This window comes from Triturus cristatus, chromosome 5_1 (genome assembly GCF_964204655.1).
Source record: "Triturus cristatus chromosome 5_1, aTriCri1.1, whole genome shotgun sequence".
NCBI classification, from domain to species: Eukaryota; Metazoa; Chordata; class Amphibia; order Caudata; family Salamandridae; genus Triturus; species Triturus cristatus.
In genome coordinates this window covers 161,994,478-162,138,656 of record NC_140587.1, presented here as the reverse complement: position 1 = coordinate 162,138,656, position 144,179 = coordinate 161,994,478, and the positions used below count along the sequence as shown (strand labels likewise).

Genomic DNA, 144,179 nt, shown 5'->3' with positions numbered 1-144,179 from the left:
CAACAAGTACAAATCTGGAAACAATAACTTTGGTTCAAAATCTATATGAGAGGCTACAGAAAGCTTTTGACATCCTGATACCACTCAAAACCACACAACAGCACAAAAGAAAAAAGCGCCTTGGAGAAACTTAGAATGAAAAAGACATAAAGCAACAAATTAGAAAGCTGCAAAATACCTGGCTCAAAACAAACGCCAAACAAGACAAACTTCACCTACAAAAAATGAACAGATTATACAAGTCCGCTATCAAAAAACCTAAGAAAAGATACTATTCAGACAGAATTCAAAATGCTAAATGTGCAAATATAGAATTCTATAAAATACTCAATGAATTTCGCAAACCAAATTGCCTACGAGGAACTCATCCCGTTACTCAAGATTTCACAGACAAACTGGCCAATCATTCCACTGACAAAGCAGACACATTGGACTCGTACTTAAAACAGAAACAAAGCACCAGCACTAACCCCTTTACAAAACAACAATCCAAGAATACTCTAACCCAGCCTCTTTGTTCCTTCCAACACATCTCACACGATGAATTTATGGACCTGGTCAAAGCAAGCAGGCCTGCCGGCAGCCCTTATGACCCCTGTCCGCCACAAACTTTCAAGACAATTCTTTAAACAACCTCTGCCGCAGCTCCAGTAAGAAGAATCATCAACAATTCTTTAACTACCGGAATATTTCCAGAAGAACTCAAAAAGTTACACATACGCCCTTTACTGAACAAAACAAACTTGGACCCGCTGAACCCTGGCAACTACAGACCCATTACAAATTGACCTTAATTGGGTAAACTGCTAGAAAGAGCAGCGTTCGCCCAGATGTCACAATTCATTGAAGAGAATGACAACTCTCAGGCTTCCAAACAGAATTCCGTCAGGAAAGAGGCACTGAGTCTGCCCTCTTTGCCATCTGGGATGACCTGAAGAATACAGTTTACCGCAGCGGGGTTGCTGCGCTACTCCTCTTGGACCTCTCGGCTGCCTTTGGCACAGTTGACCATGACACTCTGAAACAAAGACTCTATGAAGCCGGCATAGAGGGAACTGCTCTAGACTGGATTGCGTCCTACCTTCGAAACAGAACTAATATCATCCATACCCCATCTTTCTCGTCCAAACCATACTCTACAAAATCAGGGGTCCCTCAAGGTTCTATCATCTCGCCCATGCTTTTCAACATCTACATGATGTCATTACCGGTACTGATCAATCAATTTCACCTCACGTGCTATAACTATGCAGATGACATGCAAATACTCCTTCAACTGGAATGCCCCAAAGACATTGAAAAATACCCAATTTTCAGTTGTCTCAGAGCAGTTGATGACTTGGAGCCATCTCAAATTGAATGCTTCAAAAACAGAAATAGACATGTGTGGCGATTGGAAACATTACAACCCGCTTGCCACCTCGCCTGATGAACTGGGATCACCACCTAAAGTATCGAAGGAAGTAAGAAACCTCGGAATCACCATGGACTCCAAGCCGTCGATGAATGTGCAAGTGGACAAACTAGCAAGATCAAGCTTTGTCACTATAAAAACGCTTCAACAAATTTTAGATCAATTGGGATTTCCACACAAGGTCAGAGCTACCATCTCCCTTGTTCTGTCCAAACTCGATTACACCAATTGCCTCTACCACGGATCACCTTTAACGACCATGAAAAGACTACAACGGATTCAGAACTCGGCTGCCAGACTATTCTTGCATATCAAACCACGAGACCACATCTCACCTGCCTTGAAAGCCCTGCATTGGTTACCGGTTGCCAGAAGATCCACGTTCAAGCTACTTTGTATCACCCACAAAGCAATTCACGGAATGGGACCGCTCTTCATCAGGAATAAAATCACCAAGCACATTCAACAAAGGAACCTATGCTCTAAAGGGGCATCTCGCCTCAAAATCCCAAGGTACAAGGAAAAAACCATGGGTGGTACATCCGTCTCTATTCAAGCAGCCAAACTATTGAACCCTTTACCCCCAAAATAAGATCCACCGACAACCACCTTATCTTCAGAAAACTACTCAAGAATTGGCTCTTCCCCACATAAGCACCATACTGTAACAGAAATTTACAGCATACTCCTCTGTATATAAGCATTTATTTTCACTATAGATATGTACCTATCTTTGTGTATTGCTTTGTATAAACATGTAGAATAATTATGTTGTTGTAAATAAATAAATAAATAAAAATCATCTTTGGTCTACATATACTTACTTCCATTGTGCATCTATGTACCTTCCATGTACTTGGATCTGTGTCTGTTACCTTTCTCCTGAAAAAGCATACCTCTATCAATATCTTTAATCTATATATACTTACCTCCTTTATGCTTCTATATACTTTCAATGTACTTATGAATCTATATAATTATCACTTTCTTCTAATTTAGCATTTCAAATGCACTACCATATTTTTTCAGCCTATACTTCTCTCAATATATCCTCTGGCCCAACCTTCTGACGCTTCTCAAACTTCTTTCTAGTACTCTTTCCAATGTACTACCCTATCTCTCACCCTATACATCTACCAATATATCCTCTACATCCACTCTCTCATTTATACCAAACCCCATACCACTACTATGATCCACAAAATAACCCTTCCTAGACTCTCTCCTACTCTACCCCTCCTTGCATCATCTGATACCTCTTTTTACTATACCGATCCCCCAAAACAAACCTTTCTAAACTCTCCCCTCTGACTCTTCCCCTCTAAAAAAAATCTCACTCTTTTGTCCCTCCACTATCCTTATCAATCAAAATAACAGACTAACATGTTCACTTCTCAATATCCATATTCCACTATGCTAATTCACCACTAATCTTTTATGGGTTCCAGAGAAGCGTGCTACTCGCCAATGAAGCATTTCAACACCCCATCAGTATTACCAGCGCTATATAAACGCAAACCTTTTTCCCTTTTCTACCCCTCCCCAACCCTCCTCAATCCAAATAACTGACTAACATATCCACCACTCAAATTACTTTCATGTTTCACCATACTAATTCAACAGTAATCCTTATGGGTTATAGAGAAGCGTGCTACTCGCCAATAAAGCGCTTCAAAACCCCATCAAGGGGTTGCAAGCGCTATATGAATACAAACCGCTTTCCCTCTTCTATCCCGCAACCTGCCCTTCTTCATCCAAATAACTGAATAACATATCCACCACTCAAATTACTTCATACTTCACTATACTAATTTTCAACACTAATCCTTTATGGGTTCCAGAGGTGCTACACGAATGCAAACCTTTCTTCCCTTTTATCCCTCCGCTACCCTTCTCACTCCAAATAACTGACTAATATACACCACTGAAATTACTTTCATATTTCACCACACTTATTCAGCACTAATCCTTTATGGGTTTCCGGAGTAGCGTGCTCCAACACCCCATCAGGGGTAACAAGTGCTATATGAATGCAAACCTTTCTTCCCTTTTATCCCTCCGCTATCCTTCTCACTCCAAATAACGGACTAATATCCACCACTGAAATGACTTTCATATTTCACCACTAATCCTTTATGGGTTTCCGGAGTAGCGTGCTCCAACACCCCATATGGGGTAACAAGCGCTATATACAGACAAACATTTTTTTTCCTCTTCTATCCTTCTGCTATCCTTCCGAATCCAAATAACTGATTAACCTATCCCCAATTTAAAATTTACTTGCATGTTCCACTATACTAACTCAACACTAATCCTCTATGGGTCCCGGTGTAGCGTGCTACTCGCCGACAAAGCGCTTTGACGCCTTGTCAGGGGTAGTAAGCGCTATATAAATGCAATTACAATACAATACAAGGATGCCGCAGTTTCATCTGAAGGATTCTTGAGGCCCCCGTCAAGAGATATTTTGCGGTCCCCTCTTCAGAACAAATTGTATTTTTATGACCCATTTCTTTTTGTAATTCAAGCCTGCATGATGCCAAACAATAGTCTACTTAAACATTCACACAAAAAGAGCTGAAATATGTATTGCTCTGTGCCAAAAAATACTTAAAACTACACTGCGTTTTCCCCATGCAATTTCCCATAGGATCTGTTGTCGCAGCTACAGCCCGAACCGCTGAACGGAATGACACCAATTTGGTAAAGAGGTAGTCCTCAGTTCAGACTCGTGCCTTTTGCATAAATGGTGTGAATCTGTTCAGTAGTTCCTGAGAAAATTAGGGTAAAAAAGTTAGTGATATCTATGGCCGGGGAGGATCCGCGCACCCTACCCGCACCGTAAGCGCACCCACCCCGAACCGAGCACGCACCCTCCCGATCGCGCGCTGAATGCTAATTGGCTGTCGAGTGTCTGTCTACATTCGAAACCAGGAACTGTTGGCAGCCATTTTCTGCCTCGGTAGAAGCGAGGCTGAAGAAGCAAGGGGAATAAGTGTGTAAAACATATAAAGGAGGCAAAGTGGAAATACTCTGACCCTCTAGAGGTGCTTAGGGGGTCCCAGAAGGATCCTCTGGGCCCCCTTTTTAAACAATAAAAAAACGCCGAAATGCGCGCAGGGTGCGCGCATCCTAACGCGTTGGGTGCACAGATTCTCTTGCGTTGGGTGCGCGGATCTAAGGAAATTTTTTTTTAATTTTTGGGAGATAAAGATCAAGCTTAAGTGTTTTGTTCTTGAGTGGCTCTAAAAAGAGCCGTTGTGTTCATTGAGATTTTTTGGTACTTATAAGTAAGTACCTATGCAGAGTCTAAAGTTGTTGAGGAAGACTCTGTTTCCTTCATCAGTAAAGTGTACTCCATCTCTCCTATACATCTCTTGCATATGCAAGCGCAGATTGTTATTGTAAATGGACCCCATTCTATAGTCTCGGAGAAAAGCAGAATCAGATTTATTAACATGTTTCCTAGCTTTCTCAATTTGTGGACAAAAATGATTGGACCAGTTCCATTTCTGCCTTTGCCATATGTTAGAATACACAAAGGCAGTTTTGGGGAAAAGTGAAATCAGTTCTGCAAAGGTGTCCTTCATAAGCATTTCCAGACCTACCCCAGTCAAAGTGCCTAGGTCATTGCCACCACAGTGCACTATTATGAGGGCAGGGTGTTGGATTTGCATGAAGGATTTCACCAATGGCACCAATTGGTGCCAGTTTAACCCTCTCTGTCCAATCCATGTAATGTCTACATTTGGCAAACCTAGGTCTTTGTGAATGCCTTTGTTTTCTGCATACCTTTGACTCCAGAAAATATAGCTGTGTCCCACAATCCACACTCTAAGCATCTTGAAAGGAGGTCTGGATGCACTCAGATGGTCTCTGTAAATGAAATGGCAGTTTGGACAGTAAGATGTTTCTAAAATGGTGGCTAAGGTGCAGTTTTGAAAAAAGACAAGAAATGATTGGTTGTTTGACAACCTTCTACACTGAAAGGTAGGGTGTATATTTCTGTTTTTTAAACGCATGATTCTTATTGGTTAACAAAAACTGATTGTAAGGAACATTATATATGATAAGCTGATATGTTGAAAAGTCAAGCACACTTGCTGTCTTGATTAGCAACATTGTGTGCTGAACTTGTGACCTGTGTGCTCAGTACAGTGTTCCATGACCTGTTTCTATGGTAATGGGCAGAAGGCAGATTGGGGGAAGGGTTCAAATTTATGTCATTTGGAAAGGGTTGAAAGGTTTAACCAATAGAAATGTGTGTTTGCTTTTGAATTTATGTGGGAAGAAATGTGATTTGATGTTTACATGTATTTGTGTGGAAAATGAGAGGGAAACTTTGCCATTCTTTGGTTCTGCTGACAGGTGCACAGTGCAGAGATTCTGTATAAGAAAATCTGGTGTGTGACTGATATCTGGTGTGTGACTGATATACTTCTTAATCTACAAAACAACTTGAAAGGTGAGATATTTAATTGTGAGGGGATGTATGTAGACTATTTAGATTTTAATCAGACTAATGTATTTCTCCTGCTAAAGTGTAGGGAGTACTTTTTTTCTCTACAATCTTATTGACAGTGTGTGTGCATGTAGAAACCATTCTGTGATAAGCATTTGTGTTTTTCATGTGTTTGTAGACAGATAACTGTGCTGTTTTTATATTTTGGTAGAATTAGAAACCAGTCATTGTTTATGAATTTGTGAAATGAGTTATGTTTCTACACTAAAATGTAGTACTCCTTCTAGATGAAGAAATGTGTTTTGGTATAGTGCAAGGGATAGTGTTGTTTGTCTAGAATCACACAGTGAGTCTGTGTGCATTTGGGAACCACTGTGAGAGAAGCATTTGGTAACATTGTGTATTTGCTGACAGATAACTGTTTTAAAACCTGTCTTGTTATCAAGTTTTAGTAGCATTAGAAGGCAGTTTTTGCTTATGCTTTGATTAAATGAGTCAGGCTTTGACTCTAAAGTGCAGTTCTGAAATATGTCGTTTGTGTGCATTCCCCTTACCTCTTCCACTGTAGTGAATGAGTTTTGGTAAACTCCTAGGGATAGTGGTGCTTGTCTAGAATTACACTGTGAGTGTGTGTGCTTTTGGGAACCACTGTGAGAGAAACATTTGGTAACATCATGTTTTTTCTGACAGATAACTCTTTTAAAACCTGTCATGTTGTCAATTTTTAATAGCATTAGAAGCCAGTCTTTGCTTGTTCATTGATAAAATGAGTCATGCTTTGACACTAATGTGCTGTACTTTAATATGTAGATTGTGTGTATTCCCCTTACCCCTTGCACAGTAGTGAATGAGTTTTGGTAAGCTGCTAGGGATAATGTTGGTTGTCTAGAATCACACTGTGAGTCTGTGTGCATTTGGGAACCACTGTGAGAGAAGCATTTGGTAACATCGTGTATTTGCTGACAGATAACTGTTTTAAAACCTGTCTTGTTGTCAAGTTTTAGTAGCATTAGAAGGCAGTTTTTGCTTATGATTTGATTAAATGAGTCAGGGTTTGACACAAAAGTGCAGTCCTGAAATATGTAGATTGTGTGCATTTCCCTTACCACTTCCACTGTAGTGAATGAGTTTTGGTAAACTCCTAGGGATAGTGGTGCTTGTCTAGAATCACACTGGGAGTCTGTGTGCATTTGGGAACCACTGTGAGAGAAGCATTAGGTAACATTGTGTATTTGCTGACAGATAACTGTTTTAAAACCTGTCATGTTGTCAAGTTTTAGTAGCATTAGAAGCTAGTCTTTGCTTATGCATTGATAAAATGAGTCCGGGTTTGACACTAAAGTGCAGTACTTAAATATGTAGATTGCGTGCAGTACCCTTACCTCTTCTAGACTAGTGAATGAGTTTTGGTAAACTCCTAGGATAGTGTTGCTTGTCTAAAATCACACTGTGAGTCTGTGTGCATTTGGGTAAGGATTGTGAGAGAAGCATTTGGTAACATTGTGTATTTGCTGACAGATAACTGTTTTAAAACCGGTCATGTTGTCAAGTTTTAGTAGCATTAGAAGCTAGTCTTTGGTTATGCATTGATAAAATGAGTCAGGGTTTGACACTAAAGTGCAGTACCATGTACTATTCTCTTCACTGCGCCAGAACTGAACATTTAAAAGTTTTACCCAGGCACTGTCCTAGCAGTAGTCTGATGATTTAGTCAGTTTCCAAGTACTCATGTTGTGAACTACACATTACCACATAGACTGCTTCAAATGTCTATGCAGTATGCATGCAGTCTTCTAACATACTATACACTTGTCTTTCACACCTTCAATTCCCTAGTCAGTATCCATACACTTCCAGGAAACACCCTGTCACTCCCTTTGCACTCCTCTTGTGACCCATTCAGTACCAAGTACTAATCCATTCACTGTGCCAAACGCCAACCACTTATAAATTCACCCAGGCACTCTCCTTGCTGTACTCTAATCATTCAGTCAGTACCCAAGTACTCATGCAGTGAGCCAGGCCTTAGCACATAGACTGCTTCAAACGCCTATTCACTATGCATGCAGTCCTCTAACCACCTACACAGTTGTTTTTCACACCTTCAATTCCCCAGTCAGTATTCATTCACTTCCAGCAAACACCATGTCACTCCTTTTGTACTCCTCTAGTGACCCATTCAGCACCATGTACTAATCCATTCACTGTGCCAAAATCCAAAGAGGATTGAAAGGAAGAGTTGTGTATTTATCGTTAGATTTAAGGAAAAATATTGAAACTATTGGTGTAGACAATGCAGCAAATGAGCCACTAGTCATTCTAGGTTATGCTGTTCCTACTAAGAATAAGAAAATTTGGCAAGAGTTAGTGGATGTTAGAAAAGTGCAAAAGGCATCATTGTATCTGTTAAAAAATAATGAGTACTATAGAACTGTGTTTGTAGGAGAAGAAGAAATGGATTTAGCAGAAGATACTGAAACATTAAGTGGACAAATAGAAAAAGTGGACATGTCCAGATGCGAAGAAATCTATGAACATTACAGTGTACATCCACTTCATTCCAAAGAGGTGATGGGGAATACAATTGAGTTGTTTCAAATGAAAAAAGCAACAGGAAGTCCCATGAGTGTATGGGAAGAGAGCTTTGGAAGCTCGTTGTTTCCCGCAGTTGTTTCCAACAGGAAAAGGTGGACGATATGATGAACGTCCTGAGCAGATTCCTGCATCTGAATATCGGACAACAAGATTATATGCAAAAGATCCTAGATTTTGACAATGTATCCCTTATATGTTTCATCTTCTGTTTGAAAGTGACTTGTCTGGACTTTCATATGCAGTAAATCACATTTTAAAAACTGGAATGCATCTTCAAAATGTAACTGCAAAGGATTTTATGGATAAAGTGCATCAGAGAGATGATCATTTAGAATCTCAGTTGATTAATCTGATGGCATGTCAGCGTGGGACTAATGAATATTGGTACCGTCGACATGGAGAACTGAAATGTATGCTACGGAACTTGGGAACTCCTACATGGTTTGTTACACTAACCTGTGCTGAGTATGCTTGGGATGATTTACTTGAATTTCTTCGAGAGGCAAATTCCAATATAAAAAATATTGAATACAAGACACCTGGAGAATTGTGCTCTTTGGATCCTGTCAATGTATGCAGATATTTCAATCATAGATTTGAAGCTATGATGTCTTTCATCTGCAATTAAAAGAATCCTCCTCTTGGAGAAGTTGTGGATGTCTTTTGGAGAAAAGAGTATCAAGCAAGAGGTGCTCCTCACATACATATGTTGTTATGGATCAAGGACGCCCCCAAATTTGGAACAGATTCAGATGAAACTGTTTTTTCTTTCATTGAAGATTATGCTACATGTGCTCTTCCCAATAGCAGAGAAGATAAAAACTTAAAACAACAAGTCTTACGATTTCAAAGCCACAGGTGTGGAAAATACTGTTGACGAAAGTACAAGTCAAAAGATAAGTTCTATACCAAATGTCGTTTTGGATTTCCACGTCCTGTATTATCCAAAGGAAGAGTGAACAGTTTTATGTCAGCTATGCGACATACCATCACAAGAAAGTCTCTGAAAAACACCTACAACTTAAGAAGAAGCGAAGAATCAAAATACATAAATGACTACAATCCAGTTATTTTATCCATGTGGAACGCTAACATGGATATTCAGTATGTTGCGGACAATTCCATTGCTGTTGCTCGATATGTAACGTCTTACATTACTAAATCAGAAAAGACTGAATTGAAAGAAATGTGGGAAGAGATTTCTCACAAGAAGACTCTAAGTAAGAAATTATACAGTTTCAGTTTGAAGATGTTATCGCATCATGAAATTGGAGCATATGAATGTTCAGATCGGTTATCATCTGCAAGTCTATTTTCCAAAAGTAGAAGAATCATTTGGGTGAGTCTAGGTCTTGCAGGAATGCGAAATCGGGTACTGAAATCTGTTCAAGAAATTGAATATCTAGCAGAAAATGAACCAGAAAGTACAGATATTTTGAAAACGAATATGTTGGACACATACTATCCAAATAGAAGTCATCATCTTGAGAACATGTGTCTCTATGAAGTGCTGCAAAACTACACTTTTAAACGGAATACTACAGAGAACATCAACAATGGAATATATGGAGTGATTGGTTCCGAAGGATGTCTGGTGAAACAAAGGAAAGGAAATGTAATTAATCACAGGAAACTGAGTTGCGACACTGCTGACAAAAGGGAATTTTACTATTTAGCCCTTTTGCAAATGTTCAAACCATGGCGTTCAGAACTGGAATTACTTGGAGATTTTCCCAGCTGTGAAGATTCATTTAATGCTTCTAAAGATAGCATACAATGCAGTGCTTTCGCAAATTATGTCAAAATGTTGAATGATGAAATTGATCAAGAAGCTACAATTGCAGCTGAGATTGCTAGAGACAGTTCTCAAGACAGTCAAAGTTCTGCTGCACTGAGTCAAGATCCACTAGGACAACCAATTGTTGAAAATGAAGCAGCGATTGCAATGAATGAGGTGGAAACAGCAATGTATCAAGCTCAAGAAGATGCAATACAGTTAGGAAACTTGGAAGAACAACTAAATGTTGAACAGAAACAAATATATCAGCAAGTGAAAGAGCAGATTGACCATGGATTACTTCATGAAAAGAGAGGGTGCTCATGTACATCATTTCAACCTATCCGAATGTATGTGAGTGGTCAAGCTGATTAAAGTAATTACAAGTTATCTGCAGAAAACAACTGATTCGCATTTGTCTTGTGTTGTCACTGCTCCAACTGGGTTGGCAGCACATAACATTAAAGGAATTACTTTACATCGCTTACTAATGCTGCCAGTAGAGCATGAGAACAAATTCAACGAAGAATTATTGAAACTGGAAAATGAAGAAATTGTAAAAATGGAAGCCATCGATAAAATACTGCATGAAGGAATCACTATTATTTTGACTGGAAAGTTGAGATCAAAACTGGATTGTTTAGAAAAAAAATATCTAAAACTGCTGGTTTAGAAAAGACACTATATGCGTGTGTAAACTGTCGGGTAATTTTAAGGCGTAATTTGGATGTAGAAAAAGGTTTAGTTAATGGTGCAATGGGTAAAGTGGTGGATTTTGTGAATTATCAGAAAAAAGAAGGAATTGAATTTTTAAAAATTACATTTGATCAGATTGATGAAGTTAAAGAAATTGGTCGTTGTTCAGTTCGTTTTTTGCTTGTTAAAGATTTATATGTCCGTAGGAAACAATTTCCATATTTGGGACTAATAATAACAAAAGGAGGCAGTCACAACGATCACAAAACAGCATTAAAAACAAAGGCACAAGCCCTTATCTTCGCCCATCGCTCCATAAAAGCTAAAATGGATTGCCCCAACTACAGCCACCAACTAAAAGTAATGGCAGCCCAGATAATTCCGACTTTATCCTACGGTTTGGAAACATGGTGTGGGAAGGAGGCCGATTTACTAAACATCTTACAGACCAAAATTTATAAAGCGGTCTTCAACCTGCCAAAATCTGCTTTGGCCGCACAAGTTAGGCTTGAATTCGGACTGCAAAACCAGAAACATCGGTGTATGAGCAGTTTTGTGAAACTTTGTAATAAACTTCGATCTGCTCACACAGACACACTGGATTGGCTGAGTTGGGAGGAAATAAAACAACGTGGAGAATCTGAAAAGCCGACCATTTGGGGTCAGTATTTGAAACAGTGTGTGGAAATGCTGGAGTTGGATTCAGTCTGGATATCTGGGTCTGAAAAGGCACTGTTTAGTAAACTAGCTAATGCGGCGGCCAAAAGGAAATCTTTTATGGAAGACAAAGAGACATTGGCAAAACGTCGGCATGGTTGGACAATCATGAACTCTTTCAGACCCTCAAAACCTTTGCCCTACCTAGCTTCCCACTTCAATGCCCATCTTAAAAACGTATTTATTGCTTATAGGATGGGGATGCATGTCTCAAAAGACCTATTACCGTCTTGGAAACCGCCGCACCAGACGAAACAATGCCGTCTCTGCGGGTATTATACAGAAACCTTGGATCATCTTTTCTGTATATGCCCGGCCCTGATAAAACAGAGACGCCAATTTTTGAAACAAATTTTAAAGGTGCTTAATATTCGATCTTGCAGACAGGCAGTCACTTGTTGGCTAAGTGGCTCCTCGATTATTTTAGCTTGCCGTGGAGTTAAATTCTTCGAAGAAGTAATGAAACTCCTCTCTTAAATTCTGGACAATATAAGTACATCTTCTGATAGTAAGACCAATTATTTATTTCCAGTATTAACTACCTTTTAAAATGGAAAAAAAAGAGATTTTACTTATTATAATTGTATTCACTATGTGTATTTTGTAATAGTTTTAATTAATTATGCAAATAAAGTTCTTTGACTTTAAATTTCCATTTTCTATGGCATATGCAGTGACTATTCATAAATCTCAAGGATTAAGTGTAGAGAGTGCATTGGTGAACATTGGATCTACTTATTTAAAGAGGGTATGGCATATGTTGCTTTGTCGCAAGTCAGAACATTATCTGGTTTGTTTTTGATTGATTTTGATGAGACAAAGGTTACTGCAGATGCAAACTGTGTAAAAGTGTATAATAGGTTAAGAAGGGTGTATGCTCCAAATTTAGGTCAATATCCTGTATTTGAAAAGCGTGTGGTTGGTCGAAAAAGAAGGTTAGAGAATATCTGTTCTGAAGGTGTCAAGAAGGGAAAAGCACAAGATAATGTTGTGATTGCAGGTAAAAAGAAATTGGACACTGTTGAAGAGATTGTTGATTATCAGTTTGAAAATAGTTCTGGTGTCAACTGCTATGCTAATGTAGTGGTCAATGTTGTTTTTTATCTGGAAGGTTTGCAAGAACAAATTATGCAGAATCGGCAAAAAATATTTTGTTCTCTGTTGCATTCTGTTTATGAAAATTGACAACAGATAGAAGTAAAATACAATCTGTTTCAGATGTTCGTAGTCTTTTGGATGTGTGCTCTGGTTCTACACAATTTACACAAAATATCCAACAAGATGCTCAGGAATTTTTTATGTATATGCTTACCATTTTTGAAATTGAAGGTGTAGAAATAGAAAATATTTTTGGCCTTTCTTACAAATGGGAACATTATTGTGAAAATTGCATGTATACATGTAGCACCAATGTAGACACTGAGAGATTTCTGTATTTAACATTACCAGACTGTAAATCAGTGTATTTCAATAAATTAGTTAAAGGTGCAAATCAAAACATGGTGTAGCCAATGTAAATCAAAAATATTATCCACATTATTCTTAACAAAATATGGAAAATACATAATTTTAATGATGCAACATTGTACAGCTAACGGAAGAAAATTGGATACTTTAATAAAGCAATTTGTAGCAGCACAACCATCAATATCAGGAAGGACTTTTGTAGCAATTGCAATCATTTTCCATGATGGTCCTTCCACCACATCTGGACATTACATTGCCTATCTAAAATGTGAGAAAGGCTGGACACTTTGTAATGATTCCCAGTTGGTTTTTAAACAACGTTTGCCTAGGGAATTACAAAATTCCTACCTAATATTTTTAAAGTCAAAGTTTTAGGAAGATAATTCACTCTCTGAGGAATTTAATATTATAATTTAATAGGACTACCATTGGACAATTTACATAAAGAAGGAGTGCAAAAATACCATTTGGCCTCAAGGAAAGGTATATTTTTGAATTATGGACTTTTTGGTGGTCATTGATTCGGTGAATATTTTAAAGCGGCAATATTTACAGTTTTTCTAAGTTAAAGTTATAAAATTTTGTAAGCTGTAAGCATTTCATATATGCGTGATTTGTATTTTCTGGTAATTTACTGAGAATAGTATGTTGTTTTTTTAACAATCTTTCTGATTATTTTTTTTTGGCCCGCTGTTAAGTGATGAGTACGATTGAAATCACTATTTCGAGTAAAATTCAATATATTCTGAGAACAGCAAAAAAGGCAAACAAATTACTTTGTGGAAATTATGCTGTGTTGTAAAAAATGTATTATTACATGTTATAATTATTATTATTTTTTCTTTCACAGATCCAAATTTTAAAATAAGCAATTTATATGAATTTAGATTGCAATCTGAAAAAAATGTATACCATTTTTTATTCCTATTACTGTGGAGGTAAGTTTAACTAAGTCTCAATATGCAGAATGAGGAGGTCTGCAAGAAGCTACAAAGCTGAAACAAGTTTCTAAAAACACTGTTTATACCTATGTAGTTTTGAAATCTGACCATAATCAGATATCATGTGACCTGCAAAAAAAGAAATTTGAGGGGCTCATAATATTTCCCATTGTACCTATTTAAGGACCGCAATCATTTCAATCATTCTTCTTTGAACATCTTTGCAGACAAAACTCTGTGCTTACCTTCTATCATTTGCAAGGAATTTTAAAACCGGAAATATGTTATTGCGCAAGACACTCTTTCATATTTACAAAGAGAGGAAAAGGCACTTTTTATACTCCATGTCAATACAACCTCATTATGCACACCACTTTGCAATGAAAGGGTGTTCTATAAGTGTTGTTGTGCATGATTGCACTGAATACTCATAGAACAAGACACATGTCTAGATTTATCAGAAATCATAAATCTCGATATGTGTGTGAATGCTGCACCATTCTAAAATTGGTGTAGGAAAGCACAACAAGGAGAATTGTTTTCATTTCTCCACATTTTTATATCTTCAATGCATGCTGAAATGTTCAGCATACATTGAAGGAGAAAAATGCATTTTCTCATTGTTGTTGTGAAGGAATGTGTGTCTTCCAGCACATGACACAGATATCCTTGCACTGTGGTGCAAGGGTGCCTGTGTCACCACATGGCTGCAGTTTAAGCAGCTGTGCAGAGAGAAGCATAGATTTGCAACATATTTATGTACATATGTTGCATCCCTGTGCTTCGGAAGTACTACAGCACACTGCAGTTAAAGAGGTTACTGTGTGATGCTGCAGCACTTCCTCATAGTTCTGCACTTATACATTCGCCATACGCTACTAATGCATTAATTCAGTCAATTACGTACTACACATACATTCATCTAAACTTTCACACACTAACAAAGAAATTTAGCTCTTTTTTTAAACCAGGAAAGTTAGTTCTTAGAAGAACTTTTTTTTTCTTCTTTCTTCTTTTATATTTTTTTGGGGGGGTTTTCTAACAATTGGGATTTTTTTGTTTTTTCTGGAAAAAAAACAAAAAAAAAACAGGAGAAACCAAAGAATGAACTTCAGGGAACAATAAAAATAAACAACTAGCAAATATGACTTTCTTGCCGGCGGCAGATCAGATCGATCGACTGCTCACCGTAGCACAAAGTCACATTGCACTTAGTGCAGAGCACTTTTAAAAATTGAAATTGAGGACAGATGTCCAAGTTTTGGGTTGATGGATGCACTCTTGAAGTGCTCGGCTGTCATGAGGTGGAAGGCGCAGGAGCAGGAGTGTTTCTCATCCGTTTGCCCTCTTGTCATGCAAGATTGTTTGGATGAAGGGTCCTTAGGTGCTTCATCATACTAGCCGTGCCGCACGAGTATTTCTTGTTAGGATCCCCTCGCGACAGCACTCTTTTGCAAATCTTGCATGTGACCAAGGTGGCATTGGTCTTATTCTGCCCCTCGGGAAAAGTAAAAAATTTCCACACCACCGAAGAAAAACGTTCTTTGCGTGGTGCCTCCTCCCAAAATTCATCCTCAGATGTATGAGGAGATGCAGGTGATGCCTGCTGCCCTGAAGCCATTTTTAGTTGAAAAAAGTTAGAGCTAAGTGTAAACTTAGTCTAAAAAATCTTTTTCTCTGCAAAGAGATTCTCCTCCAAAGAAGGTCAAAGAAGAATGATTGAATTGGGTGGGGTCTTTCAATAGTTAGAACAGGAAGTGTAATGAACCAATCAAATCTCTTTTTTGCAGGTCACATGGGATCCGCGCACCCTGCGCTTACGCAGCACGCACCCAGCGCGCATCCGCGAAATTGAATAATTTTTTTTTTATAGGATTAGATGTAAAAATATATTAGTTTTAAGACTAGTTTAGAGTTTGTCTTCAATTAATTCACATGAAATACATATATATATGTTTTTTTAAATGTTAAATATTTCGCGGGATCCGCGCACCTACCGCGTCATGGACGCAGATGATGCATCGCGGAAGCACGTAAACATCGCGTTACATACATCGAACGTGTCGTGTATAGGCTGGATTTGCATTGCAATCGCGCACTAAACACGTACCCAACGCATACCATGCGCGGATGCTAACACGTAGGGATCGATAACGGTGCACTTAGGGTGCGCCGATCCAAAAACATGGAAAAAATATATATAAAATAAAGTTTTGAACATATAGTTAAAGAAATATTTTTAAAAAATTAAAAAATTATGTTTGAAAAAGCCAATAAAAACAAATAATATTTTTTAATTCTTAAAAGAATTAATTACAAAAAGAAATTTAAAAAATGGTGATAAAAAAGAATTTCAAAAAACATAATTAATGAAATTCACACACTGAATTTGAAAAATATAGAAATCCAATGAAAATCATTAAACATGATATCTTTAGAGATAAGTTATAGATAGGAATTAGCATTTAAAAAACCATAGGTTTCATGCACGTTATAGTTAGCTGGATATTTCCCTCGTACAAAACCCTAGAAATTCCCCTGTTATAGTTAATTCAGCTAACTATAACTCGCGCCCCCGCAATGCACTGCTGATGACGACACATATTACATCACTCATGACATGGTCAGTGACATCACTGATGACATCTCAAATGACATCACTAATGACGTCATCCATGTGATAAATTAGTGCATCTTCTCACACCTAATATAACCTTTGATACACCGGCTCAAAATTTCAGACGACCATTTTGAAAACCATAGATACTCCAATACCAATAACTACATACCCACTCATTGACTCTTATGTCTACATACATCTCCACTCAGTCACTTGTACAGTCACTTATACTTACAGTCACTCCGTACAGGACTATTATATGCATTTATACACCTATATAGACACTCACACACCGCCAATCATCCAATCATCCATTGAGGTACTGACACACCTAGTCAGTCATGCAAAGAATTAATCACAGTCCAATTTACTCACCTATACAGTTAAACACACTCAAGTTCACTTACTCATAAAAATACTGACAAATTCTGACGCTCTTATACACTTACTGATACAAGCACACACTCATCCATACAGCCAATCCCGCAATCACACACTCTCACATATAGATAGTTATATACTCTTACACACATATACACTGTGTTTCAGATATGTAGTTACTGACACATGTACAACTGAGATATACATTCAATCACTAACACACCCATACATACACTCACCCAACCATACAGTCCATCACAGTTGCACTCTTAAAACCATGCACCCATAGAATCACCCACTCACACATCTATGCACAGAGTCACACACACCCTACCCACACAAACACTCAGGCACCCATACAGATACTCAGACAACCAATCAATAACCCATATAGCTATTCACAAAACCATGCAGCCACTTGTACACCAACACACAGACACATACAGACATTCACACAGTTTAGTCACTAGTCTGCAGTAAGATACATTTAATGACTCACTTAGAGTCAGTTATGCACCTAGAAAATCATCCATTCACACACTTGTACACCCACTCATTCTTCAACAGGCCTTTCCCTATATATAGTAAACATATTAAAACTTTACAGAAACACATACTCGCTGGATGACGTCATCAGTGATGTCATTTGAGATGTCATCAGGGATGTCATCAGTGATGTCACTGACCATGTCATGAGTGATGTAATATGTGACGTCATCAGCAGAGCATTGCGGGGGCGCGAGTTATAGTTAGCTGAACTAACTATAACAGGGGAATTTCTAGGGTTTTGTACGAGGGAAATGTCCAGCTAACTATAACGCCCCTGAAACCTATGGTTTTTTCAGTGAATATATATATATATATATATAGAGAGAGAGAGAGAGAGAGAGAGAGAACACAGAAATGAGAGGAAAATGGCAGAATGGGAGAAGGGGTAGTGAAGAAGAAAAAAGGAGATAAGAAAGAGCATAACGGGCAAGGAAAGAGACAGGAGAAAGAAATACGGATGTTACAAAGAGAAGTGAGGAAGTAAATTAGGATGAGTGAGACATAGAGAATGGGTACAGCGAGATAGAGCGAGACGATGGGGTGGAAAGACTGAAAGGAAGAAGCTGAGAGGAGAAAGAGAAGATAGCAGGGAGGAAAGACCCATTAGTAGGGCTTCAGTTATCATTAGTGCAGCAGGTGTAATGACACCCAGGTATAGTCCTTGGAGGGACCCATTGTACTCCAGTGAGGTATGCATTTTAATATTGCCCGTCTGAGGGGGTCAGGGAGAGGTTTGACAAGGGCTATCTTCTTTGCTTGCCTTAAGGTGAATGACACCCACGCTATGCCACTGGTAGAAGATGGAATTAAGGCTAGGCAGCATGGGTGCAGCTATTAGTGGTGGAGCTGGTGCAGTGGCACCAGGGCCATGAGGTGGGAGGGGGCCCAATCTGTCCTGACTCAGCTACAGGCATTTTAGAGACCGCCCTTTCAGAATTTCTTTAAACTCAGAGGGCCTGATTCACAAAGAGCCTCCGCAGTCATGGCAGAGGCTCCGAGCCATGGCGGAGTCTCTGCAGTCGTGGCAGAGGATCCATGTCATGGTGGCGTCTCTACAGTTGTGCCAGGGGCACCGACTCATGGCAGAGTCTGCAGTCGTGGCAGAGGATCCATGTCATGGTGGCGTCTCCACAGTTGTGCCAGGGGCACAGACTCATGGCGGAGTCTCTGCAGTCGTGGCAGAGGATCCATGTCATGGTGGCGTCTCCACAGTTGTGCCAGGGGCACCGACTCATAGCGGAGTCTCTGCAGTCGTGGCAGAGGATCCATGTCATGGTGGCATCTCCACAGTTGTGCCAGGGGCACCGACTCATGGCAGAGTCTCTGCAGTTGTGGCAGAGGATCCATGTCATGGTGGCATCTCCACAGTTGTGCCAGGGGCACTGACTCATGGCGGAGTCTCTGCAGTCATGGCAGGGGATCCATGTCATGGTGGCGTCTCCACAGTTGTGCCAGGGATCCAAGTCATGTCAGAGTCTCTTCAGTCATGGCAGAGGCTCCAAGTCGTGGTGGAGTCTCTGCAGTCATGGCAGATGCTCCGAGTTATGGGGGAGTCTCTGCAGGCATAGCAAAGGATCCAAGTCTTCCTGGAGTCTCCGTTGGCGTGGCAGAGGCTCCGAGTCATGGCGGCATCTCTGCAATCGTGCCAGAGGCTCTAAGTCGTGCTGGAGTCTCCGTAGGTGTGGCAGAGGCTCCGAGTCATGGAGGAGTTTCTGCAGTCGTGTCAGGGACTTCGAGTCATGGCAGAGTCTCTGCAGTCGTGGCAGAGGCTCCAAGTCATGGTGGAGCCTTCGTAAGTGTGGCAGAGGATCTGAGTCATGGCGGAGTCTCCGCAGCCATGGAAGAGGCTCAGTGTCATGGCAGAGTCTCTGCAGTTGCGGCAGAGGCTCCAAGTCATGGTGGAGTCTCTGCAGTCGGGGCATAGGCTTCAAGTCATGGTGGAGTCTTTGTAGGAGGTCAGAGGCTCCGCGTCATGGCGGAGTCTCGGCAGTCGTGGCGGATGTTCCGAGTTATAGGGGAGTCTCCGCAGGCATAGCAGAGGATCCAAGTCATGGCGGAGTCTCTGCAGTCATGGCATAGGGTCCAAGTCTTGGTGGAGTCTTAGTAGGCGTGGCCGAGGCTCCAAGTCGTGGTGGAGTCTCTGCATTCGGGGCGTAGGCTTGAAGTCGTGGTGGAGTCTTCCTGGGCGTGCAGAGGCTCTGTGTCTTGGTGGAGTCTCCGCAGTCGTGGGTATGTTATGAGTTATAGGGTAGTCTCTGTAGGCATAGCAGAGGATCCAAGTCATGGTGGAGTCTCAGCAGTCATGGCAAAGGGTCCAGGTTGTGGTGGAATCTTTCTAGGTGTGGCAGAGGCTCTGCGTCATGGCTTAGTTTCAGCAGTCGTGGCAGATGCTCAAAGTCATGGGGGAGTCTCTATAGGCATAGCAGAGGATCCAAGTCATGGAGGAGTCTCTACTGTCATGGCAGAGGCTCCAAGTCATGTTGGAGCCTTCGTAGACGTGGCAGAGGCTCAGAGTCATGGTGAAGTCTCTACAATCGTGTCAGAGGCTCCAAGTTGTGGTGGAGTTTCCGTAGGCGTGACAGAGGCTCCGAGTCATGGCGGAGTCTCCGCAGTCGTGGCAGAGGCTCAGAATCATGGCAGAGTCTCCGCAGTCGTGGCAGAGGCTCAGACTCATGGCGGAGTCTCCGTAGGCTTGACAGAGGCTCCGAGTCATGGCAGAGTCTCTGCAGTCATGGCAGAGGCTCCAAGTCGTGGTGGAGTCTCTGCAGTCGGGGAATAGGCTCCAAGTCATGGTGCAGTCTTCGTAGGCGGTCAGAGGCTCCGCGTCATGGTGGAGTCTTGGCAGTTGTGGCAGATGTTCCGAGTTATAAGGGAGTCTCTGTAGGCATAGCAGAGGATCGAAGTCATGGCAGAGTCTCTGCAATCGTGCCAGAGGCTCCAAGTCATGGTGGAGTCTCCATAGGTGTGGCAGAGGCTCCGAGTCATGGCGGAGTTTCTGCAGTCGTGGCAGGGGCTTCGAGTCATGGCAGAGCCTCTGCCACGACTGCAGAGGTGGCAGAGGCTCCAAGTCGTGGTGGAGCCTTCGTAGGTGTGGCATAGGATCCGTGTCATGGCGGAGTCTCCACAGTCGTGGCAGAGGCTCTGAGTCATGGCAGAGTCTCTGTAGTCATGGCAGAGGCTCCAAGTCGTGGTGGAGTCTCTGCATTCGGGCATAGGCTTGAAGTCATGGTTGGGTCTTCGTAGGCGTGCAGAGGCTCCTTGTCTTGGTGAAATCACCGCAGTCGTGGCAGATGTTCTGAGTTATAGGGGAGTCTCTGTAGGCAGAGCAGAGGATCCAAGTCATGGTGGAGTCTCTGCAGTCATGGCAGAGGGTCCAGGTTGTGGTGGAGTCTTTCTAGGCATGCAGAGGCTCTGTGTCATGGCTTAGTCTCAGCAGTCGTGGCAGATGCTCTAAGTCATGGGGGAGTCTCTGTACGCATAGCAGAGGATCCAAGTAATGGCGGAGTCTCTACAGTCATGGCAGAGGCTCCAAGCCATGGGGGAGCCTTCGTAGACGTGGCAGAGGCTCAGAGTCATGGTGAGGTCTCTGCAGTCATGGCATAGGGTCCAAGTCTTGGTGGAGTCTCAGTCGGCGTGGCAGAGGCTCCGAGTCTTGGCGTAGTCTCTGCAATCATGCCAGAGGCTCCAAGTCATGGTGAAGTCTCCATAGGTGTGGCAGAGGCTCCGATTCATGGAGGAGTTTCTGCAGTCGTGGCAGGGGCTCCAAGTCATGGCAGAGTCTCTGCAGTCGTGCAGAGGCTCCAAGTTGTGGTGGAGCCTTCGTAGGCATGGGAGAGGATCCGAGTCATGGCGGAGTCTCTGCAGTCATGGCATAGGGTCCAAGTCTTGGTGGAGTCTCAGTCGGCGTGGCAGAGGCTCCGAGTCTTGGCGTAGTCTCTGCAATCATGCCAGAGGCTCCAAGTCATGGTGAAGTCTCCATAGGTGTGGCAGAGGCTCCGATTCATGGAGGAGTTTCTGCAGTCGTGGCAGGGGCTCCAAGTCATGGCAGAGTCTCTGCAGTCGTGGCAGAGGCTCCAAGTCATGGTGGAGCCTTCGTAAGTGTGGCAGAGGATCTGAGTCATGGCGGAGTCTCCGCAGTCATGGAAGAGGCTCAGTGTCATGGCAGAGTCTCTGCAGTTGCGGCAGAGGCTCCAAGTCATGGTGGAGTCTCTGCAGTCGGGGCATAGGCTTCAAGTCATGGTGGAGTCTTTGTAGGAGGTCAGAGGCTCCGCGTCATGGCGGAGTCTCGGCAGTCGTGGCGGATGTTCCGAGTTATAGGGGAGTCTCCGCAGGCATAGCAGAGGATCCAAGTCATGGCGGAGTCTCTGCAGTCATGGCATAGGGTCCAAGTCTTGGTGGAGTCTTAGTAGGCGTGGCCGAGGCTCCAAGTCGTGGTGGAGTCTCTGCATTCGGGGCGTAGGCTTGAAGTCGTGGTGGAGTCTTCCTGGGCGTGCAGAGGCTCTGTGTCTTGGTGGAGTCTCCGCAGTCGTGGGTATGTTATGAGTTATAGGGTAGTCTCTGTAGGCATAGCAGAGGATCCAAGTCATGGTGGAGTCTCAGCAGTCATGGCAAAGGGTCCAGGTTGTGGTGGAATCTTTCTAGGTGTGGCAGAGGCTCTGCGTCATGGCTTAGTTTCAGCAGTCGTGGCAGATGCTCAAAGTCATGGGGAAGTCTCTGTAGGCATAGCAGAGGATCCAAGTCATGGAGGAGTCTCTACTGTCATGGCAGAGGCTCCAAGTCATGTTGGAGCCTTCGTAGACGTGGCAGAGGCTCAGAGTCATGGTGAAGTCTCTACAATCGTGTCAGAGGCTCCAATTTGTGGTGGAGTTTCCGTAGGCGTGACAGAGGCTCCGAGTCATGGCGGAGTCTCCGCAGTCGTGGCAGAGGCTCAGAATCATGGCAGAGTCTCCGCAGTCGTGGCAGAGGCTCAGACTCATGGCGGAGTCTCCGTAGGCTTGACAGAGGCTCCGAGTCATGGCAGAGTCTCTGCAGTCATGGCAGAGGCTCTAAGTCGTGGTGGAGTCTCTGCAGTCGGGGAATAGGCTCCAAGTCATGGTGCAGTCTTCGTAGGCGGTCAGAGGCTCCGCGTCATGGTGGAGTCTTGGCAGTTGTGGCAGATGTTCCGAGTTATAAGGGAGTCTCTGTAGGCATAGCAGAGGATCGAAGTCATGGCAGAGTCTCTGCAATCGTGCCAGAGGCTCCAAGTCATGGTGGAGTCTCCATAGGCGTGGCAGAGGCTCCGAGTCATGGCGGAGTTTCTGCAGTCGTGGCAGGGGCTTCGAGTCATGGCAGAGCCTCTGCCACGACTGCAGAGGTGGCAGAGGCTCCAAGTCATGGTGGAGCCTTCGTAGGTGTGGCATAGGATCTGTGTCATGGCGGAGTCTCCACAGTCGTGGCAGAGGCTCTGAGTCATGGCAGAGTCTCTGTAGTCATGGCAGAGGCTCCAAGTCGTGGTGGAGTCTCTGCATTCGGGCATAGGCTTGAAGTCATGGTTGGGTCTTCGTAGGCGTGCAGAGGCTCCTTGTCTTGGTGAAATCACCGCAGTCGTGGCAGATGTTCTGAGTTATAGGGGAGTCTCTGTAGGCAGAGCAGAGGATCCAAGTCATGGTGGAGTCTCTGCAGTCATGGCAGAGGGTCCAGGTTGTGGTGGAGTCTTTCTAGGCATGCAGAGGCTCTGTGTCATGGCTTAGTCTCAGCAGTCGTGGCAGATGCTCTAAGTCATGGGGGAGTCTCTGTACGCATAGCAGAGGATCCAAGTAATGGCGGAGTCTCTACAGTCATGGCAGAGGCTCCAAGCCATGGTGGAGCCTTCGTAGACGTGGCAGAGGCTCAGAGTCATGGTGAGGTCTCTACAATCGTGTCAGAGGATCCAAGTCGTGGTGGAGTTTCTGTAGGCGTGACAGAGGCTCCGAGTCACGGCAGAGGCTCAGAGTCATGGTGGAGTCTCTGTAGGCTTGGCAGAGGCTCCGAGTCATGGTAGAATCTCTGCAGTCATGGCAGAGGCTCCAAGTCGTGGTGGAGTCTCTGCAGTCGAGGCATAGGCTCCAAGTCATGGTACAGTCTTCGTAGGCAGTCAGAGGCTCCGCGTCATGGCGGAGTCTTGGCAGTCATGGCAGATGTTGTGAGTTATAGGGGAGTCTCTGTAGGCATAGCAGAAGATCCAAGTCATGGTGGAGTCTCTGCAGTAATGGCATAGGGTCCAAGTCTTGGTGAAGTCTCAGTAGGCGTGGCAGAGTCTCTCCAGTCGTGGCAGAGGCTCCGAGTCATGGTGGAGCCTTCGTAGGCTTGACAAAGGATTCGAGTCATGGCAGAGTCTCCACAGTCGTGGCAGAGGCTCTGCAGTCGCGGCGAGGCTCCAAGTCATGGTGAGTCTCTACATTCGGGGCATAGGCTCGAAGTTGTGGTGGAGTCTTCGTAGGCGTGCAGAGGCTCCGTGTCATGGTGGAGTCTCTGCAGTCGTGGCAGATGTTCTGAGTTATAGGGGAGTCTCTGTAGGCATAGCAGGGGATCCAAGTCATTTATTTATTTATTTATTTATTTATTTATTTGTGGTTTTTATAGAGCGCGACACTCATCTCAAGGGATATCACGGCGCTATGTACCAAAGAAACTACCGCTGGCGTGTGCTGAGATCATTGAGGGTTGGGGAAGAGATAGGTTTTTAATTTTCTTCGAAACTGAAGGTGGTTCGTGGTATGTCTTAGGTCAGAAGGTAGTTCGTTCCAGCTTTTTGCCGCTAGATATGAAAAGGAGCGACCACCTGTTCTGGCCTTGTAGATACGTTTCGTCTTATCCAGGGCCAATTGACAGGAGCGTAAGTTCCTGTTGGGTACGTAGAATTCAATTTTTCCATGAAGAATTGAGGGGCCGGTCTTGTGTAAGGCCCGGTAGGCATGGTTAAGCAGTTTAAAAGCAGCCCGCTGACGCATCGGAAGCCAATGAAGTTTGGTTAGGCAATCCGATGCAGAGTCGCGATAGCCTTTATTACAGATGAGTTTGGCCGCCAGATTTTGCAGAACCTGCAGACGGGAAAATAGAGATTCGTTCATCCCTACGAACAGCGCATTGCCATAGTCCAGACGACTAACCAATAGGGCCTGTGTCACTGAACGTCTGCAATCTAGGGGAATCCAGGGAAATATCCTAGCAAGGAGTTTCAATATGGCAAAGCCCTTGCCAAAAAGGGATCGAACGTGGTCTTTCATGGATAGTGTGTCGTCCATGATAATACCTAGATTCCTAGCATGTTGTTTTGGGGTGGGGGCCACTCCCAGTGAGGGTGGCCACCAGGTATCATCCCACATACGTTTGGCGCCTCCGAACAGAAGAATCTCTGTTTTGCCTGCATTCAGCTTTAAACAGTGATCATGCATCCATCGTGCCATTTCAGAGAGACAGTCGTGTAGATTGCTTTTGCAGGATTCTGGTCTTTCATCCATCGTCACCATCAACTGCGTATCATCCGCATAAGAGCAGATCCCAATACCCCACTTCCTTCCAATGTCCGCAAAAGATGATATATAGACATTGAAAAGGGTGGGGCTCAGAGAGGCGCCCTGAGGAACCCCGCAGTTGATGTGATTGGGGCTTGAGTGGAATTGGCCCATGTGTACTGCCTGGGTGCGGTTGCTCAGGAAGGAATGTATCCATTTCAACGCTGTAGATTGGACTCCTTTATCCTGGAGTATATTCAGCAGACATTTGTGTGATACCGTGTCAAACGCCGCTGACAGATCCAGCAGTATCAGAGCTACTGCTCCACCTTGATCGGTGGAGGATCTGATACTGTCTGATACTGCCAGCAGCGTTGTCTCGGTGCTGTTATTGGCTCTAAAGCCAGTCTGGGAGATGTCTAGAAGGGAATTGTCTTCCAGGTATTTAGTCAGTTGTTTATTTACCAATTTCTCCAAAGCCTTGGAGAGGTAGGGGAGCTGGGAAATTGGTCTGTAATTTTCAGGATTGAAAATATCGGACCCAGCTTTTTTCAATAGTGGGGTCACGGAGGCGTGCTTCCAGGCAGCGGGAAAAGTGGCAGTGGTGAGTGATTTATTAAAGAGTCGAGTGATCACAGGACAAAGTGTAGACGCGATTTCTGCAAACACAAAGTGAGGACAGGGATCTGAGGGTGAGCCTGATTTAACCGTGTTTAAGACTGCTAGAACCTCAGCTTCTGAGAATGGTGCAAAGCTGGTTAGCCGAGGTGTGTTTCCTGGGTCTGATAAGGTTAAAGATGTTTCTGGAGACATCATGATTTTGGATAAATTATCTGAGTTGTTATGGGTATCTTGAGGGGTAAAGGAAGAGTATATTTTCTTAATTTTATCAGAAAAGAAAATATTAATACGCTCACAAGCCTCAGCCGAAGGAGCGAGGGTTTGTGAAGTGCTAGGTGGTTTACTAAGCTCCTTCACTATCCTGAACAACTCTTTCGCTGAGTTGTTATTTTCTTGGATGCGCTTGGTAAAGTAATCCTTTTTTGTGTTTTTAATTGCAAGAATATACTGTTTTCGTTTGTGAACGTAGGTTAGTTTTGTTTCATTGTCCTTAGATTGTCTCCATAAGTGTTCCTTTTTTTGGCATTCCTTTTTGAGGTTTTTTAAATAAGGGGTATACCATTTCTCTGTTGAAGGTTTTTTCTTGGATTCCCGTATTGGGGCTAATTTATTTAAGGTTTGTGAAATTTCGGCCTCCAGTAGGGCAGCATCATCGCAAACAGATGAATTTTCCGGTGATTTGACGTTGGCCACTTGGAAGTGTTTCTCAAAGCTGGATTCATTGATCAGCTTCCAGGCTCGTTTGGAAATGTAAGAAGCAACCTTGGGTTTCGGAGGTTTGGCGAGAAGACCCAGTGAAAAGGTAATAAGGAAATGGTCTGTCCAGGGCAAAGGTTTGATCTCTCTTATGCTGGTGGATTCAAAATTAGTAAAAAGCAAATCTAGCGTATGGCCAGCTATGTGAGTGGGGCCCACTACCCACTGTTTAAGATTGAGAATACCCATGTCGTATTCAAACTGGGAGACGATCGGAGAGTCAGTATTTTCGTAATGGATATTGAAGTCGCCAATTATTAAATAATTTTTGTGTGTCAAACAAAGTGGCGATAATTGATTCAGTAGTTTGGCACCGAGAGTAGCTTGTTGTCCGGGAGGGTTGTAAATAACGGCACCAGCTAGGATAGTAAAACCCTCGTGAAGTACTTTAAAGGGCAGGATCTGATGTTCAATGTGGACAGTTGTGGGTTCCACTAGGCATGTTAGTTGTTCCTTGAATATCACAGCAACTCCCCCACCTCTTTTCCCAAGTCTGTCTTGTGAAATGATTTTATAATTGGGGAGGAGTGCATTAGCTAAATCTGGGGCATTAGCCTCGGATAACCAGGTCTCAGTAATGAAAATTAGGTCCGGGGCTTTTGTTATGAGTAGATCCCAGATATCCAGGGCATGCTTGGGTAGAGATCTAGCATTAAAATACAAACAATTCAGAGTCATATGGTTTCCGTCATGATTAGCATGGTTTCTAGATGAAGTTGGATCCATGCTGGACCAACGACAGGCGCGGCAAGAAAATGGTCCATACGAAAGTCCTGGCCCCATTTTAGTACATAGGTGTGAATTTATGCCCTTGCTACTGTCGTGCAACGCTAGCAAATCGCTACTAGAGTAGCGAGTGGGTATGGACGCTGCTGGATCCGGACCGGCAGGGGGGGTAGCCCCTAGTCCCGGTCGGTCGCGGACGGGCGCAGACGGGCTTGCCTTCGGCGCGCCAGCGGCGCGCCCGCTGCGCACGTCCGCTGCGCGTCCGGCCCAGGCACATATTTTATAAGGGGAGGGAGGGGGCTTGTCCTCGTGTCGGTGGGCGTTGCCTCACTGTCTGCCTGATTGGCGGCACGGGGATGGTTACACCCGCAGCAACGTTCCAATCGGCAGTGCTGTGAGAACGGCAAGTTCGCTATCAAGGTAGTGCGCAAGGTAAGGTTACACACAGTTAAAATTCACAAAATAAAGTAATTTAGCACACTAACAGTTTTAGCAGCAAAACAAAGTCTCTTAGCAACGCGCAAGGCTCCCGGCTTCCGCCTCAGGAGCTGTCTTTAGTATTTAGCGAGTTTGATTTCTGGCGCGGTTTTAAATGCCACTAGAGGGGGCGTGTCCTCGTGTCGGTGGGCGTTGCCTCACTGTCTGCCTGATTGGCGGCACAGGGATGGTTACACCCGCAGCAACGTTCCAATCGGCAGTGCTGTGAGAACGGCAAGTTCGCTATCAAGGTAGTGCGCAAGGTAAGGTTACACACAGTTAAAATTCACAAAATAAAGTAATTTAGCACACTAACAGTTTTAGCAGCAAAACAAAGTCTCTTAGCAACGCGCAAGGCTCCCGGCTTCCGCCTCAGGAGCTGTCTTTAGTTTTTAGCGAGTTTGATTTCTGGCGCGGTTTTAAATGCCACTAGAGGGGGCGTGTCCTCGTGTCGGTGGGCGTTGCCTCACTGTCTGCCTGATTGGCGGCACGGGGATGGTTACACCCGCAGCAACGTTCCAATCGGCAGTGCTGTGAGAACGGCAAGTTCGCTATCAAGGTAGTGCGCAAGGTAAGGTTACACACAGTTAAAATTCACAAAATAAAGTAATTTAGCACACTAACAGTTTTAGCAGCAAAACAAAGTCTCTTAGCAACGCGCAAGGCTCCCGGCTTCCGCCTCAGGAGCTGTCTTTAGTATTCCGAGTCATGGCGGAGTCTCTGCAGTCATGGCAGAGGGTCCAGGTTGTGTTGGAGTCTTTCTAGGCGTGGCAGAGGGTCCGCATCATGGCTTAGTCTCAGCAGTCGTGGCAGATGCTCTAAGTCATGGGGGAGTCTCTGTAAGTATAGCAGAGGATCCAAGTCATGGCGGAGTCTCTACAGTCATGGCAGAGGCTCCGTGTCATGGCGGAGTCTCCGCAGTTGTGGCAGAGGCTCAGAGTCATGGCGGAGTCTCCGTAGGCTTGGCAGAGGCTCCGAGTCATGGCAGAGTCTCTGCAACCATGTCAGAAGCTCCAAGTCGTGGTGGAGTCTCCGTAGGCGTGGCAGAGGCTCCGAGTCATGGCGGAGTCTCAGCAGTTGTGGTAGAGGCTCTAAGTCGTGGTTGAGTCTCTGTACTAGGGGCATAGGCTCCAAGTCGTGGTGGAGTCTTCACAGTCGTGGCACAGGCTCTGAGACATGACGGAGTCTCTGCAGTCACGGGGGACGCTCCAAGTTGTGCAGATTGTCCGCACTCGTGGTGGAATCTCCGCAATGAGAAACTGGAGTGTGGAGACTCCACCATGACTGCAGAGCCTCTGCCACGACTGTGGATACTCTTTCTGAGTCAGGCCCCAAGCAATGCCTGAGAACTGGGTCTGAGTTTACTCTTCAGGGAGGATGAGTAGGAGGGCTGCAAGGGAGTAGAAGTAGAGCTAGAGGAGAAGAGAAATGAAAAGGTTAAAAGAAAATAAGAGGGTGAGAGACAGAAAGGAAAGGTGTGGTAAATAATTTAATTACCGGAACTTAATTTGATGCGGAAAATTAATAATAATAGCTCAGTAAAATAAGAGGCAGAATCCGTGGTATTAGAGGTTCGGAACGGGCTTTATTCCAAAATCAATTCGAATTGATGGACTCCATATTCCATCACCACGAAGGTTCAGGAAGTGAAGGACCATACTTTATTGACAAGTAATCATTTTTATACAATAGGCATTACAGTGAAAAAGATGCAGGAGGCGTAACAATTGATAGCAAAGATAAAACATACATGCGTAACTAAAATGGGTGTAACTGGGCGTAACTAAAGAACGTCATCAGGTATGATGTCATAAATGGGTGGTTTCATGAAAGAATTTCGCAATGTCAGCAGAAATACTTGGCAGAGATGCGCGCGCAGCAGCATGACGTGTGATTGACGTGCAACTAGGGGGTGAAGGGGACTTGACATTTAGCTCTACATGTGGAGTCTGGGGGGTCAAGTCAACCTAATCCCAAATCATATCTAACATCCTATGTTTAAAGAACTATGTTATCCAAAAAGAAAGGTCTTTCGAACAAAATCTATTCTATACTGACTGTGAGTGCGTGTACAAGCGTCTAAGTGTCTACACTAGATGCGAGGGCAGAAATCTTCCATAGTAACAGGGCTATGAATTACTTGCATAAAGACGGAGAAGCCGGGTCCTTTGCTCGGTAGCTGGAAGAATGTTTACTTAAACTACTAGACAGGAATGTATTGGATAGGGAGCGGAGCAGATAATCTCGAAGGTGAAATACAGTTTTTGGCAGGCAACAGGCTGGAGTCAGGCACCGTTAGCCGCGCAGGGAATAGGACAAAGTTCATGGATACAGATGCGAGCTCAGACTGGAGCTTTCAGAGGCAGAAGGCAAGAAAAGGCTTGATGGCAGAATCAGGGCCTACTCGCCTGGACTGTAAAATGGGATAAATGAACCATATAAAGCCGGTGGCCTTTCATACTTAGGAATGGAATATCCGACCCATTCATGGCGGATCTGAAAGAGGACATGTTGGCGGTGGACGCACATGTGTTTGCGTCTTCATAACTGGAACTGGAGGAAACATACATGTACTTGTGATTTATACATGAAACCGTTGGGGTCCAAGATAGGGGACATAACTGACCATAAAAATCCATATTTCCACATTCCCTCCTTGTCCCCTACTTGCCCTTAAGAGATATCAATCTTCATCAATCCGTTGATCTGTTCATATAGCATCATTTGTTCTTCTTTCTTCTTCCGGGATGAATGAAATCTTGATGGTGGAATACACGATGTGGCACACAGACCACAAATCGCTGGTCCACATTCTAGGCATAAGCAGCAACTGAATAGTATGAGAAAGCCAATACCTAGGAAGGATAGGACCCTCCATCCAAAGGTAGATAATACACTCCAAAACCAACCGGACCAAGTCCAGGTGCCTGGATTCTGGTGTATCTGGCTTACAATTTTATGAAGGCGAGTTATGGCTTTATATACAGATGGCGAATTTTCTGGTATGAAAATGCAACAGCTTGATCCGATGACCCTACAAGCTCCGCCCCTATCGGCCAGGATGACGTCAAGGACAAGACGATTTTGAAGCACAACAATCCGCATAGCAGACTGCTCTTCTGTTAAATTGCCTAAGGCGGAAATAGTTTCGTTCACTACTGCTTCAAGGGTTCTGGTTAATCTACGTATCAGCTTACTATTGGTAACTGTACCTATATAGGGAAAGAGACCTTTATTGAAATCTGTGTATTTTTCCCATGCTGTTTCAGTGTAATCGACTATTGGGAGATCTCTCCGTTCTCTATTGTGTACTAAATGAGTATTTCTATGATAATCAGGAGGAGCTAGGAAAACAGGTGGCAAAAGGAATCCGATGTAGCAGGTACCATCCCAATCTAGAGGCAAACGTATATATGCAGTCTGACCACATATGAAGTAGGAATGGCGAGAAGCTCTAAATGTAGATTTGCCTTGATCACTGAATTCTATTACAGTGGTGCATCTACTATGGCCCATATGTATGGAACCATTCTTTCTTACACATAATTCACCTTTAACCGGAAATACTGACATAGCGGGCAAAATTGGTGCAGCTTCAGATTCAACATTCAGGATCATGAGATTAAGCGTAAAATTACCTAATCCATATACTTCATTTTCTAGATCAGTTCCTGTTCTTTTGGGAAGTCCCTCCTTGTTAGGGTAGCAGACTTTAAGCAAAACTAAGTTCAGGTTTCCCCATACCCAGTTGTCTTTATCAACTGCAGAATTCGAATCTAGGGAATTAATCAAACTAAACCATGCTCCACAGGAGCCATTGTGTGTGAACGGATATGGAAAGAGAGGCAGAATTCCCTTATAGGTTTGATAGGGAGGGAGTCGGCCACATATCCAACAATTTGTAGCATTGCTAACCTGATGGGAATGATGTAACATACTAATAAAAGTGTTATTGCGCAGCGCAAATCTATAGGACAACTCATGCGGGGGTAATTCACTAAAAGAATGTTCAGCAGTAACATTGTAAATATGTTTAGGAATAGGATAATATATGTGCAACAATATACTTGCAGCGATTATTAAAAGACTTAAGAAAAACAAAATTAATAACGTCACTGTGCAATGACTACGCAGTGATTTACAGTACGCATGTTGTTTCAACTGCATTTTTCGGTTTCTTTCTCTATTCAGGTCTAGAGGATACATGTCAGAGACAAATTCGACCGATTCACCTTGGAGAGGACTTAAACAATCAAATTGCCTGACTTGTTAGACCGTAGTTTTAGTTTATATTGTTCCTTGTCATTCAGTTCAACCAAAGGAAGCTTTGAGTCAATCGGTGAAGACACGCGAGGTGTGTCGTTTACATCGGACGGTAGTCCATGAAATTTCTTGATATGACTTGAATGTATCCAGCCTTTTCGACCTTCGATCTTCACGGCTGTCCTCGTGGTTAACAGTACGAGTTGAGGCGATTTCCACCTAGGGTCCAGCTGAGACTTCCGGTCAAAGTTACGTCATGGGGTTTCACCTCGGTGTTGTCGGGAAAGGCTGCAGCTACCTGTGAACGACAAGATTGTAGTGCAGACATCAAGGAAGCCAGGTAATCTGTCAGCATATTACAGTCAACATCAGTTATTTTGCGTGGTATAGGCGTCCCCCACATATTTGGTGGTCTACCGAAGATCACCTCATAAGGGGGTAGCCCTGTTCGAGAGTGTGCTACCATTCTCATGTAAAAGAGTGCAACTGGTAAGGCTACTACCCAGTCGACACCTTTCTCTCTACATATTTTGGACAATCTAATTTTTAGAGTTTGATTATGTCGTTCCACGAGACCTGCTGCCTCGGGGTGTCGCACACAGTGAAATCTCCACTGATAGCCTAACAAAAGTGAAACGTGTTTCATTAGTTCGGATGAGAACGGCTGGCCGTTATCTGAGTAGACAACACGTGGTAAACCGTACCGTGGGAAGAATTCTCGAACCAGCTGTTTGGCAGTAGTCGGGGCAGTGTAATCTGAAACCGGGTATGCCTCTGTCCAACGGGAAAGAGCACAGACAACTACGAGAACATATTTGAATCCTCGACATCGTTCCATCTGGATATAATCCATCTGGAGGACTTCAAAAGGGTGATCAGGAGGCTGAAATCCACCTTGTTCTACGGGAATGCCTTTACCTGGGTTAAACTGACAACAGATCATACAGGTACGAACTTTTTGTTTAGCTGCTGCTCGTAAATGTTTGTTGAACCAAATGTGTTGAATGCTGTCTAGCATAGCTTTTTCTCCTAGGTGCGCTGGACTATGTATTGTATTAATGATAACCTGGACCATTGAATCAGGAAGGAACCACACAGATTTTTCCTTCGTCATCCATCCTTGATCCGTTTGGATCCCTCCTAATTCAGTCCATTTCTTTATTTCATCTGGTGTAGCATGGGTCTGTATGTCAATTACGTCAAGAGCGGGATCCTTAACCATCATGCAATGTGTTGGTGTCGGGACTATTGTCTTTGTCATGTCAGATGTGTGAGTTTGAGCAGTCTGTTTAGCTGTTCTGTCAGCTAGATCATTGCCTTGGGAAATGATATCAGTAACTTTCGTATGAGCTTTACATTTCATAATTGATATTGCAGTGGGTAGATGTATTGCATCTAATAAGGCATGAATGAGGGGTCCGTGCTGAATGTGGGCACCGTGAGAAGTTAAATAACCTCTCTCTCGCCACAGCACGCCGAAGTCATGTACAACTCCGAATGCATAACGTGAATCAGTGTATATGTTGACTTTTTTATTCGTAGCTTGAATACAGGCTTGTGTCAGAGCGATGAGCTCTGCGGCTTGAGCTGACAAGGTATTTATGCAATTTGTTTCAATGATTTCAGTGTCTGTTGTGACTGCGTAAGCGGCCACTAACTCTCCTGTACTTGTTCTCATACATGAACCATCTACATACAACGTCAGGTCTGGGTCTGACAATGGGACGTCTGTCAAGTCTTGTCTGGGTTTCGTCGTGATAGTGATAACTTCAATACAATCATGTGCAAGTGGGTCTGTTCCATTTACTGGTAACAGTGTGGCAGGATTCAATGTACTACAACGTCTGATTTCTATATGTGGCTGAAACAATGTTAATTCGTAACCAGTGAGTCGTGCTATAGTCAAGTGTTGTGTTTGTGTGCGGTTCAAGAGAACCTCTACTGCATGTGGTACTTGTACTGTCAATTGGTGTCCTAGTACTATGGCATCGCTTTGTCTGATTGCTAAAGCTGTCGCTGCCACCGATTTCAGGCACGCAGGCAGAGCCTGAGCTACGGGATCTAATGTACTAGAAAAATAAGCACATGGTTTGTGTGATCCTGCTTGTTCCTGTGTGAGTACTGACAAGGCAGTACCTTCGCGTTCTGTAACAAAGAGTGTAAAATGTTTATTGTAACATGGTGTTGCTAAAACAGGTGCTTGACATAAAGCTTTCTTTAGGCTTTCAAAAGCTTGTGTATGTTCCTGAGTCCAAGGGAGAACAGTCGATGTGGCTGCCTCCTGTGTTGTCAACTGGATGAGTGGTTTTGCTAGAAATGCATACTGAGGGATCCACTGCCTACAATATGAAGTGAGGCCTATGAAAGCCCGCACCTCCTTTTGTGTCTTGGGTATTGGCATGTTAGCAATTAACTGGATGCGATCGGGTGTAAGCTGCCTTCCCTCCTTGGACAGCGAGTGCCCAAGGTAAACAACTCGCTGGACACAGAATTGTAGCTTAGAAGGGGACACCTTGTGCCCCTTTTCGGCCAAAAATTGTAAAACCGTCAGTGAGGCTTTTTCACATTCAGGTTCGCTTCTAGCGGTGATCAGCAGATCATCGACATATTGAAGCAGGGCAGTGTTGACTGGCATGTGGATACTGTCGAGTTCTCGTTTCAGTGCTTGGCTATAGATGCTGGGGCTTTCTGTGAATCCTTGAGGTGCGCGTATGAATTTAAAGCTTCGTCCATTTAAACTAAATCCGAACAAGTATTGGCTTTCCGGATCTATTGGGACGCTGAAAAAGGCATTCTTGAGATCAATTACAGTAAAAAATGTTGCTTCGGAATCAATGGCTGTCAGTAATGAAGAAATGTCTGGGACTACGGGGTATTGTGGTACAATACATTTGTTTAATTCGCGCAGATCAATAACCAATCGATATACTGGCGGGGCTTTTGGATCAGTTCGTTTAAGAATCGGAATTATCGGTGAATTACATACATTGGAGTCGGTTTCCACAACCACTCCTTGGGTAATAAGCTCGTCAATGATTTGCAGTAAAGCCACTACAGCATCTGCGGGTAACTTGTATTGTCGCATTCGTGGTAGTACCACTCCTGCCTTTAGTGTGACTCGATATGGGGTAATGTTCATGCAACCAACATCTGTAGGGCCTTGTGCCCATAAATGTGTGGGTAAAGTCTGCAGTCGGTGATCCATGTCTCGGGACACGTAGTGCCCTTTGAAATCACGTAAAAACAATCTTACTCCTTCCGGAGAACAACATATTATAGCTCCTAGAGCTTTCAATGTTTTTATACCTAACAAATTTTCTGGACATGATTTAGTAAGTAATAAATCTGTAGTTCGTGTCAAGGGACCAATCGTAAGTGGAAGAGGCTGTGATACTTCGTTAATGATAGGTTTTCCTGAAAAGCCAAGGGAAATATTCTGTGAGCCTGAGAGGGGTGCCCCTGGAACTTCACTACGTTTCATTGTTGTTCGGCTTGCCCCTGTATCAAGTAAAAATTTTCTATCTTGGCCTAATAGTTCACTGTGTACATAAGGTCCTTCTTGATCTACAGGAACCTCAATAAGAGGTAAGCCAACTTCCCTCTCTAGGCTGCTTCATGAGTATCGTTGATAATCAGGATAGTCATACTGTGCGGTCTGGTACATCTGTTGTGTCGTTGTTTGTGTGGCAGCAATAGGCTGCGGTGGTGGAGCTGACATAGACTGTTGCGGAGCTGGCATGGACTGTGCATGCTGCGGGGCTCCTTGTTGGTTCTGATCCTGTTTAAGTGGCCGTGGTCTTTCTTTTGTATTACCTATGGCGATATTATGTTTTAAAACTGGACAATCGTGTACATAATGACCTGGCTGTTTACAATAGTTGCATGTCCCTTTTACAGGACCTGTTGAAACACTGGACTGTGTCATACCCTTTTTATGACCGTCAGCTGGAACTGTCTGGGAGACTAGCATTTTCATTTTCGTGTCTTTCATGCGTCTTTGTTCATGTTCTTGTTCCTCTCTAATTCTATTGTGATGGTACTGTAACATTTGTAACATCTGTGACGGAGTGTTACCTTGCCAGGTACTCTCGAATTTCAATACTCTATTCTTAACTTGGGGCAAGGAATTTTCAACTAATTTTGTCACAAACAGATGTGGATACGATTCGCTACTTGCTTTTATTCCACTATTTATACCAAAACATTTTTCGAATCGGGCATAGAAATCACTAGTGTCCTCATCGTGCTTTTGTTTACAGGCTAAGATTGCACCCCAGTCTTCCTTTTTCGTAGTTAATAAACGTGGCAGTACCTGTACTAGTAAACCTGGTAGTGTTTTGGTCTTTTCCCCAAGCCCTGAACCTGGACCTCGAGCTTTTTCTTCGTTTTCTAATGCTGTCCAATCTATCTTCTGGTCTCCCACCTCCCAATCCTTTTCTTTGAGTTTTTCGTAAATGCCCGCAGGCATTAATACCTTCAATATTGTCATAATGTCGGGATAGGTATATTCTCCCATGAGTAACATATCTTTAATTTCACGATGGAAACCCGCTGGGTCTTTGTCATGACTGGGTACCACTTTCTTCATTTCTAATAGTTCTATTTTAGATATGGGTGTGTATACGAACACACGTTTAAACTGATTGTCCTCACCTTTTATCGGGTGGACTTCGCGTAAGGGATTCTGTCTATCCATATAATACGTCGTTCTTTCCTTGATGGGCAGTGAGACATGTTCGGGACATACAAAAAGAATGTACTGCTTTCTGGATTCTAGTATTTCTCTAATTAACTCAGTACCTGAACCTCTCCATTTATTCGTGAGTAATTCAGTCAATATATCCGGTAAGGGGCCAGGATCGGAGTGTTGGCTTTTATATAATATAAGGAGTTGTTGAATCATATAGATACCAGCTAAACGCTGTTCATCTGGGGCGAGGTTCAAAAACGTGTGCGCTAATGTATCATCACTATATTTTCCGGGACTATCAACCCAATGAACGGCTGACCTGGCTAATTCTTGTTCGTCCATAGAATCGAGTATATGATAACCCCTTCGTTCTCGGAGTAATTTGTCAGCGGCTTGGAACGAATGTTCGGGGGACCTTATATTTATTATAGGAGTTTGGAAATTTCTGCTATTATCTGGACGTATCGGACGTATCGGATCAGTAAAGCATCTAGTATTATTGCAAGATCTTCCTCTACCTACATAGGCCATTGTTTCTAACTGTCCTGTGGGCAGTTCTAATTCTTCCTCCTCCTCGGTTTGTTCAGGCTCGTCTACTGCTAATCTTTCTTCGTGTATTCGTTCTATTTCTTTGCGGATCTTTCGGCACATAGCTACTATACATGATCGTTTATCATGTCTCCCCTCTGATATATTCCGACTCCATGTGGTAAGAGTTTGCATTTCTTCCGGATTTACCCCTGGTCGGTCTTGATTTCTGATCACACAGTTTATGAGGAAACGTAACAGTTCCCCCTGTATCTCCACTTTCTGGTACTCCAAGGCTCTATTAATACTTTCAGAATCTCGTCCTGACTGGACAAAGTGATATATATTTTCTAAATGTGTAGTCATTCCTGGTAGCCTCCCTAAATATATTGCAGCTCGTCGGATACGTAATGATGCCAGCAGCATTTCGTCCCCTTTTCCGGGCACAGGGTCATATCTACAATCTATTAGAAGTTCCTTGAGCGTGTCGGGAGTTACTAGTTTGGGCGTACGTTGGTGGGCTAATTCTTGAAAGGAAAGTTTATTTACTCTGGGTGGCGTGGAAAAAATGTTTGATGTACCTCCGGTAGCACCACCTGGGGTGCTGGATGTGAAAGGATTCGTTGAACGTAATATAGCAACCATAGGTGTGGATGCAGATGTAGAAACAGATGTGCTTGCCGGAACTTGTGTCGGAGTTTGCTGTTGCGGAGGTACAGACGGAGGAGGGTCTTGGCGTTGAACCCCCTCGGCAGGCGGTCTATGTGGCGCAGTATTAGCATACTCGGGAGCTGCGTCGTCTAAATAAGAGGAAAGAAAAACGTCTTCTGCGGTTCTGGGATGCCCTTTGGGATGTGCTTTTATCGGAAACAATGGGGGTGGCAAGTCTTTTGGTATCTCCGGAGTAGCCTTAGGTAACCCTTCGGCCAGAAGAGGATACATACCATTCATAAGGGCATTTCTTTGTCTGTCTATTTGTTCTGCTTTTACTCGAGTACCTTCTTCAATTAATAGATTTTCTCGAACTTTATTTGAATTCTCCTTACTTTTCTCTTCCTGTCTGAGCGCTTTTTCTGTACGTCTATATGATTCTTTACGCCATAATTCAATGGCATCTTTCTGTGACTGTCTAGCTTTCTTTTTCCATAATTCTTCCTCTACTTTCATGATGCAATCTGCATCCCAGGTCCCAGCTGCGGGCCACCTCTGACTTTCTGGTAATTCCTTGGTGTAGTCTACCCATAAATCAAGAAATAATATGGCGTCTAGGCCATGTTTATGATACATGAAGTACCCTGGAGTGTCCCTAGGAGGAATGGGAACAGCTTCTTCGAGTACCCCTTTTCTAGTTTTGATCTGTCTTAATTTCGAAAAGAGCGGCATATTGAGAACTGATCTGATACCTAATTTTGAACACGTTTAATACCACAAAACACAATAATGAACAGTCATTCACACCACAATATACAGAACGTATTTAAAACATTTTAACATTTAACATTTAATGAATAAACAATGATGGCCATTTAGGGAACTAGTCACTAAGCATAATACTCGGTACTAACTAGATAATTCTGAATTATATACTAGACATACTTGATATACTGCTAAACAGTACAGATACACTGCTGAAACAGTGCAGACCGGATTTGTGTACCCAAACCCGTCTTGACCGGCACAAACTATGTGCACGTCAGAACGCGTCCTCGACAATGGTACTCACCGGGTAGCTCGGAACGGAAGGCCTCGGAACTGAACTGAACTGGACTTGAACCGGACTGGACTCGACTCGACACTTCGGAAACTTCGGAAACTGGTGGGCCTCTGTATACCTCGGATCTTGCTCTCTCAGCTAGGCTCTGGTCGGGATACTTCGCACTTCTCACCGCCTCGTCTGGGTGTTGATCGCAGCCTCAGTTACCCCCGCTCGGCAGGAGGGAGATACAGGAAATCCTGTGGGTACGCGTTGTTGTCCGTCCAGCTGTGACAGGAGACCGGGCCTGCAACGCACCTCCGGCGCGTGAGATGAGAAAGTGTCCCTGTTCGGGCGCCATATATGTGGTAAATAATTTAATTACCGGAACTTAATTTGATGCGGAAAATTAATAATAATAGCTCAGTAAAATAAGAGGCAGAATCCGTGGTATTAGAGGTTCGGAACGGGCTTTATTCCAAAATCAATTCGAATTGATGGACTCCATATTCCATCACCACGAAGGTTCAGGAAGTGAAGGACCATACTTTATTGACAAGTAATCATTTTTATACAATAGGCATTACAGTGAAAAAGATGCAGGAGGCGTAACAATTGATAGCAAAGATAAAACATACATGCGTAACTAAAATGGGTGTAACTGGGCGTAACTAAAGAACGTCATCAGGTATGATGTCATAAATGGGTGGTTTCATGAAAGAATTTCGCAATGTCAGCAGAAATACTTGGCAGAGATGCGCGCGCAGCAGCATGACGTGTGATTGACGTGCAACTAGGGGGTGAAGGGGACTTGACATTTAGCTCTACATGTGGAGACAGAAGTCTGGGGGGTCAAGTCAACCTAATCCCAAATCATATCTAACATCCTATGTTTAAAGAACTATGTTATCCAAAAAGAAAGGTCTTTCGAACAAAATCTATTCTATACTGACTGTGAGTGCGTGTACAAGCGTCTAAGTGTCTACACTAGATGCGAGGGCAGAAATCTTCCATAGTAACAGGGCTATGAATTACTTGCATAAAGACGGAGAAGCCGGGTCCTTTGCTCGGTAGCTGGAAGAATGTTTACTTAAACTACTAGACAGGAATGTATTGGATAGGGAGCGGAGCAGATAATCTCGAAGGTGAAATACAGTTTTTGGCAGGCAACAGGCTGGAGTCAGGCACCGTTAGCCGCGCAGGGAATAGGACAAAGTTCATGGATACAGATGCGAGCTCAGACTGGAGCTTTCAGAGGCAGAAGGCAAGAAAAGGCTTGATGGCAGAATCAGGGCCTACTCGCCTGGACTGTAAAATGGGATAAATGAACCATATAAAGCCGGTGGCCTTTCATACTTAGGAATGGAATATCCGACCCATTCATGGCGGATCTGAAAGAGGACATGTTGGCGGTGGACGCACATGTGTTTGCGTCTTCATAACTGGAACTGGAGGAAACATACATGTACTTGTGATTTATACATGAAACCGTTGGGGTCCAAGATAGGGGACATAACTGACCATAAAAATCCATATTTCCACATGCTCTGAGACATGACGGAGTCTCTGCAGTCACGGGGGACGCTCCAAGTTATGCAGATTGTCCGCACTCGTGGTGGAATCTCCGCAATGAGAAACTGGAGTGTGGAGACTCCACCATGACTGCAGAGCCTCTGCCACGACTGTGGATACTCTTTCTGAGTCAGGCCCCAAGCAATGCCTGAGAACTGGGTCTGAGTTTACTCTTCAGGGAGGATGAGTAGGAGGGCTGCAAGGGAGTAGAAGTAGAGCTAGAGGAGAAGAGAAATGAAAAGGTTAAAAGAAAATAAGAGGGTGAGAGACAGAAAGGAAAGGGGGAGAGGAAAGAGTAACAGAATGGAAAAAGGCAATAAGGATGACAGAAAGGAGATAAGGATGAGCAAAAGGGACGAGGGAAGAGGAAGATAAAGGGGCCAGAACTAAGGATGTTAGTTAGAGGAGAGAGGGACGAGATAAGGATTTTGCAGAGACCGAAGAGGCAAAGAGAGACAGGGGAAGGAATTTGGAAGGAGAGCATAAAAGAAGGAATAGATAGAGATAGGACAGAACAAAAGACAGGCAGAGTGGGGAACTTGGAGAATCGTAGGCAGGAGTGCAGCAGGTGAAGTGACACTAGTGCGCAGAGTTGTATGGGCACACTGTACCCCAGTTAAGGCTGTACGTTAATACTGAACAGGCCCATTTTAGGTCTTGTCTGAGACAGGGCATGCACTGTCGCTTGTGAGACATTTTGTTCAGCAAATGAAGGGTGGAGCCTGCCCATTGCTTACTATTCATTGGCTTCAATATCGGTCCTATTTGCTGACTCCTGATTAGTCAATGTGTGCCGGTTTCAGTTTCTCTTCATTTATTTCACGCTTCCATGGAGCATGAACCAAGGACTGATTGCTTCTTTTTTAATTAGTCTCCATCCACTGTTCACGCTGGAATTGAGATGCTTTTTCCTTCCCATCATCATGGTTGCTTGTTTCCCTGTCCTCCCTCCAGGGTCATTGCTTGTCCTTTACCCTCTCTCGTATCATTGCGTGCAAGTCATTGTTGCTTTACTGTCCTCCCTCCAGCGTCATTGCTTGTCCTTTACCCCCTCTTGTATCATTGCGTGCCTGTCATTGTTGCTTCCCTGTCCCCTCCAGCGTCATTGCTTGTCCTTTACCCCCTCGTATCATTGCGTGCCTGTCATTGTTGCTTCCCTGTCCCCTCCAGCGTCATTGCTTGTCCTTTATCCCCTCTTGTATCATTGCATGCCTGTCATTGTTGCTTCCCTGTCCCCTCCACTGTTGTTGCTTGTCCTTTGTTTTTCCTTACCCTAGGCCCTATTCCCCATCCTGTATTGTTGCGTGCTCCATCATTTCTTGCCCTTCGACACCACCCTCCTCCTTTCACCTCTTACCCTCCCACCTGTTGTCGCTTCCCTCGTCCAACACACCCACATCCCACCACAAAATTTTTTTAGGACAAAATCAAATACCTCTTGCATATGTGAGAGCCATTTGGCTTTATCAATGTGTTTTTTTTCTCGCAATATTGTACAGCAATGTGGCTGCTGTGCAGCATGGTTAAAAGTTTCAAAAACGAAAATGGATATGATGTGGCCATCTTCGACCACATCATAGCAGTTCTTTTTTTTCCTTTCAGCTATGCTGCACAGCTGCTGTGCTGCTGTATAGCAGGGCTAAAAAGAAACATTGAGAAAGCCAGTAGATCTTGCATAGACTAGACCTATTGGCTTTTTCCAATACTTGTTCTTGCTTGCCTTAGGGTCCTGACACCACTGCTGTGCAGCCTATGTAGTCGGCAACACCTGCATTTGGCTGCATTAGTGACAGACACCGGAGGAACACAATGGGACAATTTTTTACAAATTAAGCACTGATACATAGTGTTGGTACTTTAGCCTCCTAAAGTCAGTGATCAAAATGTGCAAAACAAATGATTCCACCTGTAGCCCCTAGATGGCAGCATTACTTCAATAACGCTAAACAATTTAAATGAAGATCCAATTAGTTTTTAGGTCTCGCCTAGCGCAGCGCGCATGCGCTGTTCTAGGTGAGGCCCTCTTGGAATCACTTCAGACTTCCAAGAGATTTCTCCATGTGGGTCGGTCTCCTCCCACACATTCCATTGGCCTTTGCGCGTGGCTTTCAATAATGAAAGCACGCAAATAGCCAAAGACGGGTGCATGTCCAACCTTCCATCTAAACTTTCACTTCTATGTCTTAGGGATCTCGAGAGCGAGCAGCAGCGCGCGGAGGGAGCCTTCTGCATTCCTGTGCCCGCCCTCACCATTTGTCTTGAGCTGCTGTTTTTAATTACCAGCCTGCGCACTATGTTTGCCCCCTCCCACTCTTCTCAAGTGTGTGTACACGCCGCGCGGAATTCAGGACTGTTTGCATTACAGCGCTGACATGCGCCCACAAGCTACTTCATGATGCTAGCTATTAGAATGTCAGACAATAAGCAGATGTAGCTTCCAGAACTTTTATGTTTTTTAAATTTATAGCCCTTCCTTTTAGTTTGTACACAGCTTTGCTCTGCAGACATGGAGATCGATACGTGGAAGCAGCACGCGTGCAGCCATTACAGGGCATGTCACTGCTTAAAATCACGAGTTATGTAAACTGAAAAATATTGCTCGGAGGCTGCAACAATCCTTAAAAAATGAGTGGGCGGCGTGCGCAGCTGCACCCCCAACACCCATTGTTTAGTTTGAGTGTAGCAAATGGTTATACATTTATTTGCAGAGGATAACACCGTGCGGGCAAGTGAGGAGACACTGGTTATAAAAGCCAGCTCTCTACACCATTTGTCTTGAGCTGCTGTTTTCAATTACCAGCCTGCGCTCTATGTTTGCCCCGCCTCCCACTCTTCTCAAGTGTGTGTACACGCCTCACGGTATTCAGGACTGTTTGCTTTACAGTGCTGATATACTCCCACAAGCTACTTCATGACCCTAGCTATTAGAATGTCGGACAATAAGCAGATGTAGCTTCTAGAAGTTTTAAGTTTTTTTAATTTATAGCCCTTCCTTTTAGTTTGTACACTGCTTTGCTCTGCAGACATGGAGATCGATGCGCGGAAGCAGTACGCGTGCAGCCATTACAGGGCATGTCACTGCTTAAATTCATGAGTTATATAAACTGCAAAATATTGACCGGCAGCTGCAGCCATTTTTAAATACTGTGTGGGCAGCCTGTGCAGCTGCACCCCCAACACCCATTGATCAGTTTGAGTGTAACAAATGGTCTTGAATTTATTTACAGAGGATAACACCGTGCGGGAAGTGAGGAGACACTCGTTATAAAAGCCAGCTCTACAAAGTACACAACAGGCAGTGTACTTGCTGGACTCTTATCTCTTTCAAAACTGTGTACCACCAACCGATGGCAAATCAGCCTTGTGAGGTCGCCAGACTGGGCCACTAATTTTACTGCTATTTTGTTACCAAATAAACACCACCCCAGCTATCTCCAATTGAAACGTTTGCAATTCAAGTGTTTAAAATGCAGGCATTTGGCTTGTTAAGAGCTGCACCGGAAGCCATTGTAATGCAGCGGTGGCGGGAGAGGGGGGTCCCGTGAAGCCTGATCTCCACTGGGGGCATTTAAGGAATGGCCTGGCACGTTCATAGAGCTCAGTCAGAGCCCCTGCTGGGACACTGGCGGCCTCTTGCTTTTATCCACCCAGGTTGTCAATTTTATCAGCTTGAAAAAAGGGATTAAACGCTCCTTCCGCATTGAAAATAACTGGCGCCGAGCTCTCGCGTTTCGCAGCTATTTCCAACGAACTCCTCATTCAGTCCGGCTATTTGTATTGACATTTTGGCCATGTTTAGCTCATTATTGAACAAAGACTACGAGGCCCAGAATGCAGAGGAGAACAACGGACTGGTTTAGCTACTCACAGATTTACCTGGCAGCATTGAGAGCGGCATTGGAGCATCTTTAATTTTGGCGTGAAAAGAAAATTCTTAGAGGTTAAAAAGATAAAGCCAAGAAGAAGACAGCACCGACCAGGTGAGATCAAAATGGAGCAAATTAACCCCTTGCAAGGTGACTTTCCTGCAGTCTTGTCTTTTTTGGCCAACCACCCCGCAGTAAGCATGCTGTGACTTGTACAACTACTTTTTCTCCATTATAAACATGGTTTAACCCAGCATGCTTGGTGATACTAAATTCCATTCCGCCTGCCCCCACTCACCCTGCTCCTCTACTCCCCCTCTATCCCTCCACCTCCATTCCCACCTCTCTCCTGCCACTCCCCCTCTCTCCCTCCACCTCCACTCTGCCCCTCTCTCCCTCCACCTCATCTCCGCCCCTCTCTCCACCTCCACTCCCACCTCCCTACCCCCACTCCCCCTCTCTCCCTCCACTCCCCCGCTCTCCCTCCACAACCACTCCCACTCCCTCTCCACCTCCACTCCCCCTCCCACCCTCCACCTCTACAACCTCCACCTTCACTCCCCTTTCCCTTCCCTCCACCTCCACTCGCCCCTCTCCACCTCTGTTCCCACCACCACCTCCACTCCCCCTCCCTCAATGCACCTTTACTCCCACCTCCACCTCCACTCCCTCCTCCTTCTGTACACTTCCTCTCCCCCTCCCTCCCCTTCCACTCCCACCACCACTCCCTCCTCCCTCTACCCCCTTCACCTCCACTCCCCTTTCACTTCCATCCACCTCCACTACCCCTCTCCACTCCCGCCACTAACTCCACCCCACCTCCCTCCCTCTCCACCCCCCCTCCCTCCCTGTACCTTTACTCCCCCCTCCAACTCCACTCCCTCCTCCCTCCCCTTCCACTCTCCCACCTTCACTCCCCCCACACTCCCTCCACCTCCCTCACTCACCCCTCCCTCAACCTCCCCTCACCCCTCTCCCACCCCCTCCCTCCCTGCACCTCCACTCCCTCTCCTCCAACCTGTGTCCCCCATGCACCTCCACTCATCGCCACCACAGAAGACATTTACACCCTCCTGGACCAGGGCCACTCCGCGGCCCTCATCCCCCTCTACCTGTCTGCAGCCTTCGACACAGTCTCCCAGTGCACACTAATCCCCAGACTACTCGACGCCGGCATACAAGGAACTGCCATAGACTGGATCCACTCGTTCCTCACCGGAAGAAGCCAAAGGATCAGACTACCGCCCTTCCTCTCCGCCCCTACTGTCATCACCTGCGGAGTCCCACAGAGGTCATCTCGGAGACCGACCCTCTTCAACATCTACATGGCCCCCCTCGCAGACATCGTCCGACAGCACTGCCTCAATATCGTATCCTACGCCGATGACACCGAGCTCATCCTCTCCCTCACCAAAGACCCCACCACCAACAGCTGCCTAAAACTCAACGCCGAGAAAACAGATGTCCTCCTCCTTGGAACAACCCCGTTAGCATGGGACAACACCTGGTGGTACTGTTATGGTGATGGAATGCACACCATTATTCATAAATTTTCTATGTTTGTCCAATACTTCTCCAAGAATGCGTGCTTACTGGTTAAGTGACATGCCCACATGTCACCTCAATAAACAACAACTTAATGTAGGGCGTCATCTCGCCCCAAACCAATAGCACAGTGAAGTTACGCCATTGCAGCGCTATTTATATTTTCCTCCTTATTACTCAATGTATTCCATTTAGTCCTTCTTTTTGTCTTTTTTGCTTTTACTCTTCCACACGCGGAATAAGATGCTATTTTGAAAGTTTGCCATGCTTGAATTGTGCCCCTCTGGGCCTCTTACAGGAACACAAAGTGATGCAAAAACCGTCGTAGGCAGCGTTTATTAAAATACCCAATGCATTTCAGGCTACAGGAGCCCTTCGTCAGGGGTGACTGCAAATGATAATAAAACATTTAACCATTACCATGTGATTCATTATTATACAAGATGCTTAATCACTCATCATAGTACAATGCCAAAATTACCCAAAACATGTTTTTTACAAACCACTCATATTTCCACAATGTGAGCCCCTCTACAAACAGTTTTAATGCTAATCTGCCAATCTCTACTAACTAACCATTCTTACTACTAAACCGTTCCACATCCATTACCACTAACAGCTTCTCTTCCTTTAAAATACTCATCCACACCTTTCCCTATACTGATGTTAACCTCTTCCATCTACCTCATTCACCCCACAACACCTGGTGGCCCACCGCCCTCGGAAGCCCACCTACCCCCTCACACCACGCAAAGAACCTCAGCATCGTACTCGACTCATCACTCACCATGAACCGACAGGTCAACACCGTCACCTCCAGCTGTTTCAACACCCTCCAAAAGACCTTCAAATGGATCCACCCCGAATCAAGGAAAACAGTCACCCACACACTCATCATCAGCAAACTCGACTATTGCAATGCACTCTACGCCGGCATCAACAAGTCCCTAGTCCGCAAACTGCAAACAATACAGAACACCGGAGCCAGACTCGTCCTCGGCATCCCCCGGCACGAACACATCAGCCAACACTGGCGGCGACTCCACTGGCTCCCAGTGGAGAAGAAAGTCGCCTTCACTATCCTCACTCACGCCTACAAAGGCCTGCACAACAACAGACCCAAATACCTCAACAACGATTAAACTTCCACGTAACCAAAAGAAACTTGCGATCATCCAACCTTGCACTGGCTGAGACTCCGCGAATACACAGAGCCAGATCAAGAAGAAGCTCACTCTCCCACATTGCAGCCAAGACCTGGAACGAGTTACCGGCAGACATCAGACGCGCCCCCTCCCTGAACACTTTCAAGTAGACCCTCAAGACCTAGCTCTTCGGCTGAACGGAGGGGCGTACCCCCTCCCACCTCCCCACCAGCACCTTGAGACCCTCACGGGTGAGTAGCGCTCTTACAATTCCATGATTGATTGATTGACTGTGTTCACTCCAAAATATCTTTTAATTCGCATCGGTGTGAGGTACGCCGTATGGAGGACATAATAGTTCATCCGTTTGAACCTCGCATTTCTACATACTTTTGTTGTCCTTTCTACTATGGCCTCTCAGTCTGTCTCACAGATCGGTCTTCCCAAGTCCTGCTACCCCTGCAACCTTGGTCGCTCCAGGGGTTTCTGCACATCATGGCGAATCGCCCTATAAAGGCAAGAAACCGTTTTTATCCTTCCTACCAAGAGTGCTACATATCTACAGCCCTCTAATGCTCTGGGTTCTGTGGTGCCCATGCCCCAGTGCTTCCGGATGCTCAACGTGACAGCTCTGTGCATAAGAAAGTGGCTGTTATGTTTCATATCGGTACTCTAATCTAGGTCCAGGGAACATCGTACCCTTTTCCCTACATCATCGCCCCTTCATTTCACATGAACGAGCCTTTTAGGGACATATCGCCTTAGAAGGACAAAACACCTAATAAGGACAGAACGCCTTAAAGGGACAGAACACCTTATAAGGATTGAACGCCTTTTATGGACTAAATCTTTCACCTAGTTCCATGCATGGGGAGGGTTTTTCACAATCAATACTGCTAAGACCTCATCCTTAGCACATATGAATAATTTATGAGAACCCTACCCAGGGGGTATACTTCACCTTCCTCTATCTATGCACAAGGTTTAATCCCATACATCATCCTCATACTAAACAAAGGCTAACACACGCACAAGGGGCATCGGGACTCTGTATAAATACAGCACCTCTTGCTATCAGTAGTTAGGAGGAAGCCAAGACTTCAAGGCCGACCCACTGACCAGAGACGCCGAGGCTCCTGCATGCAGTCGCTCCAGCTGTCAGTGGTCTAACCATCCCTTATGGGGTATCCAACTCGAGACCAGGACAAGGTCCCACACTCTCATTATTCAGGTAATAGGGTTCGACTAAATCCTAGCGGGATTCTTGGCTCTTAGGCTTATTAGCTCTTCCACACCTATTCACATGCTAGGTACACTTAGGTACATCTAGACAGCCATCTTAGGAGTATGCGCTTTATTTTATAAATGCATTTTACATTCATGTATATGTTCATGACTATTGCAAAATGGTAGAACTGTACTATTCCTTGTTATTCACTGTACTGCTGATCCTATATCTGTGCTACTGTGTAACAGTTGTAGCAGTGCATATATTTTACACGAGAAGAACAACAGTGCAATAAATTCTTATTGTAAACACGCTCAACTGTTTCTTCTGTGTATCTCTCTGAGACCAAATGAGCAAACACAAGTGACTGGGGTGAAAAGTAGTATATTGTTTCCACGAGTCTGAGGAATCAGGGTTTGTTATGTTCTGAGGTTGCCAAAAACGAATCTCTCTGATAAAAGGATATTCTAGTGGCACTGTGAGCTAGCTAATGCAAACAAGGCTAACATACGCAGTGGGGGTGCTCAGAGTCAGTCTGCCACCCGACCGACAGTGTATGTTATCCAAAAGCGCAGGTCCTGCAGGGGTACTATAGGAACTACACTATATGGCCTCCTGCAGGTCATATTCAGCCTGTAACTCTTCGAAAGGGAGCTTCTCGGAGTCCTAGTAGAGATCTCCCACCATCAGTCCTGCCTCCTCTCAAGCTTCGAGTCCCGCACGGTGCCCCCCTTGGAACGTGTCGAAGCAGGCCCGGAGAATAGGGCACTCTGCTACCCACTCGCCTCCGGTACCTTGCCCAGCATCTCGTCTATTGGTGGGGGTCTATTAGGCTCCAAAGGGAATAACTGATTTCTGTCTGTTGACCTTGAGGCCAGATAATCTATCAAATTGCTCCAACATGGCCTGCTCCCCTTCCAGATCTGCAGTCGTATCTCAGAGGAATAGTAGTAGGTCATCCGCATATAGGGCTTTGCGATGGTGTGTCTCTCGGATCATCTGGCCTCTGTAATCCTGCCTCTTTCTCGCTCGGCAAGTTAGTGGCTCCACAGCAAGAGCAAATCGCAGCAGGGACAGTGGGCATCACTGCCTCGTCCCTTGTTCCACCGCATGTTTGGAAGAAATAGTCTTCCCCGTACACACTCTGGCCGTTGAGTTTGTGTAGAGCAGTTACCCATGTTACAAACCCCCCCAGGCCCATCACAGTCATCACTTTGTATAGGAAGTGCCATTCAAGACTATCAAAGGCCTTCTCAACGTCTACAGCATAGACCACTGCTTCAGGCTTATTATAGTCCTCTGCGTCCATAATAGTTAAGTGTCTTAGTTTGTTTATAGCAGTGTTCCGCACTGGTATAAATCCGGCCTGGTCGGAGTGGACCAACGTCGACATGTGCGGTAACAGCCGGGTTGCCAGTATTTAACTTAAGATCTTGTAATCCATGGTTAGCCGGTTTCCCCGACAACAGCACCAGAACTATGAGGGCTTCTCTAGTGCTTTCCAGCAGTATCCCTGTGTCCCGGGCTTCAGCATACAACTTGACCAAGCCAGGGGCCAATTCTTCCACATATGTGGTATACAATTCTTCCGGCAACCAGTCTGTGCCTGGTGTTTTATTGCAAGCCATATGTTTAATGGCCACTCGCACCTCCTGTAGTGTAATGTCTCCTCCCAACTCTTTGGTCTCTTCAGGAACTAAGCGTCTCATCCACAATCCGTCCAAATATTCTCAGGTCTCCACTCTATTGCACTGCGCCGAACTCTTATATAGCCCAGCATAGTACCCAGCGAAGATATAATTAATCTTCTCCTGCGCGTATTGTCTGTTGCCCTCCCCATCGTCCAGCTCTACTATTGGTGAACCCTTGTCTTTAGGGTTTGCGAGCCACGCTAGCAGGGACCCCAATTTATCCCTATCTGCCTGTGGTCGTTCTAGGTAGCGCTGATAGTCATAGCACCTGAGCCTTTCCGTCTGCCTCGCCACCTCCTCTTTAGCCTCCAGCTCCATTTCCTGGAGCTCCGGGTGTCCTAGGTGTCTGTGCTCCAACCCTCTGAGAGTCTTGTCTGCCTCCTCAACTTCCCTGAGGAGTGTACGCCTGACTCCTGTAGCTTCTGCTATACAATGACCTCTCAATATCACCTTAAAGGTGTCCCACGTTACCTGTGAGGAAGAGGCTGTCCCTTCATCCTCAGTGAAGTATTGAGTTATTCTGTCCCCAATCCCTTCTCGAAATACTTTGATTTCTAGGGTGTCTGGGCGGAGTCTCCAGGTGGGAATCACAGGTCTAGAGCGCGCCCAATTAAAACTTATTAGCTATGGATTGTGGTCTGAGATTGTACGTGACAAATATTATGCAGTGCGTACTAAGCTCTGTACATACGCCGTGCATAGCAGTGTGTCTACTCTTGTGTGTAGCTCGTGTACTGCCGAGTAGTAAGAGTAATCCCTGCCACTTGGGTAAAGGGTTCTCCATTAGTCCAGCAATCCCCATCCTTGTCGCAAGTTATTAAATGCCTCTGATGCATGCACTGTCAGGGAATCCCATAGTGAGAGATGGGACCTATCCAGAAGGATGTCACCCACGCTGGTAAAGTCTCCCCCACGATCGTTGTGCCAGTCAGGTATGGAGCCAGGAGATGGTTTTGTTGGTTAAATAAAGCAGATTGGTCAGTGTTGGGGGCATATCACTCACTATGCTCGTCGCGACCCTCCAGCCGTCCTCGTATGGCCACGAAGCAGCCCTCTGGGTCTACTAGGGAGTCTATGAGTTGGAAGGGGACCCCTGCCTGGATCCATATCATAGCCCCTCGCACATAAGCAGAGTATTTGGTAAGTTAGTCTTGTCCCCTCCAGCGTCTTTGCCTCGCTATCCCTCTTTTTGCGTGAGGTGCGTTTCTTGAAGCAGGGATATTTTGACGCCCCATCTTCGGAGGTAGGAAAATACCTTGTATCTCTTGGCCATTGTATGCATCCCTCTAATTTTCCAAGTCATGTATTTGTATGGTTGTGTGGCTGTCATTAGGTGTCATATTAAGAAGGGGGGGTAGGCATCCCTGTCATTCCCCCTACCTCTGTCACCTCAACCGGCTTGGGCTCTCTGTTCTGCAGCAGGTTCTGTAAGCGGTGCAACTCAAGTCCTTCCCTTTGTATGAACTGTAAACAATTCCCCCAACTCCCACTCCCCAGGACAAGTAGGTAAACCCCTCCCATCCAAACTGCTAACTTAGCTCCTGCAAGGGGTTGCTTGAAGATTGTGTAGTCCGAGGGGGGGGGGGATCTGCTCCGTCAGTCCTTATGGCCGCCACCCAGCTCGCTCATATCAGAAAGTCCTTGCCAAGCTGCCCCCATAGCAACCCCAGTGCCTTGTCTCTGGGGCAACTGCATCAAATGTCCCCCAGAGTCTCTTCTCGGCTACCGCATCCGTTTATCCCTCAAATAACGTCATCAGTAGTCTGTGGTGTCGCCTCTGGGAGTACTGTGCTCTGGGCCTCAGACTCGCAGGAGCCCTGTTCGGAGTCAGTCTCCATCATTGCATCGCCGTCTTCGGATTGCGCTTTTCCCCCCCTCTCCTTCCCGCTTATCAATGCTACCACCGCCATCACCTTTTATCTTTCTATTCGGGCCTCTTCCTGCGTGGGGCCAATGCGTCTCTCTTAGTTCTGCTTGGGCGGGGTCTGTTTGTTTGTCTTCTTGACTAGGGTGCCTCGTGGGCCGGTCCTGTTCCCTCTCGTGCCTCCAGCCATTCCCAGGTCTCTTGTGGGGTTCGGAAGAACTCCGCTCCATCTGGCATGGTCACTCTGAATTGGGCCCGATAGAGCATTATATATTTATAGTTCAGCTGGCGGAGTTTTTGCTTTACGCTCTGGAAGGAGCCTCTTTGCCTCTGTACCTCTCTCTCTCGAGAAATCCGGAAAGAGTCTTACTGATGCATTATTCACCTTGATATCCCCCTTTTGCTGCGCCTAGGCTAATATATGGTTCCTGTCTTTGTAGTGCAGCAGCTTTGCTATCACTACTCGTGGAGGGGCTCCGGTTATAGGCGGTCTCACCAGTACTCACTGGGCTCTCTCCAATAAAAAGAACTCTGATAGCCTTCCGGCGCTACCTCTGTGCGCATTCAGTTAGTCTAACATGTTGGCGCCATCTACTTTCTCAGGTAGTCCCCTATTCTAATGTTATTTCTGCGAGACCTCTTTTCGGTGACCTCCGCTCGCAATTCAAGTGTCTGCACTTTTGTTTCGAGGGTAGCCAACTGTTTTTTCATAGCTGCTATTGCTGGAGAGGCTTGTGCCAGCCGGCGCTCGTTTGATGACACTCTTTCTGTCAGTCTGTGGTCTTCTGTGAGTATGCCCAGATCCACACCTATGGAGTCTATCTTGGCCTCTAACCGGTCACTGGAGGAAGTTATGGCCTGTAGTAGGATCCTTGTACTCCTCTATCGTTCTTTCAGTGGAGGCTCCATCTTTGTTCCGCTTCTTTGGGACTTTCCCCATCTTTCCCTCAAGATATGCATTATTCTTTATGCCCCTGTTAGTTTGTGCCTTTTGACCAGGGTTCTCCACTGTTCGAAGGATATGCGCTATTAACTATTGCAGGCTGCCAGCCCTATTTGCCTGCTCAGAAGTTTGCTGTGTCGTGCCTGGGTGACGTATGTCACTATTTGCGCAGTTCACGGCTTAATCTGTATGGGCAGTGCCTCTCAAGGCTCCTGGGCCTGCCAGCGCTTTACTCTGCGTGCAGCAGAGTCCTACAGCGCCACCTGACTGCTCCGGTTTTGGGGGTGTATCGTCAAGTATCTCAGAGGTATCCCTTCTCTTTGGTGCGGTTTCCTATCTTGTGGGCTACATCGCCTCAGGCCTGCTCCGCTGATGCTCTTTCTTCACCCCAGCCAGGCTGTCTCATCTCCTGGGGATGCGTCAGCACAGCGCCTCGCTTCTCTCTTGCACCGGTCTCGCTTCTCCAATCTATGCGCCTCTCGGCCTCACCTTTATGGCAGCACCAGCCGGGGAGGGGGGCGGGGTCTCATGCTCTAATTCCGGTGGGCTGGGCCCCTTCCAGAGTCTCATTCTGTTCGAGGGTCGCACTCACAGTCTGCCCCGTCAGCGGCACCCTCTTCTCCGCTGGAGTCACAGCTGCTCTGTCCCTCTGCATTGGGGCTCCTCTTCTTGCCGTGTTTCCCACTTCTCAGGCCCCGCAGTGCTCAGGTCAGATATCTTGATTATGGTCAGTCCTCTGTCTGGGTCCATGGGTTCTGGGCCAGCCTGGGCCTCGCCTGCCGTCGCTCACGCTATCCGTTCTGTGCAGGACAGGCCTACCTCAGCTCAGGAACGTGGCTGATGGGACGCCTGTCATTTCTCCATGGATGTGCCTGCTCCCCTGTTGCAGTTCCTCTGTGCAACTCTCTTCAGTAGCTCCGTCGTATGTCGGGGGGGGGGGGAGTCCCGCCTCTCTGCTGCGTTACGAGCCCACCTCAGGTCCGCCGTCCCAGGCGAATCGTTTTCGTCCTGTGGGGGCTCCACTTGCAGCCTGGGTGCCGGCCGTCTCCTGGTGTGCTGCTTGCCTGACACAGGGCTATCGCCTCTCGGCGTTTTAGGAGTGCAGCCTGGAATATGGCCGTCTCTTTGTCCTACTCCGGTCAGCCATTTGAGTGCTAGGGATTCCTCACTATCTTTCGCCTCTCCTCCAGCATTGCCAAGCGGTAGCTGTTGTACCGCTGTAGGGGGGGTCGCCATCAGCGTGTGGGACTCTATTCATAGCTGCCTCCATTCCGGCCAGCAGCTCTATGAGCCGCTTGACCCTCGGCTCTGTAAGGCTGCCCGGGGTGGGGGTTGCGCAGCGGCCCGCCCCCTTGAGGGCGGCCGCCTTAGTGCCACAGGAAGGCACAGGGGTGGGAGGTCGTGTCCCTGGGCTTGACCTAGGGAGACCCCAGTCAGGTAGCTGCTTCCGGCGGGGAGGAGCCAAGGGGGGGGTACATATTCGGTCCCCGCCCCCTCCTCGCCCTCTTGTCCGCTCGTTTGCCTTGGCTGCTGGTTCCGCGTCGGTCGTGTTCTCTTGGAGAGATAGAGTCACACTTCGATCGATCGCTCGCCTGGTACGATCGTCTGCGGCCCAGAACGTCCGCTTGTCGCGGTGAGTCTGCTTGAGGTGGGCGATATAAAAAATGTGTACGTTGAAAGCCGGCAGTTAGACGTGTCCCGGTCGGCGGCTTCCCTCAGCCTTGGTTATTTGCCCTGGAAGGGGCTCTCATTGGGCCTGAAGGCCCTGGGGACGGGATGTGGTCCGGCGGCAAGACTGCAGACCTTGGGTTCGAGCCTTGTGGTCGCGTCCACAGCCTGTGATCTGGGCAAATCACTTAATCACCTAATGGCCGAGTTCGCGCTATATAATTATGCAACACCGGGGTTGTAGCGTTACTGGGTTAGCCCGGATCAGGTCTCAGTTATCCCGGTAAGTGTTGGTGATTGATTGGAAGCGAGAGTCTCTGTGGAGCGGCGGGTGATCTTGGTGCCATAGCGTGGCCGGGAGGGCCCGGATCGGTGCTTTTATTAAGGCATTCGTGGCTGCGGGGCTGTAGCTCAAGGTTAGAGCGCATGCGGTGCATGCCTGTGGCCCCAGGTTCGCTTCTCCGGTATCTCCGCTTCTGTCACAGTGCTGCCGACCTCGGAGCAGGGGACCAGGGTGCGAGAGTCGGAATTGTCCTTTTGAGAGCACGGGTGTCATTATGCCAGGGGGTGTAGCCCAGTGGTAGAGCGCAGGGATTGCGTGGAGGAGGCCCCGGAAGGGCTGGATTTAGGACGGTGCGACCGTGGTGCTATCTTCTTGTGGGCGCCGGGTTTGGGTGTTTATTAGGCTTTTGAAGCACCGGATGCTGCGTTTCTTTCAGATCTCACATGTGGGTCAAGTTACTCGTGTGATTAATTTCCTCCTGGAGAGATCAGCATTTTGTAGAGTTGAGGCTTAGACTAACGGGAAGTTAGTGCAGAGTGTAGGTGTTCCTGCTGCTAAGAACGTGTGCCAAGTAGATTACAGAGTGCGTTTGATGTAAATAGGTCAGCAGGTTACTGTTTTCAAAGGAGGCACACCTTTTTACTCACAAGTTACAACTTAAAGTACGTTATTCAATAACTGCATGCACACCGCCATTAAGCATACATTACGAGAACATTGTTTACTTTGCAAAAAGGGCTAATTTTGGGAGGCGGGAGCTTGCATAGCGCGCGTTTGACCCGAATCGGGCAGCATAGCGCTTTCTTGCACCAGTTGCCTCACATCCTGGCATGTACGGATAGTGTTGGATGAAAGGAGAGAAGGTTAGCACTTCCCTTGACAAGGATGGAAGGGGTGTCCTAGTGGCCTTTACAACACATGCACGGTTAAGGCACCGTTACTTACTTACTGGCGTCTAAACCATGTCAGGCATGATGCGCGTTTTAGTAATACAGTGCAGCACCGCATGATTAAGAAGGGAAGTTAGCGCAATTGGTTTGTCGAGGAGAGGATGTGGACCGTCGGCTACGCTGCGGCGAGGTCGCGTACACGTGAGAAGTCCCTGGGTGTGGAATGCGGGTGGCTTTGATCTGGGGAGTCCAGGTTCGGGCCTCAGCGTGGGCATTGTAGGGAGAGGCGGTGTGGCCTCAGGCACGCGCGCGCTGTCGCAGGCGGGTCTTTGTTTTCCCCGCGCGTGAATGTGGATGTAAGGCGGTGCCATGTGGGGCCCCCCCCCTTTACCGTGGGGCCAAGTTCTCGCTATATATATATATAATGTGCACACCGGAGCAGAGTATCAGCCATGGGAGGTGAGGGGCATTTATCTGATAGTGCTATGTGGGCACGGTGTCATGTATGGCAGAGTATGCACTATGTAGGCTTGCGTCATTTTGGTGTGTCCCCTTGCGGCGGAGCGGGTGCTATGTGTAGCGCGCGGATGCCGATTGGACTTGGGCGGGCTAGCGCGATGTCATAATAACCTCAAGGGAAGAAGGCCAAGAGTGTGGGTGCTCTTTGCCTGGTTAGTTCTAGCTCAAGTTCGTGCTGTATAGGCCCCGGATTGGGATATTGCAGTTTTGGGTGTTTCTGGGATCGCTTGATTGGACCCCGGCAGAGCCTCCTTGTTGGGTTTTAGTATGTAGTTACGGGCCCGTGTTCGGCGCTCCAGTGCCTTCGGGTCGAGCCTCGCTTTTGTCTGTATCTCCCGTGCCTGAATGTGCAATGGAAACACGGTGCTCGTGTAAGCGCTCCTTTTCCGGCAGGTAGAGTCGCACTATAATTTTTATCTCCTCAGTAGTGGCGACACGGAGAGGTATGCATGCGCACGGGGGGCACGTGGGCTATGCTGTGGCATCTGCAGGTTACGGGCTTTAATCCATTGTGCGGCCCCCAGCTTTCCATCCGGCAGCCGTGGCTAAAAAGAACAGTACTGCTCAGTGGGCGCATGTTTCGCATGTATGAGGCCCCAGGCTGGCAATGGCACCATGTTTTTGAGCCTCGGGGTCGCTTACGCACAATTGGATTGCGTGCATGTCGCTTACACTCCCGTCCCTGAAGGTGGAGACGCGCTATATTGTGTTTAAGTAGTTTTACACAATGAGAGGTGGTGATTGCTCGGGGATATGCTTTGGTGACATATCACATTCCTTGGGTGACATATATGATTGTGGGAGTTGCAGGCTGGGCCTGGCCTGACTACGTGTTGGTGTTTTTCTGCTGCATTACATCCTGTGGAGAAGTCAATCCCGGTAGGCATGCATCCTCACTCCCTAGTCATTGCCTCAGCTAGTTAGGGAGCCCTGCAGACCAGTTGTTTTTACTTTTATTCCATACTTGAAGCTGGCGCAGGGCGCACCTGGCTCTGTTGGTGTCTTTCATGGAGAATTGGCGTTTTACTGGTGTGGAGGGACAGCCCAGCTGTCGTATTCGCAGGCAGGCTGACATGAGGGTAGAATAGCTCTCGGTGGGCCTTGCAATTGAGCTAGGAGGGGTACTTATTTCACTATATGCAATCATAAGCACTGAGCAGCCAATAGATGGGCTTGGTGTAAGTAGTGCTCCTCGCTTTGTATATATAGAGATGCGAGGATATGTGCGCAGTATGTCAGGTTCCGGGAAATCAGGTTTATCGTGTCATCGCCTTTGCGCTCACATACACAGACATTTGTATGTTTTAAATGTATTTTGTCATAGTGTTTGGTGACCCTGCCTCACCATGCCTGAACCGAGGCATTTTCCAAACGATATGCCTGCTTGCCGCAATTATGACTCATTGATCTTATGCAACAAAGAGGCATGGCCAAGCCAGTACTATTAGCTTTGGTATGTTCAGCGTCACAGGAGTACAGATCGGGCCGCCAAGATGGAGAGCTGGGGAGATGAGTTACCCTGTCGGCTAGGGCGCTGGGCCTTGGACATGGGGAACTGGGTGGGCGTCTCGGCAATGACGCTAAAACATCCTGTGATTCTGGGCAAATCGCTTAATCTCCCTTGTGTGTGGGCACAGCTGGGATCTGCGTAGGTCAACCATAGTGGGGTATGTCGCAGGTCCTCTCCTGCCCAGGTCTCATAGAAGGGCAAGTTACTTGGGCATGCTCCTTGCTGTAGTTCAGCACACGAATCTATGCATGTGTAGGTAAGGGCAGGTTTTATCCCAAGGAGGGCAAATTACATACATCCTCCAGTACTCCTAGATACAGGCAGGCCCAGTTCCACCTCTTCCTGTGGGAGGCTAGCAACTCCGGGGGATACTAAGCACACCGGGGCATAGTTTGTTCAGCACCAAGGGCCACTGTAGGTCAGCAGGTAAGGACTTGGGATAGGACTCAGCAAGTAAGTAGGATGGGCGGGGTAGGGGTCAACCCACTGGGGGTGCAGTGACTGCAATTTTGGCCACATCACGATCCTTCCATCAATACTTCTTGCCTCATGCATGAGTTTTTCATATCAGCCTGGAATCACAGCAGTTATTTTGCAGGCAAACTCTGAGGCGGTAGCACGCATTATGGTCATGTTAGGTAGCCGGTCTACGGGGATTTATTTACAGGTCTCAGGTATGAAACTGGCACATTTCTTAGGTGTACTTGCACTTGGCAGGGAGATCGCGGTGTAATCCTCAGCTCAAGGATCCTTTCCAAACAAGATAGCCCACCAGGGGATGTGCCTGCTGTTAACCCCATGTATAATGGGCAGTGCATCAGTAGCTAGCTCTGCCTCTCACTCCTGGAGTGTGATAAAAGTAGTAACAGTTACACATTGCAATTCACAGCTTTATTAAATAGCAAGTAATTTTACGATTGTCTGAGGGTGCGATGCACAGTTATCAGTGTAAGGTTTCCACTACCCCGGCACAACGTCACATAGATTGGGCATCTAGGACACATGCTAGATGCTCTGCCGCCACCCTAATGGGAGGTTAACCCACATTGCCAGCTGGTTGACAAGGGTTGCAATGGGTAGTGCCGCCATGCGGCAATGAGTTGAAGGGTAGATAGTACTGGCAGGTCCGGCTCGCCACTTGCAACAGGGAGCTCATAGGAGGGGTCAAGCTAAAGAATCTGGAACGCTCACCGGCTGGCAAATTAGGCCGAGTGGACTTGGAACGCCAGTGTTGAGTGAGTGTTATTGTTTCCTGGTCGTTCTTGGTCTCCTGAGGGTAGGAAGACCTAGCGGCAAGGAACAGCTAGGGTTGTTTTCGTGTGCTTCAGTCATAAAAAAAAAAAAAAAAAAAAAAAAAAAAGGGGCCCTGGCTCACACGGTAGTGGGCAAAGATCACTCACGCCACAGGTGCTGAGGCCTGGCGTTGGGCTCCCAGGTTACTTCGGAGGGGCTAGGCCTTCAGATGCTGAAAGGATGTCCGTTGTTATTTACTCGATTGTTGATCGGTGGGTATTTCCTGGGTCTTCCAGGGGTGTAGAGCATTAGGCGCTTGTCTTTCATCGGGTCGGTTTGATGCGGGATGGTGGTTTTGGGGCAGGTCACAGGCTGCCTCCTCTCGCTGTGTTTGTATTTCTAGGTGTGGTCAGGTCAAGTGACGGAGGAGAGCAATCATCGCGTGGTACAGCTGGACATGAAGGAAGGCCAGGCAAGATTGTAGCGTAGGCAGATAGTGGGACTGATCGGGGACTGGTGTGGGTCTCAATGGCAGGCCGCCATGCAAGGGGACCATGTACCTAGGGCACGTACATCAGGCAGTGACATGTGAACTGGGACCATGTGTACTAGAATATGCAGGAGTGGTTCCCACCACGGTCGGTCAGATGGGAAGTTGTCATCTTGATTCTCACTGGATACCCTCACTCCACCACGCCTATTGTAAGCTGAGGACGCCTGTTGACGCTGTTAGACCTGCTATTAGTTAGTACCGCACTGCTGTGCCTTGGCCCGGTTTGTCTCGCAGCAGGGCCAGTTTGGGGGTACCGGCGAGTTGTTTGCTCCTCGGCTGAAGCGGGCGCTGCTAGAACAGGGCATGATTGATGAGGCCAGGCAGCATGACAAAGGTCTTTTCGGCACTGGCAGAATGGTGCAGGCGGCGAAGTAGTGCCATTACAGAACATGGATTTGTCAACATTCAGCTAGGAAATGATTAGCAGCAGGAAGGTATTAAACCAGGGTGAGCAATTGGTTTTGGTTTCGTGCTCAACAGGAGCAAGGGAATTGCATTCTGTCCCATCAGGGTACGGGGACCGTCTATAGCACCAGATACTGTAATGCTGCCATCTTCGCCCTGGGCTGGGGGGTCAATGTCTTCCAACTTTACAGCCAGACTCTGAGCAGGCAAAGGCATACTTGCGATGGTGCAATGGGCACTCAGCAGTAGAGTTAGATGGGTCATCATACCCCGGTATGAAGCAGTGATGAAACATAGGTTATGGCCTCACACGACCAGGCACTCGAGGGCAGCTGTGGCGGGGGTGTGCCAGTGCCAAGAGGGTGCGGGTTGCCTGTTAGGGCTGCTGGCTTGGAGGGAGCACTACTCTGATCGCCACAAGGGCACGTTTGTTTCATAGAAGGCTGAACTGTTACTTTTATGGCATGGTGCCAGTTGCTTTAGTTATGCGCATGTTTCTTGGCAGTGTCAAACATTCAGAACACAATGCTGGTGGTTAGCCTGTTGTCAGGCTGTTCAGAGGTATTTTAGCTCAGGCATGGCCAAGCATGGGTTATAGGCCGGAGGTCTGCCCTGGGATTCGTGTTAACAGGCAGGTGAAGCAGCAGAACTTGGAGGGGCTTGGGTTTGACCTCTGGGTACTAGGGCAGAGTCTGGTTGCTCACTGAGTAGCACGCCCTTGAGTTTGGCGAAACAGGTACCTTTGCGAGCATCAGTACCGGGTAACTTCGCCCGCCCTACAGCACTGGCTGGCAGCTATGCAGGTTGTGGAAGTGGCCTTCCAACAGGGGCCTATGGTCCATATGATTAAGGGAAGCACCGGGGGAACACTTTAAGCTATAAATCTGTTGGAGACCAATTGGCTTTTCCAGTATTCAAATAGAGAAGCATTTTACACGTTGTTCTCCTCTGTGGTCACTCTGACCTGTCTCTCCCTGGTATACTAGCAGAATTTTGGGAGGGCAAGGCTTTACATTTGGTGGTGACTGATGGAATACGATGGGCATACTCCAACGGAGTGAAAGAGGAAGGAAGGCAGGCTGGGCACTGCCAGGCAGGAGTGTCTTGGCAAAGGGATTGTTATTTAGCCATGCAAAGGCAACTTTGGACCATCGCCTATTTAGGTTTAAGGTCATTTCAGTCAAATCCACGGAGGAGTTTAGAAAGGTTGGGGAAACCTGTCCTGATGGTGCACGCTGGCCGCCGGCCCGGTTGGGCGTAGACTTGTTTTGACTGGACCTGGGAGAAGCCCGGTATCAGTATGCTGTAGGTATGATGGCCTACCAGGAGCCATGCGCAGTTGCGCAGAGCAAAGAGGTCTTGGCTTCATCAGGCATGGTCTTATACACGCCAAGTCCACAGGGTGCCGGGAGGGAGATGGGGTGCACCTCCCTAGTTTAGGCACGGTTCTTTTCCTACTGGACCTAGGGGAAGCTTTGGCTGCAGCAGGCTGTTAGTAATAGGCTACCTTGGCAAGGAGCCCGCTCAGGAGAAGCCATTGAGGTGTCAAGGAGAAAAGTTAATAGCGCCATGTGCAAGTTCACTGAGCTAAGAGGCTTTGGCTCCATCAGGCATGGCCTTCTACACGCCAAATCAACAGGGTGTCTGGAGGGGGATGGGGTGCACCTCTCCACGCTAGGCATGAATTTAATTTTACTGGACCTTGGTGAAGCCTTGGCAGCTGCGGGTTGCGAATAGACTGGACCTACTGGGCCTAGGGGAAGCTTTGGCTGAAGCAGGTTGTAAGGAAATAGGTCTACCTTGGTGGGGGGCCCTGGTAGTGACGGTGGCCACTCCCAAGGCTGTGGAGGAGTTACAGGGCGATCCAGGGTCTGCACATACCAAGGGGTATAGCATGCAGCAGCACCGTGTGGTGCTAAGCCAGGATACCCAGGGATCTTTTAGCGTGTCCACTGGAAGACCTACGGCGCCCCGCTAACCGACAGGCGGTTGTGGGTCTGAGCAACCGGGGGCTGCCATGTATGCTCCGCCCACCCATCACGGGGGGGCGTGGGGAAGCATGTGGACTGGAGGTCCACGGATGGGAGGGGTGGACCCTCCCAACATTTGGTGGTCACCAATTGGCGTTGCCATGGTGACTCTAGGCTTATCAGACGGGCAGGCGGCATGGGGCTGGCCTGCCCTGGGATCGCCCGTAAGATAACCCACCGTGTTTGCATATTTATTATGCTAATAAACCTGCAGCAATATTTCTCCACTTACATTCAGTGTCATGTGTTTTATTATGATTATGTACTGATGTATGCTATGATAACGGTTGCCGATATTGGCACTATGTAAGGCTGCCCGGGGTGGGGGTTGCGCAGCGGCCCGCCCCCTTGAGGGCGGCCGCCTTAGTGCCACAGGAAGGCACAGGGGTGGGAGGTCGTGTCCCTGGGCTTGACCTAGGGAGACCCCAGTCAGGTAGCTGCTTCCGGCGGGGAGGAGCCAAGGGGGGGGTACATATTCGGTCCCCGCCCCCTCCTCGCCCTCTTGTCCGCTCGTTTGCCTTGCCCGCCCATCCGCTTACCCGGCATCAGGAGGGACAAGAAGGGGGGGGAAGGTTTTTCTAACAACTTTCACTTTTGTGTTGCAGGAGGAGTTACAGGGCGATCCAGGGTCTGCACATACCAAGGGGTATAGCATGCAGCAGCACCGTGTGGTGCTAAGCCAGGATACCCAGGGATCTTTTAGCGTGTCCACTGGAAGACCTACGGCGCCCCGCTAACCGACAGGCGGTTGTGGGTCTGAGCAACCGGGGGCTGCCATGTATGCTCCGCCCACCCATCACGGGGGGGCGTGGGGAAGCATGTGGACTGGAGGTCCACGGATGGGAGGGGTGGACCCTCCCAACATTTGGTGGTCACCAATTGGCGTTGCCATGGTGACTCTAGGCTTATCAGACGGGCAGGCGGCATGGGGCTGGCCTGCCCTGGGATCGCCCGTAAGATAACCCACCGTGTTTGCATATTTATTATGCTAATAAACCTGCAGCAATATTTCTCCACTTACATTCAGTGTCATGTGTTTTATTATGATTATGTACTGATGTATGCTATGATAACGGTTGCCGATATTGGCACTATTTGCTCTTTCCTCAGGACGCCGGCATCTTGGGGGTCTCGCGGATGCAGAGCGTCGAATCTAAACTTTGCTTTCTTCCATCCCTCGTTCCGGTGCTTCGTCGTCCCTGTGAATCCTCTTTGTGTCTGGCAGCTTGGGGATCGCTCTCCGGGGCAGAATGTCAGTCGGGATCCATCAGGATCGAGCTGGATGGCAGCCAGCCAATCGGAGCTCTCAAGCTGTGCTGCTCACTCCATCGGAGCCAGGACATGCCTCCTTGAGAATGAATTCATCTGTTACACTGTCTCAACATATATTACACGTGTTATTGCCAGAAGACAACAATTAACAGAACCGGATGATTTTGAAGATTAGAGTTTACAGTACCTTGAACCCGAGGATACTTTGGTACAACTGTTCTTAAGAAATGGACTTTTATACAATGGAGTTTATTGGTATTTTAGGATTTTCTCTTATATATTTATGTACAGTGTAATATCGAGCACAAACAAATGTATGTATGTGGAGCTTTATATGCTAAGTATTTTTAAATTGCTTTTACGGATAAATAATTATCCGAATAAAGATCTTGATGAGGATGAATATGTATTAGTGATGTGGGATTCATATTATTTTTGTGATGTTTTGTGATCACTGCTCACCTGTCCCAATAAAGTGGCCTTTTACTCTCACTCTTCGGTCTTTCTTGCGTGCAGTCCCACCCGAAGATAGAAATAGGTTCTGAGGTTTCTTTTTTCAAAAGACCAATTTAAATCATAAAATAAAGAAAACAGGATAAACATAGACCATCCGTCATAACTGGTAATGGCTGGTGCTGCTTTGGAATGCAGTCTTGTGCCTTGATCTTCAGCAAGGAAATAAAAAAGACATTTCTTCACTCTAAACATTTAGTTAGGAATGGAATAATGTTTTGGATTGAGAGAAAATACTGTATCCAATGCTCAGAAATCCTGGCTGTCCATGAACTTCACTTTTAGTTTTTTTTCTAAATTCTGTTTCTTGTGATTGTCAAGAGGTTTTTGTTTTTCAATTTACGCTTACATATTACAGGTCAAATTAATATGACAGGAGTACATATTCATGGAGCAAGCACACTATGCATTTGTTAATTTAATCGAATAGTCCGTAGGCCTACAGACAATGCTGTCTACGATGCGTCTTGGTGCCTGGATACGCTCACGGGTGAAAAGCAGCGCTCTACAAACCCACCTCCCATTTCATGACACGACTTTGGGCTGAAGAGCCGGTTGCGGCCTGAATCCCTCCCGATTCTGTCCCATCGATTGGCTTGAAATCAGTAACTGAATCGACCAATCTGTGATCAGGATAAACAGGTCCTGGAGCTTCACACCATCCCTAATACCATTAAAGTCGCTCAGTCGCTAAGCTAGCCTTTATGTAAAGGCAACGTCTTAGAGATTCCACGCGAGGCTGTTTGAAACATCTCAGTGACATTTGTGGAGTTCCTAAACACATGAGAATATTAGGCGAACAATAATAATTCACATTACTACACGAGAAGTGTGTGTGCTTAAAGGCCCGGAAGGTTTGGTGTCTATCAGACCATTATCGTTTTCGATTTGTCTCTTTTGATCCGACATACCTGGTAAGAGCGCTCCTGCTACTGGGTCTGAAGAAGTGTTTTTAATGGTTGTCTCAATAAGTTATCCCTTGTGCTTGGAACGGCTTCTCAACAACAGCTACTTTGCCTTAATGCAGCTCTGTACTATGCTTGAAGCACCTTCTCCACTGTACTTAACTCTTTCGATAGCCGCCTCACGTCTGTATCTATATCGGTCCCACACAGTAGCTGCCGTCAGAGCCGGTCACTACTATGGCATTGCCTGCACTTTGAGACTGAGAAATATTTTTACTTTCAGCCAGTGTTTTTATTAATGACCAGGAAACAGCAGCAACCCCAACAGTAACGTTTCTGCAATAAACATGACAAAACCAACATTCACAAAGCCAAAAGGCCGGCAGCCAGCACTGTACCTATTGGCTTTCTCAATGCTTGTTCTCTATTGTTTCTGTAGTCCCCTCTTAAGTGGCCTTTGTACAAGATTTTAAGTCTTGAACAGAGATGGCTGTACCTGTCTTGCCAGCCTCTTGTATTCAAGCAATATACAAGTAAAGAATACATATAGATGGTGAAAATCTTCATTGATTGGTCTATTTTTCTCTCATTTTATATTTTGCTTCTGCTACAGCTTACAACAATGTGGAATCGGTCGGCCCACTCCAGCCTCTCACAACGGCCTCATATGAAGCATTCACACGGTTCTACTGTGGTTGTTCCTTTGAAAATGAAACTTTTATTGGAATCATTCGGGCGTCATGGTTAGGCCGCTGCATGTTTTTTTTATGTTACTTTTTTTATTGCATCCAAAATCCGGAACTCCATTCCTGCCCATATCAGGACTTCCCCCTCCTTTGTAAAATTCAAAAGACAGCTCAAAGACCTCTTCCTCGATCGCTCTCTCCTGTACCGATAGCTCCAGTCCTCAAGCCAAAGCACACCGCAGGGCACTATTAGTGGGACATTAAGTATTCTACCTCCTATGCCTCCACGACCCCGGACTTTATCCCGCGTCACCGCAGGAGGCCGAGTCGAAGTCAACAGGCGCACAATGGGAATACTACCAGACGTCCATGCATTCAGGAACTACCTCGCGCTGAAACTGTCAAAACGCCCTGAGCCAGCTTATATACTTTTGCCAGACTGTATCACTGTAACTTGACAAGCGCTATATAAAACTCCTAAAATAAATCAATGTAAGAACTATTGGCTTTGCCTAGGTTTGTTTTTCCATAGCTGCTAAGTGACACCGTGTCATACGTGACACCTTCAGCCAATGATGATGTATTACCTAATATCACTTTGTGTGCTCTTTTCTTTGAGCCTGTAAAAGGAAACTACATGTCCCATAATGCAATTTGCTGGTAAGTTCTGAATAAAACCCAAGACTTCCCAGCAATGTTAGACAAGGCTTTTTGCAGCTGTGTTCTTGTTTCCGTCATGCACGTTTGCTCGCTCTTCGCCCCTCCTTCCTAAATAAGTAACATTACGCCACAGCGCCAATCGTTTTGTGTCATCTAGGGACGGACTCACTCCTTCCCTCAGTGTTTATGAGGGAAGGAGACCCTTGGGCAACAGGAGTCCGTCTCTGTAGGAGCAGGTTTGTTGTCTCTTCCTCAGCTGCTCCCTGCAGGGCACATACGCTGAGTTTGTGTTTGCAGTTCTAAATGGCGCCAACACGAATGAGCAGCAGTTCCATTACACCGCGCTCCTTCCCCTGGTTACAGCGCTCTCTCACCTGCGCTGCAGACACTCCCTCACTCCCGCCCTGTCCCCGGCAGGACCCGCAGCGCCCCCACATTCCTCCCTCCATCATGGAGACCTGGCATGAAGTAGACCCCGACCCCCTCAAGAGAGGACTGTACCCCCTCCCCCCAGTGATCTCCCCTCATCTGTGAGGGTCTCCCCCCTCTCACTCCCGCCCTGTCACCGGCAGGACCCGCAGCGCCCCCGCATTCATCCCTCCATCCTTGAGACCTGGCATGAAGAAGGGCCGCAGGGTGGGGGGGAACGGGGCCCCGGAGAAGGTGAAGAGCAGAGACCGGTCAGTCACATAGTACAGGGAGAGCCTGCCCGCCTCATAGTCCAGGAAGAGACCCACAGCCCTGGGGGGCACACGGGGGGCCAGGAGGGTGGAGGGGGAGGCGAGAGCTTGGCATTCACCATCTCTGAGACACACTGTCCAGTATCTATTCTCAGGTGATGCTCTGAACACCCCCTTCCTGCTCGCAGCCTCGTCACACACCCCCAGGGTCCAGCGGGTCCTGCCCCCCACCTCCACCTCCCAGTAATGCCTCCCGGAGCTCAGCCTCTCCCTCCCCAGGACAATGAGGACAGAGGACAGGACCGAATGTCTGGGGCGTGTCGGGCCGACCCTGGTCTGTACCTCCGTCCCTCACGCTCCTTCCGTCCTCGGACAGGACGAGCCAGGGATGAGCGGTGTCCGGATCCAGGGTCACCGCAGCTGCAAGAGACAGAAGCAGAGGTCAGAGGTCATCAACCACTCCTAGTAGTAACAACTCACCCAACCACGGAGGACCCACAGGCTGATACTCACAACCAGTGCTGAGAGCCAGGATTGTCATCAGGGGCCACTGCAGCTGGCGCCACACACTGCCCCTGGCAGCGCCGTCACTGATAGCAACAACACCACTACAACCATCACACGCCTACACACACCACTACAACCATCACACGCCTACAAACACCACTACAACCATCACACGCCTACAAGTGTGACAAACCGCATTATTCCAGGCCTAAGAGTGCTAGGGCGGCAGGTGATAGTCATTTTTAATGTATATTGAATGAATAATTGGTTGCTGTTGTGGTCATCTCGAAATTAACCAGACCGCATGCGCAAACTGTCACAAGCGCCGGTGTGCCGGTGCCGAGCACCGGAAACCACACGCTCAAATTAAGCACTCTACCAGTAAATCAGACAGGCCTTGCACTATCCGGCTGGTCTCTACCAGAAATAAACAGCTCCAATACTGAAGAAAGAAAAGACACAACAAGCCGACTCTGGAGAGGAGTCCGAATGGCAGGGTCTGTGGCTCTGCACTGCCAGGCTCTGAAGCCCCCAGTGCCTGGTTCTAGACTGCCGGACTCTGCAGCACCCAGTGCCTGGATCTAGACTGCCGGGCTCTGCAGCACCCAGTGCCTAGTTCTAGACTGCCGGGCTGGTTCTAGAATGCCGGGCTCTGAAGCACCCAGTGCTTGGTTCTAGACTGCCGGGCTCTGAAGCACCCAGTGCCTGGTTCTAGACTGCCGGGCTGGTTCTAGACTGCCGGGCTCTGAAGCAGCCAGTGCCTGGTTCTAGACTGCCGGTCTCTGAAGCACCCAGTGCCTGGTTCTAGACTGCCGGTCTCTGAAGTAGCCAGTGGCTGGTTCTAGACTGCCGGGCTCTGAAGCACCCAGTGCCTGGTTCTAGACTGCCGGGCTGGTTCTAGACTGCCGGGCTCTGAAGCACCCAGTGCCTGGTTCTAGACTGCCGGGCTCTGAAGCAGCCAGTGCCTGGTTCTAGACTGCCGGGCTCTGAAGCACCCAGTGCCTGGTTCTAGACTACCGGGCTCTGAAGCACCCAGTGCCTGGTTCTAGACTGCCGGGCTGGTTCTAGACTGCCGGGCTCTGAAGCACCCAGTGCCTGGTTCTAGACTGCCGGGCTCTGAAGCAGCCAGTGCCTGGTTCTAGACTGCCGGGCTGGTTCTAGACTGCCAGGCTCTGAAGCAGCCAGTGCCTGGTTCTAGACTGCTGGGCTCTGAAGCAGCCAGTGCCTGGTTCTAGAATGCCATCCGGGCTGGTTCTAGACTGCCGGGCTCTGAAGCAGCCAGTGTCTGGTTCTAGATTGCCGGGCTCTGAAGCACCCAATGCCTGGTTCTAGACTGCCGGGCTCTGAAGCAGCCAGTGCCTGATTCTAGACTGCCGGGCTCTGAAGCAACCAGTGCCTGGTTCTAGAATGCCGTCCGGGCTGGTTCTAGACTGCCTGGCTCTGAAGCAGCCAGTGCCTGGTTCTAGACTGCCGGGCTGCTTCTAGACTGCCGGGCTCTGAAGCAGCCAGTGCCTGGTTCTAGACTGCCGGGCTCTGAAGCAGCCAGTGCCTGGTTCTAGAATGCCGTCCGGGCTGGTTCTAGACTGCCGGGCTCTGAAGCAGACAGTGCCTGGTTCTAGACTGCCAGGCTCTGAAGCACCCAGTGCCTGGTTCTGGACTGCCGGGCTCTGAAGCACCCAGTGCCTGGTTCTGGACTGCCGGTTCTAGGCTCTAGCATTGCTGGAAAACGTTACATACCACAAGCATAACTGTATACAAAATGTAAGTAAACAGGTTCTCAATATAATCAGCATAAGTAACTAATTTAAATTAATGTAACTGTATGCCACTAATTATATGATTATATGAAAGCTATTTATAAAGAGTTCAAGAATGGGGACCCCTCAGCGCCCCCGACCTCTCGCCTTCACACCACTATTCCAACATTCTACCCATCATCCCCTCGTTTCCAGAGGCTGTGCAGAGTGTGGAGCGCTGTGCAGAGTGTGGAGGGCTGTGTGGAGGGCTGTGTGGAGGGATGAGTGTGGAGGGATGAGTGTGGAGGGATGAGTGTGGAGGGATGAGTGTGGAGGGATGAGTGTGGAGGGATCGATGTGGAGGGCAGTGCAGGGAGTGGAGGGCAGTGCAGAGAGTGGAGGGCAGTGCAGAGAGTGGAGGGCAGTGCAGAGTGTGGAGGGCAGTGCAGAGTGTGGAGGGCAGTTCAGAGTGTGGAGGGTAGTGCAGAGAGTGGAGGGCAGTGCAGAGAGTGGAGGGCAGTGCATGCAGTGCAGAGAGTCGAGGGCAGTGCAGAGAGTCGAGGGCAGTGCAGAGAGTCGAGGGCAGTGCAGAGAGTCGAGGGCAGTGCAGAGAGTCGAGGGCAGTGCAGAGAGTCGAGGGCAGTGCAGAGAGTCGAGTGCTGTGCAGAGAGTCATGTGGAGGGATGAGTGTGGAGGGATGAGTGTGGAGGGATGAGTGTGGAGGGCTGTGCAGAGTGTGAAGGGCTGTGGAGGGCAGTGCAGAGTGTGGAGGGCAGTGCAGAGTGTGGAGGGCAGTGCAGAGTGTGGAGGGCAGTTCAGAGTGTGGAGGGTAGTGCAGAGAGTGGAGGGCAGTGCAGAGAGTGGAGGGCCGTGCAGAGTGTGGAGGGCCGTGCAGAGTGTGGAGGGCCGTGCAGAGTGTGGAGGGCCGTGCAGAGTGTGGAGGGCTGTGCAGAGTGTGGAGGGCTGTGCAGAGTGTGGAGGGCTGTGCAGAGTGTGGAGGGCTGTGCAGAGTGTGGAGGGCTGTGCAGAGTGTGGAGGGCTGTGCAGAGTGTGGAGGGCTGTGCAGAGTGTGGAGGGCAGTGCAGAGTGTGGAGGGCAGTGCAGAGTGTGGAGGGCAGTGCAGAGTGTGGAGGGCAGTGCAGAGTGTGGAGGGCGGTTCAGAGTGTGGAGGGCAGTGCAGAGTGTGGAGGGCCGTGCAGAGTGTGGAGGGCCGTGCAGAGTGTGGAGGGCCGTGCAGAGTGTGGAGGGCCGTGCAGAGTGTGGAGGGCCGTGCAGAGTGTGGAGGGCCGTGCAGAGTGTGGAGGGCCGTGCAGAGTGTGGAGGGCCATGCAGAGAGTGGAGGGCCATGCAGAGAGTGGAGGGCCGTGCAGAGAGTGGAGGGCCGTGCAGAGAGTGGAGGGCCGTGCAGAGAGTGGAGGGCTGTGCAGAGAGTGGAGGGCTGTGCAGAGAGTGGAGGGCTGTGCAGAGTGGAGGGCTGTGCAGAGTGGAGGGCTGTGCAGAGTGGAGGGCTGTGCAGAGTGGAGGGCTGTGCAGAGTGGAGGGCTGTGCAGAGTGGAGGGCTGTGCAGAGTGTGGAGGGCTGTGCAGAGTGTGGAGGGCTGTGCAGAGTGTGGAGGGCAGTGCAGAGTGTGGAGGGCAGTGCAGAGTGTGGAGGGCAGTGCAGAGTGTGGAGGGCAGTGCAGAGTGTGGAGGGCTGTGCAGAGAGTGGAGGGCTGTGCAGAGAGTGGAGGGCTGTGCAGAGAGTGGAGGGCTGTGCAGAGAGTGGAGGGCTGTGCAGAGAGTGGAGGGCAGTGCAGAGTGTGGAGGGCAGTGCAGAGTGTGGAGGGCAGTGCAGAGTGTGGAGGGCAGTGCAGAGTGTGGAGGGCAGTGCAGAGTGTGGAGGGCAGTGCAGAGTGTGGAGGGCAGTGTAGAGTGTGGTGGTTTGTGATCTGAGGAAGTGTGCAGAGGTTTGAGGGCTGTTTATTTATTTAATTACAATGTTATCTAGCATGAAAAAGCCCCAAATTTGTACCCGAGTAGTTCACGTATGATCAAATGCCACTGCATTCAAGCAGTTTACTAAAGAACATTACATGGGTTAAGAAGAACAGCAACAAATTACACAATTACATCAGCTTAAACAGACATCTTACACATGAGCAGAATTACCTGGAAATGTGGAGGCTGCCAAGCAAAACACAAAACTTAAAGAAGACAAGACTGCATAGTGTGGAAGGTTGTGCAGAGCGAGGAGGTTTGTGCTCTGAAGGAAGTGTGCAGAGCTTTGAGGACTGGGCAGAGTGTGGCTTTTAAAGAGTGAAGGAGGTGAAGAGTGAAGTTTACAGAGCGGTGGGTTGTGCAGAGTGTGGAGGGCTGTGCAGAGAGTGGAAGGCTGTGCAGAGTGTAGAGGGCTGTGCAGAGAGTGGAAGGCTGTGCAGAGTGGAGGGCTGCGCAGAGTGAAGTTGTGTACAGAGCGGTGGGTTGTTGTGAGAGCAGTGGGTTGTGAGTGCGATGGGCTGTGCAGAGAGTGGAAGGTTGTGCAGAGTGTGGAGGGCTGTACAGAGTTAAGTTGTGTACAGAGCGGTGGGTGAGTGCGGTGGGCTGTGCAGAGTGGAGGGCTGTGCAGAGTGGAGGGCTGTGCATTGTGTGGAGGGCTGGGCAGAGTGGAAGGTTGTGCATTGTGTGGAGGGCTGTGCAGAGTGGAAGGTTGTGCAGTGTGTGGAGGGCTGTGCAGAGTGGAAGGTTGTGCAGAGTGTGGAGGGCTGTGCAGAGTGAAATTGTGTACAGAGCGGTGGGTTGTTGTGAGTGCGGTGGGCTGTGCAGAGTGGAAGGTTGTGCAGTGTGTGGAGGGCTGTGCAGAGTGTGAAGGGCTGTGCAGAGTGTGAAGGGCTGTGCAGAGTGTGGAGGGCAGTGCAGAGTGTGGAGGGCTGTGCAGAGAGTGGAGGGCTGTGCAGAGAGTGGAGGGCTGTGCAGAGAGTGGAGGGCTGTGCAGAGAGTGGAGGGCTGTGCAGAGAGTGGAGGGCAGTGCAGAGTGTGGAGGGCAGTGCAGAGTGTGGAGGGCAGTGCAGAGTGTGGAGGGCAGTGCAGAGTGTGGAGGGCAGTGCAGAGTGTGGAGGGCAGTGCAGAGTGTGGAGGGCAGTGCAGAGTGTGGAGGGCAGTGTAGAGTGTGGTGGTTTGTGATCTGAGGAAGTGTGCAGAGGTTTGAGGGCTGTTTATTTATTTAATTACAATGTTATCTAGCATGAAAAAGCCCCAAATTTGTACCCGAGTAGTTCACGTATGATCAGATGCCACTGCATTCAAGCAGTTTACTAAAGAACATTACATGGGTTAAGAAGAACAGCAACAAATTACACAATTACATCAGCTTAAACAGACATCTTACACATGAGCAGAATTACCTGGAAATGTGGAGGCTGCCAAGCAAAACACAAAACTTAAAGAAGACAAGACTGCATAGTGTGGAAGGTTGTGCAGAGCGAGGAGGTTTGTGCTCTGAAGGAAGTGTGCAGAGCTTTGAGGACTGGGCAGAGTGTGGCTTTTAAAGAGTGAAGGAGGTGAAGAGTGAAGTTTACAGAGCGGTGGGTTGTGCAGAGTGTGGAGGGCTGTGCAGAGAGTGGAAGGCTGTGCAGAGTGTAGAGGGCTGTGCAGAGAGTGGAAGGCTGTGCAGAGTGGAGGGCTGCGCAGAGTGAAGTTGTGTACAGAGCGGTGGGTTGTTGTGAGAGCAGTGGGTTGTGAGTGCGATGGGCTGTGCAGAGAGTGGAAGGTTGTGCAGAGTGTGGAGGGCTGTACAGAGTTAAGTTGTGTACAGAGCGGTGGGTGAGTGCGGTGGGCTGTGCAGAGTGGAGGGCTGTGCAGAGTGGAGGGCTGTGCATTGTGTGGAGGGCTGGGCAGAGTGGAAGGTTGTGCATTGTGTGGAGGGCTGTGCAGAGTGGAAGGTTGTGCAGTGTGTGGAGGGCTGTGCAGAGTGGAAGGTTGTGCAGAGTGTGGAGGGCTGTGCAGAGTGAAATTGTGTACAGAGCGGTGGGTTGTTGTGAGTGCGGTGGGCTGTGCAGAGTGGAAGGTTGTGCAGTGTGTGGAGGGCTGTGCAGAGTGTGAAGGGCTGTGCAGAGTGTGAAGGGCTGTGCAGAGTGTGGAGGGCTGTGCAGAGTGTGGAGGGCTGTGCAGAGTGTGGAGGGCTGTGCAGAGAGTGGAGGGCTGTGCAGAGAGTGGATGGCTGTGCAGAGAGTGGAGGGCTGTGCAGCTGGCAGAGCAGCACAGAGAGTGGAGGTGTGTGTGGGTGGAGGCTGCCTGTGTAGGACTGAGGACAGCACTGGTACTGGGGATGTGCAGAGGCGGGAGGATGATACACAAAGTACTGCCCAGGGCTAGAAGATGGTGCAAACGGGGCACAGCTGAGCAGAAAGCGGTGTCTGGTTGAAGTGCGAGACTGAGTATATGGAGTAACAGGACTAGGCCTGGTCGTAGTTCGCGAAGTAGCACTTCGCGAAGCTACGCAAAGTGAAGTTCGCACTACGCGAGCTACGCATAGCACTTCGCGAACTGCGTAGTACCTTGTTCGCACTGTGCCAGATGTCGTTTTCAATGATTGCACAGTGCGGACAAGCAACCGGCACTGTGCAATCATTGAAAATGGCATCTTGCACAGTGCGAGCTGTAGTTTTCTGCTGCTCGAGTAGATTTTTACTCGAGCTTCAGCTTTCTCAACGCGAATTGGTAGTTTCTCATCGCGAGCGGTCGCGAGCATACGCGACCACTCGCAATGAGAAACCTGACCTCCTCGCGTTGGGAATCTCGCCGGGAGGTTTATTTTCCATGCTCGCGATCGCCAACTTGAAGTTGCTGATCGCGAACAAGGAAAAAGTCTCGCCGGGATGTCATTTTGCTTGCTCGCGGTCGCCAACTTGACGTTGAGGACCGCGAGCAAGCAAAAAATGACCGCAGCACTACGCTACGCGTGTTCGCACTGTGCTACGTGCAGTTCGCGTAGTGCGAAGTAGCGCGAACTTCGCAAACTACGCGAGCGTAGCGTAGTGCTTTGCCCAGGCTTAAACAGGACATGAAAAAGCGTAAACTTCACATGATTCACGACTCGAAATTGGCAACAGAGTAAGGCTGTGGAGGGCTGTGCAGAAAGTGAGGAGAGAGTACGGTGAGTACATGTGCATTGAGTGGAGCTCTCGACTAGGTGGCGGCCTGTCCAGTGTTGAACGTTGTGCAGTGTAATAGCTGTGCAGAGTGTGGGTGTCTGTCTACAGAACGGGGGGTGAGGGCTGTGGAGAGTGTGGCTGGGCAGAGTGTGGGTGTCTGTCTACAGAACGGGGGTGGGAGGGCTGTGGAGAGTGTGGCTGTGCAGTGTGGGTGTCTGTCTACAGAACGGGGGTGGGAGGGCTGTGGAGAGTGTGGCTGTGCAGTGTGGGTGTCTGTCTACAGAACGGGGGTGGGAGGGCTGTGGAGAGTGTGGCTGTGCAGAGTGTGGGTGTCTGTCTACAGAACGGGTGTGTGAGGGCTGTGGAGAGTGTGGCTGCGCAGAGTGTGGGTGTCTGTCTACAGTGCAGGGTGTGAGGGCTGTGGAGAGTGTGGCTGTGCAGAGTGTGGGTGTCTACAGAACGGGGTGTGAGGGCTGTGGAGAGTGTGGCTGGGCAAAGTGTGGGTGTCTGTCTACAGTGCAGGGTGTGAGGGCTGTGGAGAGTGTGGCAGTGCAGAGTGTGGGTGTCTGTCTACAGAGCGGGGGAGTGATGGCTGTGGAGAGTGTGGTTGTGCAGTGTGGGTGTGTCTACAGAACGGGGGTGAGGGCTGTGGAGCGTGTGGCTGTGCAGAGTGTGGGTGTCTGTCTACAGAACGGGGGGTGAGGGCTGTGGAGAGTCTGGCTGTGGAGAGTGTGGGTGTCTGTCTACAGAACAGGGGATGAGAGCTGTGGAGAGTGTGGGTGTCTGTCTACAGAACGGGGGGTGAGGGCTGTGGAGAGTGTGGCTGTGCAGAGTGTGGGTGTCTGTCTAGAGAACAGGGGTGTGAGCTGTGGAGAGTGTGGCTGTGCAGAGTGTGGATGTCTGTCTACAGAACGGGGGTGAGGGCTGTGGAGAGTGTGGCTGTGCAGAGTGTGGGTGTCTGTCTACAGAGCGGGGGAGTGAGGGCTGTGGAGAGTGTGGTTGTGCAGAGTGTGGGTGTCTGTCTACAGAACAGGGGGTGAGGGCGTCTGGCTGTGCAGAGTGTGGGTGTCTGTCTACAGAACGGGGGTGAGGGCTGTGGAGAGTGTGGCTGCGCAGAGTGTGGGTGTCTGTCTACAGAGCGGGGGAGTGAGGGCTGTGGAGAGTGTGGTTGTGCAGAGTGTGGGTGTCTGTCTACAGAACAGGGGGTGAGGGCGTCTGGCTGTGCAGAGTGTGGGTGTCTGTCTACAGAATGGGTTGTGGTGAGGGCTGTGGAGAGTCTGGCTGTGGAGAGTGTGGGTGTCTGTCTACAGAACAGGGGGTGAGAGCTGTGGAGAGTGTGGGTGTCTGTCTACAGAACGGGGGTGTGAGGGCTGTGGAGAGGGTGGCTGTGCAGTGATTGGGGGTTTTCTTCATAGAGAGGCTGACAGAGAGCCAGGGTTGCAACGCAGTGCTTAATTTGTGCCAGTGGTTCCCCCTCCCCCCCTCCCCCCCCCCCGGTGGTAATGGTCAGCTCTAGCAACAGTCCAACACCTGGTGGCACTGTCTTTTTTAATTTTGAGATGAGCACAACAACCATGTTTATGAAGTCAATATACATGAATAATACCAGCCTCTCAAGCCATTATTATAGCTGTGTGGGGCCTGAAGTAGTCTGAATTGTCACACTTGTAGGAGTGCGATTGTTAGGGGTTATGTTGGTACTGCCACTGGCAGCACTGGCAGGGCATGGGTGGTGCATGCTGCAGCGGCCTTCGGAGAAGGACCCTGGCACTTCATGTTTTACAAATTAAGCACTGGCTGCAGAGGTGCTTGTACAATTTTCAATGTGGAGGGGCCAGCCACAGACGTCACCCCAATAGAGGCACAGGGTCTGTGAAAAATCCAACCGGCGCCTACAAAGGGAGCTTAGAAAATGGCGCCAGTACACCGTAGGACCGAGAGCTTCCCGGGTGCAGGCTCCAGTGGAGCATTTAGAGAGCATCTCCCGACGCAGATATATTACTAAATGTGGTGCGGTAGAGTAATGAGAGATATCAAGGTCATCAGACGCCTTAGAAATGACACTTATGAGCAACTAAAGCACCCAAACCACCCACTGGGCTGAAACTCAGGTGTGACTCAGAAGAAGCAAGTTCCTGATCACTTTCAGTGGCTGTGATTGGCTTAAAGCCACGGCTGGAGATCCTGGAGTCTGACATGAACAGGTCCAGTGGTCTGACCAACGAGCCACCAGCAAGGGCACTAATGATTGGTCCATGGAAGCATGTGAAGTGCGTCAGGTGGTCTCAGACCCACTTGTGATAGGTGTGTGTTCCGTATTTGGGTATTACTGCACCTAAACACTAAAATATCATCAACACTTTGGAGAATGAACTGATTTTGTCTCCGACTTACAGGAATCCTGCAATTCCCTGTTCTCCAAAGCACAGAAGGTGTAGAAAACGAAGGGGCAGGGTATCAAATTCCATTGCCAATGTGATTTAGGGAGATATCTGCATAATTCTGTAGCTCGAGCTGTAATAATTCCCATTCCCCACTAAATACCCCTCTTCAGCAGGCACCAAACCCCCCACATAATGGGAAAAACAGAAAAGTGACCTCAAGAAATCACCTAATAATGGACATTTCATAGCAAAGCTCCTGATGCATCACTTTTGGTTCCTCCAAAACATCTGTATTTCCAATAGAAATATATTCTGCCCATTGAGTAGATTATGAAATAGTTTAATTTAGAAACACTGAACCAGAGCATGAATACTGGGTCAGGGGAAGCAGTGGCCACAAAACTGACCCCCCAGTGACCCCTCATAAGGCTAACACATTGATCCTTTAAAGCAGGCACCACTTTCCAGTTTTTCTCTTTTGCAGAACTTAACCGTCAGGTGTATTAGTCACGTGGTGTCACTGAAAGCCAATGAACATACAACTCCCACAATGCACCTATTTTTTAAAGGTAAATCCAGGACTACAGACAAGGTGCCCTCCTGGCATGGGGCATGGAGGGAGATCTGACAACCCTAACACTGCAAACCATGGACTGAGCTGATGCCGAGCCTGGCCTATGCTGACCAGCACCACTGCTCAATGACCGTCAATGCACAGGAGCCCGGGCTGGTAGCAGGGGCAGAGCAGACGCCGAGCCCGGCCTATGCTGACCACCACCACTGCTCAATGACCGTCAATGCACAGGAGCCAGGGCTAGGAGCAGGGGCAGAGCTGATGCAGAGCCCGGCCTATGCTGACCAGCACCACTGCTTCATGACCGCCAATGCACAGGAGCCAGGGCTGGTAGCAGGGGCAGAGCTGATGCAAAGCCCGGCCTATGCTGACCAGCACCACTGCTCAATGACCGTCAATGCACAGGAGCCAGGGCTGGGAACAGGGGCAGAGCTGATGCAGAGCCCGGCCTATGCTGACCAGCACCACTGCTCAATGACCGTCAATGCACAGGAGCCAGGGCTGGTAGCAGGGGCAGAGCCGACGCCGAGCCCGGCCTGTGCTGACCAGCACTACTGCTTCATGACCTTCAATGCACAGGAGCCAAGGCTGGTAGCAGGGGCAGAGCTGATGCAGAGCCCGGCCTATGCTGACCAGCACCACTGCTCAATGACCGTCAATGCACAAGAGCCTGTGCTGGTAGCAGGGGCAGAGCCGACGCCGAGCCCGGCCTATGCTGAACAGCACCACTGCTCAATGACCGTCAATGCACAGGAGCCAGGGCTGGTAGCAGGGGCAGAGCTGATGCCGAGCCCGGCCTATGCTGACCAGCACCACTGCTCAATGCCCGTCAATGCACAGGAGCCAGGGCTGGTAGCAGGGGCAGAGATGATGCCGAGCCCGGCCTATGCTGACCAGCACCACTGCTCAATGACCGTCAATCCACAGGAGCCAGGGCTGGTGGCAGGGGTAGAGCTGACGCCGAGCCCCGCCTGTGCTGACCAGCACCACTGCTCAATGACCGTCAATGCACAGGAGCCAGGGCTGGGAGCAGGGGCAGAGCTGATGCAGAGCCCGGCCTATGCTGACCAGCACCACTGCTCAATGACTGTCAATGCACAGGAGCCAGGGCTGGGAGCAGGGGCAGAGCTGATGCAGAGCCCGGCCTATGCTGAACAGCACCACTGCTCAAGGACTGTCAATGCACAGGAGCCAGGGCTGGTAGCAGGGCCAGAGCTGATGCCGAGCCCGGCCTATGCTGAACATCACCACTGCTCAATGACCGTCAATGCACAGGAGCTAGGGCTGGTAGCAGGGGCAGAGCTGATGCCGAGCCCGGCCTATGCTCAACAGCACCACTGCTCAATGACCTTCAATGCACAGGAGCCAGGGTTGGTAGCAGGGGCAGAGCTGATGCAGAGCCCGGCCTGTGCTGAACAGCACCACTGCTCAATGACCGTCAATGCACAGGAGCCAGGGCTGGTAGCAGGGGCAGAGCTGATGCCGAGCCCGGCCTATGCTGACCAGCACCACTGCTCAATGACCGTCAATGCACAGGAGCCAGGGCTGGTAGCAAGGGCAGAGCGGATGCCGAGCCCGGCCTATGCTGACCAGCACCACTGCTCAATGACCGTCAATGCACAGGAGCCAGGGCTGGTAGCAGGGGCAGAGCTGATGCCAAGCCCGGCCTATGCTGACCAGCACCACTGCTCAATGACTGTCAATGCACAGGAGCCAGGGCTGGTAGCAGGGGCAGAGATGATGCCGAGCCCGGCCTATGCTGACCAGCACCACTGCTCAATGACCGTCAATGCACAGGAGCCAGGGCTGGTTGCAGGGGCAGAGCGGATGCCGAGCCTGGCCTATGCTGACCAGCCCCACTGCTCAATGACCATCAATGCACAGGAGCCAGGGCTGGTAGCAGGGGCAGAGCTGATGCCGAGCCCCACCTGTGCTGAACAGCACCACTGCTCAATGACCGTCAATGCACAGGAGCCAGGGCTGGTAGCAGGGGCAGAGCTGATGCCGAGCCTGGCCTATGCTGACCAGCACCACTGTTCAATGACCGTCAATGTACAGGAGCCAGGGCTGGTAGCAGGGGTAGAGCTGATGCCGAGCCCGGCCTATGCTGACCAGCACCACTGCTCAATGACTGTCAATGCACAGGAGCCAGGGCTGGTAGCAGGGGTAGAGCAGACGCCGAGCCCGGCCTATGCTGACCAGCACCACTGCTCAATGACCGTCAATGCACAGGAGCCCGGGCTGGTAGCAGGGGCAGAGCAGACGCCGAGCCCGGCCTATGCTGACCACCACCACTGCTCAATGACCGTCAATGCACAGGAGCCAGGGCTGGTAGCAGGGGCAGAGCTGATGCCGAGCCCGGCCTGTGCTGAACAGCACCACTGCTCAATGACCGTCAATGCACAGGAGCCTGGGCTGGTAGCAGGGGCAGAGCGGATGCCGAGCTTGGCCTGAGCTCACCAGCACCACTGCTCAATGACCGTCAATGCACAGGAGCCCAGGGCTGGTAGCATGGACAGAGCTGATGCCGAGCCCGGCCTATGCTGACCAGCACCACTGCTCAATGACAGTCAATGCACAGGAGCTGGGGCTGGTGGCAAGGGCAGAGCTGATGCCGAGCCCGGCCTGTGCTGAACAGCACCACTGCTCAATGACCGTCAATGCACAGGAGCATGGGCTGGTAGCAGGGGTAGAGCAGACGCCGAGCCCAGCCTATGCTGACCAGCACCACTGCTCAATGACCGTCAATGCACAGGAGCCCGGGCTGGTAGCAGGGGCAGAGCTGATGCCGAGCCCGGCCTGTGCTGAACAGCACCACTGCTCAATGACCGTTAATGCACAGGAGCATGGGCTGGTAGCAGGGGCAGAGCGGATGCCGAGCTTGGCCTGTGCTCACCAGCACCACTGCTCAATGACCGTCAATGCACAGGAGCCCAGGGCTGGTAGCATGGACAGAGCTGATGCCGAGCCCGGCCTATGCTGACCAGCACCACTGCTCAATGACAGTCAATGCACAGGAGCCGGGGCTGGTGGCAAGGGCAGAGCTGATGCCGAGCCCGGCCTATGCTGAACAGCACCACTGCTTCATGACTGTCAATGCACAGGAGCCAGGGCTGGTAGCAGGGGCAGAGCTGATGCCGAGCCCGGCCTATGCTGACCAGCACCACTGCTCAATGACTGTCAATGCACAGGAGCCAGGGCTGGTAGCAGGTGCAGAGCTGATGCCGAGCCCGGCCTATGCTGAACAGCACCACTGTGTCGTGAATAAAATATTACGCTCTCAGAATTTCAGTATATAAATAAGATCATGCATAAAGCAAGAGGCTGAGTCTGTGGTATCAGGTTCATAAAGGGCTTTATTCCAATAACTCGAGTCAAAGGGAGAATATTACCATCACCACTAAGGATCTGGAAGGGACTCAAAAGTATTCTCAATATTCTCAAAACATTATTCACAGAGTACAGTATATATACATCGGAAACGAAAAGAGCAAAAGAGAGTGAGATAAGAGCATGTGGGCGTGTAAGAGGGTGTGAAGGTGGGCGTCCATGTGGGCGTCCACTTGATGATAATGGGTAATTTGTCATGTGTGGGTGGATACCTGGAGGGGGTTGCGTGATCTGCTGGAATTGTACTGGAACTTTGCCTTACTTGTGCTCAACTCGAGCATGACGTGTAACTGACGTGGGGAGGGTTGCTATGCAACCGGACAAGTCTGGAAGTGAGGCCTTCAGTGTCAGGACGACCAGCACATCTTGTATTATCTGATATCTAAAGTCTGGAGCAGGGACTGATTCGTGACATAGGTTGCCCATCACCAAGAGCCAATGTGGCATTTATTTCTTCGTTTACTGCTGAAGTCTTGCACGGGGGCTATGGGCTTTTCACGGACGTGAGCTTTGTAATCACACAAAAAGAGACAGAAAGGCTAGGCTTTCTCCTTTGCAGATGGGTCATGTTTATATTCCTCCTTCTCCAGGCAGGAATGTATTTCTCGAGGAGCGGAGCAGATAACTTGAAGGCTGAATACAGTTTTGGCAGGCAACAAGCCGGGCCAGGCACCGTTAGCCGCGCAGGAAGTAAGACAAAGGTCATTGATACAGATGCAGGTCCAGGCTGGAGCATTCAGAGGCAGAAGGCAGGAAAAGGCTTGATGGCAGAATTCAGGGCCTAACTTGCCAGAGCTGAAAAACGTGAAAAGTACACCATATAAAGACGGTGGCAAGGCATACTTAGGAACGGAATATTCGACCCATTCAGGGCGGATCTGAAAGAGGACATGTTGACGTTGGACACAATTGTATTTGCGTCTTCATAGCTTGAAGTGGAGGGAACATACATGTACTTGTAGCATGTACATGGAGCCGTTGGGGTCTAAGATAGGGGACACAATTGATCATAAAAATTCATATTTCCTCATTCCCTCCTTGTCCCCTACGGACCCTTCATGAGATATCGATCCTCAGGAATCCATCAATCTGTTCATGTAACATCATTTGCTCTTCTTTCTTCTTCCGGGATTTTGAATGAGAACTTGAACGTGGAATACATGATGTGGCACACAGGCCGCAAATCGCTGGCCCACATTGTAGACACAGGCAGCAACTGAATATTATTAATAGTATCAACCCACAGACGGTCAACACTTTCCATCCCCAAGCCGATATTAATCCCCAGAGCCAACCGGACCATGTCCACGTGCCTGGGTCTTGATGTATGCTTTGGGCAATCTTGTGGAGCCTTGTTATTGTTTTGTATACAGACGGTGCGTTATTAGGAATGAAAGAAATGATATGTAGCACGTCCCACCCCAGTCTAAGGGCAGTTGCACATAGGCTGTCTGGCCACAAATAAAGTAGGTGTGTCGTGATGCTCTGAAATAGGACTTTCCTTTGTCTTTGAATACTATTATAGTATCACACTCACTGTGCCCCAAATGTACTGAGCCTTCTTTTCTGACACACAAGTTCCCTTTTACTGGCAGAACAGTAATTGAAGGCGGACCTGACATGTGTTGGGGCTTTACGTTCAACACTATAAAATCGAGGGTCGCATTTCCTTGCAGATACTCTTCATTTTCTAGATCTGTACCTTTCATTTGGGGAAGTCCCTCTTCATCTGGGAAACATGCTTTGTTCATGACTTTATTCAAGTTACCCCATACCCACTCGCCCCTACACTCCTTGTCTTGACATTCTTTGGCATCACCGTTGATGGATGTCATTAAGGCAAACCATGCTCCGCAAGAACCATTATGGGAGAACGGAAAAGGAAAGAGGCAACACTCCCTTTACCTTCTGATACGGGGGAAATCGGCCACAGACCCAGCAGTCTGTAGCATTGCTAACCTGATGTGAATGGTGAAGCATCTGAATAAAGGTATTGCTGCGTAAGGCAAGTCGATATGATAACTCATGGGATGGCAGATCACTAAACGTGTGTTTTGTGGCATCATTAGTGGAGGAGTGTAAAAGTGAGGCAATAGAAGGAAAAATAGCATGTAGTATTAAGCTGATACATATTATCGTGATGCACAGAAGAGATAGAAAAATCACAGTCACTATACATCTACCACGTAATATTTTACAGTATTTGCTTCTTATCTTGCTCTTTTTTTTTTTTTATGTTATTGTCCAAGATCTTATGCAAGCCAGAATACATGTTCAACCGCTTCACCACCTAGTGGACTTAATTGATCAAACGGGTTCTGACTTTTTAGATCTAAGTTTAACTCCTGCTGGGGAGTCTCCTCTAGAAAAGGGGGCTCAAAGTCCAAGCAGTCAGTGTTCTTTTGGAAAGTACAGTTATTCCCAAAGTAACGTTTGCAATGATGTATCCATCCTTTCCGTCCCTCGACTTTAACGGCGGTCCTTGTGGTTAGCAACACCAATTTCGGCGTCTTCCACCTCGGCTTAAGAGGGCTTGATCTATCAAAGTTCCGGATCAGCGATGGAGTGTCCCTTGACCTGGGTGTTGTCAGGGAAGGCGGCAGCAACCTGCGAACAACAAGAGAGTAGTGCAGACATCAAGGAAGCCAGGTAATCTGTCAGCATGTTACTATCAACATCAGTAATCTTTTAGGCATTGGAGTGCCCCACATATTTGGTGGTCTACCAAAGACCACTTCATAGGGAGATAAGCCTGTTCTAGAATGAGCTACCATTCGCATGTAAAAGAGGGCAACCGGTAGGGCTACCATCCAATCTACACCTTTGTCTGCGCAAATCTTTGCTAGTCTAATTTTCAATGTCTGATTATGTCTTTCTACAAGGCCTGCTGCTTCAGGATGTCGCACACAATGGAATTTCCAGGTATACCCTAACAGAAGGGACACCTGCTTCATTAGTACCAGGACATATTTGTAACCTCTACATCTGTTTATTTGGATATAATCCATTTGGAGCACTTCAAAAGGGTGTTCAGGTGGATGGAATCCACCTTGTTCCATCGGAATGTCTTTACCTGGATTGAATTGGCAACAGATCATACATGTTCTGACCTTTTGTTTCGCTGCTGCACGCAGGTGCTTGTTGAACCATATATTCTGTAAGCTATCTATCATTGCTTTCTCTCCTAAGCGTGCAGGACTATGTGCGGTATTTATAATCACTTGTACCATCGAATCAGGAAGAAACCATGTGGATTTGCCCTTATTCATCCAACCCTGATCAGTCAGTACCCCTCCTTGTTCCGACCATTTCTTTAATTCGTCCATAGTAGCATGTGTCTGTATGTCTTGTACATCCTTGGAAGGATCCCTAACTGTCATGGCGTTGGACACTGATTGAACCTGTAACTTTTTCATGTCTAGTGGGGTCTGAGCTGTCTGTTTAGCAGTTCGGTCTGCCAGATCATTGCCTTGGGAAATGGTATCTGTGGCTCTAGTATGTGCTTTACATTTTAGGATAGCTATGGCTGTTGGTAAATGCATTGCTTCCAGTAGGGCTTGAATAAGGGGGCCATGCTGTATCTTGGCCCCATGAGAGGTCAAGAAACCTCTTTCTCTCCACAGAATCGGTGTAAATGTTTACTCTCAGGTGCTTAGCTCTTATGCACGCTTGTGTCAGGGCGATGAGCTCTGCTGCTTGTGCTGACAATATGTCTATTCTTTTAGTCTCTATTATTACAGTATCAGTAGTCACTGCATATGCTGCCACTAATTCTCCCGCCCCTGTCCTCATGCATGAGCCGTCAACTTATAGTGTTAGGTCGGGGTCTGGGAGTGCAACGTCTGTCAAGTCTTGTCTTGGTTTAGTCACGGTATGTATTACTTCAACACAGTCGTGTGGTGAAACGCTTTCTGTACTGGAGGGCAAAAGGGTAGCGGGATTCAGTATGTTGCATCGTCTGATCTCTATGTGTGGTTGAAATAACGTTAGCTCATAGCCTGTCAGTCTAGCTACAGTCAGGTGTTGTGTTTGTGTCCGGTTCAAGAGAACCTCTACTGCGTGTGGTACTTGTACTGTCAGAGGGTGGCCCAGCACTATCGAGTCACTTTGTCTTATGGCTAAGGCCGTTGCTGCAACTGATTTTAGGCACGCAGGCAAAGCCTGTGCTACTGGGTCTAATGTACTAGAAAAATAAGCACAGGGCTTGTGTTTTCCTGCATGATCTTGTGTTAGGACAGATAGTGCTGTTCCATCCCGCTCTGTCACAAAGAGCATAAACGATTTGTTGTAATCAGGGATTGCTAAAACTGGTGCTTGACATAAAGCTCTCTTTAATTCTTCAAATGCCACAGTGTGTTCTTGTGTCCAAAAGAGGACTTTAGTAGAAGCTGCCTCTTGTGTCGTTAACTGTATCAGGGGCTTGGCTATGTAAGCATACTGGGGAATCCACTGCCTGCAATATGAAGTGAGGCCAATGAATGCATGTACCTCCTTTTGTGTCTTGGGCTGTGAAAAACCAGAAATCAATTGAATACGTTCCGGTGCCCACAACTAATTCCCCTGAAAGATCACAATAAAACATGAGAAAAAGGGGAAAGCACCATACCTATTTTCTCGGCTTAATTTCTAAGGGGGCTAATTTCTAAGGGGCTTAATTTCTTAAGGGGCTAGCGGGAAGCGAACCTCCTCAGGGGCCAGCAGAAAGCCAATATTCTCCTCCTTCCCCCCTTTTTGACAGGAGGAAATCTGAAACAGATTTCACTGCTGTCAAACACTATCAAACCCTGTGTCTTGTCAACACTATTAATCCCTGTGTGTAGCTACTGGGCGTAAGCAAAATTATAGGAGATACACAGCGTATTTGAAACGGCGAGAAATCCTTCAAATTAATGTACAAACCTCATTGTGTTAGCTCATAAGCTGGCCAAATGACATCTCATATGCAAATGTCCCTATTACATGAACCTACACCAACCTGAAGTCAATATTAATGCTAGGAGGCCCTAATAGGAATGCTAAATTACCTAAATATTCGGAAAACCAAGTTTAAGAACAGTTGTTAATGTTGATAATTAATAATTTATCTGCTAAAGAAATCAGTCATTTTGCAATAATTTCCACCTATACAATAAACTGCATCCCTCGCCTTTCATATTCAAACGTCTCCCTTCAGAGGCTCAAACCTAATAGCCTAATTAAATAAAAAAAAATAAAAAATAAAAAAATAAAACAAATCTTCTCCATAGACATTTCCTCGGGGCACTGGTTTTGCACAGAATAGAACAAGGGAATCTTTCTCGACTTACATTTCTCAGCTGCCCTGTCTTATCAGAGAAGCTAAAAATAGCCCCTCAGCGTGTCCTGAGCCTGGGCTGCCAGCCAACTTTTTTGTTTTTCCTACTCCTGGCCCCCAAGGCTCTCCGGCTGCAGGCATTACACAGATGCGATGTCAGAGAAGCTTTCTAAGCAGTGCCTCTGTTCTGCTCCTCTCACCGGCCCCCACCTACACTGGCTACAAGGTCAGAATCTGTCTCCGATTTCTGTATCACATTCTGCTCTACACAGCCCCCACCTTCTCCTCACTCTGAAGCTGTCAAAGACAAAAAGACTACTCAATTCCATAAAAACTGCAATAATTCGCCCAATTGAAAAATTATTTTTACATACAATTTGCACTCAGGGGGTCATAATCTTACCGACTTGACCCAGCACATTGGCTCACTGGACCACCAAGAACACAAACCTGGATTCTGGAACAATTTTGCAAATTCGAAATACCCACAATTTTTCTCAAGCTAAACTTTTCACTAATTATTTTTTCGTTAACACTTTGTACATTAGGGGTGTCATCAAATCACAGGTGTTGCTCCTTCTCTAGCTACACCCCTCTCAATTTCCTTTTGACAACGTAGTCAAATGTTGGACCATGTAAACACCAGCTATGCGCTGTTCGTTTGGTGGGAGGCTCAAGAACCTTTGGGCTACTATATCATTATTATATGTATCGTGGTACTTGCGGTGGCACTCTAACTGGTCTTTCTACTGGGGCCACTCTTGCTAGGTCCTCTGAAAGGACGGGATAAATACCAGCAACGTCAGTATTTCTTTCTCTGTCAGCCTGCGTTCATTTTACCTGCTCCACTTCCTCCTGTAACATCTTTTCCTTGGCTTTTCCAGACTCCAGTCTACTTCTCTCTGCTTCGTGAAACACTTACTCTGTCCTCCTATGTGACTCCTTGCGCCAAAACTCAATGGCATCCTTCCGAGCTGGTCTACATTTTCTCTTTCATAAGAGTGTTTCGTTGTCTGTCTACTTGTTCTGCTTTTACTCGGATACCTTCCTCAACTAATACGTTTTCTCGGGCTTTGTCTGAATCCTCCCTACTTTTCTCTTCTTTTCTGAGCGCTTTCTCTGTGCGTCAATGCCATTCTTTACGCCATAATTCAATGGCATTTTTCTGTGACTGTCTGGCTTTCTTTTTCCATAATACTTCTTCTACTCTCATGATGCAATCTGCATCCCATGTCCCAACAGCGGGCCATCTCTTATTCTCTGCTAAATCCTTGGTGTAGTCCACCCACAAATCGAGATATAATACGGCATCTCGGCCATGTCTATGGTACATAAAGTACCCTGGAGTGTCCCTAGGTGGAATGGGAACGGCTTCCTCGAGTATTCCTTTTCTAGTTTTTATCTGTCTTAATTTTGAGAATAACGGCATCTTAAACCTTGCTACTTGATTCTTACTCGGACTTGAACACAATTAATACAATAAACACAGTAATGAAGATCGAACAATCACTCATACCACGACATTTAAAACACATTAAAACATTTTAAAATGAACAACGATAATTAGAATAAAACTAGCTAACTGCATAATACTAGATGTACTGCTAAACAGTACAGATACACTGCTAAAACAGTGCAGACCAGGTCTGTGTACCCAAACCCGTCTTGACCGGCACAAACCAATGTGCACGTCTAGATGCGTCCCCAGCAACGGTACTCACCGGGAAGCACGGAACGGAACAGAAGGCCTCGGAAACTCTGGACTGGACTAGACCAGACTGGACTCGACTCGACTCGTGACGTGGATACTTCGGAACTTCGGAATCTGGTGGGCCTCTGTATACCTCGGACACAGCTCTCTCGCAGGTGGGCTCTGGGTAGGACAATCTGCGTTCCTCGTCTGGATGCCTGGTCGCAGTCCGTCCCCTTCGTTGGCCTGAGGGAGTTGGCGGGAAGACCCGCGACGTGCGCGCTTGAAGTCCGTCACGGCTATGGAAGGGGGCAAAACTGGACCCTCATCTCCGGCGTGTGGGGAAAGAGATTGAACTGTTCGGGCGCCATTATGTCGTGAATAAAATATTACGCTCTCAGAATTTCAGTATATAAATAAGATCATGCATAAAGCAAGAGGCTGAGTCTGTGGTATCAGGTTCATAAAGGGCTTTATTCCAATAACTCGAGTCAAAGGGAGAATATTACCATCACCACAAAGGATCTGGAAGGGACTCAAAAGTATTCTCAATATTCTCAAAACATTATTCACAGAGTACAGTATATATACATCGGAAACGAAAAGAGCAAAAGAGAGTGAGATAAGAGCATGTGGGCGTGTAAGAGGGTGTGAAGGTGGGCGTCCATGTGGGCGTCCACTTGATGATAATGGGTAATTTGTCATGTGTGGGTGGATACCTGGAGGGGGTTGCGTGATCTGCTGGAATTGTACTGGAACTTTGCCTTACTTGTGCTCAACTCGAGCATGACGTGTAACTGACGTGGGGAGGGTTGCTATGCAACCGGACAAGTCTGGAAGTGAGGCCTTCAGTGTCAGGACGACCAGCACATCTTGTATTATCTGATATCTAAAGTCTGGAGCAGGGACTGATTCGTGACATAGGTTGCCCATCACCAAGAGCCAATGTGGCATTTATTTCTTCGTTTACTGCTGAAGTCTTGCACGGGGGCTATGGGCTTTTCACTAACGTGAGCTTTGTAATCACACAAAAAGAGACAGAAAGGCTAGGCTTTCTCCTTTGCAGATGGGTCATGTTTATATTCCTCCTTCTCCAGGCAGGAATGTATTTCTCGAGGAGCGGAGCAGATAACTTGAAGGCTGAATACAGTTTTGGCAGGCAACAAGCCGGGCCAGGCACCGTTAGCCGCGCAGGAAGTAAGACAAAGGTCATTGATACAGATGCAGGTCCAGGCTGGAGCATTCAGAGGCAGAAGGCAGGAAAAGGCTTGATGGCAGAATTCAGGGCCTAACTTGCCAGAGCTGAAAAACGTGAAAAGTACACCATATAAAGACGGTGGCAAGGCATACTTAGGAACGGAATATTCGACCCATTCAGGGCGGATCTGAAAGAGGACATGTTGACGTTGGACACAATTGTATTTGCGTCTTCATAGCTTGAAGTGGAGGGAACATACATGTACTTGTAGCATGTACATGGAGCCGTTGGGGTCTAAGATAGGGGACACAATTGATCATAAAAATTCATATTTCCTCACATGCACAGGAGCCAGGGCTGGTAGCAGGGGCAGAGCTGATGCCGAGCCCGGCCTATGCTGACCAGCACCACTGCTCAATGACTGTCAATGCACAGGAGCCAGGGCTGGTAGCAGGTGCAGAGCGGATGCCGAGCCCGGCCTATGCTGAACAGCACCACTGCTCAATGACTGTCAATGCACAGGAGCCAGGGCTGGTAGCAGGGGCAGAGCTGATACCGAGCCTGGCCTATGCTGACCAGCACCACTGCTCAATGACCGTCAATGCACAGGAGCCAGGGCTGGTAGCAGGGGCAGAGCTGATGCCGAGCCCGGCCTATGCTGAACAGCACCACTGCTTCATGACCGTCAATGCACAGGAGCCAGGGCTGGTATCATGGGCAGAGCTGATGCAGAGCCTGGCCTATGCTGAACAGCACCACTGCTCAATGACCATCAATGCACAGGAGCCAGGGCTGGTAGCAGGGGCAGAGCTGATGCCGAGCCCGGCCTATGCTGACCAGCACCACTGCTCAATGACCGTCAATGCACAGGAGCCAGGGCTGGTAGCAAGGGCAGAGCTGATACCAAGCCCGGCCTATGCTGACCAGCACCACTGCTTCATGTCTGTCAATGCACAGGAGCCAGGGCTGGTAGCAAGGGCAGAGCTGATACCGAGCCCGGCCTATGCTGACCAGCACCACTGCTCAATGACCGTCAATGCACAGGAGCCAGGGCTGGTAGCAGGGGCAGAGCTGATGCCGAGCCCGGCCTATGCTGAACAGCACCACCGCTTCATGACCGTCAATGCACAGGAGCCAGGGCTGGTATCATGGGCAGAGCTGATGCAGAGCCTGCACCACTGCTCAATGACCATCAATGCACAGGAGCCAGGGCTGGGAGCAGGGGCAGAGCTGATGCCGAGCCCCGCCTATGCTGACCAGCACCACTGCTCAATGACCGTCAATGCACAGGAGCCAGGGCTGGTAGCAGGGGCAGAGCTGATGCTGAGCCCGGCCTATGCTGACCAGCACCACTGCTTCATGTCTGTCAATGCACAGGAGCCAGGGCTGGTAGCAGGGCAGACTCCTGTGTGCTGACATCAGCAGCCACATACCAACTCATTCAGCCTTCCCTGATCACCCACGAGCTGTGATAAATGGACAATACAAGGTTACTGTGCTCTTATGTAGATTGCAATTCATAGTGAGGTTTTGTTTTTATTTTTAGTATAATAAAAGTGTAAACTCCACTCCCTGATTCTTGCTAAAGACTAAGGCATGAAATGTGTTTTCATTTTTGTAGCACCTACCAGTGTGAGCTTGGTAAAGACTAGACCTAGTTCAGTGGGTTAATGCACCTGCTGTGCAATGTCTCAAATGGACGGAAACACCAAAAAATAGAAAAAACATAACGTAGGATAAATAGAAACGGTAAGAATCTCAAAGGCTCGACATTACCGCCCAGTGCTAAATCAGCAGGTAAAAGCCACTAACAGACATCAACAAAAACGAGGCTTGACGTACACTCGCACAGTACACAATTTCACACATTTCTAACTCCACATCACCTCCAGCCTGTGCAGATGTAATGCAGATGTTTGTGTGCTGTGTTGCAGCTTTACCTTGTAATCTGTGTGGGACAAATGTGTCATACAAGCGCTTTTATCTCTAAACTCACTGAGTACAAACTGTAATGCTGCAGAAATAGGGTCTCTGCACACATTTCACTGAGGTCTAATAAGAGGCAATGTGTATGATAAAAGATGAAAGGCATCACAAGTATTTTGAATTTGACTGAGCTATGTTATAGACATAGTTTTAGTAGAAACAAAATGTCTTGGCTAGCACTACAGCTACACAAATGGTCAGAAGTTGGCTGTCAGACTCTTGACTTTGCTTGTGCTTTTTTGTAATGATTTTGTAAATCTTCATTACAATTTTATAAAGAGGGATGAAAAGATAGAAAGAATCGAGAGGCTTGCAAAGGTAGACAGAGAGTTGTTAGATAGACTGGCAGGCAGAGAAAGATAGAGACAAGACAGACAAATAGACCGTTGCATAGAAAGAGAGCTCAAGAGAGAGGGAAGCAGACACATGGAGAGTTGCCTGAATGGATTGGTAGGTAGACAGACAGACATGGTTGCAAAGATAAATGGACGGATAGCTAGATGTATACGTAGATAGACTGAAAGATACATAGACTGATAGGTAGGTAGACAGAAAGACAGGTAGATAGGTACAAAGAAAGACAGACAGGTAGTGCTCCAAACCCCACAAGCGCTGTAGGCCCCAAGCAGTGTAAAAGATCCCAGCAGCATTACAGATCCCAGCAGCACTACAGATCCCAGCAGCACCCCAGATGCCAGCAATGCTACAGAACCGAGAAGTGCTACAGAACCCAGCAGCATTACAGATCCCAGCAGTAGTACAGATCCCAGCAGCACCCCAGATGCCAGCAATGCTACAGAACCCAGAAGTGCTACAGACCACAGCAGCATTACAGACCCCAGCAGCACTACAGACCCCAGCAGCACTACAGACCCCAGCAGCGCTACAGATCCCAGCAGGACCTCAGATGCCAGCAGCACTACAGATCCCAGCAGCACCTCAGATGCCAGCAATGCTACAGAACCGAGAACTGCTACAGAACCCAGCAGCATTACAGATCCCAGCAGTAGTACAGATCCCAGCAGCACCCCAGATGCCAGCAATGCTACAGAACCCAGAAGTGCTACAGACCACAGCAGCATTACAGACCCCAGCAGCACTACAGACCCCAGCAGCACTACAGACCCCAGCAGCGCTACAGATCCCAGCAGGACCTCAGATGCCAGCAGCACTACAGATCCCAGCAGCACCTCAGATGCCAGCAATGCTACAGAACCGAGAACTGCTACAGAACCCAGCAGCATTACAGATCCCAGCAGTAGTACAGATCCCAGCAGCACCCCAGATGCCAGCAATGCTACAGAACCGAGAAGTGCTACAGAACCCAGCAGCATTACAGATCCCAGCAGCACTACAGATCCCAGCAGCACCCCAGATGCCAGCAATGCTACAGAACCGAGAAGTGCTACAGAACCCAGCAGCATTACAGATCCCAGCAGTAGTACAGATCCCAGCAGCACCCCAGATGCCAGCAATGCTACAGAACCGAGAAGTGCTACAGAACCCAGCAGCATTACAGATCGCATCAGCACTACAGATCGCAGCTGCACCCCAGATCCCATCAGCACCACAGATCCCAGTAGCATTACAGATCCCAGTAGCATTACAGATCCCAGTAGCACCTCAGATGCCAGCAGCACCACAGATGGCAGCAGCACTACAGATCCCAGCAGCACTACAGATCCCAGCAGCACTACAGATCCCAGCAGCACTACAGATCCCAGCAGCACTACAGATCCCAGTAGCACCACAGATCCCAGCAGCACCACAGATCCCAGCAGCACCACAGATGTCAGCAATGCTACAGATGTCAGCAATGCTACAGTTCCCAGCAGCACTACAGATCCCAGCAGCACTACAGATCCCAGCAGCACTACAGATGCCAGCAGCACTACAGACGCCAGCAGCAGTAAAGAGCTCAGCACTGGTGCGGACCCCAGCCGTGGTGCAGAGTTCAGCAGCGCTGTAGACCCCAGCAGGCAGTGTCGGGTCCAGGGCAGTGCAACAGGTGCCGCAGCACCACACACCAAGCTCAAGTGGGCGCTCTTTGCCTGACAGGCAGCAGCGAGATAAGAGTAGCTGCAGAGATCTTTCTGTGCATGGCATTTTTTCAGAGGATAATTACAACGCCCTGTTGGTTAATGCACTTGATGGAGGCCGTTTGTAGAGTCATACTTTTGACTCGTGATAAGGTAGCATGTAGGGCTAATGTTCCTACTGCAAAGCTCAACGTGTAACATGCAGACCACAGATTACTATTTCATATAGATAACTCTTTGGGTTATTGCTTTTGTCACAGAGATCCTGTTGTTAGTTGGAGTTCATCAGTTACAATCCTACTATAGCACAGTGAGCTGCTTACAAATTGAAAGGCACAGGTTTAGAACCTTATTGTTATTTCTCTCAATGTTTTGTCATTTTACGGTTGTCTAAAAGGGTTTCTTTGAGTAGTAATACAATTTAATAAATAGAACACCCTCACTTATTGTGTTACATTTTAAATCCCGAATTTGCGGGCAGATTTACCAACCCTTTCCCACCCGGTGTGCGTTAAAACAGGGATGCACACCTGCTGCAAAGTGCTGTTTTGGGTCTTACCTTCCAGTGCAAATCCTGAATAGTGTTGGATGGTGGCCTGAAAGCAACACAAATTAGCACTATGTGCTACTTTACGGCAAGGACGTGTCCCATGGGGGGGGGGGGGGGGGGAGGGGAGGGGTTGATAGACGCTAATCCACATCTATTAACTTTCGTAGATTTGCAGCAGTGCAGACTCCAGCAAGAAGCGCACAGACTGCAGCAGCAGCACAGAGACCAGCAGTACTGCAGATACCAGCAGTACTGCAGACTCCAGCAAGAAGGGCACGGACTGCAGCAGCAGCACAGATACCAGCAGTACTGCAGACTCCAGAGAGAAGCGCACAGACTGCAGCAGCACAGATACCAACAGTACTGCAGACCCCAGCAGTGGTGCAGATCCCAGCAGTGGTGCAGATCCCAGCAGTGGTGCAGATCCCAGCAGTACCGCAGACTCCAGCAAGAAGGGCACGGACTGCAGCAGCAGCACAGATCCCTGCAGACCCCAGCAGTGGTGCAGATCCTAGAAGCAGTGAAGCCCCCAGAAGCGGCGCAGACCCAAGCAGCACTACAGATCCCAATACCAGCCGTGCTGCAGATCACAGAAGCGCTGAAGATCCTAGCAGTACAAAAGGGGGTGGTGATGGACGGAGCATCAGAACCAATCAAACACTCACACCCAGTCAACAGATCTGGGTTTGATCCATCACCGTTCTTTAGCCCACTCTGCCACCTGGTCTGCCCTGGTAGTATCCCCTTACCAGGGTGGGGCAAGGTGGCCTATGATGAATCATTGGCAGGGTATGCCCAGACGTGGGTTCCTTGCTCACTTTGCCACTGGATTCAAGATAGCCTGGCTGACGAGGGTTATGAACCCGAAACCGGTCCCAGGAAGCTTGTTTCCGGTCCAGGGAAGACATGGTTTGGCAGTTCGGGCTGGACTGTTCCCATGAGGCACAGGGTCAGACTGATTTGCATATGGCCATGTCTGAACTGGGGTGGCAGAGTGGGCTAAAGAACGGTGATGGATAAAACCCGGATCTGTTGACTGGGTGTGAGTGTTTGATTGGTTCTGATGCTCCGTCCATCACCACCCCCTTTTGTACCACGAAGATCCTAGCAATGGCACAGACCACAGCAGCACTACTGATCCCAGCAGTAGAGTAGATCCCACCAGCAGTGCACATTCCAGCAGCAGTGCAGACCCCAGAAGCCGTGCAGACGCCAGGAGTGGCACAGACCACAGCAGAATACAGACGCAACAGAGGAGTAATTCAAGCAGAGGTGCAGATCCCAAGAGTGGGGCAGATCCTAGAAGCAATGAAAACCCAGCAATGGCACAGACCACAGCAGAGTTACAGGCCCCTGCAGCAGAGTTACAGGCCCCTGCAGCAGAGTTACAGGCCCCTGCAGCAGAGTTACAGGCCCCTGCAGCAGAGTTACAGGCCCCTGCAGCAGAGTTACAGGCCCCTGCAGCAGTGCTCGTTGTCTGTTCTCTCCCTAAGAGCTGCAGTGTGCTCTGATGAGCTCTACTGCCAAAGCATGAATAATACCAAAGCAAGAAAGAAGAGTCCATCTAACCAGCAGCAGAGACCCTCAGACATGCTGCACATTGTTAATAATTGATTGATATCAAATGAATGCACAGAGAGACTCTCTGATGTAACTCCTTGAAAACACATAACACAGAGAAACGAAAGAGAATTAAGAAGTGAGGAAATCAAAAGGAGGACAATTTGTAGTTACCTGCAAAGCGGCGGGCCCATCTCCACTCTAGAAGACAAACACAGGAAATTAAAACAGTAATAAACACATATGGAAAATACATAAATTTGGATCTACAAACAGGGTTTACTATACAAAATTATATTTTAGGTGGAAATGTTCTGAAATCTAATTCACTAAAAATTCACTTCGGTGTCCTGGGCAGTGACGCTGCTTCAGTTCTGCTCCTTGGCACCCTGGCTGGCAGCCGTGCCGTATGGAGCAGCCCTTGAATTCCCTGTTTTTTGTCCTTGTGCATTTCTGCAGCACCACATCGGCTTATCCTGGTTCTAGTTTACGTAAAGTTTTGAGGACAACACATACATCAACTGAATGTCCTTCGAGATGCCGTGCATCATATGCAAGTGTCTGGAAGGCGGAACACCTACATCCCGTAAGGATACAGTACATTGTACCGGGACCTCCATCACTTACCACTCAGTCGCACTAAGGAGCATATATATTTTTAAAAATCATGCAGCGCAGCGCGTCACCTTGCTGGGCTGCGTGACAGGGAAAGGGTAGGAATGCACAGCATTTAACATTATACAGTGCATTCTTGTCTTCTCCCTGTACTGGTGCACAGTGTGCCCCCTAGCGCCAACGCAGGTGCACGAGTGCACCATGGTGCAAGGGTGTCTGTATTGTAAGCAGGATTGTTTTTGTGCAGGAAGGGACATTGACTCGGAGGCATTTTCCTTTTTCTATGCGTGCGGCATAATGCAGCACACCCAGAGGAAGTAACAAGGAGAAATAAAGATATTTCTCCTCATTACGCCTCACCTGGTGAGGAGTAGAATTTAGACACATTACCAGGTCTACCAGTAATGACAAATCTGGGAATGTGGCAAAATACGGGTGGATGCGTGGGAACACCTATGCTCCCCCCCTAGAATGTCTCCCTGGGGCATAGTAACGCCACACAGTGATTTGCACTGCATTACCCTCGATTTACCTAGCCACGCAAGGCCACGCAGTGAGCAAACCAGGGGTCGCAGCGGCCCCTATAGGACTTCCATGGCACTACTATCCCTCTCCTCCCAAGAAGACGGAGCCTGCAATACAAAATGTGATGGAGACATTTCTGAAGTCTGCCATCCCCATATCATCACAGTGTGCGGTGGGCTCAGTGAGGCTTCGGATTCATCCCACTTTGTGCCGAGATGAAAACGTTATTAGAGTCTGAGCTGAGTGACAAAGCCACACGCAGGGCTTCTCTCTGCAACGCCCGAGGATACATCTAGGTGCTGCATTGCTGCTTCCTCCCCTGCACCACCCACTGATGTGAAGGGCTGCATAATATAAGCCCAATCTGAGCTGAGTGACATAAAGCCACACGCAGGGCTTCTCTCTGCAACGCCTGAGGATACATCTAGGTGCTGCATTGCTGCTTCCTCCCTTGCACCATCCACTGATGTGAAGGGCTGCATAATATAAGCCCAATCTGAGCTGAGTGACATAAAGCCACACGCAGGGCTTCTCTCTGCAACGCCTGAGGATACATCTAGGTGCTGCATTGCTGCTTCCTCCCCTGCACCACCCACTGATGTGAAGGGCTGCCCAATATAAGCCCAATCTGAGCTGAGTGACAAAGCCACACGCAGGGCTTCTCTCTGCAACGCCTGAGGATACATCTAGGTGCTGCATTGCTGCTTCCTCCCCTGTACCACCCACTGATGTGAAGGGCTGCCCAATATAAGCCCAATCTGAGCTGAGTGACAAAGCCACACGCAGGGCTTCTCTCTGCAACGCCTGAGGATACATCTAGGTGCTGCATTGCTGCTTCCTCCCCTGTACCTCCCACTGATGTGAAGGGTTGCCCAATATAAGCCCAATCTGAGCTGAGTGACATAAAGCTACATGAAGGGCTTCTCTCTGCAACGCCTGAGGATACATCTAGGTGCTGCATTGCTGCTTCGTCCCCTGCACCACCCACTGATGTGAAGGGCTGCATAATATAAGCCCAATCTGAGCTGAGTGACATAAAGCCACACGCAGGGCTCCTCTCTGCAACTCCTGAGGATACATCTAGGTGCTGCATTGCTGCTTCCTCCCCTGCACCACCAACTGATGTGAAGGGCTGCATAATATAAGCCCAATCTGAGCTGAGTGACACAAAGCCACACGCAGGGCTTCTCTCTGCAACGCCTGAGGATACATCTAGGTGCTGCATTGCTGCTTCCTCCCTTGCACCACCCACTGATGTGAAGGGCTGCATGATATAAGCCCAATCTGAGCTGAGTGACACAAAGCCACACGCAGGGCTTCTCTCTGCAACGCCTGAGGATACATCTAGATGCTGCATTGCTGCTTCCTCCCCTGCACCACCCACTGATGTGAAGGGCTGCCCAATATAAACCCAATCTGAGCTGAGTGACATAAAGCCACACGCAGGGCTTCTCTCTGCAACGCCCGAGGATACATCTAGTTGCTGCATTGCTGCTTCCTCCCCTGCACGACCCACTGATGTGAAGGGCTGCATAATATAAGCCCAATCTGAGCTGAGTGACATAAAGCTACATGCAGGGCTTCTCTCTGCAACGCCTGAGGATACATCTAGGTGCTGCATTGCTGCTTCCTCCCCTGCACCACCCACTGATGTGAAGGGCTGCCCAATATAAGCCCAATCTGAGCTGAGTGACATGAAGCCACACGCAGAGCTTCTCTCTGCAACGCCTGAGGATACATCTATGTTGGAAGGCGGACCCCGAGGAGTCGGCGAGACCACCAAGGGGGGGGCCCTCACACTGTACGAAGTAGCCGAGCGCTGCTGAGAAGTCTCCTGAGAGATCCTTCTCCTATCACGTACTAGCACAGTAACACCACCACACAGGACTCAAGGAGGTTGTCTCAAGACAAGCAATTCTTTATCAGCAATAAAAAGGTTACGAGGTCAATATTTACACGAAGGGATCGAGGGATCCACCAAAAGTCTCAGTGTCTCTTTGGAAGGGTAGGGGTAGCGGGACAGTCTTTGGCAGGAGTGCGGTACGAGGGTACCTGGGGCCCCAGTTCTTATCCTCAAGCTGGAGGACCTCCGGATCTCGGAGGGGTCGAGCCGCGACGGCGTCAGCAGGGCTCCGGCGTACAGTTCGTGGAGAGCCGCGATCCAATCAGCAGGGCTCTCAAGATGGTTTCTGCTCAGCTCGAGCCGCGACGTCGTCAGCAGGGCTCCGAGGGAGGTTTCAGCGAGGTTGGGCCGCGACAGCGTCAGCAGGGCTCCGATGTTCCAGGTGGCTTCAAAGTGTTCACACGAAGGAGCCGCGACGCAGTCAGCAGGGCTCGTGATGGTTCCGACAAGAGTTCTTCTCCGTAGGGTCAGCCGCGATTCAATCAGCAGGGCTCTCGACTCCGGGATACAACTGCCGATCTGTGGCGGGGTCGCCCCAGATATAGGTCTGGAGCCCTTTGATGTCCGGACCCAGGCGCCCGGGGGGGGCGGAGAGGCCGGGTGGAGGTGGCCAGACGCCCAGCAGGAGAGGCGCCAGGTCCAAGGGAGTTGCAGGGCGATCACACCTCGAGAGGGGAGGACAGTTGGGGGTCCCATCGATACTGTCCTCCGCCGGGGGCGATGATTGGTTCCTGCGGCACCCCCTGGCCAGTTCGTGGTGCCCCGATGTCGGGGCTTCGCTGGGGTCGAGGCCGGGTTGAGCGGGGTCGCGCTGGCTGGCGCACAGAGTCACGTGGATGCCAACAAGATGGCGGAGCCACGAGAGGTATGCGACCTCGTGCAGCTCCGGATGAAGGGCCTCGGTGCAGTTCAGAAGGGTGGCCCGTGAAGGCCGGGGCGGGGAACGGGTACAATCCCCGGGGGTAAGGAACACGCCACGAGGCCGGGTCCAACAGACGTCCCCCCCAGCCGAAGGCATGGAGAGTCACCCATCTCCTTGGGGATTCTCCTCGTCAAGGCGGAAGAAGCGGGACAGGCCGTCGGCGTTGGCGTGGTCATTGCCGGGCCGGTGTTCAACGTCAAAGTCCATCCCTTGTAGCGAGATGGACCATCGCAGCAGCTTGGGGTTCTCGCCCCGCATTTGCATTAACCACCGCAGGGGCCGGTGGTCGGTCTGGACCCGGAAGTGGGTACCGAAGAGGTAGGGCCGGAGCTTCTTGAGGGCCCACACTACAGCGAAGGCCTCACGCTCGATGGTGCTCCATCGTTGCTCCCGGGGCAATCGCCGTCGGCTGATGAAGGCCACTGGTCGGTCGAGCCCCTTTTCATCGGCCTGCGACAGGACGGCCCCGATCCCATACTCGGAGGCGTCCGTCTGCACCACGAACTCCTTATTGTAGTCAGGGGCCTGCAGCACCGGGGCAGTACACATGGCTGTCTTTAGGGTGTCGAAGGCTGCTTGGCAGCGGGGTGTCCAGTGCACCTTCTTGGGCTGCTTTTTGGACGTTAGTTCTGTGAGGGGGCCAACAATGCTCCCATAGTCCCGGATAAACCGCCGGTAGTATCCGGTGCGACCCAGGAAGGCCCGGACAGCGGTCTGGGTAGTGGGGGGTTCCCAGGCATGGATGGCATCTATTTTCGGTTGGAGAGGGGCCACCTGCCCGCTCCCTACTTGATGGCCCAGGTAGGTCACGGATCCGTGGCCGATCTGGCATTTGCTGGCCTTGATTGTGAGCCCGGCCCGCTGGAGGGCAGCCAGGACGGCTTTAATGTGAAGGAGGTGCTCTGCCCAGTTGTTGCTGTACACGGCAATGTCATCTAGGTAGGCCGCGCTGAAGGCCTCAAGCCCGGCCAAAACCTTGTTCACCAGTCTTTGGAAAGTGGCCGGGGCGTTCTTCACTCCGAAGGGCATCACCCGAAAGTGGTAATGCCCATCCGGGGTCGAAAAGGCGGATCTTTCCTGGGCGCCGGGGGTGAGCTGGATCTGCCAGTACCCGGCGGTGAGGTCCAGCGTGCTCAAGTAGCGAGCGGCCCCTAAGCGGTCGATGAGTTCGTCGGCCCGGGGTATAGGGTGGGCGTCCGTCTTGGTCACTGCATTCAGGGCTCGGTAGTCCACGCAGAATCGTAACTCCGGGGGGTGGCCGGGAGCTGCGGCCTTTGGCACCAGGACGACAGGGCTGGCCCACGGGCTGTCGGAGGGTTCGATGACCCCCAGGGCCAGCATCTTCGGTACTTCGGCCTGGATGCATGCCCGCACTCGGTCGGGTACCCGGTAGGCTCTGTGTCGCACGGGGGGGGCTCTCCCCGGTGTCGACGTCGTGGACGCACCAGTGGGTCACCCCCGGGGTGAGGGAGAAGAGGGCTGCGTAGTCCTGCAGCAGTTGCTGGCAGTCGTTGCGCTGTTCCGGAGTCAGGGAAGAGGCGAGTTGGACACCTTTGATTGATCCATCATGGACGTTGGACTGCAAGAGGTCGGGCAGGGGCTCGGAGTCGTCCTCGCCCCCCTCGTCGGTCGCCAGTAGCAGGCTCAGTTCGGTCCGGGCAAAGTGGGGTTTTAGCCTGTTAGCATGTAGGACCCGGAGGGGGTTCCGGGGGGACTCCAGGTCGACCAGGTAGGTGACGGGACTTTTCCTCTCCACCACCTTGAAGGGCCCGGTCCACTTGTCCTGGAGGGCGCCGGGTTCAACCGGGGCCATGACCCATACTTTCTGACCTGGCTCGAATTCTATGGTAGAGGAGTTCCGATCGTACCACCGCTTCATGTCCTCCTGGCTGGCCTCGAGGTTGGCTTCGGCCATGGCTCGGAACTTGCGGGTCTGGTTTCGGAGGGTCAGGAGGTATCGGTAGACGTCAGGAGGGGCGCCTTGGGGCTTCGTCTCCCAGCCCTGCTTGACCAGGCTGAGCGGTCCGCGGACCGGGTGTCCGTACAATAGTTCAAACGGGCTGAACCCCAGGGACTTCTGCGGGACCTCCCGATAGGCAAACAGGAGGCACGGCAGCAGGACATCCCATCTCCGCCTGAGGGGCTCTTCCAGGCCCTGGATCATTCCCTTTAGTGTTCTGTTGAACCGCTCAACCAGTCCGTTCCCCTGAGGGTGATAGGGGGTCGTGAACTTGTATGTGACCCCGCACTGCTGCCACAGGGACCGCATGTACCTGGAAATAAAGTTCGTGCCTCTGTCGCTCACCACTTCGCGGGGAAATCCCACTCGGGAGAAGATCCCCATTAAGGCCCGGCCTACCACGGGGGCCGTTATAGTTCTTAGCGGGACCGCCTCCGGGTACCTGGTGGCGTGGTCCACGAGGACCAGGATGAAGCGGTGGCCCAGGGCGGTCTGGGGGTCCAGGGGCCCCACGATATCGACTCCGACCCGTTCGAACGGGGTGCTGACGGCTGGAAAGGGTTGGAGGGGGGCCTTGACCCGACCCCCCGTCTTCCCGCTGGCTTGGCAGGTCTGGCAGGACCGGCAGTGGTTGTCCTCGTCTCTCCGCATCCGGGGCCAGTAGAAGTGGGTCACCAGACGGCTGTACGTTTTGTCTTGCCCTAAGTGTCCGGCGAGGGGCACATCATGTGCCAGGTTGAGCAGGAACTCCCGGAAGCGGAGGGGAACCACCAACACTCGGCTGGCCCCGAGTTCTGCCACTTTTTGCTCACTGTATAGCAGGCCCTCGGCCCAGTAGACCCAGTGGGTGCCGGTCTGGTCCCCGTTGGTTTGGGCGGACGCTTGCTGGCGGACCCCTTCGAGAGTGGGGCAGGACTGCTGCTCTTGTTGGAACTGCTCCCGGGTGGGGCCCCCTTCGTGTCGCCATTGTGTCAGCTCTGGTAGGGCGCACGGGGAAACCATCTCTTCGGGGGAGGATTCACTAGGTCCAGGGTCGGTGTCCGCCTCCCCCTCGCTGCTGGCGGGAGGGGGTGCGAGCCCCTCGGGCTGAGCGGCCCCGGAGGCCGAGGATGAGCGGGGGGCCCGGGCGGTCATGGACCGGGTGATGGCGCAGGCCCAGTCAGATAGTCCCAGCATTCGGAGGTGCTCTCGTCGCTCTACTTGAGCCCAGGGGGAACTCTCCAAGTCGTTCCCCAGGAGGCAGTCGACGGGGGCGTCGTCGTGTACCGTCACCTTCAGCAGGCCCGTCACCCCTCCCCACTCGAAGGGGACCAGGGCCATCTGGCACAGGCTTTCGCTGTTGTCGGCCGTCCGGACGGGGCACAGCACATTCGGTAGGATATGTTCGGGGGTCACCAGGTGGCAGCGGACAGCGGTGACACTGGCACCGGTGTCACGAAGGGCTTCGGCCCGTTGTCCATTGACCGTGACCTGCTGCCGGTACTTCTGGGTGTTGCTTGGGATGGGGGTGCAGGGCACCATTTCTCGGCTACCCAGGCAGACCAGGGACATGGCTGCCGGCTCCCATTCAGTGGTCCCTCGGTCGAGGGTCTCCTCTTCCTCTTCTTCTCCTCCCAGGGCGGCGGCCGCCAGCTGTCGGGGCGGGGGCCCGCCGGCCCCGTTTCTTCGGTTCAGGGGGCAGACCGGATCGCTGGCATAGTGTCCGGTTTGTTGGCAGCCGTAGCACGTTACTGGTGGCCGTGGTCCGGATCTGGCCGGGGGCGCCCCCCTTCGGGCTAGGCTCGGGGAGAGTTGTAGCTGCGGTGGCCCTCGAGGGGGGCTCCTGGGGGCCCCGGCGGGAGGGTCTCGGTTCCTGTTCGGCCCTCCCCCTCCACCGCGTTGGCGGGGGGGCCCGGTGGGGTTCCTCTGGTACTCCCCCATTGAGTTCCGGGGGACCCGGGAGTTGACCCATCGATCGGCCTCGACGGCGAGTTTTCGCGGGTCGGTCATTTTGCTGTCGAGGAGGTGCTGTCTCAGTTCCACGAAGCAATTGTTGGAGAGATGTTCCCACACGATGAGGTCGACCAGCTGCCCGTAGGTGGTTACTTTGCTACCTTTGATCCACCCATCTAGGGCCCGACTGAAAAAGTCCACATACTCTACCCAGGTGGTACCCGGGATTTTCTTGCAGTCTCTGAACCGCTGGCAGTACATTTCCGCGGTTAGCCCGTAGCGGGTGAGCAGGGCCTCCTTCATGTGATCGTAGGAGGTCATCACCTCCTCCGGCAGCTGGAGCAGTGTGTCTCGACCCTCACTCAGGAACCGCCCCCACAGGCCCGCGCCCCAGTCTTTTCGGGGCACCCGATGAGAGGTCATGGCCACCTCGTAGGCCTTGAACCATTGTTGGATGTCGTCATTCTTGTAGTACTCCTTGACGACCTCTTTCGGGATATGTACCTTGGTCTCGGAAGGCGGTAGAGGGTCTCTAGTACTGTGGGCGTTGGTCCCTCCGTTCTTGGCCTTGATTTCGAGCTCCTTGAGTCTGCGCTCGTGCTCAAGGGTCAGTTTCTTTTCCTCCAACTCCCGGTGTCGTCTCTTCTCCTCTATCTCCTCTTGAAGCCGTAGCTGCTCTAGGGCCAGTTTCTTTTCCGCCAGCTGGAGTTCGCCGTCCAGCCGCAGTCGTGCGAGCTCTAGCTCGTGGTTCCGGACCTTCTCCCGCTCTCGTATTTCTTCTTCGGAGAGGCCGGTTTCTAGGCTCTTACTTCCTCCGGTTGCCGGAGTCAGTGCGGTTGATGTGGTCTCAGTCAGGGGCAAGGGACCCTCTTCCTGGGAGGGGCCCGCCCCGGCCTCCAGCCATGTCCTCAGAGCTTTCTGCATGTCCTCTTTGGTACCTAGGCCGGTGGTTGCAATGCCTTTGTCTTTGCAGAACTGTTTTAACTCTTTGTGCGTATATTCTTCCAGCCGTTCGGGCTGGAACTCCATTGTCGCGTTGTTTTCCTGGCTGCTCATGATTACTGTACGTTTGGCTGGGTAGCTAGTGGGTACTGGCTGGTACGTACTGCGTTCGGCTCGGATCCCGTCGCTGGCTACCAAATGTTGGAAGGCGGACCCCGAGGAGTCGGCGAGACCACCAAGGGGGGGGGTCCTCACACTGTACGAAGTAGCCGAGCGCTGCTGAGAAGTCTCCTGAGAGATCCTTCTCCTATCACGTACTAGCACAGTAACACCACCACACAGGACTCAAGGAGGTTGTCTCAAGACAAGCAATTCTTTATCAGCAATAAAAAGGTTACGAGGTCAATATTTACACGAAGGGATCGAGGGATCCACCAAAAGTCTCAGTGTCTCTTTGGAAGGGTAGGGGTAGCGGGACAGTCTTTGGCAGGAGTGCGGTACGAGGGTACCTGGGGCCCAGTTCTTATCCTCAAGCTGGAGGACCTCCGGATCTCGGAGGGGTCGAGCCGCGACGGCGTCAGCAGGGCTCCGGCGTACACTTCGTGGAGAGCCGCGATCCAAACAGCAGGGCTCTCAAGATGGTTTCTGCTCAGCTCGAGCCGCGACGTCGTCAGCAGGGCTCCGAGGGAGGTTTCAGCGAGGTTGGGCCGCGACAGCGTCAGCAGGGCTCCGATGTTCCAGGTGGCTTCAAAGTGTTCACACGAAGGAGCCGCGACGCAGTCAGCAGGGCTCGTGATGGTTCCGACAAGAGTTCTTCTCCGTAGGGTCAGCCGCGATTCAATCAGCAGGGCTCTCGACTCCGGGATACAACTGCCGATCTGTGGCGGGGTCGCCCCAGATATAGGTCTGGAGCCCTTTGATGTCCGGACCCAGGCGCCCGGGGGGGGGCGGAGAGGCCGGGTGGAGGTGGCCAGACGCCCAGCAGGAGAGGCGCCAGGCCCAAGGGAGTTGCAGGGCGATCACACCTCAAGAGGGGAGGACAGTTGGGGGTCCCATCGATACTGTCCTCCGCCGGGGGCGATGATTGGTTCCTGCGGCACCCCCTGGCCAGTTCGTGGTGCCCCGATGTCGGGGCTTCGCTGGGGTCGAGGCCGGGTTGAGCGGGGTCGCGCTGGCTGGCGCACAGAGTCACGTGGATGCCAACAAGATGGCGGAGCCACGAGAGGTATGCGACCTCGTGCAGCTCCGGATGAAGGGCCTCGGTGCAGTTCAGAAGGGTGGCCCGTGAAGGCCGGGGCGGGGAACGGGCACAATCCCCGGGGGTAAGGACCACACCACGAGGCCGGGTCCAACAATCTAGGTGCTGCATCGCTGCTTGCTTCCCTGCACCACCCACTGATGTGAAGGGCTGCATAATATAAGCCCAATCTGAGCTGAGTGACAAAGCCACACACAGGGCTTCTGTCTGCAACGCCTGAGGATACATCTAGGTGCTGCATTGCTGCTTCCTCCCCTGCACCAGCCACTGATGTGAAGGGCTGCCCAAAATATACGCCCAATCTGAGCTGAGTGACATAAAGCCACACGCAGGGCTTCTCTCTGCAACGCCTGAGGATACATCTAGGTGCTGCATTGCTGCTTCCTCCCTTGCACCACCCACTGATGTGAAGGGCTGCATAATATAAGCCCAATCTGAGCTGAGTGACAAAGCCACACGCAGGGCATCTCTCTGCAACGCCCGAGGATACATCTAGGTGCTGCATTGCTGCTTCCTCCCTTGCACCACCCACTGATGTGAAGGGCTGCATAATATAAGCCCAATCTGAGCTGAGTGACATAAAGCCACACGCAGGGCTCCTCTCTGCAACTCCTGAGGATACATCTAGGTGCTGCATTGCTGCTTCCTCCCCTGCACCACCCACTGATGTGAAGGGCTGCATAATATAAGCCCAATCTGAGCTGAGTGACACAAAGCCACACACAGGGCTTCTCTCTGCAACGCCTGAGGATACATCTAGGTGCTGCATTGCTGCTTCCTCCCTTGCACCACCCACTGATGTGAAGGGCTGCATAATATAAGCCCAATCTGAGCTGAGTGACAAAGCCACACGCAGGGCTTCTCTCTGCAATGCCCGAGGATACATCTAGGTGCTGCATTGCTGCTTCCTCCCCTGCACCACCCACTGATGTGAAGGGCTGCCCAATATAAGATCAATCTGAGCTGAGTGACAAAGCCACACGCAGGGCTTCTCTCTGCAACGCCTGAGGATACATCTAGGGGCTGCATTGCTGCTTGCTCCCTTGCACCACTCACTGATGTGAAGGGCTGCATAATATAAGCCCAATCTGAGCTGAGTGACATAAAGCCACACGCAGGGCTTCTCTCTGCAACGCCTTAGGATACATCTAGGTGCTGCATTGCTGCTTCCTCCCCTGCACCACCCACTGATGTGAAGGGCTGCATAATATAAGCCCAATCTGAGCTGAGTGACATAAAGCCACACGCAGGGCTTCTCTCTGCAATGCCCGAGGATACATCTAGGTGCTGTATTGCTGCTTACACCCCTGCACCACCCACTGATGTGAAGGGCTGCATAATATAAGCCCAATCTGAGGTGAGTGACATAAAGCCACACGCAGGGCTTCTCTCTGCAACGCCTGAGGATACATCTAGGTGCTGCATTGCTGCCACCTCCCCTGCACGACCCACTGATGTGAAGGGCTGCATAATATAAGCCCAATCTGAGCTGAGTGACATAAAGCCACATGCAGGGCTTCTCTCTGCAACGCCCGAGGATACATCTAGGTGCTGCATTGCTGCTTCCTCCCCTGCACCACCCACTGATGTGAAGGGCTGCATAATATAAGCCCAATCTGAGCTGAGTGACAAAGCCACACGCAGGGCTTCTCTCTGCAACGCCCGAGGATACATCTAGGTGCTGCATTGCTGCTTGCTCCCCTGCACCACCCACTGATGTGAAGGGCTGCATAATATAAGCCCAATCTGAGCTGAGTGACATAATGCCATACACGGGGCTTCTCTCTGCAACGCCGGAGGATACATCTAGTTGCTGCATTGCTGCTTCCTCCCCTGCACGACCCACTGATGTGAAGGGCTGCATAATATAAGCCCAATCTGAGCTGAGTGACATAAAGCCACACGCAGGGCTTCTCTCTGCAACACCCGAGGATACATCTAGTTGCTGCATTGCTGCTTCCTCCCCTGCACGACCCACTGATGTGAAGGGCTGCATAATATAAGCCCAATCTGAGCTGAGTGACATAAAGCCACACAGAGGGCTTCTCTCTGCAAACGCCTGAGGATACATCTAGGTGCTGCATTGCGGCTTGCTCCCGTGCACCACCCACTGATGTGAAGGGCTGCATAATATAAGCCCAATCTGAGCTGAGTGACATAAAGCCACACAGAGGGCTTCTCTCTGCAAACGCCTGAGGATACATCTAGTTGCTGCATTGCTGCTTCCTCCCCTGCACCACCCACTGATGTGAAGGGCTGCATAATATAAGCCCAATCTGAGCTGAGTGACATAAAGCCACACAGAGGGCTTCTCTCTGCAAACGCCTGAGGATACATCTAGGTGCTGCATTGCGGCTTGCTCCCGTGCACCACCCACTGATGTGAAGGGCTGCCCAATATAAGCCCAATCTGAGCTGAGTGACATAAAGCCACACGCAGGGCTTCTCTCTGCAACGCCCGAGGATACATCTAGTTGCTGCATTGCTGCTTCCTCCCCTGCACGACCCACTGATGTGAAGGGCTGCATAATATAAGCCCAATCTGAGCTGAGTGACATAAAGCCACACGCAGGGCTTCTCTCTGCAACGCCTGAGGATACATCTAGGTGCTGCATTGCGGCTTGCTCCCCTGCACCACACACTGATGTGAAGGGCTGCCCAATATAAGGCCAACGTCATTGCATCACTCCTGTACCTCAAGAGTGTGCCTGGCTGCTCAATCTTTACTACAAGCGAGGCTCAGGCAGAAAGGCATTCAGCATTACATTTCATATGCTGACTGTCAGTCACACTCACAAATATTCAAAACTTAATAAAAAAGCAAGCATTTCCGCATACTGTTACAAGCTGTCTGCCTTTTCCCTAGGAAGAGATCTTATCCTATGGATTAACAGTCCCTGAAGTCTGGACAGTGGATGAGGCTTAAACCGTGTGAATAGCTTTAGTAGAAGGTAAGTATCATAAATGAGTGCAGCCAGGGGAAGATAAGTATCTGTAAATAGTACGTGCTGTGCAGCCTTAATGTAAGAAAAACATGGTGGCAGCGGCGTTCGCGAAATGGGCAGGCGCGGAGGGCACACTTCGCTTGCAATTAGCGCATAGGAGGAACGACGAAAAGGCGTTAGCGACGGCCCGTGCATGGGAGTCACTGGTGGTTGAACTTCAGGGGCTGATGTCAGAAAACAAAGGAGAGGGGGACCTACCCGACCGCCATGAGGATGCGATAAGCGGGGAGTAGGAGGGGGGTCACTATGATAGGTGGACACATTCAACGCGGCTGAACCCAGGGGAACGCCCAAGCTGACAGAGACAGGATTGAATACCCCTACATGTATCATAGTAATAGGGAGGGTCACATCAGAGGGAGGATAGGAAGACGGGGGCACACTGACAAGGGTTGCGGGAGGGAGTGGGAGGGGGGGGGTCCAAGCGGGAAGGGTAACTTTTCCAATGCATAACGGGTTGAAATGTTGTATGTACTAATTTTTGGTGAGCTGCTTGGGCTCTTGTGGGAATTGTATTCGTATGTTGGTAAGAAAACAATAAAAAATGTTTAAACAAAAAACTTTAAGTTGGTGGCAAATTGCGATTTCTTTGAAAAATTCACTTTTTTGCATTTTTCAAAGTGCCATGTGGCGCACATACATGCCCGTAAGGCATGTATGTGTGCCACATGTGCACACATGCACATTTCCGGGGTGTAACAGGGTGTCCTTTTGGAATGCAATTCCCATTCATTCATTTGGGCCTCTTGGCCCATAGCAATGAATAGGAAGCCATTCCTTAATTGCGACTCACAATTTGCCAGTCGCAATTAAGGAATGCGAAGGAATCGCAAAATATTTAATAATTTTTATTTACATCTCAATTTGCGATTCTCAAGTAGCGATTCTCTAGAAATCGCTATTTGAGAATCGCAAAGCCATTCTTTGATATATATGCCTCCATCTTACAACACATTTGCTAACTAAATATATGGGCGAGATGACAAAGAGAGACATTCAAAGTTTACTGGACATTTTTATAATTGACACTAATGACAAGTTTGTGGTTTCTCACCCAACGATTCAATTATCTTCATCTGCAGGTCCACCTCTTCCTCCTCCTCCTCCTCCACTTTGTTGTCCGTTAAGGTATCACCATCAGTTTGCTGAGCTTTCATATTTTGATACCTTGGAAACAGACCAACAGAGATGCTATGAAATTCCCATCTGCTCAGACGGTAAGGGTAGGACAGAATTTATGCATTGAGCCAGTAAAAATATAAAGAAATAATAAAATAAAATTAGAGGTATTCAGTGAGTAGGGAGTATTTTATTATAAAATGAAGAATGGAACACCAAGCCACAAACAAACAATGTATATAGTCGAAAACATTTTGAGCCAAAGGCCATAAAAGGACAAATACAGAACATAACACATACTCTTCACAGCAGATACAAATGCACACCATAAAAGTCACAAAATAAAGTAGCAATAAAATATGAGAAGGTTGAGCACACAAAGTGCAATGAATAGGCAGAGGCGGGAAACAGTCAAGGTGCATAGTGATAATGCATGGAAATCTCAAAGGGAATTCATTGCTCGAATTAGACTTCTATAATGAACGCACATCACACCGCACCTCCGGCTCCTGTAATAAGTGACAGAAATAAAATAAAGGCTATCCTAACTAAATCAACCAAAACACACTTAAAATGTACATAGAAAGTGGATTAAATGAATACAACAATTAATAATTTAATTAAGTGCATTATAAAATGTGATCGTGCTGCATCAGGGTTCCCAAAAGGGGTTCTAGATCCGAGTTGGAGAAAGTTTAAAGCATATACATCAAGAAGCAAGCAAGTATCTACTAATAATAAACACTAGAATCCCAGAGGAATCAGGGGTGATGATCCTCTGGGCAGTCCGGAATCTGTCTAGGCCCAGACTGAGACACAAAGTATGAATCCATTTGTGTCTAGAGCCGGCATAGTAAGGACAGATAAAGAGGAAATGGTCAATGTCCTCAGATTTCTACTCGCATAGTTTGCACTCAGCCGAGGAAGGACAGCCTAGAGGCCATTTATTGGTAAAGGCTTTTAGAGGTAGGATGCCCAAATGTAATTTAATATGAAGAATTTTAGCAAGGGGAGGGGCAATCTCATCAAAGAAAGCCTCACATTTTGGAAGTGGTTTATGGGAATTGGGAAGAAATAGATCCCAGATTAGTAGAGTAGTGCCACTGGGCTATTGTAAAATCCCAGCCAGTTTTAACTAAAAGTACGTTTGAATTTGAATTAATAGACTCAGGGGAGGTGTAAATTGAATGGGACCAATCTTTGTAAACTATTCATTAAGGTGCAAGAACCCCTTCATCTTATTCCCTGTTTCGAGATTCATGACTTCTAGAAGATCCATTCTATATACATTCAATTTGCAATGGGACCAGAGCCTGACCCAGTGTAGAAGCAGTTTAAGGGCAGCAAGATGTTCAGTACTTTTATGGGTAGTATGCAGGATGTTCAATACTTTTATGGGTAGTATGCAGGATGTTCAATACTTTTATGGGTAGTAAGCAGGATGTTCAATACTTTTATGGGTAGTATGCAGGATGTTCAATGCTTTTATGGGTAGTATGCAGGATGTTCAGTACTTTTATGGGTAGTATGCAGGATGTTCAGTACTTTTATGGGTAGTATGCAGGATGTTCAATACTTTTATGAGTAGTATGCAGGATGTTCAGTACTTTTATGGGTAGCATGCAGGATGTTTTTGCTGGAGTAACCGAGAGAGACCCCTTGTCTTTTGAAGGGAATGGGGTACTAATCACACTTAGGAAAACACGATCCCTATACTATGACACAATGGTACCACACTGAAGAATCTAACACTCATTAATATAAAAAGGCATCAAATGTTCATTACATTTATTTAAAAAAAAAAGGTATACATGCAATTCATAAAATCAATAATGCAATTACATAAGCTTAAAAACACAAAAAGTAACATATACAGATTTTCATATTAATATGATTCACAAACTGTTATGAGCCCGCATAACAGAAAAAGATTAGGAAGACAATACACTTTGGGCCTCATGTAGGTAGCCAAATACCGGTCGGTAACGGCCGATTTTCGGTAAATATGCCGTTACCGACCGGTATTCAGACAAGTGAGATGTAGGAGTCCCAAAACCAATTTTCGGTAAATATGAGGCGGTAAATACCGATTCATATTTACCGAATTCCAAAATACCGATTCAGAGTTACCGAATACATAATTAACGAATCGGTAAATATGAAGTGGTAAATATGAAGTGGTAAAAATGAAAATGACATGTAGGAGCACTCGGTAATTAAGAAATCCAAGAAAATCGGTAAATTAGAGTCGGTAATTAACACGGATTGAAAGCAGGTGGTAACCATCAACAATGCATATGAGCAATCCCAAAATGCTACAGCGTGGACAACATGGCCGCTATGTACGTCATTGCAAGGCGCCTACGTCTACAGGCAGCAGGACTGAGGGTGTGGCGACGGGAGGAACAAATCTACAGACAGCGCATCACACTATTCCAGCTGACTGATGCAGAGATACATGAGAGGTACAGGCTAGACCCCGAAACCATCATGGACTTAATCAGGGACCTACAGCCACTCCTGGACCATCCAATAAGAAGGGCGCACGCCATACCCCCACATGTGCAGGTGCTCTGCAGCCTACATCTGCTGGCATCCGGCAGTTATCAGGTGGTGATAGCTGCGGTGGGTGGGGTATCCCAGAGTTGCCTGTCACGTTTCTTCAGGAAGTTCCTGGATGCCATGATGCAGAGAATGCACCACTACATAAGCTTCCCAAACACACAGGCTGCACTGCAGAAAACAAAAACAGACTTTTATCACATGGCACAGTTCCCCCATGTCATCGGCTGTATTGATGGTACACACATCCCAATCTGTCCACCAGCTGATACAGAGCACATCTACAGGAACAGGAAGTCCACCCACTCCATCAATGTGCAGGTGATCTGTGATGCAGGGAACATCATCACAGATATTGTTGCAAAGTTTCCTGGGAGCACCCACGACTCTTACATCTTCCAGAATAGTGGGATCTACACACGACTGAGTGCCGGAGAATTCGGAGAGGGATACCTGCTAGGTAAGTAACAGTGACGCCCCTTGAAACCTGCAAATCATAGTGCATAGAGGCATGTTACTGATGGTTCCCTTTTACTCATCCAGGCGACAGTGCATATGCATGCCGGTCATTCATCCTCACTCCCTACCTACACCCAGCAACCCAGAGTGAGAGACGATACAACGTGGCACACAAAACAACACGCAATGTGGTGGAGCGCACGTTTGGACTACTGAAGAGCAGGTTCCGCTGCCTGCACAAGAGCGGAGGCGCACGCCAGTACAAACCCATCACCTGCTGCAAGATTATTGCCACTTGTGCAATGCTGCACAACCTTGCCACGAAAAAAGGTACAGATGTGGAACTGACATATTTTGAGGACAACGAGGATGAGTCAGGCCAGCCAGAGGGCAACGCAGCTAGAGTGCCAACTGCAATCGATGGGAGAGAGAGACGGGCAGATATCACATGCAACTATTTCTGAGTAAGTAAGGGGACACAGCGAGTTGTGAGAAGTCCTGACGTAGTTTTAATGTGGCACCACGCCATGAACACATGAACAGGCCAATCTGGCAATATACCATCTATACAAGGAGTATGTCCAGGGTTACGTCACCCAATGGGAAGTGGCTAAGCAGGGCTACATCAATGTTTGCGCATACGCGCTGCAGTGGTGGATTGCACGGCCTGTGCATCCTCACTGGAGCCAACCCCAAGCCGCCTGCTGCTCCTGCGTGCTTCTGGGACGGGGGGTGTGATGCTGCTGCTGGTGTCGATGCTCTCCGCAGCATCCCCTGCAGCAGTTGTCGACGCCTGACTAGTCAATAGCACCCCTAGTGCACTTGTCACCTGCACCATCCCCCGAGACAGGTCGCTGCAGCACTGTGTTAGGCCCTCCTGCATCGTCACAGAGCGCCGGCACAGTAGAGAAGTCGCAGTTGCCAGACGGTTGAGTGCCCTGCTGGTGGTGTCCCTTCTCTGGCGTTCCCGGCGCCGTGCTTCGATGTCAGCATCTAATTTGCTGCACAACTGCTGGATTGACTGGGACATGTCCCGAATGCCCGCAGCCATGCCGCTAATGTTGGTGTCCATGTTGACTAATGTTGTCTTCATCACCCGCATGTGCCTCTGGACTGACATGACTGCCTTTGATTGCAGGCGCTGTTGCTTCAACATTTGGCCCTCGAGCCCCAAGAAGACACCATGGCCGTCAGTGGGTGCTGGTGGACTCTGGACACGCGACCTGCGGCGCCCTCTTGCTTCCGTCTGTGCTGCCTGTGAGGTGTGGGGCACAGTGGCATGGCTCCCTTCCTGGGGCCCGGTGCGGTCTTCTGGGCCCATGCTGTCGTCTGACGAGGTGTCTAAGGCTCGTAGCCTGGCTGCTGGACGCCTCCTCATTCTCACACCTGCAAGCGGAGATGTGGCCGGTGATTCGAACATGAGTGGCGATGCTGGCTCTGGTGGTGGTGATGCTGGCTCTCGGTGAGGTGATGCTGGCTCTGTGTGCGGCGAGGCTGGCTGTGTTGGTGGTGCGGCTGCCAGTGGGCCTGCTCCCTGGTCTGAACTGGTGCTGGCTAGAGGTGATTTATGTGGCCGGTGTGCCGTCTCTCCTGCAGCATGCCCTGTCCTGCATGATGTCACATCTGTGGACAGAAATACAACATTGGCTCAGTGTCCCCGAAGGGCTGCATTGCATGCGTCACAATAAATCATTTCACATTCCAATATGTCCCCTGTCTCCTTGTGCCTCGAGTGCGTGACATGCCTTGTTGCCCTGTAACATTTACGTCATGGTTAGTGTTGCCCTGACTACATCTCCCGGAATGCATTGCCTGTCTGCACTGACACGTGTGGACTGCAGTGTGATTCTCGTTTCACAATGGGGGATGTGGGATAGGGGTAGGGGGGGCTACATTGCTGTGCTTTCGTCTTACCTTGGTGTGTTGCGGCTCTGGCAGAGCTGTCGGCGTCCCCAAGACCCACGACGCTCTCTTGCTCGATTGTGGCCGCCACCAGCTCCTCCAGTTCGGTGAGGGCAGGTGCCCTGTTGGTTCCACCTCCGGTCTGGCTGGCCTCCTTCTGGATGTCGCCCATCTTCCTCTTGGTTACAATCCGGAGGTCATACCAGCGCTTTTTGAGGACCTCAATGTCCCTGTGGGTCACTCCCACAGCATTGACCTGCGCCTGGATGGCCAGCCATATGTTGCGCTTTTCGGCCTCAGGCACTTGCAGGGATTGCCTTCCAAACAGCTTCTGGTGCTGCTTCACCACCTCCTCCACCAGCACCTGGAGTTCCTTGGGGCTAAATTTCAGCTTCCTCCTCCTTTCCCCTCCGTCTTTCTGTGTTCTCTGGCTGGACATGCTGTTCGTTTACCCGCTCGCACATGCAACGGCTCCCTGCCTCTCCTCTGCACTCCAAGCTTCTCCAGGGTCGGCTAATTATGTACACCTGCCTGGGTGTGGCCACTTCGGCTAATTATGTACACCTGCCTGGGTGTGGGCACTTCCTGGTTGGGTGGGCTGTCGTTGCACTGGATTAGCTGTTTCGTCAAGTCATGTGATTTGATTTACCGAATCCGTACATACCGATTCGGTATTTTCCGAATCGGTAAATACCACCTCGGTATTTACCGATTCGGTAAATAACACCTCGGTATTTACCGAATCGGTAAATACCACCTCGGTATTTACCGATTCGGTGAATTCCGATTCGTGATTACCGAATGTTACCGAATCGGTAACTGTTACCGAATTTTTACCTACATATAACTTACCGATTCTAATTTACCGATTCGGTACGGCTCGGTATTTAAGAACCGGTAAAATTTATTTACCTACATGAGGCCCTTTGTCATTAATTACGCATCCTAACGGGTCATATATATACGGCTGTGGTTGGTGATATGTATGCACCGTTATATCTACTCGCAGTCAACCACAGTTCTCCCTTGGATTGCGTTATTTAAGATGCGTCGACGCGTTTCGATGGTTATTCTTGTGATTCCATCTTTATCAAGACAGGTGATAGGCTTTAGGTCCTCTTCTATTTTACAGGGACCTACATCAAAGAAATAAATACTATTAGACTCATTTTTATAATATGTGTTCCCAGGGAGCTTTTATTATTGTATCTAATTGGCTCTCTTTAAGGAGTAATGTTTAAAGTACTCCTCTACACTTGTTGTAAGTATTCATAATCATTAAAGGTGTGGTGGCGTTTCACCTTGTTGCTTCACTTCGATATTCCAATTTTTATTCAATTTTCACTTAAGAGTCCACGTGGTGGTGCGCTGCAGGTTATAGCTGTTTTTGTGCTGCAACATAAGTAATAATATGAATGTATTTTTTAATTATCCTGACACTGATTCTTGTGTTCGAAGCCGTGCGTACGTGGCATATCCCCTTCAATACTCCTCACCTTATGGCCGAATCGTCAGTTTCATACAAGGTGACGGAGGTCCGAGTTACTCCTCCTTTATTGTTCGTCACCTTGTGGCCTCAAACAGTCGGCTTCGTACGCGGAAGTGCTTCTCAGCGAATTGAGAAGCACTTCCGCGTACGAAGCCGACTGTTTGAGGCCACAAGGTGACGAACAATAAAGGAGGAGTAACTCGGACCTCCGTCACCTTGTATGAAACTGACGATTCGGCCATAAGGTGAGGAGTATTGAAGGGGATATGCCACGTACGCACGGCTTCGAACACAAGAATCAGTGTCAGGATAATTAAAAAATACATTCATATTATTACTTATGTTGCAGCACAAAAACAGCTATAACCTGCAGCGCACCACCACGTGGATTCTTAAGTGAAAATTGAATAAAAATTGGAATATCGAAGTGAAGCAACAAGGTGAAACGCCACCACACCTTTAATGATTATGAATACTTACAACAAGTGTAGAGGAGTACTTTAAACATTACTCCTTAAAGAGAGCCAATTAGATACAATAATAAAAGCTCCCTGGGAACACATATTATAAAAATGAGTCTAATAGTATTTATTTCTTTGATGTAGGTCCCTGTAAAATAGAAGAGGACCTAAAGCCTATCACCTGTCTTGATAAAGATGGAATCACAAGAATAACCATCGAAACGCGTCGACGCATCTTAAATAACGCAATCCAAGGGAGAACTGTGGTTGACTGCGAGTAGATATAACGGTGCATACATATCACCAACCACAGCCGTATATATATGACCCGTTAGGATGCGTAATTAATGACAAAGTGTATTGTCTTCCTAATCTTTTTCTGTTATGCGGGCTCATAACAGTTTGTGAATCATATTAATATGAAAATCTGTATATGTTACAAAATTCTTAATAGCAATCATCTTATTAGCCATTTTAGTCCAGATACTTTCAGCTTCCAGTGGTACTAATTCTTCATGCAAATCAGTAATATTTCTGATATAAACTTTTAGATCTTTGCTTTCGTCAGGAATGTAAGTGCAACAATGTTGAACTTTCAGCATTCCACAGACTCCACCCTCTTTTGCCAAAAGAATGTCAAGGGCAAGTCGATTTTGCATTGCCATAGCACGAAAAGCAACCATTTCTGTATTAACCAAAAGAAAGCCTCCAGCGGTGCTTGTTGACAAGCGATCCACCACTGTTGACAGCTTCCGAATGCCAAATGCATTCAAAGAAATTCCCACTGCTGGAATTAAAGCTCCAAAAATATCTCCTACAATTTCTGTCAATGTTTCTCTTCTATAGTGTGTTAATGGATTAGTTTGTTCAGCATTATCTACTCTATCCATGTGAAAAATCTTTGGAAAGACCAGGCCAACATAACATGTGCCAAACCAATGGTCAGGCAAACGGTAATAAGCCTTGTTCCCACAAATATAACACACTCCCGGAAAAACTGGATCTTCTCCTCCTCTAAATCCCCATGCGGTTGCAATAAAGTATGTATCATGGCACTCACTAATCCCTATGAAATAATAATCATACTGGGATCTCTTCCTGGTAATACACAGTTTGCCTTTCTGTGGGGCATCTATAGCCATAGTTGGACTGGCTCCATTTTTCAAATCCTTTTCTTTCTCTATATCCCACATTATGTCACTCATTTTATGCCCTTCTGCTTTCTTGTGCATGTTCAACCTTCTTCTCTCAACCATGTCTAGAAAATTCTTCTCTTCTCCCTTCAAACTGCAAGTTAAATTGTTTCTAAAAACATATTCTAAGGTTAATTCTTTGGTTTCTATAAAAATCTCACCTAAAGTGTTAGCTTCTTTTGCAGGATTCAGTGCTTTATTCATAGGCAACTGCCCAAGAATATTATCTACATTAGACATATTATAATCTAATTTCCCTAACTGGTAGAATATACTAATCAACACACTACATGAAATTCCATACGTAGCCGGAAGATGATGATAAGTCACTCCTTCCGAAACAGAGGCAGGTAATTGCATGCAAACATAGCAATCCCTTACTTCCATTGTCTTTATGTATTCATACAACAATTTAGAAAAAACATTGCTAGAAAAATCATTAATTGACCTATCTTTATGTATATGTACATTGCTAGTTCTAGTTGGTACTATTTTCTGTGAACTCTTCCCTATATTAGTTTTGTTCTCAGTATGACCTTCTAAAGTGTCTATAGTGACTCTAAATGAAATCAGTAGAGCAAGCACGCTCCAAAGCAGCATTAATAAACCTGTACAGCAGCAGCACATTTTGCACCATCTTTTCAGAAAGGTACATCTACTCTTATTATTCTCAGTGTTAGCCATTTTGTTAATTTGACCGTGTCTTGTGACTTAGCCTCTTCTACTCCTCTACCGAACTTAAGGGCAGCAAGTACCCAACAGATTTTTTTTCAATCTACTAGTTTTAATTTTGCTTTTTCTTCTCTTCTCCAAGTGATTTTCCTTGGATTTACTCAATTTGGATTTTCATCACTGTTCACTGTCTCTTCATCATCATCAAACTGTATCAGGTCCTGAACATCCGTCTCTTCTCCAATGTCGGACAAGATAACTCTCAGGATTCCCACAGCTTCTTCTTCGGCAACCTCTTTCAGTCTTGACTGTCTGCCTCTTCTCCTTGTTCAGGCAGTGCAACATACGTCCATTCCGGTGACTTGTACCTCTGGTTTGGTTTCCTTATTCTTTTAGTTCTCTCAGGTATCTTTGTTTCTTCTTCTTTAGTAGGATTTTGACTTGACACTTCGTTCACTTGTTCAGCTTTCGAAGAGTTAACTCGTGTCAGTCTATACCTCAGTCTCTTTATCTTATTCGGCCAAAGATCTCCTTTAGCATTTCTCTTTTGTCTTCCTTCTTTATTGTTTCTTTCTCCAAGCCAAGTTCTCTTTCTCAGAACTCGTCCTCCATATATCTCATGGTCACTTTCATCAGACTCTGTTTCAGTTACCTCTTATTCATCAACAGCTTTCTTTTCTTCAACAACTTCTTTTTCTCCAACAGTCTCTTTTTCCACCAATTGAGATTTCCCTACTTCTGTCCCTCCTCGGGTCTCCGACACGCAATCTTCTTGCTGTCTGCTTGTCCCTTCACCTAGCTTGTTGTTGATGTTCCCTACACCTCCTCGGGGTTTTTCCGCAATCTGTCCCTCTCTGTCTTTGTCTGTCCCTTCTTCTTCAATATTTATCTCAGGTGGAGCTTGTCCAATTTCCTCATGTGATTCAGGTGTCTCTTCTGTTGGAATGTTCTTTTCTTTTCTTTCTTTCTTTTTGTGTTGGTTATTGTTAGTTGGAACCTCAGGAACTTCTTCAGAATCTGAACTTGCCTCTGCGGTTTGCACTGTTCTTTTCAGAACCTCTTCTGGTGGGATGAAAATTTCTCTTGACTCACTTTCCCCACTTTCAGGATTCTTTTTCCTTCTTACTGTCTCGCTGTCTGCATCATCACTGCAATCCGATTCTTTAAAGTATTCTTTTCCAGTGCCGTCTCTTGGATTTGGAACTCTCAGTGTGTGACTTGCATGTATCCAATTTTTCACTCCAGCACACTTCACAGCAGTCGTTGTGGTCAAAATGACTTGTCTTGGTCTTCCCCACCTTGGAACTAGGCAATTCCTTCTTCTGTGGACTTTTATCCTTACCCAGTCCCCTGGGCTCAGATCATGGGCTGGTTTCTTTTCAAGTGTGGTGGCGTCTTCTCCAACCTGGTGAAACACAGAATGAACTGCGTCAGCCAGGCCCTTACAGTAATCCAAAATCATGTCATCAGTTATAGTCATCAGCTTGTTGACTGGTACAAATGCATGTCTCATAGCACGTCCCATGATAATTTCATGTGGACTCAAACCTGTTGTTCTGTCTGGAGTAGACCTAATGGTCATCAGGACTAGAAGCAAGACATCGGGCCATTTCATTCCTGTGGCTAAGCACATTTTGCCAATTCTGTTTTTGATGGTACCATTCATTTGTTCAACCACACCAGAAGCTTCTGGTCGGTAAGCACAATGTAGCTTCTGCTGTACACTCAATGCTTCACAGATCAAACTCATGATTTCATTATAAAAATGTCCTCCTCTGTCTGATTCAATGGTTACTGGGAACCCGTACCTTGGGATGAACTCTCTTAACAGTAATTTGGCCACTGTTATCCCATCGTTTCTTCTTGCTGGATATGCCTCCACCCACCTAGAGAACAAACAGACCACCACCAGGACATACCTCAATCTGTTGACTTGGGGCATTTCAATGAAGTCTATCTGCATTCTTGTGAAGGGTCCTCCCTCTCTGCCTATTGTTCCTAGGCTTACCACTGTTTTCTTTCCAGGATTGAATTACTGACATATCAGACATCTCTGACAGAGACTTTCTGCTATCAGCCTGAACTTTGGGCTATACCAGGTTTGCTTAAAGGCCCTTATCATAGCATCCCTTCCCAGGTGTCCTTGGCCATGATACATCCTTGCCATTGTTGATAGCATGCTATTTGGCATGACTGGTCTTCCATCCCTATAGACCCACACATGATCTTTCTCTCTAGGTGCACAACCTGCTTTCACCCAATCTTTAATTTCCTCATCTCCTGCCCCATCCTGCAGCTGTTTTACTTCCTCCCATGTTCCCACCTCATTAGTAAACATTAAGGAACAAGAAGATATTTCTCTCTCTTTACTCCGGTTAATGGAATGATTGTTTCTTGCACAGTATTGTGCTATGTCATTCGCGAATTTATTCCCAACGGTGACAAAATCATCACCTTGACCATGAGCAGCACATTTTACCACTGCTAGTTCTTTAGGCAGCTGTATCGCCTCTAGCAGTTTTCCAACCACTTCAGCATTCTTTATAGGAGTTCCACTTGAGGTCAGGAAACCTCTTTGTAGCCATAGCTGGCCGAAGTCATGGACAACTCTGAAGCCATACTGGCTGTCAGTCATCACAGTCACTCTTACACTTCTTCCAATTTTACAGGCTTTTGTTAGTGCCACCAATTCTGCCACCTGAGCGGATTTAACTCCTTTCAAAGGTGATGCTTCCACAACTCCTGAAACTGTACATACAGCATATGCAACACTCAGTGTTCCTTCATCCGTTCTTAGGCAAGATCCATCCACAAACAACACATGATCACTCTCAGGCAATGGCAGATCTCTTATGTCTGGTCTTGGTTTTGTACAGTAATCAAGCACATCCAGGCAGTCATGATCAACTTCATTTCTCACTCCCACACATTCAGCATCAGGCAACAGTGTCGCTGGATTCACATTCACACATCTCTCCAGACTTACATTGGTTGCACCAAGAATGACTTTCTCATATTTAGTCAGCCGACTATGAGACATGAACTGTGACCGGCTCCTTGTCAAAAGGATTGCCACATCATGAGGTACGAATACCCGTACAGGATATCCCATTATGATTCCCTCACGTTGTTCCAGACTTTTACAGGTAGCAGCTACTGCTTTTAGGCAACCTGGCAAACCCACAGCTACTGGGTCAAGTGTTGATGAGAAGTAGGCAATTGGCCTTCTCAGGCGTCCATGTTTCTGGATTAACACTGCAAGTGCACATCCATTTCTCTCACTACAATACAGCTCAAATTCCTTTTCATAATCTGGCATTCCCAAGGCAGGAGCTTCACATAGTCTGTCTTTTAACTCTCTAAATGCAGCCATTTCTTCTGGGTTTAGTTCTAATGGGTCTTTCACCTCACTTTTGGTCAATTTAATCAATGGTTTGGCAATCAGGGAAAAGTTACTTATCCACTGACGACAGTAACCCACCATTCCCAGGAACATTCTCACTTCTCTTTGTGTCATTGGGGCTCTCATTCCTCTAATGATTTTAATCCTGTCAATGGTCACTTTTCTCAGGCCTTTCTCAATGTTATGTCCCAGATACTGGACTTCTTTCTTGCAGAATTGCAATTTGGCTGGAGATACTTTTAATCCTCCATCTGCCAAGTGATTCAGTAAAGCAATGGTGTCTACTTCACAAGCTTCTCGTGTTTTTGATGCCACAAGTAGGTCATCAATATACTGGACCAAAACTGAATTTTCAGGCATTGTTAAACTTTCCAGAGATTTCTTTAGCAATTGATTAAATATTGAAGGGCTCTCTGTATACCCCTGTGGAATTCGGCACCATGCCAAAATCCGCTTTCCAAATCTAAAAGAAAATATTGGCTGGCTGTCATGATGCAATGAATTGAAAAGAAAGCATGACATAAATCAATTACAGTATACCATTCTGCATCATGGGGAATCTGATACAAGATCACTGATGGATTTGGCATAATGGGACAACATGACACAACAATCTGGTTAATTTTTCTCAAATCTTGTACTATTCTGAACTTTCCATTAGGTTTCTTCAGTCCCATTATTGGTGAGTTACATGGGCTGCTCAATATTTCTCTTAACACCCCCTGCTGAATCATCTTTTCAATTATGGGTGTTATTCCTTCGATTATTTCAGGTGCCAGTCTGTATTGTGGTATGTTTGGGTAAACCACTCCCTCTTTTACAGTAATCTTTACTGGATCTACATTTCTCATCAGACCTACATCTTCTCCAGTAAAATCCCAAACTGCTGCTTTCACTGTCTGTTTCAATTCTGGGGGTAATGCATGTGGATTAAATACAGCATATGTCCCCAAAGCCTCACATTCCCTGTTATCCATCGTCATTCTGTATAGGACATCCTCATCTGGTGTTTCAAAGGTTATTCCATCTGGAGTACAGAAAATAATGCAATTCATCTTGCACAGACGGTCCCTGCCTAGCAAGTTCACAGGACTAGTGTCACACACCACAAATCGGTGCATGTCTGAAAATGTCCCTATTCTAACCCTTACTGGTTCAGTAAGTAGAGTTTTAATCTGTGTGTTGGACACACCAACTACTTGGATTGCTTCGTCCGAGAGAGGAAGATTCTTTATATCAGCTGACCTGACAGTCGATCTTGTGGCTCCTGTGTCAACTAGAAAAAAAACACTTTCACGATTAATTTTCCCATCTACAAAAGGACCTGCCTGGTCTATTTCTAGAGTTGCGCCAAGTACGCACTCCTCCTCCTCTCTTCGGCACCGTCAGAAGTCTCCCTCGGAGTCGCTTCCCTCATTTTTCAGCCAGTACTGAGAAACAGCGCTTGCGCGTTTTGGCTTGATTACCTGCTCTTCATCGTAGAACCCCGACTCTTGGCTGTACTTCTGGGATCCTCTTCTCTGCGGCAAGGGTGTTTTTGGCACCTGATTCTGCTGCTTAGCAGCCTTCTGCGGTTGCTGATGCTGACCACACCCCTCACTCTGCACCTGTGAATTCAATGATGGATTGTCATCATTAGAAGACGGTGGATTCTTACACTCGGATTTCCAATGCCCTAATTTTCCACAGTTGTGGCATGGGAACTTCTTCTTCGCTTCCTCTATGTTTCCTTTCCCTTTTCCTGGACCAAACCTTGGTTTATTTCCTGGGTTATTTGCTTGTTCAACCAACTGAGCTTCCTGTCTTTCTGCAACTTTCACCTGTGCCCACATTGCCTTTTCTTTTAGCTTCCTCTGCTTTGCCTCAATCTCATCACTGAAGTATTTTGCATGTCTCAGAATCTCATCAATCTTCTTGCTCTGCCAGTCTACGGTATGCTGCCTTATCATTTCACTGATTTCCGGCCGCAAACCATACACAAATCTATATACAAAATGGCTCAGGTCCTTGTCACCCAGATGTTCATCTCCACTGATGTGTTTGAAAGCTAAAATTAGTCTTTCATAATATGCATGGACTGATTCTTTTAATTCTTGATGTGTTCGATCTATTTTAACCCAATCTGTTTCCTTGGGGGGTACCTTATTTTTCAGGAAGGCCATAACCTGTCCGTACTTCTTCATGACCTCCGGATCTGAAGCTCCTGTCTTTGGATCTCTTGGGTATTCCTTAGTGGGCCAATCTATGACTATTTTACATTCTGCCCAAAGGTCTGCTGGTACAATTATATCAAACAGACTATTCAGGTCAATCCACAGTACTTTTGACAATTTCACAAATCTGTCGACCTGTCTATACCACTCGACGGGTTTCTCCCTTAGTCGAGGGAAATCATTTGTAAAGGACAAAATATCCTGTCTGGTCCATGGGACATGTACATACCCTCCTCCTGGAATCTCTCTCATGGGGTAAGCTGTCACTGTCTCTCGCTTTCGGTACCATCTGTCTTTCCATCTTTCTACATCTCCCCATTTCTTCAGCAAAGCAATCATTTCCTTAATCTGTCCTGTTCGGCCTGCGTTGTTCAGATTATCAATGTCCTTATCTGTAAAATCCACTCGGTAAGGCTTTTGTAAAGCTTTTACCTTGTCCATGTCAATTCCCAATTCACTGGCTATTCCTTTCAACCTGTCATGTATATTCTTTGCTCTCCATGTGATGCTTTTGCACAGGAAGAGGATCTCCCCTTCCTGATAATTTTTCAGTGTTTCTGTAGGGATTGTACCTACAATCATCTCCTCCATTTCCATACGTAGCCTAGCTACATCAATTCCCTGGGATTCTTTTTTTTTCTTCTGCAACGCCTTCAGCCAATCATTCAAATCTTCAGCAGTTATTCCCACAGATTTTTCTGCACCCCCTGGTTCTGTCACTCTTTGTGGTTCTAAGATCGATCCTCTGTTCCCTTCCACACATCCAGAATTCAAACTTGAGTTAGTCTGCACACTCAATTCTCCTCCACATATGGTATGTCTCCACTGATTTTCTCCCGTTCTCCACTGTGTTTCTCCTGCTCTCATTTCTGCCTGCTCCAGAGGAACAATCAATCTATTGCCCACATATGGTACTGTCAAACGACTTTCGCCCGTCCTCTGCTTGTCAAAAATCGGCATAACCGGGCCTATTGTCACAGGCACTGTAACTGCCTCAAGATTTTTAGTCAGCTCTCTGATTTTCTCTGTCAGTTCAAAGGTAGTTCTTGCTAGTTCTCTGGTCTTTTCATCCTCAAGTTCATTCTCCCTTTCTATCTCTCTTTCTTCTGACTCCTCTGCTGTTCTTACCGGATATAATCCCTCGGTCATACTGGTGTCACGCCATCGTCTCATCCGGTCATGATGGGTTTCGCGATCATACTTTCGCCCAAACATATACCTGTAACTACCCCCACCCCTCTGCTTTTCTCGTTCATGCATTTCATCTTCCCATTCAGTCAATGCCTCAAACTGTGTCGGCCTAGGCCGAGGCTCTAAGCTCATCATCCGCTCCCGTAAGTTCCTCAGTATAGCCAGATTAAATGAGCCATGTTCCGGGAACGCTAACACGCCATCATCTTTCGTATACTTCACCCAGTTATCTAACCAAATACAGGTATGATACCCATACTTTGCAACCATGAAGGATGCTGGGGTTCTTATCGGAGGAAGTAACTGTCCTTCCCTAGTCACAATATCTTTATCCTTGTCAAACCAGTTCTTTACTTTACTAAGCAAGTATTTCTTTTTCTTTTCCTCAGCGTGGTAGTACATTTTCTTATTTTCCACAAGCTGTTTGTCCTTTCTACAACTGTACGATCTCTTGTCCAATTACAGCGCGACTCACACTCACGCACCAATCCTGGAGCGTCTACGTCACTGACTCAGTCCACGAATCCCAGCGCGACTCACACCAACGCACCAATCCTGGAGCGTCTACGTCACTGACTCAGTCCACGAATCCAAGCGCGACTCACACCAACGCACCAATGCTGGAGCATCTACGTCACCCTGTATGTCTCCCAATCCTAGCGCGGCGTACACTAGCACACCAATCACCATGCCTTCACCGTTCCAACCCACTGTCTATTCACAGCGCGGTCTCCCTGACGTCAGCAGTCGCTGCAGCAGCTTCTGCTCCTGTCTCCTGTCTCTCTCGTCTACCCCTCCTTTACAAGACTACTCAGTAGACTTTGTTTCAACTTCTACGAGTCTGTTAGTTACAACATACAAACATCTCCATTGTCTGCTTCGCTAGCCACAGAACAGCAAAAGACCTTTCCCGCGAGAATTCTGCCTTTCCCGAGAGCAGCGCTTACCTCTGCCCTGCTACAGAACCGTTACTTCCGTTGATAAAGTAGCACATCCCTCTACTCTACCCTTCTAACAAGCACCAATTAACTGTTTTCTCCGGAATGCTCCTAAGAGTTTCACAATTAACCAGAATGCCTTCTCATTCACGCACTTTCATACCAGAAAATGTAGTACATTCACACAGAATTCTGTCTTTCCCGATAACAGCGAACAGTCTGTCCTACTACAGAATTATATCACACGTTAACAAAGCAGCGCTTACCTCTGCTCCGTCCTTCTAACAAGCTCAGAGAATACCTATTACCTTTCTAGTGATAAGCAATAACGGAATGCCATAAGGATCCCTGATACCTAAGACCAGAACTTCACAGATTACCTTCGCTATCATATACACTTCTCTCACACAGAAAATACATTTCTAATGGCAACACACGGCGATGCTACCTCATCGAACCCAGACAATGCGACGCGCAACTTCAATTGTCACACGTTTTCCCCTGTCTGCATACAGGGCCAACAATCCCGCCTTTTTCCGAGAGCAGCACTTCCTCTGCCCTACTACGGAACTGTCACCGACCCCCTACGTCCCAGAAGCCGTTCACAATACATAAAACTCAACACGACTTCAACATACAGTGTTAGTACAAATATCAATCAATAATCAACAAGCCTGTACACACGCAAATTCACCAGATCAAGACAATAGTTAACCATCATTCTGCTACCAAGAAACTGGTGCAGATCGGAGCTTCCGAATCCCCTCTACTTCCACGGACGGAGTGATCTCACAGTCACACACGCACACACACATCACACGCTGGTGGGGCCCATTACACCAACATTCAAACCTAAACCACCTTGTCCGTGCCTTGCATAGGGGAAACACCTTCTTTATATACCTAACCAATCTGCATAAACCTTGTGGTCAATGCGACCAACTAGTTGCTTATAAATCTGGCGAAAACATTTCAAATAATATGCAAATAAATTCAATAAACATGACAAGAAAATAACCACCCGACACAGAGATTCAAACAGAATTATTTGTTTATCTAAAATTGTAAGAAAAGCCAATTAAATGCAAATTCATTTCTCTCATATTTACCTATTCTGTCTAAACGTCAGATCCTAAGTCAGAACCGGTCCTCAGTAATTCCATCCGAGTTTCTATCCGTCATGTAGAGTGTAGGAGAGTAGCGTCTGCTATCCTATGGTCACCCCAAATTTTTGCTTTTTGCTTCACTGATTTTTGACGTATTGAGGCTGTGGGCCTGCTAATCAGACCCCCCGCCTGCTGTTCTCTCTGCTAAATTGACACCATGCACTTTAGGTGCATGACCCATTGGAACTGGATCACCCTGTGAGCCCCTGTACTAGTGTACTCTAGGTACCTAGGGCATTGGTGTATCTAAGGCCTACCAGGGGCTGAAGCATGTATTGTGCCACCCCTGGCCTGGCCTAGCAATTTGACACAACTGGCTGATCACTCAGCTGGGATAAGTTGGTGTATCCACCTCTTACTTAGGTGTAGTATGCCTATACCTAACCTTAAATGGGACACATGTTAACCTATAAGTCACTCCTATGGCAGGCCTTAACAATCCTGAAGGCAGAGTGCTTGGTTTCATGTGAGATGGTGCTCTGGCATGAACTGAGCCTGTCTGCAGTAGTCGGAACAACTTCCTTCTACCGTTTCCAGATATCGCCATACCATATACTCTTAAGTGCATTATGAACCTCGCGGTTAAATGCTATCTTTGGTTTGGCTTTATCAAAACATGTCGAGTAAGGTGTCATACGAATTGGAATACTAACCCCTCGCCAATTCTGGCAACGGGGTTAGCATTCCACCCTCCTAGAGGGACACGACATGTACAGAACCTGAAACCCGGGTAAAATCAGACATAGCCTCAGCTCCACAAAATGGACGCTGCCACTACAGACACAAGTCTGCCCTCCTGCTGCTGGGAGTCCTTCCAGCTTGGGAGACGTGGACAAAGGGTTTCCTGCCAGGGGAGGTGCGAGCACCACCCCAGACAGGATTTTGTGTATTGGTCAGGTAGGGCTTGAAAAGAAACAGACATGCCTGAGGCTCACAAGGAGCCTCGGTGCATATGCCAGTTCAAACCGGTCCTGGGGCACACCAGCCCCAGACCTGGGGCGAGTTGGACAAAGGATTGGGGGTGTAACCACCCCCCTTCCTGGTCCCACCCTTAGGGAGGGACCTAGCAGGTAGTCCGGCCCCTAGAATCCGCTTAAAGGTAGGAGCTGTGTCCAAAGACTTTAGACATCCTGGAATCAACTTGTAACTAAGAAGAAGACGGGAACTTCGACGTTCTGCTGCACAGAAGACTGAAGGAAATCTCCCCTATGGTCAGGGAGTGACCATCTTGCTAACGCAAGCACCATCCAGCGAATCGACGTCTGCTTTGCCGCCGCCTCCCGCCGGAGCCCGAGCCCAGAGACCAACAAGGACAGGACCTCCAGACTTCTCACCACCCGATCCACAGTCCCTGAAAAGAAGGGACCCGTGGAGGCACCGAGACACGTGGAGCCAGCTACCTTGGAAGACACTCGACTAAGCTGAAAGCGCAACAACAGAGGCTCCCTCCAAGTTGTGCTTTGGGTCCTGAGAAGCCCAACATCCGAGCAGCATTTGCATCAAAGGTGAGCCCTCCAGCATCTCCACGATCTGCGTGAGGCCCCTCTACACTTTGCAACTCGACGCGCCTACCCGGTTACTGGTCCGTTGACTAGTGGCCATCTTGTCAACCATCTTGAAAAACTACAAAGCTGGTCTGGTTGCTCCAGACTGGCCCCTGCTTCCCTCCAAAGGAGCAGCCCCTCTGACCTCGCTGGTCAGAGCTAACAGCTTTCTTCGATTCCTGCGACTCCTGCTTTTGCCAAGGCTTGTTTGCTTCTTCTGAGTCGCCGACACCGCCGACAGCGAGAGCCTGCGTGGGACAGCTCGTGAACCGACTCCTGGACGTCGTCAACCTTCAGGGACCACGTGGCTGCAGAGACAAGCTACATCTCTTCACCTGTTTGCACCCGACATCGCCTGGTACCTACCTGGTGCCACGCCGGTCACTGGCTAGTGACTGTGAACACTGTCCCCTCTGCTTACAGGTCTTCTACACTTCCGATCCATCCTTGGATCCACCGCATCTCTTCTGGACCGACCGCCTGCAGCATCTTTGTCATCAGGCTCCATTGAACAGATAGACGAAACCCGACGCACTTCGAGACCTACGCACCCGCTTCCTGTGGGTGAGGTAAAGCTGGCACTCCGGTGCACAAGTGTAGAGTAACATCTCTAATGTCTAGGTTTGAAGTCTTGAATTCGTAGTCCAACCAGAAGACCCTTCTAGCAGTAACTTTTGAACATTTACGCACCCATTGAAAACCTATGGGCGCCCGCGTGTGACTTTCCTCACTGCACATGCGACCCGTGGACCTCCTGGTCACTAACTAAAGTTAGCTCCTTGTAGGCCCAGCGATTCTAGAGGCCCTAGGCCTTCTCCCTTTCCTGTTCATGGTACTTATACCACTATTTTAGTATATGGTTTGAGCGGCCACCAGAGCCTATCCATATAAAGTGCAACTTTCGTATATTGTGATACTTTCTTGTTTAACGATTTGTGCTCCTGTGCTCATAAAGAGTCTAGGGGATACTTTGAGTAATAAATACATATATATTTTGAATATATATCTGTGTGGTGTCCTTTCATTGGTATAAAGGGGGGTTACATATGGTAAAACAGCTTGCTTAACATGCCAAAACGAGTTTAGCCTGAAAGACTGCTTAGCCTACGCTACCACTAGGGCAGCTGCTCCGAAAAGGTTGACTTACAACCACACCATAAGGGTTGCTTGGCATGGTACAAGGTGGTCACTTTAATTAGTGAACATCATATACCAGGCCAACTTCTCACATAGAGTCACCGTCCTCTCCGTCAGCATAGGGACCTCGGATCATCAGTTCGAGAAGAAGTGGCGCTAGACCTCTCTAGTCTACTAATATTTATACTAAAATTTACATTCTGTAATGTTACAATTTATTGTTCAGAACGGATGAATGGCGGAAATAATGTCATCTTGGTACATTTGCGATACTGTGCAAGATTTTCTCACACTTAGATTGTCCCAAATAATGAATAGAAAAATTAGATGTCCATGACTAATTCGATACTTCTACGGATGTCTCTTTTAGATAATTTGTATCCCAGTCTTGGGATCATCAGTTCATAAGTTCAGTTTTCGTAATTGTAACAAACTTCATGTTCAGGGGCTCTTGGCATCCGTCCTGGATTTGTCATCCTGATCATGGCTTTTCAGTTTTGTCGAGTGGGCAAGGTCACAGGCAGCGCGAAGCTTCCTTGCAAAAGTTTCCATCAACTCAAATGCAGGCTACGGGTGGTAGCCATTTTCTGGTAGGCCACATTAGTCAACTTAAGTGAAAATAGAACATAAAACAGAATTACTGCACAGAAATAATTATACAGTGTTATTCCCTGCTAATACCCTTATGTGTATGTATTTATCTAGCCATTTGCGACATCAAAAGCCATTAATGCATATTAATTATAAGCGCAAAACACAATAACATCACATAAGCAACATCTATTTCTGTCAGTTTGCTCACCAACTTAGTTAATTTATTATTTTAGCCATGCAATAGCATTCCCACGTGTAATTCTCTTGTTAATAAGGTTGGTTAGACACGACTTTGACATATTTTTAGTAGTTAATAATTAATCAGTAGTACTTTTAATTATAACATGCGAAAATGAAACAGGTATTCGGTTTTAAAGTAAAAAAACCCTACTCCATCACTGACACTGTAGAAGTAATCCATGGAGGACAGCACACAATGGATGGCAGGGTCCTCGTAATCACAAGAAGTAATATCTTCTGAAAGGGCACATGGAGACTTATTGTCCAAGGTTCTATTGGAATCACTACTATTGGAAGTCATACCATGTGTAGCATTCATTAGCACTGGTGAGCCCATCAAAGCTGTGCGATTGGCAAAAATGCCATCTTCTCTTGAACATGAAGAAGGTGTTTTAACTAAGAAACCTGTTGAGCTTGGAATTGCCCCAAAAGGAGAATCTTCAAACATTGCATTGGTGCTGGATCCAGGTTCATTTCACTGCTTGGTATGTTGGGGTGAGAACATATCTGGGTAATAAGCTGAGGAAGAATGACTCGCTTCCGCGCCAATGCCCTTCAGAGCATTAGACGTATGGAAATTTACGCTCTCATCCCTGAAAACAACGTTATAACTTAGATCCTCACATTCAAAGAAATTAAAAGCTGCTTCAAGGGGAATTTTTTCGGGAAGTCGTGGTTGAGCTTTTTGAGACTGTTTGAGACTTCTTCTCAGAACATTCTGTGAGCAGTGCGATTGACTGTCCACAGTCACTTTGTCCAGAGGCATGTCATCATGTTTATTTATTAAAGGCTCTAGCTGGATCTTCTTTGAACAATATATCTGGTTCTTTTGGAATATATTCCCTTTAGTGGTTAGAGATAAGATTTCTAGAGATGCAGGCTCCTCCAAAACACATGGGCCAAGTGCAGTTACGTCAAAGAGGTTTGGAAAACCTCTGTCATTTCTTGGAGGTCCATACCGTTGTTTTACAGGTTTTTGTTCTGAAGAGAGATTTTGGGTTTGAAACACAATAGGTCTTAACGTTTGGTCATGAGCCTGCGGAGGGCCAAATGTTCCACCAGCAGGAGCAAATTGGAAGTCTCGCTCATGGGGGATAATTGAAATGATTGGCTGTGGCCTTTCAGAGCCATACTGCAGGTCAGTGTTACTGGTGTGCATAGGTTTTGTACCAGAAACTCTGTTAGCTTCTGACGTGTATGAGATCCCATGATTGTGTGGTTCCACCCACTTTTGATGGTCCAGTGGAATTTTCTGGCTGTGGAAAGGGAAGCAAGGTGAACTTTTAAAAACGTCTGGTATCCTATTGTTCTGCATGGAGATATTTGGAACCGGAGGCAACTGATTGAGGACAGAGACAAAATGATAACGGAATGTGTCCTGGGCAAACATCATGTTGCATCCTCCACTATACCCCGAATAAATAAAGGGGACAGAGGAAGAGAAACCTTTTGGTGGTACAGGAATCCCATTGTAGCTGTTCGTATAATGCAATGTAATAGCTTAAACGTGTGCCATGTTAAAATCAGAAATGTAGGTTGCTTATTCACAAGACAATAATGTCGAATTAATGCCTAGAATGTGATTTCATAGTGTGTTTAATTTTGTAAGGCCTAAGTGCATATGTATTAGACGTGAAGGCCTGTTAATTTCTTATATTAGCTAAACGTTGTAGGCCGAAAATGATTTCTTCGGTAAAAGCTTTGGGTTACCGGATGATGGAAAATCTTAGAGCAGAGAAAGGTTTTCGTTCCCATGTTTCTGTTGCAAGGACATTTAGCTTGTTAGAGAGAATAAGTCTTTGTTTTAGGAGTTGCGATGCTGTGAGAGCCAGCAAGGGAGTACGTTGGAATGTACAATTGTAACTTCTAGTATGGAAGGTGCCTGGGACCCAAGGTCAAGCTAACGGTTGATGGAAGATGGACAGCTCGGGATGGAAACTTACCGGAGGAAGACCTGGCTGAAGAGGTGTGCCGAAGGCGTGTTCTACGATTTTGGGGTTTTGTATTAGGGACAGTGCCACGTGGGTTGGGGAGATGAGGATTAGGCAGGAAGCTAGAAGGAGCATCTTAGATCGAGCTCTCACTAGGTGAAGACTTCTTAGGAAGTTTCACTTCTGACACCTATTCCCATGATTCTCTTGCCTGGGAGGGAATGCTAAGTAGGGATGCCACTTTAGAACAGTGTAGGGACAGAAATGCTTGATTAATGATTCCCACAATTGATTTCAGTGTAATGATCTTTTATTTGATGCTTTTAGAATCTGTAATCCTTTTCATTTTTAGCCGAATGCGAATTCTTCGTAGGTTGGTGTTTGTCTTAGTGCCCATTTATCTTTTGTGCCTTGTCTTGAGGTGCCTCTATGTCCAGATGTTTTTGCTCATAATAAAATCTCGAAAATTCTAGATTAGGAGTCTTTTATCCTTTCTGACAATGTCCAATTGTGGTAGATATATTTTGATAATTGTGTTTACTCCCTCTACGCTATTTGGCAAGTAAAAAGATTCTGGCGACCTGAGAGGGTTCTTGTAGATAATTGGGTAGACAAGAATCCGGTCCTAGCAGTTGGTAGCAGAGACGGATTGTTACTTCCGATAGCGAGGGAAGAGATAGATTAGGATAAGTGATCCTTGAGGCCCAAAGACGCTAAGTGATGGTGAATCATCAGATGGTGAACAGCGGATGACGGCGGCTGATGGACATTGACGGAGAGTAGCAGTGCGTCAGAAAGCAGAAGTTCGAGGAAGACTGAGTATGAATAGAGTGAAATGTTTGTAGATTGCGGTGTTGATTTGTTGTGTGATGTCTTGCGGAGTTGGTGTGAGTGTTGAGTGATTGTGAGATCAGGCTGTGAGCGCGAGCAGCCCGGGAAAGTCTTAGGCTCGACGAGTAGCTTAAGCGATTGGGTGTAGAAGACACCCGCGGTAGATTTTGTTGACCACCCGAAGAGGATCGTGAGGCGCCATCGATCACCTGGACTGAGATAGGGGGTGTGAATGTGTGAGTGCATGACAAACCGACGCTGGTCGTGGGTTGTTGTATGTGGATTTGAGTACTTGTAACCTATCAGAGGCGATTTGTCTGGCCGGACGGGGACATACAGTTGCCACCGAGATCGACAACTTCGAGAGACTGTGGACGTACAGTCAGAGAAGTAACTTGTTTGGGACAAACGGTTATTTCAGCATATGGATGGGACGAATGTAAGGGTGAGACGCGAGTTGTGAAGGAGGGAGACTGCTGCAAGTGGAGGAAAAGTGACGTCAGTAGGTGTCGCGCTGTTATTGGTGGACTGACGAAAATATTGTGTACGATCGAAATTTGGCCATTAGGAAATGTTTTAAAGTTTTTCGAGAGTTTGGCTTGAAAATTGGCATAAAGTGACCCAGGGTGAAGGAGAATTAGCTTTCCCGAGATATGGTTCGTTCAGGTTGGAAGTGTTGTACTAGTTGAAGTCTGTGATGGCGGCCTTATGACCTTTGCCGAGGCCAACACAGTTTGAGGCATTACATGCGTGGATTAGAGCAGCGCATGATAGGAAAAGAGACAGAAATCAGGAAAGGGTGAAAAATTCGATTAAGGCATTCCAGGATGCGAGATGGGATGCAGAAGAGAAAAGATGGAGAATACAGGCAATAGAAGGACACAGATTGTACCCCTTACTGGTAAAGACTGATGGTTCAAAGATAAAGAGAGTGGAGGATGAGGATGACAGTGATACCGATGATAGCCTACTAGAGAGGTTATTATCTGAGAGACCACCTCCATACAACCCAGATGCCCCTGAAGGGAAGTCAGCTCAAATGGAAGGAACTGGGGGAGTACCAATCCAGTCAGATGTGAGAGTAGAAGGGAAGATCTCGACGGGAGATGAGGGCACTAGGAATCAGTCTGTAGCCAGCGCAGAGGTTGGGAGAGGTGTGAGGTTACCGGATGCCCTAAAGGTACCGGTCACTATTGGACCTATTGTTTCTGTTTACGACCCAGATCAAGAGAAGGTTGGAAGCTCAGTACATTCAGCTGTGGGAGTAAGAAGTGTGACGGAGGGAAGTGGGTCAGTAAGTGGAATGGAGCAGACTCCAAAGCCTATAGAATGGAGTACGCCATTACCAGCCACAGCAGACTCCTCTAGGGGACAGGGAGAGTCGAGACCAGTGAGACCGAGGTCTTTGGCCGAGTCAAGATCAGACTTGCGAATGTGGACACCACCAGTGAGAAACCAGAATCAGAGTGTGCTAATAGCAGAGAGTGAACGAGGTACAATAGGGAATCGCTCTGTTCCTATGAGTATGTCAGAAGAGAGTAGGTCACAGGAACGAGAATGTGAGTACGATGAGAAGGATGGTGTAGCTTGTCGAGAAGTGCTAAAGGGAACCCTGAAAGGGAGGATGGTAGATGTTGTGAGATTGAAGGCAGAGGTGGATGAGATAATAAGCAGAAACTTGCCTCTTGAGAGAATATTGATGTACGAACAAGATGAATTACTTTTTGTAGCAAAGGATGTGACTCGCAAGGCGCAAACCGCTCATGAGAAATTGTCAGAGTTGGCCAAGAGGTATGATGTGGATTTGTCAAAGACTAAATCATTGCAAGGAAGTCACAGGTTGCAGTACAGTGACCAAGAACTAGAAGAGAAGAGAGTCATGGGATTGAGAACCCTTATCAAAGATCTGATCATAGCAATGCGTGCATGGATTATGCTTGATGACTGGGAAGAAAGGTGGTCCAAGAAGAAAAGCTCTAAGAGAACCATAGGAGAGACACCACCTCCGGGTGGAGGGATGACGGAGATAGGGAATTATCTGTTACGAGAGGTGCAGAATGGAGGATATGTACATGTACCTTGGAGTAGGGGTGATTTGGCTGCCTTCACGAATGATTTTCTCCGACTACGGGAGAAGCCTGTGGAGTGGTATAAGCAAGTTGATCGCTTTGTTAAAATCTCGAAAGTATTGTGGATTGATTTGAACACCCTATTTGACATTGTGGTTCCGAGTGATTTGTGGTCGGCATGTAAAATTGCTGTTGAGTGGCCGACTTCGGAGCCTGACAGGGACCCGATCTCGAATGGTCCGTCACCTATGGTGATGAGAAAATTTGAGCAAGTGATTACTTGGTTAAAGTCGAAAATCTCACCTCAGGACATCGATTGGGTGAAGATAGATCGGACAGTGCAAGAGCCTAAGGAGACTATTCATGAGTTTTGTGAGAGACTTTATCAGACTTTTAAACAGTATAGTGGTCTGAATGTGTTGGATACCAAGGACATGGGACAGTTTGTTTCTACGTTTGTGTTGGGATTGAGGCCAGAGGTTAGTCTCATGATACAGCAGCATCTGATTTGTTGGCAGAATAAGCCTGTGGATGAGATTTTACGGTATGCTAGATACTGTAGTGATGAGATAGAACCCAAACACAGGAAGTTGAAGGATAAATTGATGCTTGTTCAGATTCAGACAGCACAGGGACAGTCTAATGGGGGAACATTGGGAAGGAAGCAAGGAAACAATCAAGGAGGAATCCAGAATTTCCAGGGTCAGGGAAGGCCAAAGTCAATGGATCCCAAGACAGGGATGGATGTGGCGACGTTGAAAAAAACGACAGCATGTCATCTTTGTCACCAGATTGGACACTGGAAACGCGAGTGTCCTTTGAACCCGTTGAATCAGATACAGCAGGAAGGAGAGATAGTTCAGCTCCCTGTGGCGGACATGGTCCCTACGGTGACACGACCTAAAATGGCCAAAGGGGGGACGGGTGTTCCCCAGATGCAGGTTCCCCAACCACCCAAGATACAGAATGTACAGAATATACAACATGGAGCTCGAACATTTTGCAGATGCCTATGTTTGAAGAGAGAGAGGAATATGAGTCAGACCCATTGGCACGACCATGCTCGAGAGGAGAAGTGGATTGTGCACTTGGTTCGGTCCTAGAGGTAGATCAGAGAGGGCCCTTTGTGGAAGCAGATATTGATGGTCACCCTACGACCTTTTTGGTTGATACGGGTGCTACTCGATCGACAGTACGATCTGCAGTGGTCCCAGACCTACCTCTTTCTGGACAATCCATCCAAGTAGTTGGCGTAGCAAACAAGAAATTGACCAGTCCATTGACGGAGCCAATCCCAGTAAGAATCGGGAATTTCAGAGATCAACATCAGTTTGTGGTGTGTGATTCTAGTCCGGTTTGCCTACTAGGTAGAGACCTATTGTGCAAGCTTAATTGCACTATCTATTGTACCCCAAAGGAAGTGGAAGTACAGACGACGGACGACGAAGCGACCTTTAAGGTTGCAAATCAGCGTGTGTGTGTGTGGAAATGTACCCAGCGTTGACGGTGGAGGAGCTTCCACTCGATCTGAGGGATTCAGTGTCAATCGACGTATGGGACCTCAGTGGAGAGGAGATTGGATTAGTCAAGGGGGTAGACCCAGTAAAAGTAAAGATTAATCCAAATGTAGAGTTCCCTAGGACACCCCAGTATAATTTGTCACCCGAAACTATTACAGGGATTAAGCCTGTAATTGAGTCTATGATCAAGCAGGGAATTCTGAAAGAGATCATGGGTAGCCCATGCAATTCACCTATCAGAAACCGAGTGGGAAATTTAGGATTGTCCAAGATTTGCGAAAAATCAACGAGATAGTCGTTCCATGCTGTCCAGTGGTACCGAATCCGTCTGTGATCCTATTTCAGATTCCAAGTAAAGCTGAATGGTTCACAGTGATTGACTTGTGTCAAGCCTTTTTCTCGATCCCTCTGCATGAGGAGAGCCAATTTCTTTTTGCTTTTCGGCTGGAAAATCGTGTGTTAACGTGGTGTCGTATCCCACAGGGGTATACAGAGAGCCCGTCTATCTTTAACCAGATCTTGAAGAAAAATCTTGAAGGTCTTGTGCTGACACAGAACTCTGTTCTAGTGCAGTACATTGACGATCTGCTTGTCGCGTCAGAGACTGAAGACGCTTGCAGGATCGATACTGTTGCTCTGTTGAATTACCTGGCGGAGAATGGGCATAAAGTATCTCCGAACAAACTGCAGTACTGTTTGAGTGAGGTACAGTATTTGGGTCACAGAATTGAGAAAGGCAAGAGAAAGGTGTCACCAGATCGTATTGAGGCTATTTTGAAAATGCCTGTTCCTACTACCCAGAGAGAAGTTAGAATGTTTTTGGGAATGGTTGGTTACTGTCGCCATTGGATCCAAAATTTCTCTTTTGAAGCGAAGCCTTTACAGCGGCTGACGCGCAAGGACGTGAGTGATCCGGTACCATGGGACGAAGACTGTTTAAGGTAATTTTTGAGGCTGAGAGAAGCTTTGTGTTGCGCTCCAGCCTTGGGAATGCCTGACTACAACAAGGCATTTGTCTTATTCTGCTGTGAAAGGGAAGGTTGTGCATTGGCAGTTTTAACTCAGATTGATGGAAATGTCCGTAGACCAGTTGCCTATTTTTCAGCTACTTTAGATCCAGTAGCTTCTGCGTTGCCCGGATGTCTCAAATCTGTTGCTGCAACAGGTGTCAGTATCGAAAGATGTGAGAGCATTGTAATGGGTTATCCGGTTACAGTTTATGTACCACATTCTGTTGAACTGTTAATGACCAGGACTAAAACACAGCACCTCACGAACAATAGGTTGACGCGCTATGAACAAGTCATCCTTGCTGCAGATAATGTGACGCTGAAGAGGTGTTCTGTTTTAAATCCTGCTACATTGTTGCGTATTCCAAATGTAGATGATGAAGATTGTGAAGATCATGATTGTCTTGATGTGACTGAACTGTGCACCAAACCGAGACCTGACATTGTTGATGAACGGCTTCCAGTGTCCGACTAAATTTTCTTTGTGGACGGTTCATGCTTAAGAGACAGTGCTGGTCAATTGAAAGCAGCGTTTGCTGTATGTACCATCACTGGAGTAGTCGAAGCTGCTTGTTTAGAAGGAGTATACTCCACACAGGTGGCTGAGCTTATTGCTTTGACCCGTGCCTGTTTGGCTGCTGGCAAGATCCGTATAACGATCTATACTGATAGTCAGTATGGGTTTGGTGTCGTTCATGACTTCGGACAGCTATGGTCGCAGAGAGGATTTATGACATCTTCCGGTTCACCCATCAGAAATGGGGATTATGTGAGACAACTGTTGGAAGCATTGCAAGGTCCAAAGGAAATCGCAGTTGTTAAATGCTCTGCACACACGAAGGGGGATGATTTTGTGTCATTAGGTAACAACTATGCAGATGAAGTGGCTCGATTTTGTGCAGAACAAGGATGCATATTCACTGAAAGGCATGACGAGAAGGGCCAAGAAGGAACCGATCTCAACGTAATGTTAGCTATGGCTGATACTTGGGAAGAATTGAAACGGTTGCAAGATGAAGTTTCTGACCAGGAACGGGATGGTTAGATACGAGCTGGATGTGAGAAGGGAGATGTGGATTTATGGATTTCGAATGATGGACGAGCTGTGTTGCCGGAATGTCTGTTGAATCCAATGGCAAGATTGATACATGGTGCTGTACATCTTGGCAGAGATGCAATGGTGCGAGTGTTTCGCCAGACGTGGTACAACCCAAGGTTTCGTGCAGTAGCTGAAGCTGTGTGTCAGAGATGTGTTACGTGTCAACAAATGAATGTAGGGAAAAGAACAGCTGTTACTCTGAGTCACTTTGGGAGGTCAGGTGGGCCTTTTAACCGAATGCAGTTGGATTTTATCGAGATGCCAAAGTGTAATGGGTTGAGGTACATATTAGTTGTGGTATGTGTCTTTTCTAGATGGGTGGAGGCTTACCCAACACGTAGGTGTGACACACTCACTGTAGCTAAGTTACTACTGAGAGAGCTTATCCCGAGGTTCGGTTTTCCGACCTCTTTTGAGTCAGATAGAGGGACACATTTCCATATTGAGATCATGAAATTGCTTTGTGCTGCCTTGAATGTGGATCAAAGGTTGCATTGCAGTTATCGACCAGAGGCTTCTGGGATTGTGGAACAAGTTAATGGAACTTTGAAAGCACGGATGGCAAAAGTGTGTTCTTCGACATCTTTGAAATGGCCAGACGCATTACCCCTAGTTCTCATGAGTCTTCGTAGTGTGCATGATAGGAGGACTGGATTGTCGCCTCATGAAATCCTCATGGGTAGAGAGATGCGCTTGCCAGCGATACCTGCAACTGCTTTGATTAATATCACTGATGACTTGATTCTCGACTACTGTAAGGGCTTAGCTGATGTAGTTCGTTCTGTGTCTCAGCAGGTGCAAGTAGCAGTTGTTCCAGCTGCAAGTGATCTGTGCCACGACTTGTGCCCAGGGTTCGCAAACACATGAGGAAGAGTTGCCTGGATCCTCGATGGCGTGGGCCATACCAGGTAATCCTGGTTACGAATACAGCAGTAAAGTGTGGGTGATTGCCGAACTGGGTGCATGCTTCCCATACCCGTAGAGTCCCAGCACCCTTGGAAGATACAGCCCCTCTTGCAAATGAAAATCCAGCTGAGGTGGCAGGGCCATCTGAGAGGGCAAGTCATGCTGTGAGGGTTGCTGATGCAGTTAGTTGTGCACTAGACCGAGCTGAAAGGGGATGTGCAAGCCAAAGTCCCGACTTTGACTCAGACGAAGAAAGTGTTGCTGAGGGCGGAGTAGAGTCAAATTCTGCCGAAGAAGGAAGTAGTGCACAGGGTATTCGAAGGGAGAGCAGAAATGCCACAGAAGCAGAGAGAGTTTGGCCCGTGAGCCAGAGACGGGTAAACTTGCGACTGGCACCAGGAAGAGATCTTGCCCCAGTCTCTGAAACGTCTGAATCGGAGCTGAGTGACGAAGAGCAAGCTCAAGGGGGCCTGAGAAAGTCGAGGAGAGCGAGAGTGCCATGTCAAAGGTACGCCTCACCAGAGTGGACATCTGCTGTGACTGATGCCAGGCATACCGAGCACAGGGAGGCTGAGATCCTTGACACTGATCAGCAGTTCTCCGAATCTGAAAATAGAAGTATTGCTGAAGATTCCAGGATTGGAAATCGATGGGTGACTCTCGTTATTCCGAATCCACCGCTTCTGAGTAAAGTTTGTGAACTGAATTTGGATACATTAGTCTTTCCGACTTTTGTGGTTATACCAGCACCCCAGGAGTTGGTGACACTTCGAGTTGAAATCTTGCAGGGAGTTCTGGAGCTTTTGGGACCGAATGTTGTCCTGGACTGAAATTAACTTTTGTTGTATATATGTCTGAAAAGAAGATAACCTGGACCCGAGTGGAAGAAGAATAAATTTAGGGACTTTCCATTAGAGAAAACGGAAGAGGGCTAGGGAAGTCTTTTTCTGGACTGTGTACATAAGGAACTGAAAATTGCAAGGGGTTTTCCAGCTTCAAGGTGGCGAGGAACTGAATTGGCAAGAAATATTTGGATGAGAAAAAGACTTTTGTCTGTTGTCATTGAACTGAACTAAGAGAACTTTACGAAAATGGCAGAAGCTGGACATACTCACCGTAGGGCTAAACTAGTGATAGGTACACTTTTAGGAGTAGTGATAGCTGCTATAGTTGCGATAGTTGTAGCCTCATATATAGTGTCACATGAGCAGGAGGAGGAGGTACGGGGAACACCTACACCTACCACTTCTAGCCAAAAAGGGGTTACTATAGAAGCTCAAAAAGCTTTGATACTTGAAGAAAGTCATAGGTTCCATGTAGATCTGTCTAGAGGTGATTTCAAGCTCAATGCTTATGCGAGGCTGTTGTATTAGTATGTTGATGCGATGGATGCGAAGGATTGCTATGTGTGTATGCAGTTGCCTTCTTCTGTAGATCGGGGTATCAGATACCATCACCTTCCAGTAACATATGGGATTTCTTGCAGCTTATTGCTTAGCCTGTTTTATGAGAGGAAACAGTTTGAGTATTTCTTCTCTAATTATGATGCGGTACTCCCTGAAGTTCCGGCCTATAAGCATCTGAATAAGTACGATTATTATAAGTCAGAAGATAGACTTCGGACTTATTTTATACCGACTACAAGTTTAGATACAGCTTATGCGCATAGACATAATTTGACTTGCTTATTGTCGGAAACTGAAAAGAAGTTTATTAGTCAAATAGAGGATAGATATAGAAAACTAACCCAGACAAGAAACACAAGAGCGAGTCCAATAGATTGGACTGAGGAGGAGAGATTACACAGATCTAAGTGGAGTTATGGACCTATAGCATTAGATCAAGTACAGAAGGGGAGGTTGTGTGTGGGACGTCCTCAAACCTATTATGACAAGGTTCCAGTGGGACATAGTACGTGTGACCATACCTTTACTATGGAAGACTCTGCTAAGAATTTCTTACAAGGTCCGGTGCAAGTGATTCCAACTGTGTACTTCGTGTGTGGAAAGAATGCCTATGTGAGGTTGCCCTCAAATTGGTATGGTACATGCTACATGGCTATTATGTTTCCGAAGATTTACCATGCAGAAGATTTGAATTTATTAGAGACAGGACATCATTCTAAAGTACGAAGAGCTACGAGTACAGGAGCCGTGATTGGTGATATCTTTGGAGCAATGATACCCAGTCTGGGAGTGATTTGAATGACGTGAAAATAAGAAGGTTGGCGACTGTGGTTGATGAATTGTCAATTAATACAGCGAGGTCATTGTTGGTGGTTGATGAGGAGATGCTATCGATAAGAACAATGGTTTTGCAAAATCGTCTTGCTTTAGACGTGTTATTGGCAAAAGAGGGTGGAGTCTGTAAATTGTTGAAGGTCCAGGAATGTTGCACGTATATTCCAGACAATAGCAAGGATCTGGAGAAATATATAGACAACATTACAACGATTCATCAAGAGATTGCGGATTTGACTGAAGAGAATGTGTGGGAAAAGATTGGTAGAGGATTTGGTCGTATTGGAAGTTGGTTTGCGAACCTGGGAAAAGGGTTTCTTGGATTTGTGCTGAAGCCACTGATTATTCTTGTGGTTTGTGTGATCTGTTTGTGGGGACTTATCAGAGCCTGTAAGTGGTACAGGGGAAATAAGGTTGAAAGAGCTCTCAGAGCGAATGAGAGGCGAATGGCGAGACTGCAGGACAGTCAATATCAGAATCTTAAGCGGATGGAGGGGTTCCGACAAAGTAGGATGGCTACAAGCACTGTTTAGGTCGGTTCTTTTCTCCAAGGGAATGAGGTTGTGATGGTATGATGACAATTGTCATCAAAGGGGGGAACTGGTAGAGCGCCATGTGATCCTGCAAGTTGTAGGGGTGCATCATATTCACCGTTAGTTAGCACCCGCATATTAATCAACGTAGGTTTAAAAGTGTCATAGAATTTTGTTTGCTATAATCGTTTAACATAGAAGTGATGGAGATTGTAATAATGTTTGCAAGAATCACCGTCATAGATTATTGTGAATGTATTTAGTATAATGCAGATGATTAGTTCGTATAATGCAATGTAATAGCTTAAACGTGTGCCATGTTAAAATCAGAAATGTAGGTTGCTTATTCACAAGACAATAATGTCGAATTAATGCCTAGAATGTGATTTCGTAGTGTGTTTAATTTTGTAAGGCCTAACTGCATATGTATTAGACGTGAAGGCCTGTTCATTTCTTATATTAGCTAAACGTTGTAGGCCGAAAATGATTTCTTCGGTAAAAGCTTTGGGTTACCGGATGATGGAAAATCTTAGAGCAGAGAAAGGTTTTCGTTCCCATGTTTCTGTTGCAGGTGCAAGGACATTTAGCTTGTTAGAGAGAATAAGTCTTTGTTTTAGGAGTTGCGATGCTGTGAGAGCCAGCAAGGGAGTAAGTTGGAATGTGCAATTGTAACAGCTAGTATGGAAGGTGCCTGGGACCCAAGGTCAAGCTAACGGACGATGAAAGATGGACAGCTCAGGATGGAAACTTACCGAAGGAAGACCTGGCTGAAGAGGTGTGCCGAAGGCGTGTTCTATGATTTTGGGGTTTTGTATTAGGGACAGTGCCCTGTGGGTTGGGGAGATGAGGATTAGGCGGTAAACTAGAAGGAGCATCTTAGATCGAGCTCTCACTAGGTGAAGACTTCTTAGGAAATTTCACTTCTGACACCTGTTTCCATGATTGTCTTGCCTGGGAGGGAATTCTAAGTAGGGATGCCACTTTAGAACAGTGTAGGGACAGAAATGCTTGATTAATGATTCCCACAATTGATTTCAGTGTAATGATCTTTTATTTGATGCTTTTAGAATCTGTAATCCTTTTCATTTTTAGCCGAATGTGAATTCTTCGTAGGTTGGCGTTTGTCTTAGTGCCCATTTATCTTTTGTGCCTTGTCTTGAGGTGCCTCTATGTCCAGATGTTTTTGCTCATAATGAAATCTCGAAAATTCTAGATTCGGAGTCTTTTATCCTTTCTGACAATGTCCAATTGTGGTAGATATATTTTGATAATTGTGTTTACTCCCTCTACGCTATTTGGCAAGTAAAAAGATTCTGGCGACCTGAGAGGGTTCTTGTGGATAATTGGGTAGACAAGAATCCGGTCCTAGCAGTAACAAACATGATGTTAAAGCAGAATGCATACAAACAAACCTCATGAAACATACAAGCAAATGACTGTAAAGCAGCCATGAACAGTCAAACCATGTTCAGATTACCTGCACTATTTTTATTGCTTTGATTTTGCAAGGGTACATATAATAATAATAATAAGGATCAGGGAAAGAGACTTGCTGCTTGTGAGGCTGGACCCATCATTGACAAGGGGGGTTAGGCTGGATCTGACCTTTAGCACATGTACCTATATTATATTGAACTCTAACCTCATGCTCTCTTTCAGAGGTTTGACCAAATTATACCACTGGATGTCAAACAATTACCTTAAATTCAACGGAGAAAAGACCGAACACATGATTCTGGGGAATATGCCCATCCCAGGCCACTGAATAACTGGCCTTCATGCTTGGGAAATCCACCTACTCCCAGACCGGTCGTCAAAAATCTAGTGATCTGGTTGGATAGTTCCCTTGCAATGAATCAAGAGGCTATTAAACTGGCTGGCACTTGTTTTGGGCTTTTAAGAATGCTCAGAAAGATACTGGATCTTATCCCAGAGCAGCTAAGGAAAACAGTCCTACAGTCCCTCGTAGTCTCTCGACTGCACTATGGAAATTCTCTTTACCTAGGTTCCTGCTTAATCTTCCTAGGCACACCCCGGTAAGAGAGTCCCTTACACAGCTCCAGTGGCTACCAATCAATTCTAGGGTAAAGTTTAAATCCCTATGCATTGCTCACAAGGTCTTGAATAATAAATGCCCGGACAAACTCAAAACCCA

General features: G+C 48.0%; 1 long non-coding RNA gene and 1 other non-coding gene across 2 annotated transcripts; one reads left to right on the top strand and one right to left on the bottom strand.

Moving 5' to 3' along the window:
- The first annotated feature begins 55,491 nt into the window (after positions 1 to 55,491).
- Positions 55,492 to 55,616, top strand: LOC146830514 (U6atac minor spliceosomal RNA). Its single transcript, XR_014961768.1, has one exon. It is a non-coding gene; the product is annotated as a U6atac minor spliceosomal RNA (small nuclear RNA).
- Positions 55,617 to 66,843: 11,227 nt separating this feature from the next.
- Positions 66,844 to 108,764, bottom strand: LOC146830513 (uncharacterized). Its single transcript, XR_014961433.1, has 3 exons — positions 108,657 to 108,764; positions 94,716 to 94,742; positions 66,844 to 66,926 (listed from the first exon to the last, which is right to left on the bottom strand). It is a non-coding gene; the product is annotated as an uncharacterized LOC146830513 (long non-coding RNA).
- Positions 108,765 to 144,179: the final 35,415 nt, after the last annotated feature.